General features: G+C 36.9%; 1 long non-coding RNA gene across 1 annotated transcript; it reads left to right on the top strand.

Annotated features, from left to right (window-relative positions):
- The first annotated feature begins 31,902 nt into the window (after positions 1 to 31,902).
- LOC134729248 (uncharacterized) lies at positions 31,903 to 89,720 on the top strand. Its single transcript, XR_010110152.1, has 3 exons — positions 31,903 to 32,352; positions 54,087 to 54,243; positions 87,587 to 89,720. It is a non-coding gene; the product is annotated as an uncharacterized LOC134729248 (long non-coding RNA).
- Positions 89,721 to 144,179: the final 54,459 nt, after the last annotated feature.

Raw genomic sequence — 144,179 nt, 5'->3', positions numbered from 1 at the left:
AGTGCCTTAAACAAAAATGGCAGTCTCCCTGCCAAAGGTGCAATGTGTATGGAAACGATTGTCAGGCCGCTCATGGCAGGCTGTCATGGCAAGTGGCCATGTTGGAATGAGGAAATAAGTAATGACGGATGAATGGTAAAATGTTCTGACTGGGTGGATAACACCCCAGAAGGTCTAATATTCTTCTTGCCCATCCAAAACCCAGTACTTTAAGTCCTGCCAAGTTTTCTGGAAATCTCTGAGTTAATCATTTTGGGCTATTTATTAATGTCTATCAAGTTACAGAATGTCAGCAAAATGAACATAGGGGTGGGGAGACTGTTCTTTATGTCAGGTTGAAAAAAAAATCTTATTAATTTTGAGTTCTAAATATCTCCTTGCTGATTAATACTTTAAAGGAGAGTAATGCTTCCAATATCGGATGGTGTTAATGCAGAAGCAGAAATTGCTGCTTTCTTGTATTGAAATATTTTTGTTCTTTCTTTATTTACTATTGTTTATTATCTCTTTCTCACTATTTTAGCTCTAGGCTCTCAGGATTAAATCCCACACCAAGTCCAAAGTCTAAGGGATTTACACAGGAAGATAACTAATCTAGGTAACTCAAGGGTCTGCACACGCTGCATTCACAGTGTGAAAGCGATAAAAAGTTAGGAAAAAGTGAAGGAAATTTTGGGGTTGGGGTTTAAATATGCTACAAAGCAGCCCCAAATTATTATCTATTAAGTGAATAATAAAGTTTAATATATGCAATGCACTCATGGATTTGCAGTATTTACATGCATACACACCTACATATGGGTACACACCCTCTTCTCCAGGGCTAGTCTTACACATAAGGCAGTTTATACAGTTGTCACTTTGGTCTGATTTGAGGGCCACTTTTTCCAAATGATGTTCTCCACTAGTCTGTTACTGAGGTTAGAAATTGTGCTTTATTGTGAGAAGCAACCAGCATAGTAGACGCAGCATGAGCTTTTGAGCTGAGCAGAACTGGCTGTGAATCCTATCTGTGGATTATTAGCTGGGTGATCCTGTGACTCAGTTACCTCTCTTGTAAAATGGGGGAAATAACTGACCTGGCAAGGTTTGAGTTTAAACAATTCATTAAAAGGACTATTCCTACTATACGGTAGTAGCTCAAAAAATTATAGTTTATAGTTCTGTTTTCACTGATAGATTGTAAACAGCTATGCAAAGGGTCCATTGAGCCCCGCCAGTCATTCACCATATGTGAATAGATGTATTTGATTCCTTTAGCCTTCTGTGTTGCTGAGCCTGAGTTTGGCCATGTGCAAAGGAGGATAAAGAAAGGGCATCAGCACAGATGTCCTTGTGAGACCAGACCCAAGATAGTCACTATAGGATTGGACACACGACACTGGTCTCTGTATATCAGCATGACAGATGTGAGATCAGTAACTTACTTTCTGCATGTGTTCCCACCCATGTCAGAAATCAGATTTCTTATACTGTGGCTGACATGGGTGAAGACTGGGATGCAAATTAATGGTCAACATCTTCAAACTTCTGAAGTCCTATCCCTTTGGTAATACTTGCCCCTGCCTAGTTACCTGGGATAGTTATATTTATTTTTCCTTCCACCATTCAAATTTGTTTATAGATAAAAGTCTGAGAGTTTTATATTTACCCTTAGCATGCATAAAAATTGCATGTTATAAAAGATGCTCTTCTTTAATTCCAAAACAGAATAATCTTTCTGAGAAAATTCAGACACATACAACATGTAGACTTTGTTGGATTGCAGGAGACTTCACAATATCTCCTAGCATGCTGCTGAAATCCTCCACCCAATGTAGTTTATGTGTGACACTGCCTTTGTCACTGATAAATTCTCAATAGGTAATAATTTTTATTCCGATTTTTCATAGAAATTTTGAAGGATAGTTCTTAGTAGACAAGAAGGATGTGGATAAATGCAGAAATGGGCCCCACTTTGCAAGAAGACCAAAAGATTTTAAATATGACAGCTAAGTGGAGAAAGAGTACTTATCAAGGGAGTATTTTATTGTATTAAAACACAGGAAACATGAATATCAATAACATATATATATAAAAGAAAGGTACATTTTGAGGGTTGCTATGTATGCTCATGAATATTTGGAGATAATTTTTATCTAGTGTTTTTGCAGGCAAAAAAGAATATATTAAATATATAGAATTAGAGGAACATCTTAGGTAACAAGTTTTTTGAATATGCATAAATGGTGTAATAAGGATAAAGGGAAAGAGATTTTATAACATTACATTCTTGTTACCATAGGAGAGTTATGAGGATGCGTGATAGAGTTTGGGAGGAAGTTGAGGTAATAACTAAAGATATAAGGGGAAGAGTTTACCTTTTGGATGATAGAAGGGTTTTGTATTCATGTTTTAATCTGGGTCATGGGCCTGGCACTTGCCTATCACTTCTTGCACTGGCCTGGTCTCAATCAGTGTCACTATACCCAGTGTTCATGATTGTACAGTGCTTTTCTCTCCAGATTGACAATGTCCCAGAAGTTTCAGTCATTTTATGGGGGCATCTAAACCTGTAAGGAACTTCTCCTGACTGGTAAGTTAGTCTTTGGGAAAATCAAGAGAGACCCGGGGATAAGCCAACAAAACTTTCAGTTTCTGTGCTTGAAACTGCCCACATCGTTCAGGTGTGAAAACCTTTGGTTGCACATGTCCCACATAGTTCAAGCTATCACTGTCCTGCTCCTGTACTACAGGACATGTGTTTACCTTATGTAAATCTTTAATAAGCAGATTAATTCATTTCCTTAATGTACCCTTTAGACATCTTTTCACTTTCTAAAACACATTTAAAAAATCATTTTCATTAAAGATATATATTTACCTAGTTTAAACAGCCAAGGAGCCAGGTGTGACGGCTGGCACCTACAGATTGAGGCAGGAGGATCAGTGCACTCTAGAGACTGAGGCAGGAGGATGGCTTGAGGCCTGGAGTTTGAAACCAGCCTGGGCAACATAGCAAGACCTCATCTGTAAAATAATTTTTGTTTTAAATTAGCTGGGCATGGTGGCACATGCTTGTAGTACCAGCTACTCAGGTGGCTGAGGCAGGAGGTTGGCTTCGGCCCAGGAGTTAGAGGCTACAGTGAGCTATGATTGCACTGTTGCACTCCAGCCTGAGCAGCAGAGCGAGGCCTTGTTTCTTAACACATGAATAAATAAATAAACTTTAAAAAAGTCGAATAGGTTTCTTTCTTACTTAATAAAATATCTCCTCATCTCCAATTTTGGCTTCCCCAAAGTAATATTTTTAACAGTTTTAACTGTATCAGTGTTCATTCTAACTTTTAGAGATGTCATTTTTATTCTGTTATTTCTAAAATCTCCAGCTAAATATAGTATTTTCTGATGTCTCCTTTGGAAAATGAACTTTTTTTTTATGTACTTCTCTTTGTATACACACATCAGCTCAGACTATTCTCTCTTCCAATTCTCCCAGTATAAGTGAGCCATATTTTTGAAATCATTATGTAATAGTTACTTTGTTATGACTTTGTAAACATTACTCATTGCTGAGCCACGTGGTATACTAGTTTTGTTTCCTTTCTTCGACATCCTCTTTCAATTTTATTTAATTTTTTTTATTGGCTTCATTTTTATGTATCAATGAATCATCGCCAAATTATCTGAAAGTTGTGGAAATCTTTCAGTCAATTCAACTGAGTCAGGTAGTCCTTTTTCTGTTTGGTAGTTTTTTGTCTGTTTGTTTTTAAATATTTGTGCTTCTGGATTGATACTAAAATTTTCATTTTGTTATGATATTTAAAATGTTTAAGATCTCTTTTCCTCTTTTTTCTCCCTCCTTTCCCCCTCTGTTCTTCATTGCTAGGAGATATTCCATGTGGGCCTTCATCCTACTCTACTATTCAGGCTCCTAGTTTTCTATGCTTGCTATCATTCTGAAATCTGTCTTCACGAGAACTTGTGTTTGAATATTTCCTTATTCTCCTCCTTACACTTGATCAATAATATATTCTAGATTGACAATCATTCTCCTCAAGATTTAGCAAAGGTGTTTTACTGTAGAGAAGTTGAATGGCATTGTAACTCCTGAACTTATGTATTAATTAGCACATTTGCCTCTGCATAAGCACTTGTAGGGTCATCACTTTGTCCATGGTGTTGTGAAATTTTTTTATAATATGCTTCGATGAGAGTCTTTTTTTTTTAGTCCACCGTACTGGCATGCAATGGTTCCTATGGTTCCTTTTAATTGCTTTCTAGAAACAGTATTCTTTGTCTAAGACATTCTAAAACCCTTTTGTATAATTCTGTATGATGGGATTTTTTGTTTGTTTCATTGTGTTTAGATATCTGTGCTTCCAGATTTATATCTAAATGTTTCATTTTGTTATGATACCTAAATTTTTTAAGATCTCTTTTTCTGACCTTTCTGTGTTCCCTTTTAATAAGCTTCCCTTGTGTTTTATTTAGACACTATTTATTCATTTATTCAACACTCACTTCTTTGCACTCTGTACAATCAGGGAACTATTCATTGAGAAGCTCAATTTTAAGCAAAGCCTTTACAGAATTAGGAAAATAAGCCATGCAAATAACCAGGGGAAACACTTGCCAATGAATGGATTTAGCAAAGGTCCCAGTAAGAGTTGGTATGAATAGTGGGCTAGGTTATTTGGGCCAATCCTCTCTCTCAAATAACCAAACATTCTGGATAAACACATTTTTAAATATCCTTGAGAAGCAAAAAAAGAGCTGACATGAGGAAAAAGAATTACGGTTTTGAAATACCACTTTCCAGTAAAAAGAACCAGATGGCTTTGGAGAGTGAAAAGAATATAGGTCTAAGGCTGGGAATGTGTAAGATGAGCCTGGAACACCTTACCAAATCAAAAAGCAGAGACTTCCACCTTATGTCAGAGAAAGTCAAAGGCCAACTGGAAGAGGTTTTGAGCACTGATAACAATAGCAATTGTGACTGAGGGTAACAAATTAATGACATATAATTCTATGTGTTTATAATGATATTTGAAAAAAAACCTCATGGATTATTTTGGAGAATGCTAGAGAACCAACTTATTATTGTAAAAATTGGTTGGTAGAGGTAAAAGTGAAATACTTATTATGCCTTTCTTCTACAAAGGTATCTCAGGGAACGAATATTTGATAAAAAGAAGTTTCTCTTCATAGAAGTATTCCAGTTAATAAAATGATGAAGAAATTGCAGAATTAGAATATTCTGTAACCCTAAATGAAATATACACTTAGTTCTAGTGATTAAGCAGTGATTTTCAAGGCTTAAAATGTCACAAAAAGATAGGCAACCAGACAATATGTCCCTGCTGATGGAAGTACTTTTAACCCACTACAGAAAATTCTTGCCTAAATATTGAGCCTAAGTTTTAGTAACTCTCTAAATACAATTAGCAATTAATAAGAATTATCAGGAATAAATAAATATGTTTAATGATACCACAGAGGTACAAAATCTAGACTGTGAAATACTCTATAGGAAAATAAACCAATAGCTGCCAAAATACATTGCAAGGGAGGTAAAAAGGGAGAGAAAGAGAGAAAGGAAAGGAACCCTATAGATTAAGGGTTTAGTCAATATGATGAAAATAATAATATCACAATTTGATTCCTGACTTGAGCAACCCATAAATAAACTGAAATGAAATAAATGATACAATTAGGAAAATTCAAAATCTGACTGAATTTTGATGATATAAATGATAATTTTTTGGTGTGATAGTTATACAGTAGTTATGTACTTTTTAAAGTAGTAAGTTTTTAGAGACTTGTCATAAAATATTTACAGATGACATGCTATTAATCTAGGAATTATTTCAAATAATCTGGAATAGAGAGTAGGTGATGTTTTAGAGGTAAAAATATGGCAATATATTGATAATTTTTAAAGCTAGCTGGTAAGTACACAATGTTCACTATATTACTGTCTTTACTTTGATATGTGTCTCTGTTTTGTTTTTGTTTTTTGTTTTTGTTTTTTTGAGACAAGGTTTTGTTCTGTCACCCAGGCTGAAGTGCAGTGGCGTGATCATAGTTCACTGCAGCCATGGCCTCTCAGGGTCAAGTGACCCGCCTGCCTCAGCCTTCCATGTAGTTGGGCTTACAGGCAAGTATCACCATGCCTGGCTACTTTTTTTACTTTGTAGAGATGGGGGTCTTTCTATGTTGCCCAGGCTGGTCTTGAACTCCTGAGCTCAAGGAATTCTCTCTCCTCAGCCTCCCAAAGTGCTGAGATTACAGGCTTGAGCTACCATGCCTGGACAATGTCTCTAATTTTTCATAATCATTGTTTTTCTTTCAAAGGGGGTTCAACTTTTTTTTTTAACCTCTGAGAATGTTAATTATAATGATTTTTAAAGAAAGTTTTCTTCTCCCAGAAGTTTTCTGCTATCTTCTATTTCCTTTAATTATTTCTGTTTGAGTGTTGGTTTTGGCCTTTACCTTTTCCGGTGAAGGCTGTGCTCTGCTTGCTGGTAACTCCAGGCTATCTGCTCATATCTAGAGCTGTCAAGACTGTGTGTAGATGGAGCTTACTAGTAGTGAACTCTACTGTAAGTTCCAAAGCAGGTCTTGAGCCCTATCTGCCAAAATCTATATATATGCATATATATTTCCTCTGAGATTTGTGAATTTCCTCCAAAAGTATCTTCCAATCTCTTTTTCTGAAGGTAGTAAAAGAGATGAGTTTGAGGGGATACAACCCTGATTGCCAGTGTTCTGGAAGCTAGGATAGGGACCTCAGTTTTCAGTATATAGACTTTCACTTACTCTGTATTTGTTTTCAACATGAACCCTCACTCTTAGCTGGGACTGGTATTCCTGAATACAAAGCACACAGCTTCCACCGCTTTAGAGTTAGTTTTTAGTCTTTTCTTCTAAGAACCAGGAGGCAGAAGTCTCTGAATGTTATTTCTAGCAAAGAAAATGCTGTTAGAATTTTAGAATCTTAGGACTAGAAATGTTTTTATATCTAGTAGAGCAAACCCTCTCATTATATTTCTTTTCTAACCAACTAGAATGTTCATAGCCTGTGTTTAGCAATTAAGCCTCACTTCACTGTTTTTTATATTCTTATCCTTTCTTTCTGGCATCCACAAGGGCAGAATTTCCCAGATTTTCCTTCTCTTGTCTCCCCCAAACCTAATGCATAAGTCATTTATTAAATGATTAGTTTTGCTTGGACCTGAGGGTAGTTATCTTCTGAAATTATTGCTCAGGCGTTGGACGGATGGACCTCCTAAAGGCCTGGTTTTTCACAACCTGTTGTTCTATTGCTCCCCTTCTTTGGGCAGGAAGGAGTACTTCTTAGTAATTGTCCTTTTAAGCTCATCTTGTAGCTTTGAATTTACCTAAACCTCTATCTTTTCTTCTTTGTAATGTTAAGGCTTTCGTATGCTTATTAATTTTTGATACTCATTATGTAAGTCACCAATTTTATTTTGTCAGTATGTTTCTGCAATTTACCTTGGTACACGGTTCATCCCCTGTACACCGTCATCTATTTCTCTCTCATCTCAGATCTGTGTTTTTATGTGAGGATTGGCTGGTGTCTAGAAGATCGAATGCCAGCTTCTGCAATATCTCTTGAAAGCAGCCCTCCCAATATGTCTCTTATCTTTTCAAATATGTAATTTAATAATATGTTCCTTCTTTTTTATCTCTCTCACTGAAATGATACCTTTAGAACATAATTAATACTTTACATTTGCATAGTGCTTTTGAGCTCTTCAAAGCATAGTTCATCTATTATCACATTGTGTTTTATTTTTTATAACATCCCAGAGAGTAGTGGAACATGCTCTTGTTATTCTCATTCAGAGATGCAAAAGTACAGGCAGAGAAAGGTAAGGTGATTTCCCCCAAGGTCATGCAAGAAATTAGTAGGAGACTTGGAACAAAAATTCTACCTTTCTGATTCCTAGTGTCATCCTCTTTTCTTTATCTGCCTCTTCTACCTCACAACATAGTTGCTCACCTTCAGCATTCAGATTCCACTCTGAGGCTGAGTGGTACAGCCATCAGTACCCCAGAGCCCACTGCCTTGTTGCTTTCCTGTTGAGTTATTTCTTCATTTATCATCCTATTGTGGCACCTACTGTGGCTCTAGACTCACATGTGGGAAGAAGACCTTTTAGACCTGCCATAAATCAGACACATTTTACATTGCTGTTGTCTGTGGTCTTTGAAAAATCTATGTTTTAGTTAAGACATTTTTCTTAGGCAAGTAAAGGTCTCTTCTCACTTTAATGAAAACATTAGGCTCTATTCTGTGTCATCTGATTTTTCCTATGTGACGAGGTCCATTTGCAGAGTAAGTGGGTCTGCCCAACTACTGATAAGATGCATCAACTTCTATTACATCACCCCTCACTCAATTAGGACCCCACCCTCTCTTCTTCTAAAGTGTTACATTTCCAGAAATGTATGGAATCAGCCTGCATCAGCAATAAAACACTGCATAGATTCATCAAAGCTCCCTCTATGTTTTTCTTCATCTGTCTCTGTCCCATTTACCTGGAAGAAAAACAAGAGTCAACACACCGATTATGCTACCTCAATGAGAGAAAAATAACTGTATTTCTCAAGAGAAGGTCAGTCTGGCAGTAAGACAAATACCCAGGATTTTGAGAGGGTGTAGTGCCATCAGATACTCATGTCTATCCTTAGGCAGTTCACACCTCGTTCCCTAATGGTACTCAGTCTGGTCACTGGTGATATTTAAGTTCCCCAGTGAGCTGTGGTAGCTATATCTGGGTTGTCAAGGGCAGCTCAGGTTTGAGAAAATGCTTTTAGGGAGTGTAAGTTTAATTAGGTGGGGGGTAATTTAGGCCCAAATGTTGCTTTGTGCTGAAATGCTCATGTAAGTTCTGCTCTTGATTATTTGATTACTTGCCTTCATTCCCTGCCTCTGTAACCCATCAACTTAGAAAAAAATAACAGCTGTGTAAGTCTATCCTTAAAGGCAACAAGCCCATGGAAATTTCTGTACTTTTTGAGGACAACAGGAGATGAAATAGGAGTAGTATTGTATGTTGGAACATCTCTTGTATGAACAGCTTTGTGGTAAACAATATGAATGGTAGAATAAAATTGGGTTTTTACTTAAAGAGTTTACAAACAAGTAGTAAGACAAGAGAAATGGGTACAGTGTAGTATATGCAAACATTTTGTAGACCAGTGCTAGTCTAAACCAGGACCAACTGGTGCAGGGTTCAAATGCAGGTGGTCAGGTTGCAGAGTGGAAAGATTGTGTATGGCAGAAGAAGTCAAGACTGCTTTGTGGAGGAAGTACCTTAGTGTTGTCTTTGAGAAATTGTCACATTTGGATAGACAGAGAGCAAAGAGAGAGCATTCATGGGCGGGGTAGTGACAAAATCAAAGGCATGGAGGCAGGAAGAACTGCGACATTGCAGACCATGGGGAAATGACTTATGTGAGGAAGCAGTCAGCTCATGTAGGACCTTAAAAACCTCTGGAAATGAAGCCTCCCAGGACCTTTTCAAAGATCTTTCCTTTAAGTCTCAGCGGATGACAGCCAATTTTCAGAGAGCCCTATTTGAGTGCCAAACTTGGAAAATGACATTCAGCTGACATTTAACAATTTGCACACATTTTGCAAGGGCTTTCTTTTTCATGTGTGAAACCAAACTGAGAGAAGACAAAATAAGATTGTATGGCAACCCCTGATATGAGATTAAATCAGAGCATTGTTTCAGTTAAAACATCCTTCCTTCTAATGTTATGGCTGAGAGCAATGGACTCTGATTAATTTTAGGGCCAGAGATAGCATCCTCTGAATTCTGATCTAGATTAGACATCAGACTTCCTGTGTGATTATGGAGTGGACATTCCTCCTGCTGTTTTTACAGTCTCATGGGTAAGGGCCATCCATGGGACCTAAGGGTTCTACCAGAGAGTTTACGAGGTATACTTTTTAAAAAATGTTTATGTGTTCGACATTAGGCAGTTGTTTAAATGGTGTGCATTTGCATAGAACTCACAGATCTAAAACCAGAAAATAATGTAGACATCATCTTTTTCAGTGTCCCAGTTACAACGATAAGGAGACACCCATTCATGAAGGCAAGGTGCTTCACCAATGATTCAGGTTAAGATGTGGAGCCAGTGTTGGCTTCTGACTGAATGTTCCCTGCTCTTTCCAGAGTATGTGTGCATGTGTGTGTGTATGCATGTGTCTGTGTGTTCATGTATGCAGGCTTACACATACATACAAAATAACCAAAAGTATTTAAAATTACTCAAAAGAGCAGAAATTTCAAACCTCACATTTGTTATGTATCTGTAAAGGCCCACAGGGAATAGCTGCTGTGGAAGTTTGATGCAATGTTTCAAACCAGTAAAGAGATAAGGAACTTAAGTACATTCAGAAAGAAAAGATTTCTTCTTGACTTTTAATTACATTATATTGATGTTACTTTGGAGACATTATTTGTTGACCATGATTACTTCTCCTCTACTCTGTTTCATTTTCTTCTTCCTTTATTTAACCTGAAAAAAATCATTACGTGCATCCAAATCCATAATAAATTGTGATTTGACCATGCTAAGGTAGCAGATGGTAACTTCTAGGCAGTCCTGATCTAGTTTACTGGTAATTGTTAAATAGTGGTTCTCAAATGTTGGCAACTGGCTTGGAGACAACCTGGAGACTACATTTTTTTCCCCATGTACAAATTAATTTCACCTTAATGACATTAATTTCATTTAACAAAATGACTCTTGCCATTCACTTAGGAGATTACAGAATGTAAGTTGGGTAAGATAAGGCCAGGTCATTCGAGGGAATAAACTTTGTTTAGGTTCATACTTGTTTCAAGGGGCCCTTAATGGATTTTACAGAGGCTTTAGATAAATAAAGCTGCATCCATTTTCATGAGGAATTCAGAAGCTGGTGGGGAAAGACAGGCATTTCACAAATAGCGCTACTAAGTGCCACAAGTCTCTTTTGAATGAGATGAAGAATACATAAGCCTGTAATGGAGGGGCACAGTGTGGATAGCCGCACAAGAGAGAGAATTTGATTTGACTGGGGCACTAGATGCAGCTTCAAAAAAGGCATGGTATTTAAGGCAAACTATTAAGAACTGGAAAATGGCAGAAGGGTATTCCAAGGGAAGATTTTGGGGCAATGATGTGGGAGTGTGCAGGTCAAGTTCTGAGAATAGCAAGAATTTCAGAGAGCTGCAAGAGTGAAGTTTATATTGCATGGTTAGGCTGAGAGGTTGGTGAATTGGAGTGATGGATGATCTTTGATGAAAGTAGGTTGCTTTTGGATTTAAATTGCAGAGATTGGGAAGCACTGAGGCACGAGGGGCAGAGTCAGTGGCTTAGAATCATAGAACACTGGGGCTGGGGGTTGTCAGACAAGTTTGGACACTCTGAGCGGCATGTGGTAATTCCCTTCTCTTTTTGTTCCTTGTGCCTCTACCATAGCCCAAGAGTTGATGGAGAGAGAAAGATTTAAACGTTTCCTTCCTTATTATGAGTATTTTTTCCCTTTAATACTTTCATGAGGGAATATAATAAAGATTAAATTGTTTTCCTAAGTTATTTTGCTTGCCAGATGCTATTGTGTGTGTGTTTTTTTTGTTTGTTTTTGTTTTTGTTTTCTTTTTGCACAGTACCACATCAGAATTGAGCCATCAATTGGCTGGGCACTATATAGGCATCATGTATAATTATGTTTGGTTTCCTATTGCTTTTTCTATTTTCCTCATTAAAAATATCTCCCATGCACAAGTATGTTTATTGCAGCACTGTTCACAATAGCAAAGACTTGGAACCAACCCAAATGCCCATCGATGATAGACTGGATAAAGAAAATGTGGCACATATACACCATGGAATACTATGCAGCCATAAAAAGGATGAGTTCATGTCCTTTGCGGGGACATGGATGAAGCTGGAAACCATCATTCTCAGCAAACTTACACAAGAACAGAAAACCAAATACCGCATGTTCTCTCACTCACAAGTGGGAGTTAGACAATGAGAACACTTGGACACAGGGAGGGGAACGTCATACACAGGGGCCTGTCAGGGGTTGCGGGGCTAGGGGAGGGATAGCATTAGGAGAAATACCTAATGTAGATGAAGGGTTGATGGGTGCAGCAAACCACCATGGCACATGTATACCTATGTAACAAACCTACATGTTCAACATATGTACCCCAGAACATAAAGTATAGCAATAAAAAAAAGTAGCAAAAAGAAAAATGTCTGCAGGCTTTCAAGATGCTGTCCTGTGTAAGCATTCTTACTTTCATCTGCACTTATAAGTAACTTTAGGAACTTGATATTCTACAATTTCATCTTACATTTTTGAAATACTGTAGGCAACACAGCACACCATAATTTTTTTTTGTATTTCCCATAATTTGATTCATATTTTTGTTAAACTTCCACTTACTTTTCTGAAGTTGTCCAGAAAATGAAGTGATTAGTAACTTTTCAAATGATGGGGAGCAAGATCTGGCTTGTTACAATTGGCCACAAGTGCACAAAGCCACACTAGACAGAATTGGTCACTTTGCTGTAGCAACTGTGGGTATATTTTTGTTCTCTGTTTATGTACCTGTTTTCTTTGGGTCCTAATTCATGGCCTTCATTCTCAGTCATGATTGGGAACATCCCCACTTTGTTTGATGATATCTTCTCTAGTGCTTCCAGGTGTGTTGCTCTTGGGTCTTTTCATTTGGAGAATGAATCTTGGTATGTATTTCTTGTTTCACTGTTTGACTCTGCTCCACTTCCTGCTATGCCAGGAAACACTACATTATCTAAATACTTCTTCTTTGCTTCAAGAATGCAGAATACATGATCTTCCTTCTTTACTTCCTCCCTCAATCTCTGCTTTCCTGGTTTACTACCTTCAATATATATAGAGTCCCTTTAATGCACAAAATAGTACAAAGATCCCTGGAGAACTGGGGAAGAAAAGCACTCTGGTCTTTAATTTAGGACACTTTAGGTTTAATTTCAGTTTTGTCACTAATTCGCTATATAAACTTCACTAATTCTCTTGACTTTAGGGGCTAAATATCAATACCTATAAAATAAAACATTTGGACCAGATTAAATTAGGGCCCTTCTAAGGGTAACTATCTTTGGAGATATATATATATATGTAGTCTTTATACTTGTCTACCCTGAAGTCACTTACTGCCAGTGTTGCCACTTAATTGCTTGAGAGGTCTCTTTAATCCTATTGACTTATCTCTTTTCTATCATTTCATATAGCTTCTTTCTCTTTTGGTCTGGCAGAATGTCTCCATGGTAGGTGACAGGAAAATCCTTTTTGGGGTACTAATAGACAAGCCAATCACATAGGTGATTGTGAATTTAGGGGATAGTTTCTCAGACCTAGAAGTAGGAAGAGTCAAAGGATGAATATGGTATTCACAGAGCTCTTAGGGCCAGTAAAATTACCTGCCAGATAACGTTGGTAGAGGGAATAAAGACAGGGCTGTAAGCAGTAGGAACTAGGTAAGTGTGAACAGCTGAACAAAGAAGGTACAAGGTGAGAGAGCTTGATATAATTGCTGCACATTTGTCGGTGAGCTGGACACACCTTTTATTGTTGCTGATTTATTAGGTAGTTATGATAATGGATGTTTCTTAGACAGAATTTGTTTGTTTAGGCTGTAGCCAGACTGATAGGACTCTGAAATAAAAGCAAAGCATGGTAGTAGATTTTTTTTTCTTTTGATCATATTGTAGGCTATACCTTAAATCTATCTGATTTCCCTTCATCCTCCTACACGCTGTGAAAGCAGAAAGTTAAATTGAAGTATCACAAGTTTCCTTTGATTTTCTCTCCCAATTGGCTTGGCTGGAAATCTTTAGGTTATAATCCGTAACACTTAGCTCTTATTTTGTATGCATGTTTGTGACACAATTTGAAAAAATAAAATGCCACTTAAGACTGGGATGGGCGACTGCGTTTTTCCAATCGACCTTCATGGGTTCTGAGTTTAGAGCTGAACTCGAGCCTGTCTGTGTTCCAGTCCAATTATGCCAGTGAAACGTGATTTCATTGTTCAAAAGGAAATGGCTTCTTTTTTTTTAAAGGCCCTTAGACATCAAATAATTTCTTCAAAAAATAAATTGCAAATAAGTCACACCAATACAGAATTAACTTTCCCTGAAATAAATTTGAGTTCCACAATTAAAGAAGAAAGAATTCGTCAACAAATTTAGCAAAGAATTTAAGAAGTCAATCAATAGCATGTATTGACTTCTTATTGTATGCCCCATCCTGTCATAACATCGTGTGAGAGGCAAGAGGGCTAGAAGCCTGCAGTCTTTCTCTAAACCATCTTATGGCCATTATGTTTATACATAAAACCCTTCAAGGTATCATCCTGCCTACTCCAAAATTCTGTATCTTGAGGATTCTCCGAGCACAACTCTCAACAGTAAAAATAAAAATTCTGACACAGATAGCCCAGTTCCAAATTTAAGGCATTATTCTCAAATCAGAATACTTTGTTTCATATTTGGGAAAATAATTAATAGGATGGGAAAACAAGAAAACTGGCTTTCAAGAGGGAGAGAGGCAGGTAGCTAAATATCAGTTAGGAAATTGGCCAATGCATGTGAAGATAAGGACTAAATTTATTCTTCAGTCCAATGGAACAGGTGTGGAAACAATACAAAATGCCAACAGGGCCTCTAAGGAGATGGCAGAGCAGTTGGTTCTACACATTCTAGCCTGACATGTTTATGTCTATGGAAGGGTAAGGAGATGAGTAGGGAAGTAAAAAATTCAATAAAGGCAGTCTTTCTCTTGCCTTTCATCTTCCAGGCACACCTAGGCGAAGACTCATGGATAATGCCAGAGTAGCAGTTCTCCATGTAAGCTACACTTAAAATAACAAAGAGGCAGAATTAAGGAGACGTGAAGTGGGTGGGATCTGGAGCCAGGCTGTCTAAATTTAAACCCTAGATTTGCATCATACTAATCACACAACTTTGGGACATTTACTTAACCAATTTGTAACAAGGACCAAATATTGCAATGTATTCCATCGAATAGTTTGCAGAATCGAATACATTATTTCACTGGACATACCCTGAAGAGTGCCCAGCACATAGTCAGTACTCAGGAATGTTGTTAGTAATTATTATGGCTGTGGTGTCCACTGGTTGGGGTAGTTTGAGAAAATCTTAATTACTTATATATTGGATAAAGCAATTCTAGTATATGATTTCAGAGATAAGAAGCAAGTTTGTCCAACGACACTTAAAATTTCATCTCTACCAGATCATCCATCTTTTAGAGCATTGAAATGGTAACAGAACTCATCAAGTCATGATTTCAGGAAAGATTCAAAATGTAAATTATCTGCCATTATAATATATTTTAAGCCATGAATAACATATTTGTTCCTGGATTAGATTTTGATAAAGGAAGAGCAGAAGATACCAGGAGAAACAGAGAGTAGAAATGGGGCATAGAGTTTGGAGAAAGCAGTTTTATGGAAATGGAGAAACAGTTCCTACTGCCAAGGCTTGGGGCCATAACACAAACCTTACTGACCTTGCGATTTTGCCATCAGGTGCTCTGAACTCAGATGTGACTATTAATAACACTTACAGTAACACATAAAAGAAAGTGTTTTATGGAACTGAAAGCTGAAAGTGTTGAAAAATAAATTGTTTACCCCCATTTTTTCTTTCCTTAAATCTTCAGTTTCCAAATGTGTTTGGCAATTTTTCTTTTTATGCTGTTGTTGCTTTACATTTTGCCAGTGGTTTGTGCATGTACTGAATATTTATAGAGAAACTCAATACACCATAGATCTTGTAAGTGCCTCGAGGGCAGGACCTGGGTTAATAAAGTCATAAAATTATTCATAACCATTCAGGGTGAGAGCCATATACTATTACAAAACTATATGAATGTTAATAAAAGGCATAGAAAAAGACCTAAATCACAGATCACTGAAGCCAAAATCGTGGTCATAGGAGGTTTTAGTGTTCAGATCAACCTGAAATCTTGTTTCAGAAGATAAGATTGTTTTATATACTAGTCAGGCTAGGTTACTCTATGGGAAGCAAAAATCTCTGTGGTTTAGAACAAAGTTAACTTTTCATTTACATTAAAAGTCCATCAGGTGTCAGCCAAGAGCTCTGCTTCATATCATTTTATCCTCGGACGCAGGCTCCTAGGGAGCCCACATTGGCAGCATTGTCATTGCCAGAGTGGAGCAAAAGAGATAGTCACAAATCCTGCACTGGCTTTTAAGCCTGGAAGTGACACACATCACTTCCGCTCATATTTGCTGAAGCAAGTGCTATACATATGCTTAATTTAAAATAGGGTAGACAAGTGCAATTCTACCATGGCGCCTGTATGGTGGACTCTGAAATATTTGGGGAGTACTACTAATGGCCATCAGAGCTGAGATCACAAAAACATTTTCTTGCTGGATTATCCGTGTGTACTCAGGGTTTTGGCAAAATAATTAAGCCTGCATTGGTTGGATGTTAACAGCTTCATAAAGAGTATAATATGACATAAAGAACGTTGATATTCATCTACGGAGCATCTAGTACATGCCAGGAAAAAGTAAGTCCCAGCCACTATTGGTAAGCAAGACATATAAAATACTTCATTTAATAGTTTTATGGCACATTGTCAATTGAGCATGCTTTCATGAAAGTGGCTGAAACCAAAAAAGTGTGATTTTCTTCAAGTAACAAGAAGTCTGGAAATTGGTGTTTGTTGGTATTAATTTGGCTGTCAATCATGTCATCAAGGACTCATGCACTTATAGTCTTTGTGCTCTGTGCCATTCTTAGCATGTTGGCCATTTTTTTCTCACCCTTGATCCTTCTGGGTCATAAGATAGTTACTGTAGTTGTATGCACACTTTACTGAAAACCAGAGGAAGAGGGAGGGTGGTAGTATTAGCCACATCTGTCTCCCTTGTCAGAAAAACAAAAGCCTCCCTAGAAATCCTCCATGCTTTACCCTTATATCCTACCTATCATATAGGGTTCACATTCTCTCTCTAGTCAAATCACTGGCAAATAAAAAAGAACTTATTACAAATGAGTTAATTGGGAGGCTGAGGCAGGTGGATCACCTGAGGTCAGGAGTTTGAGACCAGCCTGACCAACATGGAGAAACCCTGTCTCTACTAAAAATACAAAATTAGCTGGGCGTGGTGACACATGCCTGTAATCTCAGCTACTCAGGAGGCTGAGGCAGGAGAATTGATTGAACCCAGGAGGCAGAGGTTGCGGTAAGCTGAGATCGTGCCATTGGACTCCAGCCTGGGCAACAAGAGTGAAACTCTGCCTCAAAAAAAAAAAAGGGTTAAACATTTACAATTAATTTTCTGGAATCAGTGAAACACTTTCTGCATTTAAAGTAAAATTGAGGATTATTGTAAGCAGAGATGAAGGGGTACGGCTTTTGTGTTATTAAAACATAGAGTGAATGGTATCAGCCTCCATGATTAAATGTCATAGTAGTGGTACAGCTGTTAGGCACTGTGAAAAGGCAGAGAAGAGAAGTCAGTGTCAGCTTGTGTGGTCTGGAACAACTTCTTCATTATGTTCTCAGTTTGAGTACAACACTCAGCATTGCAGAGGGACAATTACTTGAAGGAGTGGTGTAATAATTTGCTATGGCTTTCATAACAAAGTACAATAGACTGGGTAGCTTTAACAATAGAAATTTATTCTCTCACAGTTCTGGAGGCTAGAAGTCCAAGATCCAGGTCAGCAGGATTGATTCCTTCTGAACACTGTGAGGGAAATCTGTTCTATGTCTGTCTTTTAGCTTCTGGTGTTTGCTGGACATCTCTGGTGTTCCTTGGCTCATAGATGCATTACCCTATTTTTGCCTTGATGATCACATGGTGTTCTTTCTCTATGGACGTCTGTCTCTAAATTTCCCTTTTTGATAAGGACAATAGTTATGTTGGACTAAGGCCCACCTTAATTACTTCATTTTTACTTGGTTACCTCCGTTAAGGCCCTATCTCCAAATATGGTTACAATCAGAGGTACTGGGGATTAGAACTTCAAAGGATAAATTATGGAGGAAGAGATTTCAACCCACAACAGCAGAGAACAGCATAAACAAAGCATCTGAGGCACAAAAATACACTTCATGTAAAATTGCCACCAAGTGATATCAAAGTATACAAGGTGAAGAAGAAACACAGGGACAAACACAGAAGGGTCTTGAAAGCAGGTACACTGGTTTACTTACTGGATGCAGCAGGCAATAAAACTTGAACAGAAGAATAAGTTGGTGGAAGAAGAAGGAAAATGAGAGGGATCAGGTGTCAAAGAGATAGATGTTTAGGTTAATATGTGATGATGAAGACCTAGAGCAGTGTCAATAGAATGGAAACTGAGGACAAGCAACAGACATGAGAGGCATTTGCAAAGTATAAAAGTTAGGATTTAGTGATAAATAGCATAAACTGGAAAAATGAAAGAGCAGTAAAACATGACATCGAGGAAACATACCAAACTGTTACCATGCTTAGCTGTGGGTATTTGAGGAAGGAATGGGAGAGGAGCTTACGGAAGGGAGAAATTTTCACTTTTAATTCCACACCTTCTTTATTAGTGCTTTAAAAAATTAAACAGGGAGTATCTAGTATCTACTTTTTTTAATTTCAGGAAATTTGTGGATTAATTTTTTAAATCTGATGATGCTTTATATTACACATATTGAATTGAGATAATTCTGAGACATCTGAATGGAGGTGCCTCATTGGAATTAAAAGACTTGGGGTCACATAGGAATCATTCACGTAGAAGTGATAGGTACAGTAAAATACTCATAGCAGCGTGGTGGTGATTCTTTAGATGCTCGAATAATAATGGCAATTATTGAGTGCCTACCAGGTGCCAGAAACTTTATATGTATTGTCTTATCTAATCCTCACAATTACTTTACAAGAGAGATATATTATTTCTGCTTTATAAATGAGAAAACTGAATCTTTGAGACATTAAGCAATTTTCCGGGGATCATATAGCATGTAAGGGTTGGGAGAGCCAGCTTTCAAACCCATCCCTATCAGACTGAAAAGTTTATGTGCTACAACTCCACTCTTCTTGAGGATAATTACTTCATCTGTGGATAATGAATTCCTGTCATGGGGCAGCGTATTAGGAATCACACAGGAGATAAAACTTAGCTGTTTTCTACAGGTGGGTGGAAAATTATATTCCCTCCTCTTTATGTGACACAGGCCAGATGAGGGGCATGCAGAATATGAGATGTCTGACAGGAGGAAATTATCACCCATTAAGCTACAAAAGTTCCACTCAAATCAAAGATGAAATTACTGTAGAATGATGAGAGGGACTTCCCTGACAGACATAGTAAAGTTACTGGGCACAACCTCTAAATTCTCCACACTGGATCTGTTAATTCAGCATTTCCTGATATTTGGGGAGAAATATTGCGCAATACTATGCCAAAGCTATTTTGAGCAAGAATAAGCACTTTGTAATGAGCATGTAAATTTCTCATTTCAATAAAAATACCATTGCTCTATACAAAGAAATGGAGAGCTAGGCTAAATTTGCTACTCTTTTGGAATGGACATAGTAGAAAGGAACTAAAGAATTATTCTGTTTTGGAGTCTCAAACAAAGTAGAAATTTCACATCCTATCAATAAATGGATCAGTGTTGACTAAAGAAATGAAAAATAAAATGAAGTTTAAAATTCTCTGTAGTCATAAATTTTAATTTTGCATAAATGTGTAGATGAAATTCTTAAAGAATTATTATTTTGAGGTAAATAATTCTTGTTCATTATTGACTACATTGATCAAATCCCTTGAAATTTCCTTGTCAGACACATTTATATTCATTGTGGGTTGAAGGGAAAAAGCAGACTCACACGTAACACTTGCAGGGCTGGTGAACACGCACTAATGGAAGTTTTCATACCACATATCTGAATATTAAAAAACTATAACTCAATAAAAAAAAACTGGTAAATAAATTAAAGACCAGGAGGAGCATCAGATCTGAATGCAGAATTCACAGGTTCTTAGGATCCATGCAGAATGTGATGTGTGGGAGACCTGGCCATGGGCCCTGGTTTTTAGTCTTTGACCAAGGATCTGTTCTTCCCATCTCCAGCTCTATTCAGCATTACAGTTGTTTGCATTACACATGTTCATGCTTACATGTGTGGACACTTCATTCTGCATATCCAAGCCCCATTCACAGCACTTGGCCAGTGGGGACATGAGGTGCACCCTGGAATTATGGTTGGCTCTTGGAAGAAGAGACCTGAGGAAGAGGCATTTGCAAACCTTGGAAATGCATTCGGAGAAATTAGGTAACAAATTTCTGGGTTCTGTGTATCCCAAGGTGGTGTTAGAAGGGATGTTACTAGGATGAGAATTAGAAACCAGATACCCAGTTAGCCTGATTCTCCCAATTATTTGCTTGTCACCTTTAAACATTTACAGGCAACCTAAACAGGATTATTTGTTCCACTAAACCATTGGTACAATGTGGAAGAAGAAATTATAGAAATTCACTTGAAATTGTATAGATAATGATACTTTTCAAATGCAAGAGAGCAGGGTTGCTTTAGGGGATTTATGGTAGAGAATTATCTCAATTCTCAGTCTTGAGTGTATGGACACAGTGGAAATGAATATTCTGTAGTTAAACATTCTACAATAAAAGAAAGGATGTAACCACAATGCTACTATTTTCAAGCTATATATTTATTTCTTTTCATCATGATTTTATAGAAAAGGATGTGAATAAAAGAATACATTTATGCTCAATTAGTTTTTATTTTTCAGCCACAGTTTTTGCTGAAATAAAGAACAAAATCACAATGAGATACCATCTCACACCATTTGGAACAGCTATTATTAAAAAGTCAAAAAATAACAGATGCTGGCGAGGCTGGGGAGAAAAGGGAACACTTACACACTGTTGATGGGAATGTAAATTAGTTCAACCACTGTAGAAAGCAACTTAGAGATTTCTCAAAGAACTTAAAACAGAGCTACCATTTAACCCATCAATCCCACTACCAGGTATATTCTCAATGAAAATAAATAGTAGTACCAAAAAGACACATGTACTCAGATATTCATCACAGCAATATTCACAATAGCAAAGATATTGAATCAACCTAGGTGCCCGTCAGTGATGGCCTGAATAAAGAATGTGGTATATACACATCATGGAATACTATGCAGCCATAAAAAAGAATGAAATCGTGTCCTTTGCAGCAACATGGATGCAGCTAGAGGCCATTATCCTAAGTGAACTAACAGGAATGGAAAACCAAATACCACAAGTTCTCACTTACAAGTGGGAGCTAAGCACTGGGTACACATGGACAAAAAGATAAAAACAATAGAAACTGGGGATTACAAGAGGAAAAAGAGTTGGAGGAGGAGATAGGAAGGGCTAAAAAATTACCTTTTGGGTACTATGCTTACGATTTGGGTGGTGGGATCATTCAGACTCCACACTTCAGCATTGCAAAATTTGCCCATGTAACCAACGTGCACATGTACCCCCAGAAAACTAAAAGAAACATTGAAATTCTTTTTAAAAAGAACACATTTCTAGTCTGCCTTAGCAAACACATACTGTGCTGCTGTCTGCATCTGGGAAGTTCTTGGAAGAATGGGATTTTTTGAGTCAAATATTCCTGTTTTCATCCTTGTTCTGCCATTGAGTCACTCATGGCTTTTGGGAGATCGTTTACCTTGTGACTGGTTTTCATTTTAAAATGAGACTGTACATCTTATTTTCACATAAGTAGGTAGAATGCCAGGTCTGTGTTAAACATAAGGGAGACCCTGGGACTGGAGATATGCTAGAAATACTCACAGAAGAGGAATCAGCTCAGGAGAAGTTGAAAGATAGTGGAGTCAAAGATACAGCGGAATTTTATGTTACAGGGTACGTGCCATATTTACAATCCTCATCCTTTTTCTTGTGTTGATAAGTGTGGGCAGAGGCAGAAGATATACATCAAGTTAGAATGTGAGGCTTGAAGGATATTAGTAGATACTTGCTACATGAAAATGAGGAGCAAAGGTAGATGCAAGGAATCCTAGAAAGAAATTGGAAATTCCCAAGATAAGAAATTTTCTTGGCTCTATCTGTGTAGATTAAATTAATGATTAACATGCATTTTAATAATTGTGCATACTAGTAATTTACCATTCTTTATCATATTTGATGTTTCTAAGCCAAATAAAAGCCAGTTTAGATGAATACTAAGCATGTAGTTTAGAAATGTTAAAGTTTGGTGGAGAGGACAGTGTTAAAAAGCTTAATCTGAAAAGTTTCAGAGTTGTCTCTAGGACAATAGACAACACAGTCTGTGGCTCTAACAACTGAGAAAGAATACTTGATGCTTCCAAAAATAATGTAAAATTGCTTTTGAAGGTCCTGTGATTTTGTTCAGCCTTGATTTGGGTCCTGTTGAATGCAGGCCAGATGGGACAAACTGATAAAAACTAAACAGCAGATGTCGGTAGATATCCTGGCAGCTGTTTGATATCCAACCACATGAATTATCAAAATAAAGCCTTATCTTCAGGGATACTGACAAGAATGGAAATATTTTGGAATAGTGCTATAACAGTGGATTCTGCTGTGAAGAAGGATTGAAGTTAAAAGTTTCCTAGGGCAAAACATGGATTTATTTATTGGGAAAAAAGAATTTTAAGGGCTCCAATGTGGTACTGAATATAACTACTGTAAGAATTTAATGTGTTTTGGCTAAAGAGAGATTTAAATTTTCTTTTCCCAGAGTAATTTTGTGCTGCAGGGATTTCCTGTGATCTGCAGAGCTCTCTATAAACAAATTTTGTATTTTTCACTTCAAAATATTTTTAAATAACAATTCTTGCAATCATCAAATTGATTTTTGAATGAAAATGGGTTTGATATTTTTCAATATTCATTTTTCTTCCTTGACACAGATATCTTTCACTTCTTTGGAAAGGCAAACTTACAAGATACAATCCGAATCACTGAAGAGTTCTTTCCTATTTTTCTTTTTACCTACTATCTAAAATCATTCTCAATAAATGCTCTGATGGACGTATTTCTATTCTTGGGGGCTCTCTTGGTCATAGGACACTTAGACCATTGCTTACATCATCTCTTTCAGGAATGTTTTCACATCAACTCTCCCCTATTTATCCCATTGTCCTTCAGAGATATGGATATGAGAGGCATTCCTCCACAGAAGAGGCTTAACCACTTTGGCCCTTGAGATCTTTACTTGATCAAAACTTCTACAAGCGTGCTGGCATGCCGGAGTCAGCTAGAATTGGATTGCCAGAGCCTGTTGTGTGCACCTGTCCCCAACTCTGTCCAGCGACCTCAGGTTGGTGGCTTGAAATTGACCAGTGGAGGAATATTTACACCATGAAAATTGGCAAATGCTGCTAATCTGGTTATTCCACCCCTGCCTCAGCCCCTGCCAAAGAGTCAGTTGTTAAACATTTATCAGCACATGATTTGACAGTAAACATACCAATAATTTGTTATTTATTATTTACTTCTTTGAGTTGCCAGAAAATTGCTCACATCTATATGTTTTACTTCCTAGCAAGATTGTTGAGCATTTGAGAGCAGGATCCTTTCCTTATATTTATATTTCTAAGCATGCCTCAGATAGTGTTATAGAGCATTGCATATGGACTTAATACATATCAACTTATCAAGACACTGTCAAACTTTAACGAGGAATGGGGATTTCTTTTTCTCAGTAGCACTAGATTGAACTTGCCATATGTCTCCAGGAAACATGACTTCTTAAACAAACAATATAATCACCAGTTAGCTCTTTAAATATGCATAAATAGATGAACCAAGCAATTAAACTATAAGCCAGGTAAACAATACCAGGAGCTCAAAATAAATACTGCCTCAATTCAAATTCTGCTCAAATATTGTATCATGCCAAGGCCCAAATGATAGAGTAGATATGGATCACAGAGTTGAATAGTAAAGAAGCTACTCCTAATTATCAGTGTTATGGAGAGGTCAATCATAAGTATTAGGCTAGAAGGGATGCTTGAAATTAACTCCTTATTTTCTTTGAGATTATGGAGGCCCAGAGTGGAGATGTACAGAATTGAGACTAATTCTCTTACTTCTGCCTCCCAACTGAATTTTCTGTCAGTAATTCTACTTTAACCCTGTGTGTAGCCATTTCCTTTTTCAGTTACGAATTTGAGGGGAACATTTTCTGGTGTCTGCCAAACTTAATGGAAACTCTTTTTTTCCATCACATTTTAGTAACACTGTCTTAATGATGCCATTATCTGGCAGAACCTAAGGCACAATTTTTCCTAAATGGGCAGTAAGTCATGCCACTGTTACTCAGGACTACTTTTTTTAAAGAGACAGGGTCACACTCTGTCATTCAGGTTGAAGGACAGTGGCATAATCATAGCTCACTGCAGCCTTGAACTCCTGGGCTCAAGCTATCTTCCTTCCTCAGCCTCCCAAGTAGCTGAGATCACAGGAATGAGCCACTGCACCCGGCTCTACGCCAATGTTATTTAGAGTCAAGCACATCAGTTGGGAATTCTGAGTCTTGAGTTCTAGACTCTGCCACTTACTCTTAGTATGAACACATGCTCATATATACTTGGACACCAATTCTGTTTATCTTTGAGATATTATGAGGATCAATCATAATAGTGAATATAAGTTGCTTTGAAAAGCAAAAATATATGATTAATATTAGAAAGAAAATTATCTAACTTTGTAAGAGAAAGCAGGGACCTAACAATATTTATATTTTGTTTTCTTATCTGTCTGCTTTTAAACCCAATCTGCAGTTAGGTCATAAGCCGATTAAACGAATTGGAGGAAGAGTATATATACCATGTTCCATTCATGTAATAAGAAAGAGATGTGGTCATTCAGATTAATTTCCTTGACCTCTAGCTAGAGGCAAAACCAATGATGCAATAACAAGAAATATATAATTAAATAATGAAATGTACAGTAGAGATTATAAGAACTTTAGGAGTTTAAAGAAAGTGGAGATGAATGAATACAGCAACAGAGATGGGGGCAAGTCTCCATGGATTAGGAGGAATGTAACTGGGACCTTAAAGATGGTGCACACTTTTGACATCTGAGTGGAAGGCCTTTCAAAAGGGAGAAGCACAAATTCTGACCTTCTCAGATGGGCTCCTTCTCAAGAGACTTCAATTTAAAACCAAACTGTTTTGGAAAAGTTTACACTTGCTTTTGTGAAGTCACTTTGGGCTCACCCTAAATGAGCATCTGAGCCATATGTGGCTTATGCCTTTTTCAATATGTCTTGACTCCCAGCTGTGTCAGAAGAAAATAAATAAATAGTGGAAGAAGTAGACTTCCCTTTCAGTTAATTCCTTGGCTAAAATGATGACATTGGAAACTCGGTAAGACAATCTTCCCTTATCCTGAAATTGCAGAGGCCGCCAAAGCAAACCAAAATAGAAAAAACAAAGGGCACATCAACATAATGTACATATTGTGGGGATTCTTGAAGGTCAGAGCCTGATCTTTTACTTTTTAGTGACATATAATGCCAATATTTGTCAGATTTTACTGAAGACTAAAGCTCAGACAAAAAAAATTGCATTGCATGACATTTGTTTTCTGTCCTATAGCATTAAATATCCTATTGTTATAAACAACCAACTTTGATGATTAAATGGTTGGGATTTTTTTTTTCATAAAGCACTGTCTGGAACATATTTATAATGAATTACAAGGAGACAGTCCAACATTCCGAACTACAGTGAGTCTTCTTTCAAACTCTACCATTAAATAATTAGATAAACAACTAAGTTACAATTATTATTTTTTCTCTTTGTAATATCACATGACATTTGATCCGAAAAGGAACTCTGTTCTCTCTGAAAAGATGTGTTCTTTAGCTCTCACAAATATCAAAGTTGTAAGACTCTCAGTTGTACTGGACATTTGTTTCTCAGTCAGAACAGAGTGTGCCGTAATGATTCGTAAGGAGATGGTGCTAAACCTGAAGCCAATAGGGAGAATCTGTTAGCCAAATGCCCATTTTCTATTTATCATTATTATTATTATTATTATTATTATTTTCCTTGAGATAGGATCTCACTCTGTTAACCAGGCTGGAGTGCAATGGCATGATCTTGGCTCACTGCAACCTCAGCCTCCCACGTTCAAGTGATTCTCATGCCTCAGCCTCCTGAGTAGCTGGGATTACAGGTGTGTACCACTATGTCCAGCTAATTTATGTTATTTTTAGTTGGTCTCAAACTCCTGGCCTCAAGTGTTCCGCCTGCCTCGGCCTCCCAATGTGCTGGGATTACAGGCATGAGCCACCGCATTCAGCCCTTTGCAAATACCCATATTCTGAAACCAAGTATTGACTTGGGTTTGTTTATGGCTGGTATCTTTATTCAAAGAAATCCAAACATATGGATGGAATTGTATCAGGAATCTATAGGCAGTAAGCCCATTCAGTTGGAAACTAGCTTTAAGTGCTAACTTGCAATGCAGTTAGAATGCTGGGGATAAGGTAACACTGGCTGGGGGAAACTGACAAAATTTGGGCATAGACAATGAAAAATGTGGTCAATAGCTGTGGGTACATCCAGACTTATACCAGTGGATGAAGAGAGGCTTGCTAATCTTCTCCCTCCTGTTTAGCTTCCAGTTCTTGTTGACTCCAACTGACCACCACTAGTAACTAAGTATCACTGGCAGACTACCACCAGGAGTGGAGTGAGTGCTGTTAACCCAGCAGAACAAGCTGTATTCACGCAGCACCAACTGTGCTGATGACATGGTGAAGACGATGGGGCTGACAGGCACATAACACACACACACACACACACACACACACACACACACACACACACACACACAATATTATAAAACACTCCCTGAACGTAAAAGCATAATGCTCCCTGAACTTAAAGAAAAATAAGACATTGGCCTAAATGTTTTCAGACTGTGAGTATACCAAATTAGCAAAAAATAAACAATCTAGGAAGATATTTTCAGCTTTTTCTTTGATTTCTCATGCTTCTGTCTACACTGCTGTTTTTCCCTGAGACTCTCTGCATATCCCAGTTTGGGAAAAAACCTTGCCAGAGTTTATTTGGAAAACCCATGCCGTACCCATCTGAATTTTATTTTGGTGTAAAGTGTAAGATGTCAACCTAACTTTATATTTCTTTTGTATGTTCAGCCTCCTTTCACAGAGACTGAATTTCAATCAGCTGCTATCAGTTGACAATGATAAAATTATCTCTATATGGGCAAATGCGTGCTCTTTGTCAAAAAAGAAAGCTTCAGCTTCATGTTCCAGGTGAGTTAATTAGGCAATGTATGAATGCTAATATCTCTTTCACATATTTTGCTTAAGATCTGTCTTAGGACTCTCGTCTGGCCCATATGGTTTTCCAAGGGCAGAAGGGCCTCTTTTTGATGAGAGGCAGTTTTCAGTAACTCTTAAAGTGATAACAGCAAAGGAGAGGAGAGAGAAGAGTAAGACAAATCGAAACAGTTCTTCAATTGCTTCTTGGCCTTTTGGCTAAGCTCAAGCTCAAAACAAGTCTTCAAGGAGAAAATACATCACAAAGAAAAGGATGTTTTATTTCTTACCTTGTCCTAGAAAAATTTCCATAAACTCTATTGGCTTAATTCTGTAAACTTGACCAATATCAGAGTGCTTCCTACCAAGGAGGGTAGCTGATGAGCGTGACCATGGTACATCCTAGAAGAATGTGTGTTGAAGAAGCTTTCACCCCGTAAAACAGTTGAAAATTATTCAAGGAGACATTATGGTCTTGGCCATAATTTAAGAACCAGTTTAAAATAATTTTTATATAGAACTTAGAGTCTAATTTCTCAGCACAATTCTTCTTCCCTCCTGAGTGTGGGCTGCTGGAGTGTCAGTTCCAAATTCTTATGCATGAGTAATCTTAGCATATTCAGTAATATATTCCTCTTATGAGAAAGTAATCAAGTACAATATAACTGATGACTTTCTTGATTCAGTAATCAGTAATTTGTGATCAATTTTACCTGATGGTGACAGCTTGGTGTATAAGTTAGTGCTAATGTATATTACTGCATTTCATTTCTGTGGAGCCTGTCAGCTGAGCAAAGGAGGGAAACTCAGGGTGGAGAACTCCTCCCCCTCCATCCATAAGTGGCACACCACTGGCCTCCTGGTGTTATTAAAGGAAAATTGGAAAAGTTTCCAGAAGATTAAGCAGAAAGCTTACAACTTGCACAAGACTCTCAATTTTCCAGTGGCTCTGACAGAAGGATAAATCTTCGGCTGTTTTAACTAAAATGTAAGCAAACCCAATGTCTAACTACAGTAAACAAAATTTATTATGATTCGGACGTGGCAGTGGTGTTTACATCTAGGTTGACAAAATTGCCAATGTGTGAGACCCTTAGTTAAGAAAAATGTAGCACACTGTTTCTTATCCATCAGGCAAAGGAAAGACGGATTTTTTTTTCAGCTGTGGACATACAAAGTGACTTTGAAGAGTACGCTTTGGTTATGTATGCACATGTAACCTAACCCAGCTTTAAACATAAGCAATGTAAATATCTGACTATATGGTAGGATTTGCATGAAACTCTGCCCTAAAATAAATTCTCAAATTACATACAGCTAATGTATTTTCCCCCTTTTATTCTATTATTGGGCTGGAAATTATTATCAGGGTGAGGTTTATTAAACCATTTTTACCCATAACGCCTGGCCTGAAAATAGTTACTCATATATTTTCTGTCACAGGAAGAAGAACCTTAAGGAGACAGGTCAAATAATAGGTTTAAAATATTGGTTAAAAAAAAAAAAAAGGCAGCCAGACTACCAGGCTGTTTGGACCATGCTTCTGTGCAGTGGAAAGGCCTCTGCAGACTTGGGGAGATCAGGGTGTAAAGGAATTAATGTTAATTGGAAGCCCTTCTATGTATTTCACATTTTGACTGATCTACAAATAGTATTTGATTAAATTCAAAAATTCGTCAGGCACACCAAACTAGCAACATTTAAGCCTGAGTTTCAAGGATGCTCCTTGCACATGGCTCTTGTGCCACTGTGGCATGGAACTTTTAGCCATGTAGCCATTTGTACTGTAGAACAATGTCTAATGGATCAAGGAGTGGTTGGAGAATCTGAGAGTTCTTCAGTGTGGTTCAAATGCGAAGATTTCTTGGGCAATGTAAAGCCCTTATTCTCTCAGGTAAAACCTCAAGTTTTTGCTGGTGATGGATGAGATCTTTTCACAAGGAAAGTTTAATTTTGTAATTAGAAAAATGTTAAAAATCCCACTTGAGAGCTTTATTATCATAATTTAAGGTAATAATTATGTATATTTTTCTAATATGAGAAACTTCACTAAGAAGTGTTGGAGGGAAGAGACTTAGAAATTAGAAAGAGGAAAAATATTTTAAAAACGTAGACCGAAAAGATAAAATGGGAGTAGATATTTCATTTTTCTCACCAGACCTTATACTGGCACTAATGGCAAGTGGTGTTTCATGTCTCCAAACTCATCTTACTTTGAATTGGAGCCCAAATCCCTATGGGCAAAAAATTTGATTCTGGATGGAACTTTCTCTAGTCCTGGCTCCAAGCTCTCAGTCACCAGAAAGTTTCTAATCTTTGTTTGGAAAGATAATGTTAATAAACAATCAGAGGAAGTTCTACCATATGCAATGGAGAATATATTGTTATACCAAAGAGAAAATAACAAGGTACGGAACTTGTACAATGCAGGCAGCATACTTCCAAACACATATTTTAGTTCTTAGAATTTAATCACAGATTAGGACTGAGCTTTCCATTCACTTGACTTCTTCCTGTTGGCTACTTCAATATTTACATTATCATAATTTTACTCATGTACATTCAGTATTACCATAACTGTATACACCGGTGTTGTGTAATGTAGAACATATACCTACTTGCCCTAAAGACCAATAACTGCTCAGTCACAGCATAATTTCACGAGAATTTATTTATGTATTAGATATATGTGTGAAATATTCTATTTTTGATTAGGAATCTATTTATTTCTTCTTACTCTAGATTGCTTTTCCTAAAATGTGTCTTATTTTATATGTATATACATTTTTCCCCTATTTTTGCTATCGAGTCATGAACTTTAACAAAGGAATTGTCTAAACAACTGTTGTGTGCTATATATAATTTGTTGCATTTTTGTGTTAACTTATACTTAATATTTTTCTTTTTGTTTTTGTATACTAATTTTCGATTTTGGTTTCTCTTTCTATGTAGGCTTCCAATTCACATATTTACTTATCTTCCTAGGCTATAACTCACTCTTCCAACGGTTACAGTTACTTCCCAACATTTTTATTTACTAATTTTTCTAGAGTTGTGGTTTCATTTTATTACTAAAACAGGGCACTTATTTAAATATCTTAAAAAATTAATGATTTCAGCCTACTCCCTTTAGCTCCTATCTTTATCTCTCCTTCAATATCAAAGATCATTGTTCTACTTTTAGATTCATCATTTATGGAGCTAACTTATTGACAATTTAGTTAACTTAAATTTTATGAAATCTTAGACCTCATATTAAAAATGAAGTAGACCTTTTACCAGATTGAGCTGCTTACAGTGATCCACATTGTTCATTTCTTTGAACTGCCTACCTGGAATATTTTTACCTGTCTGTAGTCTTGGCTCCAACTTGCAAGATTTAAAATTAACAACAGCTTAAACACATGTACCAAATTCCCTCAACTCTGTTACCATTGATAATAAAACACATATTGATTTGATAATAGTTTTTCTTTAAAATACATAAACACACACACTGCATATCTTCAGAATATACATACACTACACATACCCATATTCACACAGAAGAGTCTATTTTTTACACAAATAGCTTTTTCCTCATTATCTCAAACACAATGTAAGCCTTTTTCACATTCTGATTCTTAATATTTTTCTGAAGCACTTCTGGTCAATTGCAAATATGCTATCAATATGACAAGCTAATTTCCAAAACCCAAACTTTAAATATTAATCTTATTATCATTTTTAAAGACATATCAAATGATTTAATGCGCATTTACTATTTACCATATTTAAATGTTCACTTTCAATTTTCTCTAATTAAAATAATACTACTTGAAGTTAAATAGCTACTCTTAAATATCAACTGAAAGTTTTTGATTGATAGATGGTTAATGCCTCAGGGAGAGTTCTTTAAAGTACTTTGTCAGTTCACAGTAACCTTTCCTAAATCTGAAAAACTTCTGATGTGAGTCAAGTGATTTGGCAATTTTCATTGTCCGAAGTTGAATTGTCTATCTTGTGATATGCAATAATTTTCAAATTCAGTATTGCATCATTATAAATTTCATAAAAGGTTTTGTAAGCAACTTCATATAGCACAACTATTGTAACAACTAATGCAGATAATTCACATAATAACAAAATCTGTTCAATTTTTCTATGTGTTCTGCTTGTTATAAAGAAATGCCTAGGCACTCTGGCTATGCAGATAGGGTAGGCTATAAACTCTGGGTTGGTAGTCAAGTTTCTAACATTTTCTTACATGTGTAATTGGGACAATAAGGCCTATTTTACAGGGAATAAATGGAAAAATGAAAAGTGCTCTCAGCATGGTGCATGCTATAAAGTAAGTTCTTACTACATGATAGATTTGAAAGAATAATAGCAATAGTGCCAAAATAATCTTGAATATTTGTAAACACTAGAGATTTATATATTTTTTCAAGGTGTATTGGTTTTACATGTAATAGCTAATCTCTACAGTAGCTGTATAAGCAGGAGAAGAATGGACACCATCCATTGAATAAAGTAGAATCTGAAACTCACAAAATTACTGATTTACTCATGCCCCAAGGGCTGATACATTGAGAGCTGGGAATAGATCCCATATCCCATGTCTGGGGCCAAGCTTTACACTGCCCTGTTGCCCCTCCAGTTAGCCCTAAAGAACCTAATCACATTCATATGAAACGAAGACTTTTCCTTACGTTTTCCTAACTAAAGGGAAAACATGAGCTGTTTAGAAATATTTTATGCAATTTGAACTGGAACCCACAGGAGTAGACTGAAACTCACGTCAATGTTTGCTGCTTTTAACCTTGATAGGGACGGTCAAGTTGGTATCCATCGTGAAGCTAAATGAATATCTGGACAGGAGTCAGACAAAGGGAAGGAGAATCCAGGGGAAGATGAAGCAGCTGCAGGCCTGTCTGCTACCCTATATCCGGGGAAGAGCCAGAAAGTAAGTGACAACATGGATAAGGTACAAAGTAGCTACTCCTTTACTTTCACACTGGAGATATTGCCTCCTCCACTTAAAAAAAAAAAAAAAGTAGAAGAAGAAAAAGAAAGAACTTTTCTTTTGGCTCACTCTAACCAGAGACACACGAGAAAACTATTTATGGCAAATGAAGTTCAGCCTATCCAAGTTGGCACATTACAAAGCTGCCGCAGAGAGCATAGAAAATGGTGAATATTTATAAATGTACCCTTATATGGGTACAAATGCAATGGCAGGGCAGGAAAGTTGTGTACACAGGAGAAAGTGCAAGCTGAGCTTCGAAAATCCCTCTGATTCATTGTTTTATTTATTCAGTAATACTTTCTTAGGTACCTACTCCGTATAAGGCACTGTCCTAGATAGAAATTTTAAATATATAATTAATTAAGTCATCATTAATTCACTAAACAAATATTTAAGCTCAACATTAGATGGTTCTGGGAATAGTGAAACAAGATACTGTTCTTTTCCTTCGCATACATTACATCAAATAATGTTCATGTGAGATAGGTGACACTGTTATCTTCATTTTCCTGGTTGGAAGACTGAAGCTTTCGAGTGATTAAATAACTTACTTTTGATCATCCAGCCAACAAGTGGCAACATCAAAACTTGAACCCAGCTCTGTCCGAGACCAAAATCATTGTTCTAAATATTTATGTGGGGCTGCCTCCATTTTGTAATTTATGAACATTTCTGTCTCATCCACTAAACTTTAAACTCCTTTAAGGCCAATGCATATCTTATATTTATTGTTTTATACTCTTTCCCCAGTGCCTGCCACAGTACAATATATAACCATCAAACCGACTTTTTCTGTATAATAACTGTTAGACATGAATATACTGTGAACTTCCTCAACGTTCTTATCCCAGGTATTTCTTGAGCCCTTCCTAGTCAGGCTCTGTTCTAGGTGCTATGGTGGATACTATACATGAAGAACTTCTCTTGTCAAAGAAGCTGTCAAAATGCTGGAGAGATAAAGTTAAACAGGTTTCTTCACAACAAGACTTCTTAGACCCTTGAATATGTTAGTAAGTTTTGGGGCTATAAGGGATATAGTGTGCAAAGTTTTTTCAACTTGCTTGATCAAAGGCCACTTTCCCTTCTTAGTATGCACCATGAATTGTCAGTGCCACTCTAAATATACAATTTCCATAACTTTGCACAGAATCCATATGTAAAGAATCTGGCAGAAAATATAGTGAAACTTCTAACAATGAAATAGATGTCTAAATATAGTTCACTTAGAATCACATCTTCAACCCTGATCTTGATGCCTCCACACTGGGAAGAGATTTTGTCCCTAAAATGATACCTCCCTTTTCAGGACACAATATCCCAACAATTTCTCAAATACTTAATTTTTTATGTTGTCAAATAATTCCTTTACCTAATAAAGATGGAGAAGTCATAAACCCTACCCCAAAACAATTTTTTTCTAAAATCTAAAATAATGTAATTTTAATAAGTTTAATGTACCTTAACAAATGTTGTTGGAGCAATGTGTGGACAAGTTTCACTTAATCACCTAAGTGACTATATGCAAGGCAACCCTCTTGGAACACAACCCACTGTAAGAAGACAGCACTATATATTTGATCCAGCATGCTACCAGTGCTACAGCTAAAAAAAAAAAAAACTGGAAGAATATTCTCTGCTGCTGAAGAACCGGAAACATTAGCACCACAAGGAGCAAAACAGCCCGTGGCTTTGGAGCCACACCAATAAAACCCTACCCCTTACTGGGTATATGACCTTAGCAAGATTTATGATTTCCCTGAACTGCATTAACCAAAGTAACGTTAGCGAGTTATGTTTGTCCAGGGGATGGTCCTTTTTCTGAGATAAAGTGATGGGGATCACTAAGGCAGAAGAAAAATAAGAAATTCAGCTTGAGTCTCTACAGTAGATTTGTGTGTATGTGTGTGTGTGTGTGTGTATGCTACATACTAAGCACACAGCAGCATTTTTTCTTGGCAAACACTGATATGATATCCTAATTGTCTCAATTTTAGTAAGGAACATAGCTGCTATGTAAGAGTTATTTTACATATAGTTTTGTTCCCCTAATCCTTCCTTAACTGTGATATATATGAAATATATTATATACATGTAATATGATATATGTGATTGGCATTTATCAATGGATATTGATGTATGTGATATATGTAGTATAATTATCCCCATTTTGAAGGTGAGGAGACAAAGGCTAAGGAATTTTCCCATGATGACACAATTAGTAGGTTGAAGAATCAGGATCGAAAACCATGTTATTTTTTTTTCCTCCAAAGAACATGATTTCTATTGTATCCCCATTCTCTTCACATTAACTAACATTAGTGACTCACTTTACTTGAGTTTGTTTTTGTTGTTGTTAAAGAAAACGCACCAACTAGATGATTTCTACAATGTCCTTTCTACAATGTCCTTTCAGTTTAAACACTCGTTGAAGAGAAAAGTAATTCCCTTTAGTCACAGCATCTCCTGTGAGGCTGAAAAGAAATATTTTTATTATCTATCAATTCACTCCCCCACTTTTATGATTATTATTTTTTTCCGTATGCCTAGGCCTCCTGGGTCCAGCATCCCTGTCTTCTTGTCAACTTTTCAAGTAAAGTAATGCATTTCATTACATTTTGGATGCCACACCAGTTTAATCCCATTGATAGAGGGCTATGCAATCAAGCTGACAGTTGGATGATGATTTGAATCGTCCTGACTCATTACTTTGTGAAGGATTTGGCATGCCAATCAATGGGGAATGATGTGCCGTGCCTTGAAGAATGACAGTAATCCATTTTCCACCAATTGACCTGATGAGTCCTTGACAGACTCACAAGTTATAGGGCCAAAGCCAAACATGATTTGGCACATGCCTCCCAGCACTGCCATTTTGCAGACCCTTGGGGTATTTATCAAAGCTGTAGCCTTCTTGTCTTCTGCTGTCATCGGCCACACATCTTCAGGAGGTAGTCCAGCTTAATAGGCTTTTGCAGGTGAGTAATGGGCAACTTTCTTGACCTCACCTGATATACTTATCCAAAGTATATCTGTAAAGAAATAAATTGAACCTCCTAATTACTCCCACCCATGCTGACACATGTAAATTTATACATCTGAGTGAGAGCTGTCTTTCAAAGTAGTCATCCTGGGAGTAGATATATCTATTCTAATGAGGTTGTCAACATTCAACAGGCATTTGAAATTTCTCTTTTAAAATTTTCTTCAGTACTGGTGTTTAATTACCAGTACTTTCAAAGGACACCTGTTTCGAGGTCACAATTGTAGTCTCAGCTTGATCATGTTCATGTTCGTCTAATTCTCCTTTTCCTGTTTCTCAAAACGAGTCATTTTTAGGGCATTAAGAATATTCCTAAGAAGTATTTTTTGGTCCAAATGCAAGTCCAAAAGGAGCTTCAGAAATTTTTCTAATACCCGCCCTTTGGATTAAGAGTCTGTGTTTCTAAGGTAGTTAGTTTGAAAGCATTGATATGACCAATTTAATGTATAATTTTCATATTTTTAAGTCATAGTAACTTTTTTGATATAGGATGTTAAGCATTGTCAAACTGCCTAAAAAACTTTATAAGCTACACATTTCCTGTGTCCCATTGCCTTATTTGCAGAATACTCTGGAACATATTACCTTGCCATGAACAATAACATCTACATGTTTTCTACAAAGCCATTGACAGCTATCCCTGCACACTACAGATGTAAGATTTGAGTGTTGCTTTCTAGATATACTCACCAGCCAAAGACAATGGGATTTCTCATAAGAAAAAGCTGAGATTTACTAAAAAAAAAAAAAGAAATAAAAACAGTATCTCTGACCAAATAGCCTAAAGAAAATTTCACCATTTCTCAAACTGTGTCTATGTCTGCTGGACTTTCAATATGAACAAATGATTAGGAATCACTTGACATTTGAAGATCTTAAAATAAAAGAGACCAAAACAGAGAAGAAACAGATACAAAGAAACATTGAGAAACTGGTAATAATGGTTACTTCAGGAGAAAGGAACGGTTGCTAAGAGAAAAAGATAGGAGGGTAACATTTCACTACATAGATTTTTTGTATTTTGTTTAGACTGACAGCTTTATACAATTGACATACAATAAACCTGCACATATTTCAAGTATGCAGTTTGGCATTTGTATGAATCCATTAAACTATCACCTCAATCACGATAAGAAACATATCTATCACCCTTAAAAGTTTCCTCATGCCCTTTTATAATTCTTCTCCTCTACACTCATATCATTCCCAAGCAATCACTGGTCTGTTTTTTTTTCACTATTAATTACTTTTTAATTTTTAGAGTTTTATCTAAATAGAATTATATAGTAAGAACTCTTCCTCATCTAACTTCCTTCAGTCGGTATAATTATGCTGCTATTTATGTAGGTGTTGTATTTATCACTTGTTTACTCATTTTTATTGTGGAATGGTATTTTATAATATAGCTATACCACAATTTTTTTATCCAATCACCTGTTGATGGATATTTGGGTTGTTTCACATTTTGGGCTCTTAAAAATAGAGCTTTTGTGAAGATTGATGTACAAATCTTTGTATGGACATATGCTTTTATTTTTCCTAGCATAAATACCAAGAGGCAGAATGGCTAGACTAAATGGTAGATGTATGTTTAACTCTTCAGAAAATACTAAATTATTTTTTAAGGTGGTAATACCATTTTAGACTTCTACCAATGGTGTATGAGAGTTCTACTTGCTCCATATCCATACAACACTGGAAATGATGAGTCCTTTTAATATTAGCATTTCTAATAAGCATGTAGAAATACATTAAAAATTTTTATTTTCATAATAACTAATGATGCAGAGCATTTTTCATGTGTTTATCATCCGTATATCTTTTTTGAAGTACCTCCTTAAATATTTTGTTTATTTTAAAAAATAACACTTTTTGTTTTCTTCTTACAATTTTTTCAGAGTTCTGTATATATTTTCGATATGAGCCTTTATCAGGGATAAGATTTAAAAATATTTTCTCCCAGTTTTTAAAACAGCAAAAGTTTTTAACTTTGATGAAGTTGAATTTATTAACTTTTCCTGATTGTGCTTTTGCTGTCATGTTTAAGAAACTGTCCCCTAAGCCAGGATCACAAAGGCTTTTTTCTGTGTTTACTTCAGGAAGTTTTAAAACTTTAAGTTGCACATTTAAGTTTATAATACATTTTTAGCTAATTAGAGTTATGGATCCAAGTACATCATTTTATTTTTGCATATAAATATCCATTTGTTCCACCCTGATTTGTTGAAAAGACAATCTCTTTCTAAAGTATGATCTTTGCACTTTTGTCAAAAAGTTCCTTTTATAGATATGTGATGTTTGAATTTTAGGCTGTGTTCCTTTGGACTATTTAGCTCTGTTGTTGCCAAAACCCCACTGTCTTGACTATTGTGGTTTTATAACGTGTTTTAAAGTTAAGAAACATTAAAACCCCACTGTCTTGATTATTGTGGCTTTATAACATGTTTTAAAATCAAGAAATGTTAGTCCTCTAAGTTAAGTCTTCTTTTAAAAGTTATTTTGGGCATTCTAGGTCTTTTGCATTTCTACATGAATTTTAGATCAGCTTTCTATTTTCTAAAAATCCCTGCTGGGATTTTGATTGGGATTGCATTGAATCTATAGAACAATTTTAGGAAAATTTACATCCTAATATTATTCATTCATCTGACCCATAAACATGGTATATACTTCCACTTATTTAGGTTAATTTCTCTTAGTAATTTTTTTTTTAATTTTCAGCATACATGTTTTGTCAGCTTTATTTCTAAGTATTCATATTTTATGTTATAATAAATGTTATTGCTTTATATTTCAATGTTGATGGTTTGTAACTAGTACATGAAAACACAATTGATTTGTACATATTGATGTTGTATCATTCAACGTTGCTAAACTCACTTATTCTAGTTGCTCTTTTGAGATATCACTGAAGTTTCTATGTAAATGATAATGTTGTGTGCAAATAAAAACAGTTTTATGTCTTCCGTGTCAATCTGGATGTCTTTCATACCTTATTCTTGCTGTATTAAACTAGCTAGAACCTTCAGTATAATGTTGAATAAAGGTGGTGAGAGGGAACTTCCTTATCATATTCCTAATCTTAGGGAGAAGTATTTAGTCTTTTACCATTATCGTGTTAGCTGTAGGCTTATAGTAGATGTTTTTTATTAGCTTCAGGAAATTCCATTCTATTCCTAGTTTGCTGACAGTTTTAATCAGAAATAGATTTTGCCACATGCTTTTTTCGGTGGCTACTCATATGATCATGTTATTTTTCTTATTTTCTTAATATGGTGGATTACATTAATTGATTCTTTGGTGCTAAAACAAATGTGGAATTTCTGAAATAAACCCCACTTGGTCATGATAATATTGTGTATGTGTGTACGTGTGTGTGTGTATGGTGTGTATATAACTTACAGTATGCTATATGTAGTATAGTACTACATATATATGCGTATGTGTGTATATATATGGTGTGTGTATCTATATTATATATATAAATATGGTATGTGTATACACACCATATACACACAAACACACAATATTATCATAGCCAAATGAGGGTTATTTCAGGAATTCCAAATTTGTTTTAACACTAAACAAATGTGTGTGTGAGAGAGACAAAGAGAGAGATGAATTTTATTTGCTGAAATTGTGTTTAGCGATAACCCTATGATCCTATTTGTGTGTGTGTGTGTGTGTGTGTGTGTGTGTGTCTATAGTATTCTTTCATGCAATCTCTTTGTCAGATTTTGGTATCTATAGAAACTCTTGTGAAATCACTTCTATCATTCCTGGTATTTGTAATAGTTTGTCTGTACTTTTTCCTGTTGAATCTGGACAAAGTTATAAGTTTTTATATATCTCAAAATACACACACACAATAGTTTTTAGTTTCATTTATTTCTCTAGTTTTTCTCTTTCACTGCTTTCTGCTCTGATCTTAATTATTTCCTTTATTCTTTTTAATCTGCATTTATTTTTACTTCTTTTTCTGCTTTTTTTAAGGAGAGGGATGAGATCATTGATCTGATGTTTTTCTCTTTTCTCATGTAGGCGTGTAGTGCTACAAATTTTCCCCTAAGTACTGCTTTACTGGCATTATACAAATTCCATGTCTTTCTATTTTCATTCAATTCAAAATACTTCCTCATTTCCCCTTTGATTTTTTATCTGATACATAAGTCATTTAGATGTATATTAATTAGTTTTCAAGTATTTGAAAAGATTTTCCAGATATCATTCTGTTATTTAATTCTAATTTAATTTCACTGTAATCTGAGAACATTTTTGTGTGTGACTTAAATCCTTTTAAATGTATTAAGATTAGAATAATATACATCTTAGTAAATGTTCCATGTGCACTGGAAAATAATGCTTATTCTTCTGTTGTTCAGTAGAGTGTCTTATAAATATCATTTGGTCAGGTGGATTGACTGTGCTGTTCTATATACTTACTGGTTTTCTGTCCACTTGTTTTACCAATCAGGACAGAGAGGTATTAAAATTTCTAATTATATGGAGATTTTTATATTTCTCCTTGTGATTGTATTAGTTCTGCTCCATGAATTTTCTAAGCTCTGTTTTTAGTTACATAAATATTTACAATTGTTATTTTTTTGATGACTTAACTCTGTCATTCTAAGTATGATATTAAACCCTAGTAATACTCTTTGTCCTGAAATATAATTTATTTTATGTAAATATAACTACTCTAGAGTATTTTTTTTTTCAATTTTACAGTTTTATTAGAAAGATTATAATTGTTCATAAATGTTTTACTTACAGCTGAAATCCTGAAAATCACAGAGAATTTTGACACCATTATAAAAAATAAAACTGAGAGAACATTTGCTATCTTCTTATGATGTATATATAAAATTAAATATACAAATCAAGGGTTACTTATGTAAAATAGGGCAATTCAGATAATGAAGATGAGACACAAGTTGATAAACTGTTTCAGTTATATTAAGTTAATCAATAAATCATATACATCTTAGAAAGGAAATTTTATAAAGCTTACCTCAAAACCAAACCAGTTTATTTTTACTTTCTTGTTACATATAGAAATTTCAATTAAGACTAAAATTTATCCTGCTCTATGAGTATGAAAGCTTACAAGAAAAATTGTGATATATTAAAATTGTTGATATATCAACAAAAGTCATGATACTGCAGTGTATATACTGTTTTGACATAACACACAAATGTCCATCTCTCTCAATATTTCCAACACAGTGAGTAAATTTCTAAATGTTTTAATGCAAATTAATGTTAATAATGTTTTAGAATTTTTTTTTCTTTTTTTTTTTTTATTATACTTTAAGTTTTAGGGTACATGTGCACATTGTGCAGGTTAGTTACATATGTATACATGTGCCATGCTGGTGCGCTGCACCCACTAACTCGTCATCTAGCATTAGGTATATCTCCCAATGCTATCCCTCCCCCCTCCCCCCTCCCCACCACAGTCCCCAGAGTATGATATTCCCCTTCCTGTGTCCATGTGATCTCATTGTTCAATTCCCACCTATGAGTGAGAATATGCGGTGTTTGGTTTTTTGTTCTTGCGATAGTTTACTGAGAATGATGGTTTCCAATTTCATCCATGTCCCTACAAAGGATATGAACTCATCATTTTTTATGGCTGCATAGTATTCCATGGTGTATATGTGCCACATTTTCTTAATCCAGTCTATCATTGTTGGACATTTGGGTTGGTTCCAAGTCTTTGCTATTGTGAATAATGCCGCAATAAACATACGTGTGCATGTGTCTTTACAGCAGCATGATTTATAGTCATTTGGGTATATACCCAGTAATGGGATGGCTGGGTCAAATGGTATTTCTAGTTCTAGATCCCTGAGGAATCGCCACACTGACTTCCACAATGGTTGAACTAGTTTACAGTCCCACCAACAGTGTAAAAGTGTTCCTATTTCTCCACATCCTCTCCAGCACCTGTTGTTTCCTGACTTTTTAATGATTGCCATTCTAACTGGTGTGAGATGATATCTCATAGTGGTTTTGATTTGCATTTCTCTGATGGCCAGTGATGATGAGCATTTTTTCATGTGTTTTTTGGCTGCATAAATGTCTTCTTTTGAGAAGTGCCTGTTCATGTCCTTCGCCCACTTTTTGATGGGGTTGTTTGTTTTTTTCTTGTAAATTTGTTTGAGTTCACTGTAGATTCTGGATATTAGCCCTTTGTCAGATGAGTAGGTTGCGAAAATTTTCTCCCATGTTGTAGGTTGCCTATTCACTCTGATGGTAGTTTCTTTTGCTGTGCAGAAGCTCTTTAGTTTAATTAGATCCCATTTGTCAATTTTGGCTTTTGTTGCCATTGCTTTTGGTGTTTTGGACATGAAGTCCTTGCCCACGCCTATGTCCTGAATGGTAATGCCTAGGTTTTCTTCTAGGGTTTTTATGGTTTTAGGTCTAACGTTTAAATCTTTAATCCATCTTGAATTGATTTTTGTATAAGGTGTAAGGAAGGGATCCAGTTTCAGCTTTCTACATATGGCTAGCCAGTTTTCCCAGCACCATTTATTAAATAGGGAATCCTTTCCCCATTGCTTGTTTTTCTCAGGTTTGTCAAAGATCAGATAGTTGTAGGTAAGCGGCGTTATTTCTGAGGGCTCTGTTCTGTTCCATTGATCTATATTTCTGTTTTGGTACCAGTACCATGCTGTTTTGGTTACTGTAGCCTTGTAGTATAGTTTGAAGTCAGGTAGTGTGATGCCTCCAGCTTTGTTCTTTTGGCTTAGGATTGACTTGGCGATGCGGGCTCTCTTTTGGTTCCATATGAACTTTGAAGTAGTTTTTTCCAATTCTGTGAAGAAAGTCATTGGTAGCTTGATGGGGATGGCACTGAATCTGTAAATTACCTTGGGCAGTATGGCCATTTTCACGATATTGATTCTTCCTACCCATGAGCAAGGAATGTTCTTCCATTTGTTTGTATCCTCTTTTATTTCCTTGAGCAGTGGTTTGTAGTTCTCCTTGAAGAGGTGCTTCACATCCCTTGTAAGTTGGATTCCTAGGTATTTTATTCTCTTTGAAGCAATTGTGAATGGGAGTTCACTCATGATTTGGCTCTCTGTTTGTCTGTTGTTGGTGTATAAGAATGCTTGTGATTTTTGTACATTGATTTTGTATCCTGAGACTTTGCTGAAGTTGCTTATCAGCTTAAGGAGATTTTGGGCTGAGACGATGGGGTTTTCTAGATAAACAATCATGTCGTCTGCAAACAGGGACAATTTGACTTCCTCTTTTCCTAATTGAATACCCTTTATTTCCTTCTCCTGCCTGATTGCCCTGGCCAGAACTTCCAACACTATGTTGAATAGGAGCGGTGAGAGAGGGCATCCCTGTCTTGTGCCAGTTTTCAAAGGGAATGCTTCCAGTTTTTGCCCATTCAGTATGATATTGGCTGTGGGTTTGTCATAGATAGCTCTTATTATTTTGAAATATGTCCCATCAATACCTAATTTATTGAGAGTTTTTAGCATGAAGGGTTGTTGAATTTTGTCAAAGGCTTTTTCTGCATCTATTGAGATAATCATGTGGTTTTTGTCTTTGGCTCTGTTTATATGCTGGATTACATTTATTGATTTGCGTATGTTGAACCAGCCTTGCATCCCAGGGATGAAGCCCACTTGATCATGGTGGATAAGCTTTTTGATGTGCTGCTGGATTCGGATTGCCAGTATTTTATTGAGGATTTTTGCATCAATGTTCATCAAGGATATTGGTCTAAAATTCTCTTTTTTGGTTGTGTCTCTGCCAGGCTTTGGTATCAGAATGATGCTGGCCTCATAAAATGAGTTAGGGAGGATTCCCTCTTTTTCTATTGATTGGAATAGTTTCAGAAGGAATGGTACCAGTTCCTCCTTGTACCTCTGGTAGAATTCAGCTGTGAATCCATCTGGTCCTGGACTCTTTTTGGTTGGTAAACTATTGATTATTGCCACAATTTCAGCTCCTGTTATTGGTCTATTCAGAGATTCAACTTCTTCCTGGTTTAGTCTTGGGAGAGTGTATGTGTCGAGGAATGTATCCATTTCTTCTAGATTTTCTAGTTTATTTGCGTAGAGGTGTTTGTAGTATTCTCTGATGGTAGTTTGTATTTCTGTGGGATCGGTGGTGATATCCCCTTTATCATTTTTTATTGCGTCTATTTGATTCTTCTCTCTTTTTTTCTTTATTAGTCTTGCTAGCGGTCTATCAATTTTGTTGATCCTTTCAAAAAACCAGCTCCTGGATTCATTAATTTTTTGAAGGGTTTTTTGTGTCTCTATTTCCTTCAGTTCTGCTCTGATTTTAGTTATTTCTTGCCTTCTGCTAGCTTTTGAATGTGTTTGCTCTTGCTTTTCTAGTTCTTTTAATTGTGATGTTAGGGTGTCAATTTTGGATCTTTCCTGCTTTCTCTTGTGGGCATTTAGTGCTATAAATTTCCCTCTGCACACTGCTTTGAATGCGTCCCAGAGATTCTGGTATGTTGTGTCTTTGTTCTCGTTGGTTTCAAAGAACATCTTTATTTCTGCCTTCATTTCGTTATGTACCCAGCAGTCATTCAGGAGCAGGTTGTTCAGTTTCCATGTAGTTGAGCGGCTTTGAGTGAGATTCTTAATCCTGAGTTCTAGTTTGATTGCACTGTGGTCTGAGAGATAGTTCGTTATAATTTCTGTTCTTTTCCATTTGCTGAGGAGAGCTTTACTTCCAACTATGTGGTCAATTTTGGAATAGGTGTGGTGTGGTGCTGAAAAAAATGTATATTCTGTTGATTTAGGGTGGAGAGTTCTGTAGATGTCTATTAGGTCCGCTTGGTGCAGAGCTGAGTTCAATTCCTGGGTATCCTTGTTGACTTTCTGTCTCGTTGATCTGTCTAATGTTGACAGTGGGGTGTTAAAGTCTCCCATTATTAATGTGTGGGAGTCTAAGTCTCTTTGTAGGTCACTCAGGACTTGCTTTATGAATCTGGGTGCTCCTGTATTGGGTGCATAAATATTTAGGATAGTTAGCTCCTCTTGTTGAATTGATCCCTTTACCATTATGTAATGGCCTTCTTTGTCTCTTTTGATCTTTGTTGGTTTAAAGTCTGTTTTATCAGAGACTAGGATTGCAACCCCTGCCTTTTTTTGTTTTCCATTTGCTTGGTAGATCTTCCTCCATCCTTTTATTTTGAGCCTATGTGTGTCTCTGCACGTGAGATGGGTTTCCTGAATACAGCACACTGATGGGTCTTGACTCTTTATCCAATTTGCCAGTCTGTGTATTTTAATTGGAGAATTTAGTCCATTTACATTTAAAGTTAATATTGTTATGTGTGAATTTGATCCTGTCATTATGATGTTAGCTGGTGATTTTGCTCGTTAGTTGATGCAGTTTCTTCCTAGTCTTGATGGTCTTTACATTTTGGCATGATTTTGCAGCGGCTGGTACCGGTTGTTCCTTTCCATATTTAGCGCTTCCTTCAGGAGCTCTTTTAGGGCAGGCCTGGTGGTGACAAAATCTCTCAGCATTTGCTTGTCTGTAAAGTATTTTATTTCTCCTTCACTTATGAAGCTTAGTTTGGCTGGATATGAAATTCTGGGTTGAAAATTCTTTTCTTTAAGAATGTTGAATATTGGCCCCCAATCTCTTCTGGCTTGTAGGGTTTCTGCTGAGAGATCCGCTGTTAGTCTGATGGGCTTCCCTTTGTGGGTAACCCGACCTTTCTGTCTGGCTGCCCTTAACATTTTTTCCTTCATTTCAACTTTGGTGAATCTGAGAATTATGTGTCTTGGAGTTGCTCTTCTCGAGGAGTATCTTTGTGGCGTTCTCTGTATTTCCTGAATCTGAACGTTGGCCTGCCTTGCTAGATTGGGGAAGTTCTCCTGGATAATATCCTGCAGAGTGTTTTCCAACTTGGTTTCATTCTCCGCATCACTTTCAGGTACACCAATCAGACGTAGATTTGGTCTTTTCACATAGTCCCATATTTCTTGGAGGCTTTGCTCATTTCTTTTTATTCTTTTTTCTCTAGACTTCCCTTCTCGCTTCGTTTCATTCATTTCATATTCCATTGCTGATACCCTTTCTTCCAGTTGATCGCATCGGCTCCTGAGGCTTCTGCATTCTTCACGTAGTTCTCGAGCCTTGGTTTTCAGCTCCATCAGCTCCTTTAAGCACTTCTCTGTATTGGTTATTCTAGTTATACATTCTTCTAAATTTTTTTCAAAGTTTTCAACTTCTTTGCCTTTGGTTTGAATGTCCTCCCGTAGCTCAGAGTAATTTGATCGTCTGAAGCCTTCTTCTCTCAGCTCGTCAAAATCATTCTCCATCCAGCTTTGTTCCGCTGCTGGTGAGGAACTGCGTTCCTTTGGAGGAGGAGAGGCGCTCTGCATTTTAGAGTTTCCTGTTTTTCTGTTCTGTTTTCTCCCCATCTTTGTGGTTTTATCTACTTTTGGTCTTTGATGATGGTGATGTACAGATGGGTTTTCGGTGTGGATGTCCTTTCTGTTTGTTAGTTTTCCTTCTAACAGACAGGACCCTCAGCTGCAGGTCTGTTGGAATACCCTGCAGTGTGAGGTGTCAGTGTGCCCCTGCTGGGGGGTGCCTCCCAGTTAGGCTGCTCGGGGGTCAGGGGTTAGGGACCCACTTGAGGAGGCAGTCTGCCCGTTCTCAGATCTCCAGCTGTGTGCTGGGAGAACCACTGCTCTCTTCAAAGCTGTCAGACAGGGACATTTAAGTCTGCAGAGGTTACTGCTGTCTTTTTGTTTGTCTGTGCCCTGCCCCCAGAGGTGGAGCCTACAGAGGCAGGCAGGCCTCCTTGAGCTGTGGTGGGCTCCACCCAGTTCGAGCTTCCTGGCTGCTTTGTTTACCTAAGCAAGCCTGGGCAATGGCGGGCGCCCCTCCCCCAGCCTTGCTGCCGCCTTGCAGTTTGATCTCAGACTGCTGTGCTAGCAATCAGCGAGACTCCGAGGGCATAGGAGCCTCCGAGCCAGGTGTGGGATATAGTCTCGTGGTGCGCCGTTTTTTAAGCCGGTCTGAAACGCGCAATATTCGGGTGGGAGTGACCCGAGTTTTCCAGGTGCGTCCGTCACCCCTTTCTTTGACTGGGAAAGGGAACTCCCTGACCCCTTGCGCTTCCCAGGTGAGGCAATGCCTAGCCCTGCTTCGGCTCGCGCACGGTGCGCGCACCCACTGGCCTGCGCCCACTGTCTGGCACTCCCTAGTGAGATGAACCCGGTACCTCAGATGGAAATGCAGAAATCACCCGTCTTCTGCGTCGCTCACGCTGGGAGCTGTAGACAGGAGCTGTTCCTATTCGGCCATCTTGGCTCCTCCCTCTAGAGTATTTTTTAATAGTGTTAGTTTGTATATCTTATCCCATCCTTTTACTTTTAACCTATTTCCTTCTTTTATTTAGAATACACTTATAAGCAGCATATAGATGAGTCTTTCCTTCTTTCTTTTAAATCTAATCACAATCTCTGCCTTCCAATTTGTGTGTTTAGAACATTTACATGTAATATGATCATTGATCTCTAATTTTGCTTTTTGCGTTCTATTTGTCCCATGTGTTCTTTCTTTCCTTTTCGTCTTTCTCTGACTTCTTTTCCATTATGTAAAGATGATTTACTTTATTGTCATTGTTGGCTTGTTATTTATTATTCTTTGTTCTGTTATTTTGGTGGTTGTGCTAGTTTTCAGAGAATATATTTTAATCTATCACAGATGCTCTTCAAATGGTATTTTACAATTCACAAATAGTACTAGAATGCTTCAATAATATACCTATGTTTCTCACATCTCAGTTTCTGTGTTATGGTCATGGACTTTATATTGTTACAAACCTCTCAGTTTTGGTACTAGGGCTATGCATTATGCTTTATTTTACATTATTGTTATTTTTGTTTGTACAACAAACTTCATTATATCTTATAAAATGATTTAAATATTAAGAAAAAATTTTGCATATTGATTTATGTAGTTAGATTTCTGATGCTATTCATTCCTATTTAGAGATTAGTATTTCTGTTTGACATCATTTTCCCTCCTTCTGGGTAAGTTTTCTTAACATTGCTTATAATAAAGGTCTGTTGGTGATAAATTATTTCAGCTTTTATGTGACTTAAAAAGATTTTAATTTAGTCTGGGAGACCTATACTTTGACTATTTGGTTCAGAAAAAGAGAAAAATAATGGAAGATAAAAAATTATCACATACACTGTTTGATTTTATGTTGAATGGGTTCATCATGTGTTTATTGCATTAGAAAAACAAGTGTTCATACCAAGAACAAGGAGAAGGTTTCAGAAGCTTCCAAAAACAAACAAAACAACAGTTTTTATATAAAGGATTAGGAATCAGAATGTTGTAAGGCTATTAAACATTCACTCTGGAAGCTAGAAGATAAAAAAAAGCCCTTTAAAATTCTATATCTAGCAAAATTAACAATTTTGTGTGAACATAGAATAAAGCAAGTGTTAGCAAATATTTGCTTCGTAAAGGTCCAGATAATAAATGTTGTAGATTTTATCATCTAAATGTTCTTTATTGCAATTTCTCAAATCTTCCATTGTGGCATAATATATAATAAGTAAACAAATGGATGTGGCTGTATTCTAATAAAACCTTATTCACTAAAATGGGAGGATTTTAGCCTACAGCCTATAGTTGGCTGACCCATGGAATAAAGATATTTTCAAGTAAGCAAAATCACAGGAAAAAAATGTTGCTTTTTTTGTATCTTTTTCTGAAAAGTTATTGCATAAATATACCCATGAAAATTAGGGTTGACACCAAGTTTTTAAAAATAACAGGAAATAGAGGATTCCATACAGGAGAAAAACCAACAGAACTCCCAGGCTGATGGTGAAGGAGAATATCAGGATGATAACATTGCCAGTGGCCTAGAGAACAACCAGTTTAGACTAGAGCAGGAAGATGGAAAGCCTTAGGAGGATTATACATAAATAAGAAAAGAAACTTGTAGAATACCCGATGTGTTTAAACATAGTAAGACAAGATTTCAGTTTCTGTTGGAGAGTTCAGCATAAATTAATAACAGGTGTATAGGACATTAAGCAACTGAAAATAATCAGATAAGTATTAACTCCTGGATAAACATAAAGTTCTACAAGAAAGAATATCTAATCATACACAAAATGGGTTCCACTGTAAGTAATATTTATCCAATAATAATATACAAACACTGACTATTGATTTAACAAAAATTATGATAGCCTGTTGAGAGGATGAGAAAAGTAGAAGTATGTGTGTTTCTGTGCATGTGGGGAAATGACAAAGAGAGCGAGAGTCTCATCTTCCGCAGCAGGAACTAAACAGATAATAATAAAACCTGAAAAAAATAGAATAAACATGTTATTTAGGCATAGGGAGGGAAGAATATTCAGAAAAAAATGTAACATTGGAAAATAAAGATAATTACTTCTGGAAATGAGAATTTAGAGTGCAAATGGATAAGGCTAAACACTGTTATTTTCTTCACAATTTTTGAGAAATCTTGCTTATTAAACTTTGTACGTATATACTCTGATTATTAAACTTTGTACATATATGTTTTATACAAATAAAAATTAAATCAAAATAAGAACTTGCTAAACTTTCATGAAAGAAGAGAACACAGAGCTCTAAATGGATAATTGTCTTTATGAGAGTAAATATTTAATGTGGAAATTGTTATTCTTGTACCCAATAAAAATAAGAAAAACCATAATGTTGATGATAATGACTAACATGTTTGAACATATATTACGTTTCAGAGTGGTGCTAAGCACTTTACTTAAATTATCTTAATTCAGCTACCCTAGTATTATTTTCTATTTTGTTTTGTTAAGTAAACCAAGACTTAGAGATGATAAATAAGTCTTCAGGACCTATAGCCAGAAATAACAGGGGAGGGTTGAAGCGAAGTCCCTCTGATCCATAATTTGAGGCCTCTCTGATCCCATAGTGAGCACCTCAATCTGTGAGCTAATAGTGTTTTTTAGAATTATTCAACTTCAATTATTGATCAAAATTGCATCAGTTGCTTAAAACCAGTTTCTTCATCCATTCCCTACAGTAATAATATTTTAAAATATTCCAAGAACTTGACAATATTTCTTTTTCTCATCCCTGTTCTAATTTGTACCACTTTATTGCAATTTTTCCCTTGAGTTTGGATTGAAATTCTTGATTTTGTTCAGAGTTTTCTGAAAGTACATTAGAAGGAAATGCAAACTAAACATCCAAGCAAAGGCTTGCATTTTCCTTTTTCATGTTAGGAAAAGTATGAAGACATAGGACAGCAAACGGGGAAGTGTCTATTGAGGTCGGAATGTGGAGAAGGAGATGAACTGGAGAAGAGGGAAACCAACACAAAGAAAGACACAGAGAAGGCAGAGGGAGACAAAAATAGCAGGCACAGAGACAAAGGAAAAAAAGGCAGATAGAGATAGGGTTGCCGACACGAAGAGAAAAAGAGGGCCAAGAGGTTGCAGCAATTCATGCATTTTAGGTATTTTGGCTGAAAACAGCTCTAAGTCTATGGACTATTGTGTTATCAGTGTTACTATATTCTGAAACAATGAAAATAATACCATATGTTTTTCTCCCCTGATTTGGAGTTTATTATACAACTTTGTCTTTGCAAAGTGGTGAAACTAGGACTACATTACATACTCTGACTGCACGTCTTAAAATGTTCTGCAAAGCAAATATAGGATTACCTTCCATTGTGTCATTTGAATATTATAAAATTCTCATGAATAAGATAAATTGGGAATGACAGAAGAATTTACTAAAATCTTTGCATAGCCAGTTAACCAGGCAAAGATCTGTCACTTGTCAAATTTTAGAGATTTATTCATTTTTCCCCCATATCCCTCCTCCTCCTACCCAAGATCTGAATTGTAAAGATTCATCTGGCACTAGAACCTTCAATGACAGGAGCCACAAGCTTCTATCCTTTTATTAAAAAATCTTGGTGTTATATTTTTAACTGAATTTCATATACTAGGAATGGGACAGTCAGACCCTTTTATTGCTTTACTGATCTCTTGCATTATATTCTCTCTCCAAAAAGACTCCTGTGGCCTAAACTCCTCTTCTTTCAACTCTTTAGATACAGCATCAGAGACAACACAGGATGTCTGATTTTATATAAAAGATATTAAATGGGTACAAAAAGATTGCAAGGTTATAAATCAATCTGGACTTTAGGATATATTGGCTATGGGTATATTACCAAGGTTTCATGTAATCAGCATGTGGATGGAATCGTGAAACTTTTAGCCCATTGAGGATTCAAATAATATGTTATTGTTACTACTGAGATTTTATGAGATCACAAAATAATTTTATAGAAATACTAGCTGCAGGCTACATAAATATGCTGTGTGTCATCATCCACATTCACATAGTCTGTCCAAGTATCCAGTTTTGTTTCCGTAAACCCACTTTAATCACACGACTGTCTTACTAAAATTTTCCTTGAATTCCCTTTGTTTATCAAAAAAAGTAAAACTCCCAGGCTTCTGTCCTCTGACCTACCTATTCCCACTTTATTCTTCTCTTCCTTAACTTTCTACTCCAAGGAGACTTTATTACTACTCAATTTCCAAACTGAAAAATTTAAAACAGTATCCAAAACAATCACTAACAAACAATAGAAACAAAGCCCCTTTATGCTCTTACACTTACACATGTGTTCATCTTACCATGTCTTTTCACCAGTCCCCACACACTCTCCAGAGCTTGGACCTGAATTTCACCTGGGGCATGAGTCATCTCTCTGTAGGATGGATATAAAAGAGTTTCATGAGCGATAAGGAAACCTGGACAATTTTCCACGTAGTCAAACAGCCCATGTTTGGATTCTGACACAGTTTGAATATTTTGGCCCTTCCAAATCTCATGTTGAAATGTGATCCCCAGTGTTGGAGGTAGAGCCTACTGGGGGATGTTTGGGTTATGGGGATGGATCTCTCATGAATGGATTGATACCCTCCCCATGGTAATGAGTTACCATAAAATCTGGTTGTTAAAAAGAGCGTGGCACCCCTTCCCTCTCTCTCTCTTGTTTCCTCTGGCCATGTGACACTCCTGGCTCTCCCTCTACCTTTTGTTATGATTGTAAACTTTCTAAGGCCTAACCAGAAGCAGATGCTGGTGTCATGCTTCTTGTGCAGTCTGCAAAACTTTAGGCCACATACAGCTCTTTTCTTTATAAATTACCCAGACTCAGGTATTTCTTTATAACAATGCAAAATGGACTAACAGATTCTGAAAGAGTGAGATAGATTATTGAGAATATTTGTTGTCGGGAAACTTGGGCACCTAACCTTCTTGACATAAGAAACTCTCCCACATCACACTGATCACAATCCATGCTAAGATTTCTTTATTTAGGGTTTCTCATCTTAACAGTGTCAACAAATTTCAGAAGGCATCTTCAATTAGAAATAAAACTTGAGAAAGCATACACACACCTCCTGGGTCCCTCCTGAGACAACCTCCTGGGTCACTTAACAGATCCATTTGTTTAATATTAGTCATATTTATCAGCTTCTGACAACTCTGTGAGGGCAATATTTGTTAAGGTTTCGTTGTTAGATTTTTAATGGGCTTAATCTCCCAACAGTATTTAAACAACTAGAGGGACCAGGCTATGTTGATCACATGGCATTTTGAAGCCTCTGTTTTCACTTCAGGTACATTTTAATTTGGCTTAAAAGCAAATATTAAACCCTAGGGAGGCAGTTTGAGATAGAAAGTGGCCTAGGATTGGGATAAACAATGATCACTTTCAGGGATGGTATGAGGTTCAAGAATAGTATGAGGGATGGTGACAGGGATTAGGAACAGGGTGTGATTTAAACATGAGGCAAGGGTCATAAGTACATGTCACACCAAGGTTAATTAGGTAATTACACATATTTTACTTTTATTATTTGACTATTTTAAATGAAATACAAAAAAAATTATATCAATAACAATGTCTAGCTTTGGAACATGTCCCAGCTTCTTTAACTCCCCTTGAAAATAACTACTTCTAATTACCTGTATTACATGCATATTAACTGGCTGACTGAAAGACCGTAGAGAAGAACCAATTCTTCTGTCATATACATAGCTAAGGATTCATTGCTTTGAATTACCTTTGTATTCTGGTTGAATGGTGTAATTGCTCAGCTGTAGTTAATGCATCGCAGCATCATTCATACACTATTCTCAAACTACTCTGAGGCCAGGTGCAAAGGTAACAGTAACTGTGAAAATAATTAAGGAAACCCTAATGGAATAATCTTCCTAGGCCATTAAGACATCTGAAAATGGGGCAACCATATGATGTACATAATGAGAACATTGTGCCTCTCCATTGCACATGCAGGTTGGTAGGTGCAGGGCTGGCTTTCTCCACGTCTCTTAGCTCATTGTTTCATTTGTTTCTGAGCATTTATTTGTGGATCTGTTCCAATCTTTATCCCCTCCTTAGGAAATCCAAGTAAAAATTGTCTTGCATGGCTTGATTTCATTTGGTGTCAGTGGGATCTAGGGTCTGGGAACTATTTTCAGGAAATTTAAAATTTCTCAGATTGTAGCTTCTGTTGCTTTGTAGAAACTGAATTAAAGATCAGTTGGGATTCAGCATGTAGGAGGTTCTTAGCGGAATTTCAAGATCATTTGCTTTACTAGTTACTGGTATGTTTTTGACCCCTTTGTGTGAATTGAAAAATATGGCTTCTCCCTGTGGGTACATGGCTGGTAGAGTGGTAAATGCTTTCTTGAGAATAAAAAGGCGCAATGTCTTTCTGATAGTTACTCACGTACACCAGGTGCACAGCTTGGTGACTCACCACTCACTGTTCTGGCTTTACTCTGGTGTGGCACACAACCTGCACAATCATATATGGCACCCCTGTTTGGTTAGTACAAAGTTATAGTCATTAGTCACAGAATCTTGGTAATTTATTACTGTATACAATGTATGTAACTTGATTTATACAAACACTAATATATTGTTTAGTCACATAAATATGTGTTCATTTTGGTAAGGCATGCCCCCAAGCTTCTAGAAATACTTGTAACAGAGTTATAATTATTGGCTCCAGCAGGGGGGTTGTAATGCCATGGAAAAGGCAGCCATCAGTGGTTCTTTGGGGAAATACCAGAATCAACCTAAAGAGAAGCAAACAAATATGAAATTTACTTTTAAAAAAGTGGATTTATGGTGATAGTCTAATGGGAATAGAAATTGAAGACATAGTTTTAAACATGTCTGCCTACTATCCTGTAGCAAACAGTTTGCTTAATCCAGTATGCTCGATCATATAAGCCAACTGATGGTTTCTTCATGTTCTGTCAACGACTTACCATTAACCACTGAGTTCTGAAGTCACTTATAAGTGACTGCTTAGTGTTGAGCAATAAAGGGTATTCAAACGAAGTAGAAAATAGGTCTTTTTCCTTGAAGCATTTGTATCTGATTGAACACAAGATAACACAAGTCCTATTATAACTGAGAGTTAGATTGCACTTTATTCTTGATGCAGTTGTTAGAAACTAGGGAGAGAAAATTCCTGTGTGCTAAGTTTTTGGGTGTCTGAAAGAACATTTGAATGATTATTTAATCTGTTTTTATTGTTGCTAGTTGCTGACCATAGAGAGTTACATTGTCCAGCTTTTCCTCCACGAAATGGAGCAGCAACAAAAGGCCAGATCATTCAACCTATGCTTCCTCAAGTCTGATAACATTAGCGTTTCTCTCAGATATCAGTTCAAGTAAGGAGTTGCCAATAGAAGCAAAGGTAAGATATCAAGTTATTTCTCCAGGTGTGTGTGTGTGTGTGTGTGTGTGTGTGTGTAAGGTGCCTTAGAGACTGCAGCATTTTATACCATCATTTCAGAAATAAGGACACAGAGGCCTTGGAGAGAGGAATTGATTTGCCCAAGGTCGCACATTTTAGCCTTCAACTTATGGAAATTATTGTTACTATTGATAAAATGCAACTCAGGACTGTATCAAAGGGCCTGAACTCTGCACCAAACTTTCTTCTTTTCCGTTTCAATATCATCATAATCTGCCACTCTTTACTGTGGTGCCTCAGGAAGAAGCAAGGGAGTCTTAAAAACCACCTAGCTCTCCAGATTCGATTGGCAGGTTAATCGAAAACAATTTTTTTATAGCACAATAAAGGACCTGGGAACAGTGGAACATTAATATTTGTTTCCCAAAGAGTGGACCCTAAGAGAATAAAGCTGCAAGCAATTGAATTACGGTACTCATAGTGTGAGGGATGCATTTTGCATTGCTTCATTTTATGCTACCATTAATCAGACAGCCAAGAGCAAAGGCTGCCTCACCAACCACTGTCAGGGCACCCCGAGAGGAATGTCACCCCCACATCCTGAGGAAGGGAAGCAGCTTTCCTAAGTATCTTCTGTGATTACAATATAGTTTTCATGATGCATTCTTAATAAAACAAAAGGTGGCCCTCTGACAAAAATATCATCTGGTTTTTATAATGTAAAATACAGCAATTTTATCAGCATTAACACTGATTGGCTGCCATTAGCCCCTTGCCTTCTAATAAAATTTATGATACCTTTCAGGAGCCCAATTTGATAGAAACTGAAGTGATTGCACCCTGCTTAGATATCTCTTTGGCATCTATTCCAACAATAATGCGGTAATTTTATGCATGAAATAGCACAATTGGCATAAATAGTTATAATACTAGGTGCTGTCTAAGGAAACTGGCTGGTGGAAAATTAGAAAGCGCTTCACACTTTTGAAACAGGTAATTAGGATTTTTCTTCGTGCTCATACAAGGCAGACTGGAGTTTCATTTTATATTTCATGTTTCATTAAAATATAGGTGTTAAAAATAAATGTTGAATTTAAGACTGCATATATTATGAAATTAAAGGTATAGTACACGGTAGGGGGTGTGAAGTGTGTAACGGGACCTTGGAGTGTTGTATTTAGTTACAGTGGGAATATTTAAAAAAATAGTTTGGACAGGTAATAGAGCCTTGTTTCAAGCATGTTACTTTGAAAAGGATTGATTTAGAAGTAAGTTGCATTAAATCATCAGATCTGTAGCCCAAGAAGCAGTATGCTGCCTTAATTTAAACTCTAACTGAGGATGATCTTTTAATTGGCAGGCAAAGGTAGGCTTTGGGTCATGGGGGATTCACTGTGCAGTTTTGAACTTTGCACTGGGCTCAACAGTTCCCTGTCTATTCCACATTTCCATTCTGACCTTGGCTGCTCATTCAGACCTGAGCCAACCCCCAGTGGAACCTTTTTGATTCTCTTGAACTGTGCTGTGGTTTTGGGAGGCGGGCAAAACTCTGTAATGACACCATTGTATTAACCTCCACTTATGACCCAGCCAAGGGCAGACTTTTAAGTTTTCCCAGCTGTGTCATTAAGTTTGTTGCTCTGGCTCCACTGACATGACACCATCACAATCCCAGCCACAGACTAATGACTGCAGTTGTGAAGGCAGCATGTTATAGAAGAGAGTACATAGGGCTAAGGGTCCAGAACACCAGATTTTGTCTTCTTGTTTTCCCATAATTACCCATGTGGCATTAGTCATGGCCTTGAACCTTTGTGTGTCTCAGTTTCCCCACCCATAAAATGGGAATTGTGCCCTCATTCCCTTTCTTAGAAGTTTGTTGTGGAAAAAAAAAAACAGATTGCAAAACAAATAGAAAAGAAAAGGCAAAATATGGCACTCCACAGATGTAGAGTGTATTGCAATGTTTTGATGAAACTCTACTTTGTCCAGAGTCATTCATTGACTACTCTGGAACAAATGGGTTTCGTGGAAAGAAAGGCCAGTTTGTGGGGCAAATTAGACTAAACTCTCTGTGCTGGTAGAACTGCTTTCCAAGAATGCTGTCACTGCTATAGTTTTTAATGCTTCAAAACTCAACTCCCTCCCTCCATTCGCCATAGCTCAACCATGTTCCAGGAGTGTATTCCAATCAGCTTGTTTTTTCTTGACTGGTTAAAGGAATGTTGCTCATTCACCTGCCCCAACTCACATATTAACAATTGTTTAACTGGGATTAGATAAAAGGAAAGCTGACTTACAGATGAACCAAGAGGGAGCTATTTATGCCACAGCCCCCAACCCAGTAACTTTATGTTTCCGATCTCCTGCAAAATTTTTTTATAAAAAAAGCTTAGCCAGGAACTAGTAGAAAGGATAAAGTAAAGATGGTGTAAGAAATATATGGATAGGCAAGCACCAAGGCTGAGACCTTAGGAAGAATGGTGAGGTATGGGTAAATGGAGGAGATAATCAGCAGATAAAAGCTCAGATGGTCAAAAACATATAGAACTATAATGCCATCTCCAAAGTATTGCATGCGTACAAATGACGTTCAACCCGTTGAATATAATGGAGATACACTAATTCAAAAATTAAGTTCTTCTTTCTTGAGCTTTAAAAGTATACACATTTACCCAAATGAATTAAAAACATGCACACAAATATTTATATCAAAAGTGTACATAATTTCCAAAACTTGGAAGTAACCAAGATTTACTTCCATGGGTTAGTGCATAAATTAACTGTGATATATATATGCTGTGGAATATTATTCAGCAACAGAAATAAATGAGCTATCAAACCACAGAAAGACATGGAGGAAACTTAAATGCAGGTGGCTAAGTGAAAGAAGCCAATATGAAACGGCTACATTCTATATGATTTCAAATATATGACATTCAGGAAAAGGCAAGGCTACAGAGACAGTAAAAAGATCAGCCAGGTGCAGTGGCTCACGCCTGTAATCCCAGCACTTTGGGAGGCTGAGGCAGGTGGATTATCTGAGGTCAGGAGTTCAAGACCAGCCTGGGCAACATGGTGAAACCCCATCTCTCCTAAAAGTACAAAAATTAACCGGGCGTGGTGGCACGTGCCTGTAGTCCCAGCTACTCAGGAGGCTGAGGCAGGAGAATTGCTTGAACCCAGGAGGCGGAGGTTGCAGTGAGCCAAGATTGCACCACTGCACTCCAGCCTGGGTGGTAGAGCGAGACTCAGTCTCAAAAAAAAAAAAAAAAAAAAAAAAAGGAAGAAAGAAAGGAAAAAAAAAAAAAAAAAGATCAGTGGTTGCCAGAGGTCTGGGGAGAGGGAGGCAGAGATAGGCAGATTGAAGGAGATATTTAGGGCAATGAAAGTATACTATATGATACCACAAAGTTGGATACATGTCATACTATATGTTTGTCAAAATCCATAGAATGTAAAATGCAGAAAGTGAATTAAGTAAATGATAGACTTGAGTTAATAATAGTGTACCAATATCGATTTATCAATTATAACATATGTACCACAACAATGTGTGATATTAATACTAGAAGAGCAGAAGAAGCAGGGGAAGAGATTAGAGACTATAAGGAAACTGTACATTCTGCTCAATTTTTCCATTAACCTAAAACATCTAAAAAAATTAAAGCCTATTATTTGTTTATTTGTTTAGAGACAGGGTGTCTGTATGTTGCCCAGGCTGGAGTGCAGTGGCTATTCCTAGGAGCCATCACAGCGCACTGCAGCCTTAAATTCCTGGGCTCAATAATCCTCCTGCCTCAACCTCCTGACTAACTGACACTAGGGGTGCACAGCACCAGGACTGAATATTTTTTTAAAGTCCATGCAAATTAAAGAGAATGGTGGTTTTGTATAAGAAAAATATTTTCCTTACAATTTTTGCAGATATGAGAGCAAACTGTGTCAGTGATTTAGAAAGGTATTACAAAATACTCTCACAATTTAAGATGTATGAGAACGATACCACAGAAAGAGCAACTGCATTTATTGTGAGTAAGTAAAATTGCAAGGTCTCTGGCAGTTATTCTAATTTTCAATAGAAAATCATAAAGCAGGGGAAAAATTCAGCATTGATATAAAATCTCACTGCAAATTCTGTTCATTATTTCTATCATATATTCTAGTGATTGCAGTGTAAAGACATGGCCTCTTAATGTAATAATATATTCACATTCTCAAGCAATTCTAGAAACAATGTCTAGTCTACCAGAAAGGTGATTATGCAAAGGGAATTGGGGACAATGCTATATTTCTTAATCTTTATTTCAACATTATGTTCTAGATAGGCATTTCTTCATGTTATACTTATTGTGCATCCATCATTAAGGCAACTTGCCCAAAAAAATTTAAGAGAATTTTTACAAAAGGCATTGAGACTAACATGTCCCTCTTCTCTTTATCTTTTATACTTCCAATAGGACTATTTTTCTAAATCACAAAGCCTATCATATACCTTCTCCCATGTTGTGGAAGGAATTTATGGTCGCCAGGAGAGAATGTCATATAAGAAACATGTTAGCCTTTTTTCCTCACATCCTCTCACTCACTCCTCCCTGAAGGTGGATAGGGAATGGTTCAATGACTGGTGAAAGTGAGAGCTGGCCAGGCGCGGTGGCTCATGCCTGTAATGCTGGCACTTTGGGAGGCCCAGGTGGGTGAATCACCTGAGGTCAGAGTTTGAGACCAGCATGGCCAACATGGTAAAACTTTGTCTCTACTAAAAAACAAACAAACAACAACAACAAAAAACCTTAGCCTGGCATGGTGGCACACACCTGTAATCCCAGCTACTTGGAAGGCTGAGGCAGGAGAGTCGCTTGAACCCAGGAGGTGGAGGTTGCAGTGAGCTGAGACCATGCCAATGCACTCCAGCCTGGGCAACAGAGTAAGACTCTGTCAAAAAAAAAAAAAAAGAAAGAAAGAAAGAAGGAAAGAAAAAGAAAGAAAAGGAAGGAAGGAGGAGAAAAGAAAAGAAAAAAGAAAAGAAAAGAAAAAGAAAAGAAAAAAGAGAGAGCCTACATCCCAGATCTTTCTTTTTCCCATTTTAGGATCTGGCTGGCTGCAGGATTGCATAGACTTATCAGTTTCTGTTCTCCTGCATTAAGAAACTTTAAGTGGAATTAGTTTGTTTGATTCACACAGTATCTACAGCATCTGGAACCTGGCACATAGTAGGTTCTCAATATTTGTTAGATAAATAAATGGGTAATCACACCAGTGTGAAGGACAGTAATTTTAGATAAGTGTATCAAATCCTGAAGACAAATATTCCTCCTGGGGTGGGCTGAGTTGAGCTCTAGACAAAAAGGGAAAGTAGTAGGAAGCCTGCTTATGACCATCCATGTGAGCCACATTCTCTCATCCAATCTTGTCAAATGTAAAATGGATACTGGTTCATCTATAATACTTGACTCCTTTCTTTTTTTTTCAATTTGATTTATAACTTGCAGAAGAGAGGATCATGATATACTTGTGTTCCCACATACCAACATTAATTTCCTGCTTGAAACAATAATCTATAGCAAAAAGTTTAAATTTGTTAGGGTGATAATCAATGAATTTTGTAACATTTACATAATTATTATGTAGGAAAAAAACTAGAGCTAGGTTGGGTAACTGAGAAACTCAAACAATTAGGGATAAGTGAATAAACAGAAGAAGATTAATAAGAAATATATAGAGAGTTGACACATTTCAACTAAACATACATGATAAAACCTTTTGATCAAAAATATTTATATGATATAGCAAAATATTGACATAAAATTTCAATTATATATGCTATTCTTACATATTTTGCATAGACTTTTCACCTTTTATCAATTTTAAACATCATTATGTCTGACTTATTTTTTACAGTTTCAAAACAGTTCAGTTTAAGCCCAGATATCTGGTGACCTGTCCACATGGTTGTATCTACAACATGAATTTTAGCTCTAGCGAAGAAACATACTTTCATAATTCCAATAAATTAGTGCAGAATATGCTTTTTGAAGAAGCAGACTCATTCCATTGGGAAATGCTTTCTAGATATCTCAAATCCAGAAAGTTACTACAAACACTCTAAGGTATACATTAAGGAACATAAGAGTTTACTAAAGATTGTCTGTGTTATTTCATCTAGATGTAGTCATCACACTGGTTCACTTTAAAAATTAGCAATGTGCCTTGCCTTATGCTTTGAAGAAAGATACATCGATCAAAAGAAGAAGGAATTTCCACAGCAAAAATCAGAAATTCTTGCCACATAAATTTCAGAGAGCAAGCAACATACAGATTTGCTTTAAGAGTCAGTTTTTGCCAAAGAGCAAAGTTCCCATATATGACTGGAGAGAGAGAAAGAGAGAGAGAGACAACCACAGTAACAACTTCATTTTAGCTTGAAAAATCATTAGTTCATTTATTTAATGAATGCTTTGCATGCTTATTGGGAGGAACAGTGTGACCAGGAAAAGAATCTAAAACAAACTTACTTAGGTTTGAGAATTTGCTTTGTAAATGGTTTATTTGACAACTTATTTACCCTTTTTTCAACATACCGTTTCCCCATTATATAAACTGGGGATAATAATGACTATATCATCTATGGTAAACATTAAATATGATACTATATAAAGAATCCAATGTACATTGTGTACCTTGAATACAATGTATGCAGAAAATCATGTTTTATCTTCTTTCCTCATTTAACTGTTTCCTATCTTCATGTTCTGAGTGTTAGGGGACCAGAGATGAGCCAGATATTTTATTGGCCTTAAGAGTTGACAGTTAGCGAAAGAGTCAGGTAATTCAAAAGCAAAACACACTCATCAATGTCGTAGGTGCTATGTATAGGATCTGGTATGAAAATAGGACTCTGCCTGGAGCTTCCAGAGACGAATTCACACAGGAAGTATTGCAGAGGTAATGAAATACACTGAGGCAGGGGAGAGAGAACATGCTAAGGCCAAGAAACTACAAGTGGGTTAATATAATTAGATCATAAGTCATTTACGGATGAGTAGTAGTTCATTAGTTCATTAGATGGACTGGGAAGATAGACTTGAGCCATGCCATGTGATGACCTACAGTGTCATGCTAGAAGCCACAGAATTTTCTCTGTGAGTGATGGAGATTCACAAAAGCCTGTAAACGGAGATTAGCTGGGTCAGATGCATTTTAAAAAGAGCACTTTAGTGACTGTGTGAAAAGTAGAATAATAACTGATTAGGAATCAATTGAATTAGTTTAGGAAACTTTCTTAACAAGAGAAATGAAGATAAGGACCAAAAAAATGGAAAGACATTTAAAAGACATAAAAAAAAGCTATATGAATTGGAAATACCATGAGGGGTGACACACAAATACACTCTTCATCAAAGCAAAAAATAAAAAGTCTTGAGGATTGGATGTGATGATGGAAGCACATGGACATTGTACTTCAGTGCTCCACCTCCCAACAATTACCAAAGCCACAAGCAGAGATGGTTATACTTCTGCAACAGCTGCCTCTTTTGCTAAAGGGGAAGCTTTGGTATTATTCATGCTTCACTAGGAGACTTCTATGTGGAATGCCATCAGACAAACCCTACCAAGTTAAAAAAAAAAAGGGGGGGTGGTGGGGAGGTTATGAAGAGAAAAGTTTTCAGACTGTTCTCTAGAAATATACGGTGATACAAGTCTGAACATTCATGGAAGCAGAGTGTACACATGATTTGGTTTCTTCTTCTAATATAATTAATATATACTGGGGACTGGTTAATTAGTTTTTCTCTGTCATGTCTTCCTTGGTGATATCTAGAGGAGTTTGCTACTTGACATAAATCCACTGGTGTAGACAATCGTGACTCTTCTCTCCATATGACTGGACTTCCCTCTGCCTTGGTCCTCCCTTTTTTGATCTGTCACACAAAATCATCTAACTTCCCCTTCTACTCACCCAGTTGGCCTGAAGATTGGATGAAAAGGTGCACTCAGCATATTAAGAAGACCCTCACACATTAGCTATCCAGAACAGATATTTTTCTCTCAGAATGACTTCCAGTTGTTATTTTCTATAATCTCAAATGTTAAATTCATATATTTCACTTATAATCAGAATTCAACATCCTAGAAGTACTAATGAGATGTGCAAATACTCCTATTTAATGTTACACTTCACTCAATCTTTTCTTATCAGAATAACTTTTGAGGCATTGTTGTTGTTTGTGGCTGGTGCCTTTTATGGCCTCCATGTACATAAGCTTTGCCCCAGAACCAAGTAAAGGAAAGTTATTCCTTTACTTTGTTCTAGGGCAAAGTAAAATGCTAAAGTAAAATACTACTAATATTTTACTAAAGTAAAATACTACTAATATTTCAAATAATATTAGAGTCTTTCTAACTCTAGGATCAGAAATAATCATAAGTAGTTTTTAATGCCTTAGAAGAACTGTGCTTCTTCAGTTTTTAGGTTCTAAACACAATGTGAGAAACTAAGAGACATAGGAATGTAGGTGTGGTTTCTGCCCACAAGGAACTTTATATTTTAGATGGGATAAAACTCCATATATGTAAAGCATCTATATAATAACACTCAACACTGCATGATCAACTGCTGGATTATGTGGATATATGCTAAATAAAAACACATACAGTGAAAATTAATACATCTTGAACTACTCTATAACAGAAGGATGTTCAACTACAACTTGCAAAACAAAACTGTTCAGAGATTAGAAGAAACCATTCATTCACTCATTCATTGAAAAAAACTAATATTTATTACCAGGTGACAAAGACTGTTCTATGCACTGACATGCAATGATAAATGAGCTAGAAAAATCTCCTGACCTATTGGGGTTTATAGACTACAAAGAAGAAAATAAACAAATGATTGTGTAATATTGTTTGGGATGATGATGTGAGGTAAAGAGGGAAGTCATGAATGACACTTAACTTTAGAACTAACTGAACTCTGGAACCATTTGTGAAAATGGGGAAGAACCAGATTTAGATTGGAGCACGAGGTGGTAAAAAGAGGTCTCAAAACTTCTGTATTCAACTATTAGTTTAGCTTGATGTTTATTTGTCATTCAACTCCAGAGCTGAATGGAAAAGCTAAGGTAAGAAATACCAGTGTGAAAGTGTTAGTGGACAGATGATGCTTTTTTTTTTTTTTTTTTGAGATGGAGTCTCGCTCTGTCACCCAGGCTGGAGTGCAGTGGCGGGATCTTGGCTCACTGTAAGCTCCACCTCCTAGGTTCACACCATTCTCCTGCCTCAGCCTCCTGAGTAGCTGGGACTACAGATGCCAGCCACCACGCCCAGCTAATTTTTTGTATTTTTAGTAGAGACGGGGTTTCACCATGTTAGCCAGGATGGTCTTGATCTCCTGACCTTGTGATCCTCCTCCTCGGCCTCCAAAAGTGCTGGGATTACAGGTGTGAGCCACCACACCCAGCCCAGATGATTCTTAAAACCATGAACTTGGTGGCACTCCAATGCACAAAGTGATAATTCAGAAAAGATGACAAGACAAGGTAAGTCAAGACAAGACAAGACAAGACAAGTCAAGATAATAGAAGTCTAACACCAGTTGGGAAGATGAAGACAAATCATCTTCTGTCTGGGAAAGCAGTCAGTGAGTTAGGATGTATAACTGGAGGGGAAGGTATCTCCAAAGCCAAGTTAATACAGTGTTTCAAGGATGAGGGAATGATTAACTGTGCCAAATGCTGCTACAGAGTAGAGGAAGATTAGAACTGAGAATTCACTAATGGATTCAACTACATGGAGGTTTTTGGTGACTTCACAAGAACAGTGTTATTGGAGTGACTGGATGAAAACTTGACTGGAATGGCTTCAAAAATAAAATTGGAGTTTAAGAAATGAAAAGAATGGGTATAAGCAACTATTTCCAGCAGTTTTCCTACAATGAGAAGAAGAAATATGTATGAGTGAAATGAAGGGCCACAGAAATTGTTAAAATGAGAGGTATTACAACTAGTACTTACACTGACGAGAACAAACAGTGGAGTGATTGATGATGCAGTTAAAGAGAGATAAGTAAAGTTGCAGGAACAAAGCCCTTTGAGTATTTTAGAGACAATGGGATCCAGTGTGGGAGAGGAATATTTGGATTTCAGTGAAGGTAAGAAAAATGTAGCCACTGTAACAAAAGAAAAGCATTGTAAAATGAGAGTGGAGATATATTGGTGGGTTTGGTAATGGGAGATGAGGATGTTACTCTCTTCCGATTTCTTTGTTTTCTCACAGAAATGAAAGTTGAAGTCATCAACGGAGAAAGGAGGGTGAAGATATTTAAAAGTTTGAGAAAAAAAGGAAAAGTTGTTAAGGTGTTCTAGAGGAGATTTGGAGAGTGGAGGAACTAGGGATATATAGAAAGACTGCAGAAACATTTTAAGAGCCTACAGGAGATGGAGTGTTATAAACTTAAAGTGAAAGCAATCAGCATTATCATATTTTTCCCAATCCATGTTCCCTAGCTTTAGGGTACACGTGGGATAGTTGAGAAAAGGAGTTTCACCAAGGAGAGACCGGAGGGCAAGAGAATGAGTAAGTAATTGACTCTGGAGTCAAAGCTGGGAAAGGAGAGAAGAAAAAAAATGGCTCTTTGATAATGAAAGAGTGATGGGCTATGAATTAGGGACCAATGTTGATGGACTGTTGGCTGGAGATAGTGGCATAAATGTGTGAGGGATTTGTTAAATAGGAATACAAGTGAAATTTTGGAGGAAATGACATTACTGGTGGGTCAAAGTTTAGGGTGTGATATGAGAGTGGGAGGCTTTATTGAAGTGGGAAACTCATATAAACAGTTTTTGTGTAGTTTTAGAATGGTTATAATTTGCAAACGTAGGTGTGAGTAAACATGGGACTCCATTGATTAAGCCAAAATCTTTATTTGAAGAAGAAGAAAAAAAGATTTTAATGGAGGCAGTTACACTTGACCTTAACACCCGAGTAATAACACTGGCATAAAAAGAATGGTTATTTCTATTCCCAATTTCTTAGTAAAACCAGTAGACAAAAAGTACCTGACATCAAATAATATATAAACTTGATGAAACATATTTTAAATAATTGCTTTGTTTTCTACTGTGACTTGCTAGTCTAATGTCATTTTAAGTATTAGAAAGTATCTGGTTTGCTACATATTGCTGTAAGTGAATACACCCTTGTTTCTAGTAATACTCTTGTTTTTGAAGTTCTATTGCCAATGCGAAATCATAAATAAGAATAATTATGCGCTAGTTAGGAAGATGCACCAAAGCCCTGAATTTCAAAGAAAAATGTAACAAATCAACAGTGAGAGGAAATACTTCAGGAATGAGCAAGAAAGATATCAACTTGTATATCTAATTCTTTCTTTAAAAAATATTTTAATATGTTGACATATTTAGTTATATTATTAAAAAGGTCTTGCTTGAGAGAGGATTTTCACACAAACCCAAGGACTCCTCCCCCTTCTTTATGCCCATTTTAAAATCTGGGCCATTGTGTCATAAGATTTCAACACAGATTCTCCCTCGCCCCCTTTACCTGCTGGCATGGCAATGGAAGAACTCCAGAGTGTCAGACTGGTGCTCATGCATTATAAAGTAAGGACAGGTGAAGTTACCCAGATGTGGAATCTCTACTTGCCAGAGGCTACTGATGACATTTTATCCCAGACGAGTCTTGAGTACAGTTTCATAAAAACAAGAACATATGTTGGAGATAAAATAATATTAATTAATAGAATTTAAAAATAGCTAACAATTGTGATAATTCAAATATTGTATCCTTATAAGGTTATTTTAAAATGTCATTTCTCTATTCACTTAAAGAAATTAGTTTTAGTCGTTTGAGAAACCGTAATGAATCTGAAAGAGCTAGTTTGGCTGCCAGGGTAAATACTTAATTAGGCTGTCATGCCAGGTACTTTCTGAGCAGACTTACTCTGGCGAATTGCAATGAGACAAGCTCCACTGATCTCAAAGGTGATGGTGGCCCAAGTGGGGACAGTTGATTATCTTGGTCTACATTCCTCAAATGTGTCAAGATTGCATGATGAGACTAGCCTACTGATGGAATTAGACTCCCAGGAGTTGCTCTCCTTAAATCAAGGGGCATCTTATTTGAAGAGAAGGAATATGTGCCTGAGACCAGGTCTTTCACCATCTGTTCAGTTCCTAGTTATACACAGGATTTTAAGGCAAACACAATTCTTAATTTCACTAAATATATGTTTGAATTTAACTATAGAAAGGCTAGGTTTTTGTTTGTTTAGCCAAAAGTGTTTTTTTAAGGTAAAAGAAGGGAGAGGTAAATAATGTAATGTAATGTATGTGTCTGTGTGTGTGTAAACACATTCTATATACCAGCCACTCATAAGTGGTTCCCACACATTATCTCATTTAAGAAGCTTCTTCATACTTAGTTTGTGCTAGAAATAATCAGAAATATTGATAACTCTCTGCATTTCCATTCACTGAGAAACTTTTATCAGGAAGTAAGACATAAACACATTTGAGTTTTGTCAGAAAGTGAAACAACACATTTACCGGAGAAAAGCATGATAGAATTAATCAAGTATAAGAATCATCTATAGGCTATAAGTCATGTATGTACGGCAAATTCAAAGAAGAAATATATATTTGAGTTGTAACTGATAAGGACTTACATTAAGAAAAACACGAGTCTTGAACTAGCGGAATTTTTTTTATAAATTAAAAAGGTGGTTCCCGGCTATGTGGAGGGGAGGAATACATGTACAAGAACTGAAATCATGAAGATTTGAATCCAAGGATAAAGAAATAATCTATTTCAGCCTCTGGAGCTTCTGGGCAACTCAGAAGAGGACCTACCACTCTAGTCCTGTGATCCATAGAGGTTACATTTGTTCTAGTATAATTCACAGGCTGATTAAGAAGATGGGTCTTCATTTGACCCAGCAATCTCATTAGTGGGTATATACCCAAAAGATTATAATAATTATTCTGCTATAAAAACACTTGCACACATATGTTTATTTCAGCACTATTTACTATAGCAAAGACTTGGAACTAACCCAAATGCCCATCAATGATAGACTGGGTAAAGAAAATATGGCACATACACCATGGAATATTATGCAGCCATAAAAAAATGAGTTCATGTCCTTTGCAGGGACATGGATGAAGCTGGAAACCATCGTCCTCAGCAAACAAACGCAGGAGCAGAAATTCAAACGCCTCATGTTCTCACTCATAAGTGGGAGTTGAACAATGAGAACACACGGACACAGGGAGGGAAACATTACACACTGGGGCCTGTTGGGTGGGAGGGGGGCAAGGAGAGGGAGAGCATTAGGACAAATACCTAATGCATGTGGGGCTTAAAACATAGATGATGAGTTCATAGGTGCAGCAAACCACCATGGCACATATATACCTATATAACAAACCTGCACGTTCAGCTCATGTATCCCAGAACTTAAAGTTAAAAAAAGTAAAAAAGACTAGTCTTATACAAAGAAAAATCTTATCTACCATTGGGATGACATTTTACTAGACACACATGCAATGTTTCTATTCTGAGATTTTTTAAAATATGAGCAACCTTGGGAAGGGGATTGGTTAAGTCTGTAATCTCAGAGTAAACTAGTTTCTAAAACCACATTCCTTCTTGGTGGAAAAATAGCTGCATGAGTGAATTGGGTGTATGCTTTATGTGGGTGCTGAAACTCAGGACTCAGGTGGCCCTGCCTGGCATTACAACCCAGTTCTGCCATTTAACTAGTTCCGTGTGTCTGGGAAAATTTGTCAACAACTTCAGGTCAAGGTAAAAATTGTAGCCAATTTCAAGGTGGATTTGTAAGAATCAAAGAGGTGTTCTATGAAAAGTGTAGTTCCTAGAACATAATAAGCAATCTCTAGATGTTTGCTATTATTATTATTTTGAGAAGCAATAGAGTGTTAGAGAAAGAACAGTGAGGAGCATAAGGACTTCAGGCATCAGAAGTGTACCAAGGATGCTGGAACAAAAGGAAAAAAAAAAGCACCTTAGCTAATTTTGTAATTTTTCACTGACTGATCCTGCAGAGTAACTCAGGTAAGTGTTTTTGCAAATAGGCCATAAGATTTCCTACTGGCATAATCTTTTGCAAATTAGTGACTGTAATATTCTGCACTGTCTGTATTCTAGAATGCCTCCTGTTCCTTTAGTGCCTTCTTTCTCCATCATGGCTCTCTGATCATTTTTGGAAAGTGATGTGCCCAGTGCCTATTTCATCAGGCCCAAAGCCACACCACTCCATGAAGCCAGGGCTTGCATGCTGCCCTGGGCCTGGGGACAATGGGAGTAGATTGCTGGCTATCTGAGTAGTACTTACTGAGTTATTTCCCCATGTAGAATCATCAGTCACAGACTGGCAGATGACCTCAGCATGGCCAGGGAAGTTCACACCAATTTATTAGCAAAAGGAATGAAGCCAGAGTGAAGCTGATGGTTTAGGTATTGTTCAGCCTCGTCAGGAATTTCAATACATTATTGTTGGGGCAATATAGTCAACACGTCTATTTTGAGATCAGTTTCCTTCTTGTTCCCCCCAAATAAGTTTCTAGTGAATTTGAGACTACAGAACATCCCTGGGGTTCTTCCTGGTTTTTCTGGCCCAGGCAGCAGGATATTGTGTTTTTCCCATTACAGGTGTGAGGAAAATGTTGGAGTTTACTTTTCCTCATCACAAGGTGAGACAACTCAAACCAGTTGGATATATTTCTTTAAAAAGCAAGAGTATTTTATTTTAAGATAATTGTTTTAGTATGTGTCCATTTACTTAAATAAAAATCTTATTTCGAAGTGTCTTAATAATGCTACTAGGAATATCTCATTTTTTGGTAGAAAAAAATATTAAACAATTAACAATCTTTTTAGGGCGTTTTTTTAAATATGAATTTTAGATCAGTTATTTAATCTCTTAACTGAGTTTGTTAAAAAAAATGTCTAAACAATATTTATCTGGCCAAATTTCAAGTTAAATTTTGTTCTAGGAGGTCCCCTGTCTTTGAAGGATTTGCATACAGGTTAAGGAGAGAAGAATAACAAACATAAAATCATTAGAGAACTGAAAAGGAAAATTTTAATTTATTACAAATTTGTGTACCATACGAACGATAATTAGGCTAAGAGGATACAGGTGGGAGGGATTAATGTCAACTGAGTAGCCAGCTATGGTTTCACAGAGGGTGTGAAATTAAACTGGGCTTTGCCAGATGGACTGACCATGGATCGACACGAAAAACATAGAAGGGCAATAAATTTAGAGACAACAGCATAAGCAAAGATGGAAGGGTGGGAAGGAGTTGGGTAATGTTAATTCAGCCATTCAGCAGTATGGGGGAGACCACATCCAGACTAGGAGAACATTCCATCCGTTGTAATCCTAAATATTCTTTATGTGCTTTACAAAGTACTTTAAAAATGTAAGGAGATGGGCCGGGCACAGTGACTCACACCTGTAATCCTCGCACTTTGGAAGGCCGAGGCGAGCAGATCACCTGGGGTCAGGAGTTCGAGACCAGCCTGGCCAACATGGTGAAACCTCCTCTCTACTAAAAATACAAAAATTAGCCAGGCATGAGGACAGGTGCCTGTAGTCCCATCTACTTGGGAGGCAGAGGCAGGAGAATCGTTTGAATCTGGGAGGCAGAGGTTGCAGTGAGCCGAGACCGCGGCACTGCACTCCAGCCTGGGCAACAAGAGCGAAACTCCATAACAACAACAACAACAACAACAACAACAACAAAGTAAGGAGATGGTTTGGCAAACAGTGGTAAGCACAGGGTCAAACTATCCTGGACTTAAATTCCAGGGGTGCCATTTACCAGCTGCATGACCTTGGCCAAGTATTTAAACCTCTTTATTTCAGTTTACCCACTTGTAAAATGGCAAAAATGGCACCCTGATCTCATAAGAATGTGGAAAGTGAAAAAGTAAATGTCACTGAAACATAGTGCTTGCTATACAGAAGAGAACTCATGAGTGGTTGCTAGTATTATGGTTGCTTTTGCTGCTATTATTTTTAGTATTGCAGTAGTGCTCTGACCTTTGGAATAAGATTAGGTTGATAAGTAGTATGGAAACATAGTCTCAAACACAAGGTAGGGAGATTATGTTTAAGGTGACCATATATCCCTGTTACATGAAGCATTTTCCATTTACACCTGTGGTCTTGACATAAATATTAAGTGCACCTTTTTTTACTCTCAAATATGTCCTGGTTTGGGCAATAAATTATATGGTCATGCCTTTTATAACTGATGCAGGAACATAAGGAGCAGCGTAGGTTTTTGAGCAGGGGAAATGCTGGGATGGAAGTGGTGCTTTAGTGAGATTTCTGTGGCCACGACATCCAAGGGGCTTAGAGGGTGAATGCCAGGAGAGCAGCAAAGATGCTCTTATGGATAGCAATGGAGACCCACAACACAAAGATAGTTATAGGAGAAGAGAGTTCCTGATAAATCCTAGTAAGAAAAGCAGGAGGAAAGGAGTACCCTCTTCCTAAATCTGACCCTTGACCCCTCATATTCCTCACTTAGTTCTCAAGCCCTTCTTAGCAAAATTCCTGTGCAGACCCACAACCCATGATTGATGGAAACCCCTATGATCAGGGGGCCAATCTAGTCCATCCTGAGGAGGGGAGGTGAGGCTCCCAATCACTCTGACTTGATCTGGCGTAAACTACTCAGACAGTGTAAGAAACAGTTGTGCAATGATTCTCTGGCTTTCCTGGGCATTTATAATTGCCCCTTGTTCAAACTGTTCTGATGATTTATGGTAGATGGCCCTGTGTCACGCTCCAAACTTGGGCTTGTCCTCTTTGATATGTGGCAGCAGGCCAGTCTCAAAGAGAGTAAACCTTTCTAGTGAAGGTGAATAATTTAGCTAAAACAAACAAACAAATGAAACCATTATATAAAAGAAAAAGAGCAGAAGGCATATACTGGGAGTTTCTGGTAGCTGGGGAGATGGTTTTTAGCTAACCACAGTGATGACTGACAGTAGGGAAGCAGAAACTGGACTGAGCAGGGCAGAATTCTCTGCACAGCGGGGACAAACTCCAAGAGGGTGAAGAACAGGTCCTGAGTTTGGGCACTTGCTGAGGCAGACAGACAGGAGAGGACCTGTGATTCTTGGAGAGGGACTTTAGGAATGATGTAACTATGTCTGGGTATCTATGTGGTTTTGTGCTACGGGACTGCACTGTAAACCTTCCTCTGTCTCCCAAATGTAATTACTAGAACAGAACGTTCTGCACTGTTGCCTGATGTTTTTGGTGCCTGGGCATTTTATCTGGCACTATGGGGAGTAACTGGGTCATGTGTCTAAGTGAGACAGTGAGAATTTGGGGTCAGTTGTGTTCAAATCAGGTGCAGCCGACTCTAAGCTACACTTATATGTACCAGACTGTGATGAAATCTAGACCAAAAGAAAATATGAAGTAAAAGTTCTGTTTTGAATATTATGTTTCAAATATTTTTTGCACAGACTTTTGACCAGTCAAGTCTGAAGGAGAGTCATCTTGTCTGAATAAGGCAGTTCTTTGGGAGTGTTATCATGAAAGTGCCAAACAAATTAAGCCTATAAACATTTAATTGCTGAAAACGAGCTCTTAATTTAAAGAAGATCCAAAGTAAACCCTTTGGTAAATCAGGGAATCTTTTGTAATGCAAATAAACCCTCCCCTGTGCCATTATCTTATCTTGTAAGTTTCTGAATTGGGAAAATGCTGGGCCCACCTGTACTCCATTCACTGCATAGTGAGAAAACCCAGCATAATAGATAGTAAGCCTTAGGAATATTTCAACCCTAGCAGCATGGTTCACTGTTGTCTATGACATGTTGTTAAATTATTGATACCCAACCAGGCTTTGGGACATAGGCTTTGTTGTTCTGAGCTAACAAAGCCACCTGAGAGAAAGCCATAATGGAGAGCAGGGACTTAGCTGTGATGGGGTGATGCTTCCGGGCAGCGAATCCTTCCCATAACAGGAGAGGGCTACAAATTATTTGGACTGACCACTCTTGCAAAAAGGAAGAGAAAATAGGTGCATTAATGAAATTCTTACAACAGATGGCAAACTGTCCTTGGATTCTCCGGTGGGGGAAAAGGGAAAAAAGAAAACTTTCAAAAAATATTTTATATGAGTTTATCACACTGAATCCACTTACTCTGAGGACTCACAGAGAGCTGTGTAAGAGACATTCACTTAAATTATTTAACAGAAGATGACAGAAAAGAATTAAAGAAAGAAATTTTCCTATCTCAAGTTAAAACAACAATCTACTCTCTATCCACGGGTAAATCTCTGGGTCCAGATGGCTGCCCAACAGAATTTTAGCAAACATTTGGAGAGATAATAAGGCCTGTAACAGTAGATAATTACTCACTTATATATGGCTCAGTGCCCCCTCATCTACATTAGTTTCTATAGCAGGTTTTTTGCCAAAAGAAAGAAAGCAGACCCCAGCTCTATTTTCTCATTTGTAACATTCTCTTGCTTCACTCTGTGCAGATGCCAGGAATCATCGTTTTTATTTCAGTGTCCTTACGAAGACCTTTGAGCACAATGGAACGATGAGGCAACATTAAATATTACTGGAATGGGGTATGAAAGCAGCTACTAGAAAATCCTGCAAGAAAAATAGGTAAAGATCCAGTTTAGTTGTCAAACACATCATCCAACTGATGGATAGGTTTAAGTGGGGGGAGGTCCCATTTGCCCTTCTTCTTCACTTCCACCACTGTCTTTCCCAAGAGAAGACATAAAAGATGGCATTTGGGGAACATGTAGGATTGAACATTCACTCAGAGTATAAAGAGCAAAGGTTGTGGACATTTTCGACAAGTTTATAGTCATTTTCCCGGGGGCTAAGTGAAGCCCAGTTAGTTTAACCAGAGTCTGTGTTCTAAAGCTTTGAAGCAAAAGTAAGGCTCCAAACTATAGGCTTCACTGACCAGATGGGCTATGAAAGTCTCTACAAATTATAGATGCTTCAGAGAGACTATAATCCTTAGCTCTTATAGATTTTTTTTTTTGCCCCTCTGCAGAGCATTTTACAAAGATGAGCTAATTAATCCTCTAACCAACCCCGTAATTCGGAATAAGTGATTTTTCCCATTTTACAGATGGAGAAACTGAGTGCTAAGAGTCTTGCCTTTTAGCTGTCAACAGTTTGAAGATGAAACAAATCTGGAACAGCTGGTAAATACTAAGTCATTTCCACCTCAGTCAGGCAAATATGTCTACCAGTTTTCTGTTAACTAGATTGTGACACCCATGCACTCAAAGCACACTCGTATTTATTGATTAATGCAATGGTAATAGCCATTTATTGAGTTCTTAATATGTCCTGCACTGCACATAATGTTGGAGTGATCAGTCTTATCGTTCTTCAGAATGGCAGCTCTCATTCTTGGCTCATTCATATTAGAATATACCCGGGAGACTTTAAAAATCCTGATGCCTACTTCCCAGATCAAATAAACAGAATTTCTGTGGAGTGGGGTCCAGGCATGAGTCCCCTTCCCCAGGTAATTAGAATATGCAACCTAATTTAAGAACATTTTTGCTAAGAAGGCTATAAAGGAGAAATACAAAAATGGAAGGATATCCAGAGTTAATAATAGGCTGTTGTTTTATTTTATTTTGTTTTTAGATGAAATGGACTTGAGTTATAGGATGACTAGAAAGGGCCAGTAGAGAAGAAACAAAAAGTAAACAGAAGAGAAAGGATCATTATTGAAACATGTTCCCAGAGGAAATGAGACAATGAGGATTTTCACTTTCTCTTTTATGTCTCTTTTGCACACTTACAGATTTCTATTGTGGCAGCTATTACCCATTTTTGTTATGCATCTGTCTCTTCCCAGACTATAAATTATTTAAGGTGTGAGTCGGAGACCTAGGCATTTCTTATGGCCAGAACCTTAAGCAATGTCTGGGATATAGCAGATATAACAGACTCTCAGCTATTGCATGAATTAAGGAATGAGCTTGAGAAATACTTTTAAGTATTTTCTTCCTGGAAAAGAGACTCCAACTGTCTTTTGCACAGTGCTTGAAACTCATACCATTAATCACTCTTTGAGACTAAAGCTCTGATAACCTGAGTGAAGAATTGGTTACAAGGACGTTACAATGCACCATGCTTCCTTCAGCCATTTGTGCTTCTGCATAAATTGTTTTGACTAATTAGCCAATCAGTCACCAACAAGACCCAAAAGGAATGAGAATCTAAACAGATTGTCACCATTTGGTGGGTTTGAACACCAAGAGGATAGAGCCTAGAGCATTGTGGTCTGCTTTAAGACTTCTGAGAGGCAACAAGGTAAGGTCTGAAAAACCAAGAGTCGGGATAAACAAGTCAATTGTGTATACATGGAGGTGGGATGAATAAAGAGGAGGAGGGGTTGATGGAAGAAAACTGCACCCAAAATTATCGTGTGTCAAAGGCTGGCTGTGGAGCCGATCTTACAACCTCAAATAATGTGATCATACTATCACTCAGCATAATTTGTGCCCCCCAGTTTTGTATGTCTAGGCTGCTTAGGAAATTGATGAATAATAGAAGATGCCACTTATCACTGAGATGAACCAAGTCATCCCAGAGGGAGTACTATTTGAAGATGTGTGGAACATTCTGTGAATATAGAAAAGGATCCCATACCACGATTCAATTCATGACTGTGGCTAGTAGAGATCCACATTTCATGTTTTGCTATCCATGGGATTTAAATCTGCTGTCACTCTCCTTCCTATGCAGCTTAGATTGCTTGACCCAACATTGCAATTAAACCTTACATAAATGCTAAATCCTTCTGCCCCTCTGTTCTATATTGCTTTTATCTGGGACAAATCCAAATCTTGGATAAAACTATTGCCAGGAAATATCATGTTTTCCTGGAAAAATATCACATAACAGTGTGATTCCATTGTGAATTTATGATTGCTAACCTCAGCTGAGTTCCAATAACAAGACTAACCAATAATTCTAGTATGTTGATCTGGTCAATTTCTTTCCAATATTTACAATGGCTATTTCAAACCTATTCCATTTTCATTAATCTTCTGGCTCTCCCCATCTGCCCCTGTCAATTCTCAGCAGATGATCTTATTCTTCACAGGGGAAATTGAAGCCGTCATATGGGAGCTCTTGTGTCTTTTCATCTTTCTAGCTACACCCATTCTTTTATCTCTATAACTTGTTAAAAAAGGCGAGTTATACATCTTATTTTAATACCAATTCCTTTCTAGATATTTAGGAACGATATATTTCTGCTCACCAATCCCTTTGTTGGTACTTCCACAAGACTCTTTTATAGGATCATCCCAATTAGCAGTTAACAAACTCTAGTCTCTCATAAATAAAATTATACTCTCAACTCCACCCCTATTCCCACTCCCCAATATTGCCCTATATTTCTGCTTACTTGAAAATTAAAATTTTCAAAAGTTTTTTATGCTGTTTCAATGTCTCTATTTCCCTTGAACTGTGTTTTATTTTACTATGGTCAGAAAACTTAACATGTGATCTACACTCAAAAGTGTAAAACATTATTGTTGGTTTTAAGTACAATGTTGTATAAGCAATCTGTAGGGTTTATTCATCTTGTTTGACTGAAACTTCATGTCCATTGATTATTAACTCCCCATTTTCCTCTCTCCAGCACTTAGAAACTACCATTCCAATACCTGATTCCATGAATGTGTTTTATTAGATACCTCATATAAGTGATATCATGCAGTATTTGTTGTGTGTGTGTGTGTGTGTGTGTGTATGACTTGCTTATTTCACTTAGCATATTGTCTTCAAGGCTTACCCATGTTGTCATATACTCCAGAATGTCCTTCTTTTGTACATCTGAATAGTACATATTTCACTGTATGTATGTATCCTATCTTCGTTACCCTTCATCCCATCATCTGTCCAAGGACATTTAGGTTGCTTCCATATCTTGACTACTGTGACCCCACAAACTCTTGAACTCATTTTCATCAGGCTCACATCAAAATTGCCACTATTCCAGTATATGCCTTGGTCATCAAAGCCTACCATATCATGAAGTCAACTTTGTCTTATTTTTTATTTTTTGTTCTTCTCAGCAAAATGAAACATTTTTAGCTTCTTCCCCTTGAAACTTTCTTCTTTTCATTGACATCAACACCATACTTCTCTGTATTTTCTGTATTTACTCCTACTTCTCTGGACATTTCTTAGTTTTGTCTTTAAATATTGTAATTATTTAATGTTCAGTCTTAACTCTTCCCCTCTATTTAACCTTATTCTCTATTACCAGGCAATTGTACTCAATTACAGAGATTTTTCTTTTCTTTTCTTTTCCTTCCTTCCTTCCTTCCTTCCTGCCTCCCTTCCTCCCTCCCTCCCTCCCTCTCTCTCTCTTTCTTTCTTTCTTTCTTTTTTCTCTCTTTCTTTCTTTGTCTCTTTCTTTTTTTCTCTGAGATGGAGTTTTGTTCTTGTTGCCCAGGCTGGAGTGCAATGGCACAATCTCGGCTCACTGCAACCTCTGTCTCCCGGGTTCAAGAGATTCTCCTGCCTTGGCCTCCCAAGTAGCTGGGATTACAGGCATGTGCCACCACACCTGGCTAATTTTTGTATTTTTAGTAGAGACGAGGTTTCACCATGTTGATCAGGCTGGTCTCGAACTCCTGACCTCAGGTGATCCACCTGCCTCGGCCTCCCAAAGTGCTGGGATTACAGGCGTGAGCCATTGTTCCCTTATGATTCAAATTTGCATCTCTATTCATGTACCCATATATTCAACTATAACATTTTTATTTGGTTATTATCTAGGTGCCTAAAAATCCTTGCAAAACAATTTATGATGTCCTACTGACAATATGCCCATCTTCAATGATTTTCTGCTTTCTTTTACTATACCTTCTATTTATTTTTCTTGGTATTACCATTGATTGGAAACTCCAAAAGAATGAATAGAAGAAGTGATAGTGGACATCTCCACCTTATCCGTGACTTGAATTAAAACGCTTCTAAAATATCACCATTAAATATGATGATAGTTGTTTAGTAGCTGACACTACTAGTTTCCTATGCAGTATTCATTACCCCCCTTCCATCTTACTAATAGGTAATTGATTTTGAAAAGGGCAGCACTATGTCCAGATTTTTAAAAAAATCTTACTTTTTCAAACTCCATTGCAGCTAGAATACCAGTACTAGATAATGACATGCAAATTTAAGGTTTCTGGGAAATCTTTTTGCATTCTTGACATAGGCACTGCCCCTCCCCTCTTCCACTTTCTTCTTCTTGCCTAGAATGCAGATATGATACCTCTAAGAGAAGCAGCCATCTTTTGCATCAAAGATTATATAACAGAAAAGTAGAAGAGGCTGGAGACTCTGATGTCATGCTTGTGTTGCCATGCGGTCCTGAACTGCTGCTTCTCAAAGCATGGAACAAGTGAGGATTTTCTTATGTAAGCCCTTTCTGATAGGATTTTGATTGTTCTTTGCTGAAAACAAACCTAACTCATATGTACTTGTGGTAGGCAGAATAATGGCCTCCCAAATGTATTCACATTCTAATCTCTAGAAGATGTGGATATATTAAAATACATGGAAAAAGAGAATTAAAGTTACCAGTGGAATTAAGATTGCTAACCTTAAAATGAATTTAAAATAGATACATTATCCTGGATTATCCAGAGGGGTCTAATGTTATCACAAGGGTCTTCGAAAGTGGAAAAGGGAGTTAGAAGAGAAGATAAGAGTGACGGAGTGTGAGGACTTAACCAGCCATTACTGGCATTGAAGATGCAAGAAGGAGCCACATGTTAAGAAAAGGGGCAGCCTCTAGCAACTAAAAAATGCAATGTAGATATTCTCCTAAAGCCTCTAGAAGAAACACAGCCATGTCAACAACTTGACTTCAGCCCAGTGAGACCTGTACCAAACTTTTAACACAAAAAACTGTAAGATAATAAAGGTGTATGGTTTTAAGCCAATATATTTGTCATAATTTGTTATAGCAGCTCTAAAAAAAAATCTAATACAGTACTCTTTGTGAGCTTTAGAAACCTGAAACTTCTGTTGGCTGAGTGTTTTATCATAGGCAAATGTAAAATTAAATCAAATGTTTTTCTGATTTAACCGGGAAATAAGTATTATGAGAAGATCCTATTTTTTCTTTCTTCTTTTAAATATTAATATGCTGAATTACATTAGGATTACTTTAATACGTTTCTGATTTAAACAATCATTGCATTCCTAGGATAAACAATGCATGAACCTGATGCTAAAATTGGTTTACTGTTTTTTATAAGTTGGTCAATATTTTCATCAATACAGTTGGTCTGCAATTATTATTTCTTATACTTGCCCTTGATAATTTTAGAATTAAAGTGAAACTAACTTTGGAAAATGAGTTGGTAACCTTAATCATAAGTCCTAGACTGAAATATTCAGAAAATAATATTATTTGGTTATTTAAGAGTTTGGCAAAACTTGACCATATATTAATCTATAACTGGTTTCCTTTTGAAAGAGAGGAAAATTTTATTACAAGGTACATATTTTAATGGTTATTAAATTTTTATTGATATACTTTGGTAATTTAGATATTGTTTTAGAAAATTATTTATTGTATCTGATTTATGTACCACTCTTTTGATTTTCTTTCTTTCTTTTTTTTTTTTGAGATGGAGTCTCGCTCTGTCGCCCAGGCTAGAGTGCAGTGGTGCGATCTTATCTAACTGCCAGCTCCGCCTCCCAGGTTCATGCCATTCTCCTGCCTCAGACTCCCGAGTAGCTGGGACTACAGGCGCCCGCCACCACGCACAACTAATTTTTTTTTTTGTATTGTTAGTAGAGATGGGGTTTCACCGTGTTAGCCAGGATGGTCTCGATCTCCTGACCTCGTGATCCGCCTGCCTCGGCCTCCCAAAGTGCTGGGATTACAGGTGTGAGCCACCGCTCCCAGCCATTGTTTTGATTTTCAAAATCCTTACTATGTTTGCGTTTTTATTCTCTTTTCTAATCATAATTTATAGACATATTTCCTTTCTTTATCTCTCTTCTCCATCTTTCTGTGTTTTTTTAAATCAGACTTGCTGAGATAGTCCTAAAAATTGCCTTTACTTTCACTAATTTTTATCTTATTTTCTTTAATTTGCTGCTTTTTATTGTTTTGTTTCCTTTATCTTTTTTAAAAAAAAATTTTTGTTTTTTTCTGTGACATCTAAGTTCAACATAAATCATTTACTTCCAATCTTTAATTTCTTTCTTTTTTCTTTCTAAATTACTGTCTAGAAAGCTAAACTTCCCACTAGTCCTGTGTTAGTTGTAACTCCCAAATTTGATTACATCATGCTTTTATTATCATTCACTTCTAAATATTTTATAATTCACATTGCTGCAATTTCCTCTTTGACACATGAGCTGTTTTGGAGGTCACCTTTAAATACATACTCACAGATCTACAGATGATTTTTTTGTATATGATATTAGGTGGGAAATCCAAAAACAGTTTTTTCAGTGTATAGCCAATTTTGAAAAACTCCATTTAATAAATACTGTAGGGCCACAGCTGTCCATTTGTATGCCAGGGCAATTTTTTCATAAATGCATGAGTCAATTATGGGGTTATAACTTCACTTGTTTTGTCAATTTGTTTCTGCCTATGCCAGTGCTTTATGGACTTATTTCTATAGGTTTACAATAAAACTTGATGTTGGATAGTGCTAATTCTCTCTTCTTACTCTTTTTCAAAGCAGTCTTGGTTATTTTTGGCTCTTTATTGTTTCATACATATTTTTAAATTTATAATTTATCAAATCTATTTATAAATTAAGGAAATAATTGACAATGTTACAATACTAATCTTTTCCTTCTTTGAACACAGTATCTCTTCACTTCAGCCTTTCTTTAATGACTATAAATAAATAAAATATAATTTTCTAAGTACAGGTTTGCTTATCTTTTGTTAGATTCATTCTTGGTTACTTGGTGCTCTTTTATGATATTGTCTTCTTTTTAGTTATATTTTCTGGAGTATGAAATTGCAGCTGACTTCTGTTTGGTTATCTTATTATCTAGCAATCTTGCTAAACTCCCATATGATTCTAAAATTTATTCATAGTTTATTTAAATTTTTAATATAAAGTCACGTATCATTTACATTAATGAGATTTTGATTATTCTTTTCTGAACTTTAAGCTTTTTATTTTGTTTCAATCACACTAGCTAGGATCTCCCATACAAAGTCAAGGAGTTGAATTGATAAAAGTGAGTGTATTATCTCATTTCTAATTCTTCTAACATTTCCTGTTTAAAATAATGCTAATAATACTAATAATAGAGAATTTTGTTCCCTTCCTAGTTTGCTGGAAACTTTTAACAGTAATTTATATTTAATTTTATTAAGTGTTTTATGAAATTATTGAAACAATTATATGGATATTCCCTTTTAATCTATTAATATGTGTTTCTAAAATAAACCCACATTGGCAATTATGCTTTCTACATGATAGCAGATTCTGTTGGATAATATTTTGTCTAGAATTTTTGCATCTGAATTCGTGAGTGAAATGGATTTTTTTTCCTTGTTATAATATCTTAGCCTTGTTTTACCTGTTTGTCTCTCTGTGCTGCATTTTGGGAACGGATTTTTAAAAATATTCTCTTCAACTCTAAACATTATTGTTGTACCACAATTATGATTGTAGCCCATCTTGAATTGCCATTACCAATAAAATATTTATATCAATAGGAATATTTGATCATGCAAGATTTTCTAGTTGTTTCTTTTATTTATCCGCATTTTATTTTATTGCAGCTTATTTTAAAAATAATTTCTTCTTCTAAAATAAAGTTATTTTATCAGTTATATCCTTATTCATATAAAACATAATTATCTTAAATTCTTCATCTGACTATAACATTGGTTTTAAGTGAGGAAATCGTTCTTCTAGTCAGTTTTTTTTTCTTTTGACTTTCTTACTTGGTATTTGACGTTTTCATTTGTTTTGAAATTTGGGGTTATAGGTGTATGTTGTGTGGAGATTATTTTTCTCTAGTTCTCTTTCTATTCTGTGCTCGTCTCTCACTCCTAGTGGTTTTGCAACTACCTCCACTAGTTTTCAAGATCCAGGTCTCATAAGTGCAAGCATCTGAGAATCATAATCCAGGTTTAATTTTATTCATTTTTAATTAAACATAGAACAAAATTTCTTGTTTTTGGTATACAGTGAAGATTCTGACAAATGCATGTAATCCTGAAATTACCACTATAATCAAGAAACAAAACTGCTCTATCGACATTCCTCATCAGCACATCATGTATGAAATTCCCCTGTGCTACCTTCTGTAGTGACATCCTCCACATCCTTCTCCCATTTCTACCATTCAGCCCCTGGGAACCACTGATGTATTCTCCATTCCTACAGTTGTGGCTTTTTCAGAATGTCATATACATGAAATCATAAAGTGTGCAGCCTTTTGAATCTGGATTCCTTACTTGGCATCATGTATTCGAATGTTATGCACGTAGTGGCATGTGTCAATAGTTTAGTCCTTTTAATTGTTAAGCAATATTCCACTGTACGAATGGACCACAGCTTGCTTATCTGTTTCACAATTGAGAGTTATTTGGTGTGATTCGATTTTATGGCAATTACCTATAAAGCAGCTATAAACATTCTCTATAGGTAAGCAAATTGGTTTTCATTTCTCTTAATAGAAATCAGAATAGAAAGTTGTTTCATGTAGCCTATTTTCATGAATGTGGTAAAGTCATCCTGTACTTTCAAACAAAGAGCCTGAATTCAGTCACTTTCCAAAATGCAGTGTTTTTGGTCTCCTTTGCCCAGAGAAGCAGAATCCCTGGCCACCACCACCTGTTTTTAAATCTGGGGTAAGGTGACCTTCAGGTTTAGCCCCTTCTTTTAAATTATTCTTTTAATTAAACAAAATGACCTTATTTTCAATTTTTATCTCTGGATTGTGGAAATATTTCCTTTATTTGTTTCCAAGTTATGTTTTTGTGGTTTTCCCATTCTATATTTTGCCCATAATTAAAATGTGGCAAAGCAGAAGAAGTGATCAGAGTACAAACTCAGAGTCATCTAGAAGAAGAAACACCTGGAGTTTCCAGACAATTCTGCCTCTGCAAATGGCATCATCATTCATCCAGCTAAGCAAATCAAAGAATCAAGGGCTATTCCTGATGTCTCCTTTGCCCTCACCTTTCTTATAAAATCAAATGCAACATCTTATTAATTCTTACCTTGGGACTATCTCTCAAACCCTTCCGCTCCTCTCCATTTATAACCTCCACTCTGGTTCAAACTCCCAGGGAAGCTGCTATAGCTTCCTGTGTGGTCTCTCCCCCATTTATTCTTCCCTTCTTTCTGCCTAACCTATTCCTCACAATGAAGCCAGAGAGTGCTTTCTAAAGGCACGTATATAATCCGATTACTCCATTGTTGCAAATATTCTTGGGGCTACCATTAACCATAGTTTATAAACAAATTAAGCCTGTGGGCTCTATTAGTTTCCTATTTCATTAACGTTTTTCCTCCACCCTGTATGTTTTGTTTATACCAACCTCTCAATGCTTCGTAGAAATGATACTTGTCTCACTTTAGGACCATTGCAAGTGTTAGTCCATCTTCTTGAAGTGCTTTTCCTCTCCCTTGTTAAACTCCCTTTTATGTATAATGTCTACCAAGACTTAGTAGAAAACCTTCAAGTCAGCCTTCCCTCACTCTCCAAACTCCTTCAAGTCCTGTCACATACTCATTATACTTTGTAACTTATAGTAATTCTTTAATTTATTATTAAATGTCTATCTTTCTTGTCTTGGTTATTGCACCAGCACCTCTAACTTGCAAGTAGTAACTTCTCATCAAAGACTTTTGTGTGAACAAATAAATAGCTACAAAAAAACTTTATATACAGAAGGAGTCATTTAAGTGGTGTGATTTGATGGATGCCAAGTATTTTCCTCTCTTCAAATATCTCAACTACTGATATCTGAAAGTTTATCAATCTTCGCTGCTTTTGATTACCCACTGACCTGTCCAGACTCCTCATTTAAAAAGTAATTCCTTCTAGTAACACTAATACATGATGCCCTTAACACTTTAGTGTAATGAGATTATTAGATCACCTTCATTCCCATGAGATAGAGGTATTATATAACATATATAACATTGGAGGTAATTTTCCAGGTTAAGATCTTGCAAAGTTGAAGTGGTCAGGTAAAACTAAAACTGCACTGCCTAGTTCTTTCCCAAAGGGTATACATAGTAAATGCACAAAGTAGTGTTTATTGCAATAGCTTAATTCATATCCAAAAGTAGTCATCACAATTTAGTTGAGTTGAGTGGCAATGGTGTCTCTGAAGTCTTAAACAATGAGCTGTTCATTCAGAGTGAATTAATGTCATTGCTACAAGTGTCCATATAGAGCCTAAAACTGTTTCATTTAGCTTACTTTTGGGGTTGACCAGATAGTTGCCTTCTACGACCCCATCAATTTGGCCTATAACTTGAAAGAGAATTCTATCCTGCTAGCTAAAGTTGCTCGGAGTGACCAGTGAGATTGTTCCACAGCATGTATATTATAAAACAATGACTTTTTAATATTTATTTATTCATTTATTTTATAATAAGCAGACATTGGGACAAGAAACTTCTGAAAATATTTATAGTTCTCTGAAAGAAGGTGTCTTCCCTTCCTTCTGGGAGTTAAGGAATGTTTTGACAAGGAAGAAAGATGGGTGAATAAGAGTGTATTGTATTAATAACTAACATTAATTGAATATAGAATATGTACTAGGGGCTGTAAAAAGCTCTTTATATTGGATTATGGTATTTAATCCTCAACCTTATGAGCTTGATGCTATTAATGCCTCTATTTTATAAATGAAGAAATTATGTCACAGAAGGTTAAATAATTTACTCAAGGTCAACTTGCCAAGTGAGCATTAAACCCCCAGAGTGATCCTCTCCCTAGGTGCAGACCAAAGTTCCAAGGGGCTTGGTATGCAGCCAGTCTCAGATGATTCTATTGTGGTTGGCTGCCAGAATCAAGCTTGCTGTGAAAACACTGATTGAAGAAAAAATAGTCCACACAGCTATGGCTATGGGTCCTGTGCATGAACTGAGAAGAAAGCAAAGCAGCATAAAGATGTAGAGTCAAACTTTTGCTGCAGCTCCTCTGAATATGGCCATCTGCACCAGAGCATGGATGAGGTGGTCAAGGTTCTAACGCTGAAGATGGGGAAAATAAAAACCTATCTTTTATTCTTTAGGAAACCTATTTTTCAGATTAAGACAACATTTGGAAACAATGTCTAAAAGGATAAAAGATAAGTTGTATTTTCTATACTGCAAGGAAGCATATTTAAGAATCAGAATTTAACCCAAGAGCTAACTACATGCTTCTGTGGCGTGGTCTTAGGGATCTTGAAACGCCATGGTGAATCCCTCACTCAAAACTTGCTTTCTAAGCTGTATTCCTTTCACTTTACATTCCAATCCCTATTAAAATGCAAATTCTGCTTTAAAAATTTTTTTTTCATTTAAAACAAGCAATTTTCAGACTTTTTTTTTGTATAAACCCAGCACAACTGAAAAATATGCCACTCTCCATTTGCAACTGTAGTTCAATATGGCAGTGGTTGTTGTCCAGCTTCCCACAACTTCTGGGTGCAGAGGATATCAGATTTTAGGGAGAAGCTGTGGGGAGAGAATAGAAACCCATACTGTCAAGGAGGGAACTGCACATGGATTTATGTAAGGGAAAGGAGAGCAGTGGGCACCCGGAGGAAGGAGAAAAGAAGAAAAGGGAAACCTTGACAACAGCTCTTCTGACCTCACAATGTACCAAAGATCAGCCTGCCAAATACAGTGATGCAACTGTGGTTTGCAAGTTGAGGTAGTACAATCTGATAATATCTAATAGCCTTCAAGTCCATTTAAAATATTACTTCCAAGTACTAGGCATTGTCCTTACCAGGAAGAGAAGCTCATATGTGAAAAAAAGCTTGGGCTATGGAGGAAAATTCAGATTTAAATTTCTGCATCATCCTTGATCAGCTGACTTGGGGTCTATTAACTAAACTCTCTGAGAATGTTTCTACCATAACATATGACATATGGATAACAATATTTATGTAGTAGAATTTTTGTGAAGATCAAATGAGGTAGGCTCCAGAGGGTGCTCAACATAGTACCTGCTCAGAGATATTTAATATGAGTTTACACCCTCAGTTTTCTTCCTGGCCCCATGATCTGCTTCTCCTCTCCTTCTCATGTCTCCCTCATGCTGCCTCCTGGTTTTCTGAGGTATCCCATCAAGAACTGCACATTTGAGATGATGTATTATATGTTGGCTGAGCTTTATCCCTGTACTGGCTTATCTCAAGAAAGGACCTGGGTAAATACATTTGAACCAACATATTGGCAATTAAAACCTTAGTTAATGTTACTCTCTGACAAATAGTTGCATCTTAATAAAAGGTAGCAAATTAAGAGTTGGAGTTTCAGTAGCAATCAAGAAAAAATAAAATGAGGCATCCATGACTGATTAGGCTATAGGACTCTCAAATTCTGGTCTCCAGATTCCAAGATTAGAAGGCTGATTTTAGTCCTGGGTGAAGGACATTTAGGAAGAGACTGTGGATACAAAAGAGCTGAGGGTGTGCACAGAATGCTGGGTACTCAGGCATTTCGAAGTCAGGAGATGGGGAAGAGGCTTGAGAATTAGCAGATAGCATGGCAGCAGGAAAACCAGGGTATTGATCCAGAGTTGCTCCACATTCATGTTTCTACCTGCTCAACTAGAAACCACTCTGAGGCTTGCAGAAGTTAGCATGCTGAAAGCAGTTTATATGTTCTTACTCTTTCATCCTCATCATAATCAAAGGCACCTCTGGTTCATCTTTTTGCTATAAGCCATCTGCTCAATCCTTCCTTAATATTTCAGCTAAGAATTGAGATATTTTCAATTATTTAAGTTATGTTGGAATCAGAGATATTGTTATCCTACCTTGGAATCTATTTTATGTTTCCTTATGACCTCCTCACCACTTTTCATAGTCTAATGGTTAAAGCTTGAGATTTGGAGTCAAATGATCTGTGGGGTTTGGGCAAGCTGATCCTCCAGTTTTCATCTATAGTGGAAATATGAGATACCTCACATTATTCTGACTATTGAACACTTAAGAAGAAAAAGCATTCCAACAGTGTCTGACACATCAGCAATATTGCCCAGGGGTCTGCAGTCAGCATCTGGGGTTGGGGACACCTCCACCTGGAGCCCCAGGAGGCCAGAGACACCATAGCATAGATTGACTGATGGTGTATATATTGTGCTTCTAATGTCATCAGGGGAAAAAATAGTCTTCTAGAAGGAAGAATAACATTACAAAGGAAGAAAAGCAGGCTGGGCGCCGTGGCTCATGCCTGTAATCTCAGCACTTTGGGAGGCTGAGGTGGACAGATCACAAGGTCAGGAGATCGAGACCATCCTGGCTAACACGGTGAAACCCCGTCTCTACTAACAATACAAAAAAAAAATTAGCTGGGCATGGTGGCGGGCGCCTGTAGTCCCAGCTACTCGGGAGGCTGAGGCAGGAGAATGGCGTGAACCTGGGAGGCAGAGCTTGCAGTGAGCTGAGATCGCACCACTGCACTGCAGCCTGGGCAACAGAGTGAGACTCCGTCTCAAAAACAAAAAACAAAAACAAAAAAACGAAAAAAAAAAAAAAGAAAGAAAAAAGAAAAGCAGCCCATAGGTTGTAATTGCACTTTCTATAAAGAACATCCTACCCAAAAAGCCATACTCTATTTTAATAGATGTGTTAAAGCTATTCAAAATGTTAACAAAAAGCATCAGAACCAAGCCATGTACATTGCTGGAAAATTAATTAGCCTTAGGAGAAGATAACTACAGAGATAGTGGAAGTTGCCATGATCATTCGAGGCAATTACTGTGTGAAGAAGGGGAAAAGGTGATTTTTTTTATATCAATTGGTAAAAAGTGAGCAAACTTTGGCTCAATGGGAAAAAAAAAAAAAAAACTTTGTCTACCTTATGAAATAAAATTGTAAAATTTCATTGCTAGAAGCAAACTCTGAAATCATATTAGCTTATCTTCTCAATTGACTTGTGAGATGACTGAGGTCAGGTTGGGTTTAGTGACTTTCACAGAGTCACACAGGAGGCATACAGAATCAGAAAACATGGCTTGACTCCCTGCTCCATTGCTCTCTAGCTATAAAACCTTATTTCCTTTGTTCTACTTTCAGGAGTCCTGAGAGAAGCTGAGGGCTTCAAGCAATGAGATTTGAGTCTACCTCCCTTCATCAAAAGTGCAGCTAGAAAAACTTGGAGAAGCAACCAGAATGGGAGTTGGGAGGGTAATACTTTTACATCAAAACAACACTAGCTTTATTGGCTGAAATAAGAGCAAAGTATGTAAGTAGAAATGATATTAATCTGTCATGCATATCACTTCTCAAGTGGTTCCTCAACAATAGTGTTAATCAAGCTTTGCCCTACTTTTATCGGAAACCTGGTGAAGAATAGCTTTGACATTTATCAGACATAGGACACTAAGAAAATTGCCGTATGTATAAATAAATTTATGCCTTGAAAATGTTTGTGCCATGCTCTGGGAAAGGGGATCAGGAACAAATGAGAGGGTAGAGGTAGAAGGGAAAGGTCTGCAGAATGTGGAGGTGAGAAGGAAAGAAGAAAAGGGTTGGGCATGGAGGGAGGTAACATTGGGGCTAAACCTAATAGGCCTGGGGAGCCTCCAGAGATTCAGGCAGTTAAGTTTCTCTCCTTTTTTTTTTTTCTGGTGTTCTCATTTTCATTTGGGTGGCTTTGGGCAAGTCTTTCTGAATCTCAGATGGTGCTAACACTTTCATCCAACTGAGGAATCAATAAGATGACAGGCTTAAAAGTGTTTTGCTAACTATAAAGTGGTACACTAATGTTATTTAGAGCAAGGAAGAAAAAGTAGAGAGCATCTAATAACTTACAATGCTATTATGGTAAAAAAAAAAAAAAAAGTTTGTCCACAGGATACACAAAGATGAATGAGTAAAAAGTGATTCATCAATTATCCCAGCCTAGGAAGACTCAGCCAAGGATGGGCAAAATACTAAATTCCTCTCTTAGCTATATATGGAATAGGTCAGGGAGAGGGTTTATTTTACTGCTCTCCTTCTTATAAATGTGGGGTTCAGAATTGAACAGTTGTTCCATCAACCATGACCCTAAAAAGCTGGGTATGCTAGGAATCTAGGAGAAGAGATTCAAATATATTTTCGCTTGGATATAAAAATGGGGATGAAAAGCCACAGTGGTGACATGTCATTTTGCATACCTCAGAATTCCAGAGATCCCTAGCTTTTGATTCTGTGCAGGCTCTCTGTGGTACTGGCTGTATCAGCTGCTCTTAACCATGAACCAGAGCATCTTGGAGAGGAGCTGCTAAGTGCCTACTGAGTCTGTAGCATGGAAAACATGTCTGCAACGTTAATGCAGAGCTCTGGTTTCTGGGGCTGAGAGATTTCAATCACTGATATTGTCAGTGAGTGAGGGTGGCCGGGGCCATGGTGTATGCTTGTCTGGAATAAAGAACATCAGTTTTGAAAAAAAAATCAAAAAACAAAAACAAAAACAACCTTGCTGAGTAGGTGCCAGGTGTGGTTGGAGCTGGGCCGACTTCCTCCCACGCAACAGGGAGCCCTCCTGCAAGGCCAGGCAGCTCACCACAGCACCACTGCTCAGAAACAGGAGGTTAATTAGCCCAGCACTTAATGAGAGCGTCTGGAGGAACTGTTAAGAAAATACTAAAAAATAAATGAGATGGAGTAACGATGGAAGGAAGGCATAGACATGCTCCGAAATGGCTGGTAGAAGAAATAATATGGCTGAGACAAATTGAGAATGACTGAGCAGCTGAAGCCTGGCCCCAGGGTGCTGAAGGGGCACCCTCTTAATGAACAAGCAGTGCAGAGATGGAGGAACTTATGAAGCTTGGCAGCTATGGTGGTGGTGAAGTGTGTGTGCATATGTGTGTGTGTGTTGGGGGTAGGGTAGAATGGGAGATAGGGTTTCTTTTCATTTTAAGGACTTTGGAATCACAAGACTTCTAAGTCAAAGAAATTATTATCTTCTATCCCTAGGATCATTTCTATTTATTTCCTATTAAGCTTGGCACTTATCAAAAATAAATATTTGTGGAATAAATGAGTGGATTAAAAAAATGAGTTTTGTTAATTCAGTGCCATGATTTCATGGCAGTTGTTTTCCAACCATGCTCTGAAAAGTCTGAGAGTTCCATGGAGATATGTCAGGAAACTCCACGAAATTGTTGGCAAACTGCTTAGATGAGTATATGGCTCTTCAGAGAAGTATTTCAAAGTCCAAACACTCAGCAGGGCCTGATTTAGAACTAGGGGTGTAAATGAGCCAAATTTCAGCCTGGCTATCCTAGCCCAAGGTCACAGGGAGAGTTGGTAGCTGAGTTGAGGATTAAGTCAAGAACTTCTGACTTCAATTCCAGTGCTCTTTCCAATTCGCCATGCTTAAGGCTGCATAAATTTCAGAAGGTTGGGCCAAATAATACATCAAATGTTCATGCAAAATTGTCAGTGCCTTGGAAATGCAACAAAACTTGAGGGGGAAAAATAAAAAATTTAGCCAGTTTTTCAGGGAAATGATTGTCCAAAAATGAGGACTTAGACAATAAACAAAGTCAGGACAGAAAACCCAGTAAAAATGCACACACATAGCATTATCAAAGAGATCACAACGCTGTGAAATCCTACTCTTGATCTGAGCTACTGTTCTTTGAGGTAAGTAATATTATCCCAATACTATAGTCTGAAGGCTAGTATCCTCTCAAAATTTATATGGTGGACCCAAATACCTAATATAGTTAAAAGGTGGGGCCTTTGGGATATAATTTGGTCATAAGGGCTCCACTCTCATAAATGGGATTAGTGTACTTATGGAAGAGTCTCAAGTGAGCTCTCTTGCCTTCTTTAATCATGGAAGGATGTAGCAATAAGGCATCATATTTCAAAAAGAGAGCAAACCTTGCCCAGAAACCAAATCTGTAGGAGAATTGATCTTGGACTTTCCAGCCTCCAGAACTGAAAACAATACTATTCTGTTGTATAAATTATCCAGTCTGAGGTATTTTATTATAACAGCAGGAACAGACTAAGACGCCCAATTTACAGATAAGTAAGCTGAGTCTCTGTGAGATGAAGTAACTCAACCAAGGTCACAGTGCTAGGAAATGGCAGACCCTGAATTCAAACTTAATCCTATCAAATATGAATATCTTCAGTTCCACTAAGTGGAATAAATGAGCACAATGAGATAATTAATAAAGTTGAAAAACAAATGGGCAAAATAATCAGAAAATACTGACAGATACTGTGGTGACAATGAGAGCCAAAGCCATTGATCTCCACACTCTGCCTGGGCACTGAGAACTGAAACCACATTTTATCACCTACAATAGCATGACTGTGCCGTTTTTCTGTCTCTGTTAGCTTGTCTTTCTTATTGCTCTGTCTTCATTAGCATGGCCTTATTCTTTCAAAAGTCTCTTGCCTGGGCAAATATTTTGATTGTTCATTACAGGAACTTCCTGAAAGACTCAATTCTTCGATGGAAAACATCAACACTTTGTTCTCCCAAATTATTTGAATTCCTAACTCAAAATATTCACTGTGCTATTTCCACAAATCCTGGACAGTTTTATTACAATCCTTACCCAAATGTAATCAAACTCCAACTTTGAAAGATTTGCCTAAAATCAATAGTTTTTAACCTTATCTTCTCTCCACAAGACACTGACAAAGTGTTGCCAAGTGGTGTTCTTCCTTACAATAATAAGCAAATAATTAGGGTTTTTTCTTATTAAGAGGTTGTGTTGGTAATATTTGGGGAGCCAGCTTTTGACAAAAAATCAGCTTTGGAAAGCATCCAAATACCAAAATTCCCTTCATCCTCACCTCTCAAACAGAGAAGAAAATGAGGAATCCAGACCTAGAACACCAATAAACAGAGCTTTCAAAAGACTCCACTGCTCTGCAGAGAATATTTAAGTTCAGAACAAGGGCCAAGTGGTCTGTCGTCTTTACCCTTTTCTCGTAAATATAATAGCTCCTTCTGCAGTCAGAGTTGAAGTCAATGCTGTTGGGGAGGAAGAGTAATATCAAGTAACATCAAGAAGCCAGAGGCAAAAGGAGGAAGTCAGAGGACCACCTCATGTCAAAGCTGGGAAGACAAGAGAGTTTAATAGTGCTACTGGGGTTGGCATACTGTTCTCTTAGGCTTATAATGTCATAGTGGTGAAGTGGGGGAAACAGATGCAGAAGTCAATTTCTAACCAAAAGGTCAGAATCACAATGTGACACCTTTCCACCCAATTCTTTAACACTTTTAAGTTCTTTTTCAAATTTATTTATGAAACCCAAATTCCATCTTAAAGGCATTGCTATTGGTCTATCATTAGAGACAGAGGTGAGAAATAAAAAATAGGCTGGGAAAGAAAATACATACACTTGAGTTCTCTGTGATGTGGGGGGCTGTTCTACCAGGAAGCCACCAAAGCACATAGCCTCCCTGTCACATAGTGCTCAGGCCGAGGAAATCACATAGCCTATCTGATAATTCTGCAACTCAACTCTGAATGGGATTACAGGTGGTGTTGCCAAAATCCTTTCCATATTAATTTGCTGATTTGAATTATTTTAATCAACCCAGCATGATGTCTAGTACATAACAGTATTTTAAAATAGCAGTCAGATGATCTGATCATTCAAATTAGGAGGGGCTCTGAAGGTGGCTGAGTATAGTGAGAGATGAATGGTTTATGACTCTGATTCATTGAATAAATATTTAAAAGGAGTCACTACAAGCAAAGAACCACTATAGTCACTACAAGGGATGTCAAAATGTTGGGATGGAAAATCAGGAAGAGGGGCAAAACATGTATACAAGCCTAGTGCATGCAGAAGAAACCAGGTGAGGGAGTAGGAGGCAAACTCTTTTATATTCAAACTTCCCTTGAATTTGGCACATTTTTTGGTTCTACAGAAACAAAACAAAGAGCTTTCCTTCTTGCTCTTAATTTTTTTAATGTGCTCCCAAACCATGGTATTTTCTGTTCTTTAGTATCAGTTACTTCTCCTCTGTTTTCTAGCTTCTAAAAGTTTACAGGCATTTCATTTCTTTCTTTTACTTTTTCTTTTTCTTTTTCTTTTTTTTTTTTTTTTTTTTTTTTGAGATGGAGTTTCACCCCTTCGCCCAGGCTGGAGTGAAGTGGCACAATCTTGGCTCACTGCAACCTCCGTCCCCCAGGTCCAAGCGATTCTCCTGCCTCAGCCTCCAGAGTAGCTAGGATTACAGGCACCCACCACAACGCCCAGCTAATTTTTATATTTTTAGTAGAGACGAGGATTCGCCATGTTGGCCAGGCTGGTCGACATTTCTTTTGAACTGATGATTCTACTCATGATATTTTTGCTTTTAGTTACATTTTGTATTGTTTCTTTACAACATTGTACTTTAGGATGTTTAGGAGAGGAGAAGAGCAAAGGAGATGAGTATGAATATTAATCCATCTTCTTCACCTAGAAGGCATTCATTGTCTGGTGCCTGGAGGAATAACAGTAGTGTCCTAACTAGATTTCACACCCCAGTTTTGCAATCCTTAAGACTATTTGCCACATCTTTCTAAATTGCATGTCTGATTACACTATGCTTCTTTGAAGAAGCCTCCAAAAATTTCAAGTAATTACTAAATAAAGTCAAATTTTCTTGCCATGACTAAAACAAAGGTCACTATGATATGCACCTGCCCGTAACTTTAATCTTATTTCCATAGACTCTTGGCTCAAATCTCATGACCTAATCCTCTTGAATGTCTTTCATATCCTCACACATACCATGCCAGTATCAGCTTCACACTTTAATCCCACTATCCCTTCTTCCTGGAATGTTAGCACCATCTCCATTTTTTTCTGGCCATCTGACTAATCAACTCGTCTTTTGAGACTATGACAACATCCTTTCCTCCCTGAAGGCTTCACTAAATCCTCCAAATAGATGCAGCCATTCCTTTTTTTATGACCACTCTGTATCCTGTGCCTACAACTATTGCAGCATATTTTGGCATGCTTTAATTAAAAAAGAAAGGAGCCACAAACCCTATGGTCTCCCTCTAATATATTCTATGCTCCTCAAAGGCTGACACTGTCTCATTTATCTTTTGGCCCTATTGCTCACCAGAAGGTCTGGCATATAATAGGAACACATTAAACATTTGGAACTTTGTCTTCCTCTGCCATCTGATATTGGTATGCTTTAATTACTAGCTCATCTGCAAAAGATTTTCCCCTCTCCTTACTCCCTAATACATGCTTCTTCCTTCTGGCACTGGTCATAATAATCAAGCCCTGGCGTATCAACCCGCACCACTTATCTGGGTTCAGAGTAGCAGCTCAAAATTCATTATAATTTCTGGGATTTATCCCAGACTCAGCCCTGATTCCTGGTTCATCTCGATGTCTTGCTTTTCTTTTTCCCACCTGCTGCTTTCCATGTGTGGTTACTGATATAAAGTGCTTTGATTAATGGACAAGACAGGGACTAGAACCAGTAAGATTTCAGCTGAGTCATGTGTCTCCCCATTAACAATTGTGTAACTTGGGTAAGATACTTAACTGTTCTTATCTGCAAAACAGAGATAATACCTTCCTGAATTGTTGCTTAAAGAGCAAATTAGAAAATAGTTCAAAATTTATTAAAATTCCTTGCATATCCCAAACGTTCAACAAATATTTGCCTTTTCTTGTTTGTCATTCAAGTGCTGAGTTGTGCTGAGTGAAGAACTGTACTAATAGTAATGTAAAGGCAAGCTTGTTTTATCATGATGTCTGGTTCACTAGTAAGAGCATTTCTTGCAGAAAGATCTGGTTACCAGGATTTACATAAAATCTTTTTAAAAAATCACTATTTGCAGAAGCATAATGTTCTAAATCAGTTTATTCTAACAATTATCAAATATTTATGAACAATTGTGGAAGTTTCAAGTTTGAACTATAGTATCTTTTACTCAATAAATGTGTGTTAAACTATTACCATGTATATATCTTGATACTTTGACATCTACAAGAGTGAATATGGCACAGTTCCTACACTCAAGAAGTTCTTTTCTCAAAATATATTTTTCAATTTTCATATAGTAAACTTTACTCTTTTTTGTAAAAAAAACCACAATAACAATCAATATACAGAAGAGTTTCATCCTCCTGCTTAATATTCCCTTATGCTGCTCCTTTGTTGACAAACCTTATCTCCACCCCCAAACCTCGGCTGCCAATAATATGTGAAAAACTGTTCCTATAGTTTTGCATATTCCAGAATTTTATACTTATAGAATATACAATATGTAAGCTTTTGTCTGTTTTTCTTTTACTTAGCGTAATGCTTTTGAGATTCTTCTATATTACTGCATGTATAAACAGCTCAATGCGCTCTATTGATAAGTAGTATTCCACTGAATGGTTGTACCAGATTGTCTTTATCTATTCATCTGTTGAACAACATTGGAGTTGTTTCCAGTTTTAGGCAGTTAAAAATAAAACTGCTATGAACATTCATTTACAAGTTTCTGTGTGAACATGTCTTTAATACTCTTGGGTAATGAGTGAAATTGCTGGATCATATGAAAAGTGTAAGTTTGATTGTACGGGAAACTGCCAAACTATTTTCCAGAGTAGTTTTGCCATTTTACATTTCCACTAGCAATGTATGAGAATTCCAGTTGCTCTGCATATTTATTTGGTACTGTCAGATTTAAAGTGTTATCCATTCTAGTAGGTGTGTAGTATTTCATTATGGTTCTAATTTGCATTTACTAATGATTAATGATTGTGAACATCTTTTCATGTGCATATTCGTCATTTATATGTCTTCTCTGGTGAAGTCTATATTCAAACCTTTTAGCCATTTTAATTAATTGTTTTTTACTTTTGAGTTTTAATTATTTATCTTAGATGTAACTTTTTTGTTGATATGCAATTTGCAAATATTTTATCCCTATCTTTGGCTTTGATCTTTTTATTCTCTGAATTGTGTTTTTTGCAGAGCAAGCATTTTTAATTTTATGAATTTTAATTAATCAAGGTTTTAGTTTATGGCTCATGTTTTTGGTGTTGCCTCAAGTAGCTTTTAATATGGTATCAGGCTTAAAGCCTTTGGCTGAACATGCACAGGATATGTTAAGTGGGATATGAGTAATGTAAAGTGCTATAAGAGTTCAGAGGAGGGAGATATAACTTGGAAGTAGGTAGTTTTACAGTGTTGCTTAACAGTTTTCCAATAAGCTGGTGCTGACTCCTGAATTTTCTAAGTATTGAGATATATTGTTAATGTTTCAAAATTTGGCTTGAGCACAGAGCTTAAGAAATGTATCTATCTGTGGCCAGTGAGCCCAAAACTAAGCCATTAGTGATATAAAGAGTCAGGATTGTTCCTATGCTCTCAGGCTCTGCCCAGAAACTCTTACCTTTGCCCTGGTGCCAGCCACATATCATTTTATTCCATGAGCGTTTCTTTAACCTTTTGGTGGACCCTTTGGGTTTTATACATTTTCTTCTATGATTTATGAGGAACAAATTATCTGTTTATTTTACTCATTGCTGTGATCCTCTGTACCACACTGAGATCTTTGGTTCTGCTTATCTTAAATTTCCTTGTGAGAGACTGATGGTTTGTATGATTAAAATAAAATAAATCTTGTATTAGTATGTGCCGTTGTCACAGCACCATGAGTGCCTTGTAATCTCAGTCTTTACATGATCAGGATTCAGCACCTAGTAAGTACTAAATAAATCTTTGATGAGAGAGAATAATTGATCGAACTCCTAAAACAAATTAGAAAAGATTTGAGCGAACTTTTAATCTTACATCTGTATATATCTATTCATATCGATATATGTATAAACATTAAAACAAGGAGCATTCCAGATATTTCTGAGGTTGAAGGAAATATTTTGTCCCTGATGTTGGAGGGGAAAAATCTAAAGTTTCTGCAGGTATAAAAACAAAGGTCATTTAAAAAATTGTTCTTAGCTGTAAAACAACAGCATTCGCTTTATTGCAAGTGTTACTTTGCTTGGTAGCCATTCTTGTAAGGCCAAGAAAAAATGCAAATGTGGTAAAGGAAAAGAAGTCCCTGGCTTCATCACCTCAGTGCACATTTTTAATCAGGTGGGTGATGCCAGTGAGGTGAGACTTTTACTGAGATATCTGCAGTGTAGCCCAGTCTCTGCCTCATGATAGTTATTGCTTGCATTCACACTGGGTGGACACAGTACCCCAGCCAGTTCCTATATCCTCAGCTTCCCAGCACTGCTCATAACTAGCATATGCTCTGGCTGAATGACCTGGCTTCATTCACAGCTAAATCAGTACTAAAGCAGTTTGAATGATAGATAGCAGCTTATCAATAATTGAAAAGAAAGGCTCAGAGATATCCCATTATCTGAATAATTAATGCTCCACTTGGGTTTTGTAATTCCTTAATAAAACTGACTGATTGATTTGCTTAATTAATTCCTCCTTTGACAGGCTTATTGCTTTCTTTGGAGACAGGGATGGGTAAAAAGAAAAAAAAAAGATAATTCAAGCCAAGAGGAAAGATTTAAAATCTTCATAAACGTTAACCCCCTCAGAGTATTATGGAAACAAGTTCTCTAGCAAACCTTCTCCGGCAATCTCTGTTTTGCTATAAAAGACCCCTATACCCCTGTCAACGGACACCACATGGGTGTATTTGGAACTGCAACTGATGAAACATTATGCTAAACTGTAAGGGCCCCAGCCACATCTGTAGTAATAAACTCAGCTGAACCTTAAACACCTTTAAATAAATCGATCTGAATGAATGTTTAAAGCTGACTTCCATTTAGCGTAACGAGCTCTGAGTAAGGCAGCAGCAGCTACCTGGATGCTGACAGAGCTGCTGGCTCTGCCGGCACGGAGCATCCCTCTGGCTTCCGTGCACCTGCTCTGACTGAAGAACAGCGCCTGTCTCTAGAATTTGGTCCAATCCCCGCTCTGCTGCCATCTTTGTTATGTTGACTGGGATCAACCGGAGAGGAATCAAACTACCACAGAAAATTAAACCAACAAATGGAAAGAAACAGGGCATATGGGGGGAGGACTGGAAGGCAGACAGTGAAGTACCGAAGAAAGAGAAAAGGAAAACTGAGTCTATAAAGGGAATTCAGGCAGAAGGAAAATAAAGAAATTTACCTGAATTTGGGAACTTATATACAATATACTGCTTGAAAAAATAATAAAATCATTCTTTAAAAAGCTTATTAAAATGTTTAAAAAACAGAAAATAAATTATGCAACTGAAAGAAGGAAACAAGTCTTACAAAAAGACATCCCAATGACTTGTCAATAATTTTTGTCAAGTGAAAGAATCAGGATATACAATGGAAGTTTCAGTACTGAATTTTATTTTAGTCATCTCTGGCGTCAAACATTGATTCCTGTGGTTTTCTCAAGAACCTAATTAAAGACACTTGATGAGGAAGAATGGGGGCCTCCTTCTCCTTGGTGATGAAAGGGGTCCTATTTCTAACCAGAGGTTTCCATGCAGGAACCTGGGTAATGGCAGTGTCTGTGGAGTAATGAGAACAGGTTTCTTTTCCCCAATTTTTTGTGAATAGAGGTGGAAACAGTACTAAATGAAATATGTTTTCTAATAAAGTAGCATCCAGTCCTGCAGTGTGGGCAACTCAACTGAATGGCTAGAGGACATTGAAATGGTCAGAGGTGATCCTTAGGTCCCTTAAAAATAACATTTCACAATTTTGACTTGTCACAGTGAAAGTTACAAGTTCTCATTCCAAGAATGAACAAACAAATGATTGAGAATATCTGAGCACGCATTCTGAGCACAGTTCCGGGAGCTATGACACATACCGTCTCAGTTAGTTTTCATAGCAGTCCTGTAAGATAAGCCTCTTTAGTTGCATTTACAGATCAGAAATCTGAGACCAAAAAGGATCAATCGCAGAGAAGTAAATGCCAAAATTGAGACAAGGCCTACATCACCATTTTTGACCCAATTTGTTTAAGTCTCATTTGTTTGCCCCAATTCTTTACCCTTTTACCCAACTTCTTTCTGTTCTTCTAGGCTGTTCTCTTCCCCAAAAACTTTACTGATTACACCAGTTTATATCAATCACTCTTCTCTGAAATGCTTTCATTCTTGGCATTAAATATCTTCAATTAAGTACTAGATTTTACTTTCTTCATATGTTTCTTTTTTACCTTTTTATCTAGTATATAAATACCTTTGCTATTTTGATTTCTCTGCAGAGAACAGAATGTTTAGTATGTTGTCGGTTACATAGATATCTCAAAATATTGTATGCAGTCAATCAATTAATAAGCAATTTTTAGATATTTCTCTTGCAAAAGGTAAAATTAAAATGTATTACACCTCCCACAATACAATTGAGCAGGTTTTTACTGGAGATTCACTACATATTTGATTCTATGCTAAGTATTGTAAGACTTCCAAGAGCTTTTGGAAGAATAAGTTTCCACATTCCCATGTGTACTTTTATGTACTATTTTACAACTATTTTATGTGTTTCCCCATTGTATATACAATTATTGTGTGTTCCTATTCCTCTTTCTTTGGTATATGTGAAAGAACACTGAATTCCCATAGAATATCACTCTATTCTCAGGTAGCTGGTTTAAGATTGGCCATACTCCTAGCTCTAAGGGTTAGTCCAATCACAATAATCCAATTAGCATGTCCCATCACCTGAGCATGCAAATGTGCTTAAAGATGGGCATGTCACTTTTGCTAGAATCTCTTCTTCCTGACTATTTTTTAAAATATATTTGATGATTTTATGTCTTACAATGCCCTGGGCAGAGCTACACCAAGATGAGAAACAAGAAACAACTCCTTAGCTGCACTGCTGACATTACCCACTATGTGGTCTTCCTGCATCTTATTTCTGCCTATACATGTTCAGTTTCCTTTCTAAAATCAAAAGCTAATCAAGTCTCCCCCATGCTTAAACACACTTGATAGCTCCCATTGTCTAAAGGATAACAACCTACTTCTTCAGCATGAGTTATCATTTCACATAACTCTAACTAATTCCCACAATACCCAGCCAGGGTTTCTCAACTAAGAGTGCTACTAACATTTTGGACAACATAATTCTTACTTTTGTGGGACTGTCCCCCACATGGCAGAATATTGATCATCCCTAAATTTCTAGCATTTAATGGCTTCAATGTGCCCCGTCACTGTGAAAACCAAAAGCACTGTAGACATTTCTAAATACCTCCTTGTGTTTGATGAGAAACCTTGCAACATCACTCTTCTTTCTCCAAATATGCTGGAGCCTGCATAGATTTGTCTTCCTACAGCGCACTGAACAGTGCTGAGCACACATTAGTCACTAAACCATTTACTTGATTGAGATGAGTTAAATAATCAAGAATTGACTTAAAGATATATCTTGACTACTTGTTATATATTGAATTGGACTGGACAAAACCCAATATCAAATAAATGTTGTTATATTTTATTCATAACTTCAAGTTACTTAAGTTCTTAAAGAAAAAAAATATCACCCCTATGCAAAGTGAATTGATTGTACAAGGGAATAATAACCCAAGACAATGATTTAAAATAACCCATAACTTAGTATAGGATTGAATGTCTGTTGGGTTAAAAAACTGAGTTTTTGAAGGACTGTTTGAAGGCTCAAGGTGGCTACAAAAAGGTTTTAAGCCTAGAGTCCTCAGAATTGTTTCTGTCAAATAGGAATATGAATCAGTCTTCCAAGATTTAAAACTAGGTATATATTTCTTATAATAATATTATACCATGCATGTTTTTCCAAAATTTGCCAGTTCCATCAATATTGAAAACACAGACAGGAAATTTCTTCCTTCATGACATTTTGTAGATGTCATAGAAGACTCTTTCTCACTTTTTTATTTGTGCAAAAATATACACAACATAAAAATCACCTTATAAACCATTCTTAATGTACAATTTGGTGATTTTAAATATTCATAATGTCAAGTAACCATCACCACCATCTATCACTGAAATTTTTATCTTGTAAAACTGAAACTCTGTACCCATTAAACAGTGACTCCAAATTCTCTCATACCTCAGCCTACATTTTGCATATTCATTCATCCTATAGATACTTGGGGTACTTCTACATTTTAGCTATTATAAATAAATGCTACTATAATCATGGGTATTCAAACATCTCTTTGCATCTTCTTTCAATTACTTTAGGTATAAACCCCGAAGAGCAATTTCTGGATCATATGGTAATTCTACCTTTAACTTTTTGAAGAATTGCTATACTGCTCTCTACAGTGGTTCTACCATTTTACTTTCAACTAACAGTGCCCAAGGGTTTCAAATACTCTACATCTTTGACAGCACTTATTATTATTTTGTTTTTACTTTTTTTTTTCCCAGTAGTAGCTATCCTGATGGGTGTGTGGTGGTATCTTGTTGCAGTTTCTTGTTTGCATTTCTCTAATGTTGAACATCTTTTCATGTGCTTATTAGCTATTTGCGTATTGTCCTTGGGGAAATGTCTACTCAAGTGTTTTCCCCACTTTTGAATCTGGTCATTTATTTCTTTGTTGTTGCATTTTAGGAGTTCTCTGCCGATTCTCAATTTTAATCCTTCATCAGATATATAATTTGCAAATATTTGCTCTCATTCTATAAGTTGCTTGTTTACTATGTTGATAGTGTTTTTTATGCACATTTAAAAATTCATAAGTCCAATTTATCTATTTTTTTCCTTTATCGCCTATTTATTTGGTCTCATATTCAAAAAATAATTGACTATGTCATATTCAAAAAATAATTGAATCTAATTTTATGAAGCTTTTTTCCTGTGTTTTGTTTCTAGGGGTTATGTAATTCTAAGTTTTACATTTAGGCCTTTGATTCATTTTAATTTAATTTTTGTATATGACATGAGGGAAGAGTTTGACTTCAATCTTTTGTATGTGTATCCAGTTTTTCCCAGCTCCATTTGCTGAAAAGATTTCCTTTTTTCCATTGAATGGTCTTGGCATTTTTGTCATAAATCATTTGACCATATATGTGAGCATTTATTTCCAGGCTTTTTATTTTATTCCATTGGTCTATATTTCTGTCTTTATGTCAATACCACACTGTTTTAGTTACTTTAGGTTTGTAGTAAGTTTTAAAATTAGAAAGGTTGAGTCCTTCAGTTTTGTTCTTCTGTTTCAAGATTGTTTTGGCTATTTGAGATCCCTTGAGATTCCATATTGATTATTGGATAGGTTTTCTATTTCTGCAAAAAAAAAAAAATCATTGTGATTTTGATAAGGACTGCATGAAATCTGTAAATAACTTTGGGTGCTGTTGGCTTCTTAACACTATTAGGTCTTCCAGTTCATGAACATGGGATGTATTTTCATTTGTTTATGTCTTTTTAAATTTCTTTCAGCAATATATGGTGGTCCTTCACCTCCATTGTTAATTTCTAAGTTTTTTTTTCTTTTTGATGCTACTGTAAATGGAATTGTTTTTATAATTTCATTTTTTCAGATTGCTCATTGTTAGTATATATAAATGCAATTGATCTTTATATGTTGATTTTGTATTCTGATACTTTGCTGAATTTATTTATTAGTTCTAACAGGTGTGTGTGTGTGTGTGTGTGTGTGTGTGTGTGTGTGTGATCTTTCTTGCCTAATTGCCCTGGCTAGAACTTCCAGTACTATATTGCATAGCAGTGGTAAAAGTGGTTATTCTTGCCTTGTTCCTGATTTTACAGGAAAAGCTTTCAATCTTTCACTATTTTGTGTGAGGTTTGCTCAGGGCTTTTCATATATGGCTCTGTTATGTTGAAGTAGTTTTCCTTTACTCCTTTGTTGTTAAGTGTTTTAATGAAAAAAATGATGTTACATATTTTCAAATGCCTTTTCTGCATTATTAGAGATGATCATATGATTCCTTTCTTTCATTCTGTTAATGTGATATATTACATTAATTGATTTTTCTGTGTTGACTCATCCCTGCATTCCAAGAATAAATTCTACTAGGTCATAATGTATATAATCCCTTTAATGCTTAATTAAGCTTGCTAGTATGTGGTTGAGAATTTTAAAAATCAATATTCATAAGGCATGTTGACCTTCTCTTATAGTCTCTTGTTTGACTTTGGTATCATGGTTAATGCTGGCCTCATCAGATAAATCAAAAAGTGTTTCCTCCTCGTCATATTTTTGGAAAAGTTGAGAAGGATTGGTGTTAGTGCTTCTTTAAATGTTTGGTAAATTAACCAATAAAGCTAACAGGTCCATGGCTTTTCTGCATTAGGAGATTTGATTACTGATTCATTCTTCTTACTCATTATAGATCTATTCATAGTTTTTATTTATTTCTGATTTAGAATTTGTTAGGAATTTGTTCATTTCATCCAAGTTATCCAATCCGCTGGCCTATATTCACAGTACTGTCTTATAACCCCTTTTTATTTCTCTAGAACTGGTAGTAATGTTCCCATTTTCATTTCTGGTTTTAGTAACTTGTGTCTTCTGTGCTTAATTTTGTTTGTTTGTTTGTTTGTTTGTTTTTGAGACGGAGTCTTGCTCTGTCGCTCAGGCTGGAGTGCAGTGGCACGATCTCGGCTCACTGCAACCTCTGCCTCCTGGGTTCAAGCAATTCTTCTGCCTCAGACTCCCGAGTAGCTGGGACTACAGGTGTGTGCCACCATGTCCAGCTAATTTTTTGTATTTTTAGTAGAGACAAGGTTTCACAGTGTTAGCCAGGATAGTCTCGATCTCCTGACCTCATGATTCACCTGCCTTGGCCCCCTAAAGTATTGGGATTACAGGCATGAGCCACCGCACTCAACCTTCTTCTTTGTTTTTACTAAAGAAAGTTTATCATTTGCTCTTCTGGCCTGCTCTGAATTGTAGTAGTGGCTCTACGAAACAGTGCTGCCCAAAAGAAGGCAAGAGAAACTCTGTTAGAGTCACTGTGCCAGGCCTGTTTTTCTTAGTTATATCTAGCTAAAAGTTTATCCATTGTGTTGATCTTTCCAAAAAAATCAACTTTTGATTTTATAATTTTCTCCATTGATTTTTCTACTGTATATTTTGTTTATCCTGCTCTATTACTTTTTATTTCCTTTTTTTTTTTGCTTGCTTGTGTTTAGTTTGTCCTTCTTTATGTAGTTCCTAATGTTTCAAAGTTAATTTGTTGGTTTGAGACCTCTGTAAAGCACTCCTGATTAGGTATCTAACCACTAACTGTGATGCTCTTACCTAGCACTGGGGAACCATCCATGACAAGGAACAAGGAGTTTACTCTCAGCCTAAAGATATATTTCTGCCTTTCTCAAAAAAACAAACAAAGAAACAAACAAAAATATTATGTTAATTGAAATCCAATCTTCATTTATCCCTCAAATATTTATTAAGCTTCTATTATATGTCAAAATTTTATATTGGCTAGTGCTGGTGGGAGGACGGTTTCTCCAACCTTCTGGACCTTCAGCCTCCCTGCTGTTTTTTTACATATGTGTTAGCCCTAATTCCTATATTAAATTTGTTTCTCCCTCTAATTGTTAGAGTGGCTCTGATTCCATGGCCATGACCAAACCCAGACTAATTCATAGACAATGGCCTATATGGAAATTTCAAATGCATTTTTATTTGTTCAAGTGAAAACAGCATGGACATTATCTTAATCCATTTGCATTGCTACAAAGGAATGCCTGAGGTTGGATACTTTATAGAGAAAAGTGTTTTATTTGGCTCACGGTTCTGCAGACTCTAGAGGAAGCATGCTGCCAACACCTGCTTTTGGTGAAGGCTTCAGGAAGCTTCCACTCATGGAAGAAGGGAAAGGACAGCAGGCATCACATGGCAAGAGAGGAGGAAAAAGAGGGGAGAAGGTGTCAGACCCTTTCAACAACCAGGTCTCATGGAAACCAAGAGTGAGATTCCACTCATTATCATGAGGACTGTCATGAAGGAGGGATCTGCTCTCATAGTCCAAACACCTGCCACCAGGCCCCAACTCCAACACTGATGGTCAAATACAACATGAAATTTGGAGTGGATAAATGTCCAAACTATATCAGAGGTTCAATCCATCCTGACAGGCAGGCATGTACCAAACAAACAATTTCCTGTGATGAAGTCGCTTCTTGGAAATTTTAGGAAAAGCTAATATGCAAGCATCCCTCAAAGAAGGCTTTCATTGGAGTGGCTAAGGCCTAAGAAAAACCAAAGAAAACCCAGCCAGGCTGGCTGTGAAATACCTGTTTTATAGAAAACTTACAGCGATTCAACTCTCATTTTTTTCAGCACTTCTGAAAGAACTAAATTGCACAGGGCAGAACTTTTTCCAGAATTAAAAATTAACTTAGATGTCAAAATAAAACCCTAGAATTTAATTTATCATAAAAGCTATATTCTCGAATAGAATCTAATGGACCAAAACAGATAAAGCAATTAAATGGGGAATGCTATGAATTAATCTTATTTAAAGAGGCAGTCAAGATGGAATTCATATTTTTAAAGATACAATAATCAGAAAAAAAGCCTTCCCAGCTCAGTTAGTGGTGCCATAATTTAAAATAATAAAACATTACAAGTGCCTAATTTATTCATTTTCTGCAGGTGCTATTTGTTAATTTTGACATTCCTTTCAGTTTTGATTGCTGGTGACTTTCTTCTCTTTGGGAACATTTCACATTTTTTATGTTACTTGCTAAATTTTGGTGATAATTGTGTGTATGCTAAGTAAAGTGGAAGAGTATTGAAGCACTGAAATAACTTCAAGCTTAAACTCAATGCTTTGAGAGGATTCTATCAAGTAGTCTTACTCAGTTCTCTCAGTGCTTCAGTTTCTCCTCTTAAGTGGTGAAAATCTCAAGCAACAATATGTTGGTAAAAGAATTTGTAAATGACTATATAGCATCCCAATTATTCCTCTTATTGTTATTGATTAATGGAGTACCTATGCTTTGAGGTTTTATCTTGGATTTTGTTTACCATTGTTTTTGTGGCCAGATGACCTATGAGTCACAAGGCAGGCTGTCCAGGCTCTCTTCCTGATCCCATCACTTCCTAGTTCTGATATCCTTTACATATTCATTCTTTCTGTGTCTTGATTTCTTCACCTATAATGTAAGAACAATAATAGTACTTGTCTTATAGAGATTTTTGTGCTAATTAAATAAGATTTTATAAGGAAAATGCTTAGAATATTAGATGGTACATAGTAAATATCAATACATGTTAGCTATTGTATTATTGTTGTTATCTTAAAATCTTTTTTTGACTTAATCCTACATATGTCTTAAAAATGTAGATGATTATTTGTGCCTTTAAAAAATTTTATTCATACTTATAATAAATTGAAAAATGGACTAACAAAAATAAACAAGAAAAGTTCAAACTATTACTTAGCCATAGATCTTAACCTTCAAGAACTTCCCCATTGGAAAATATAATATATCCTGATATGGTTTGGCTGTGTCTCCAACCAAATCTTATCTTGAATTGTAACTCTTATAATTCTCAAATGTCATGGGAGGAACCCAGTGGAAGGCGATTGAGTTATGAGGGCAGGTCTTTTCTGTGATGTTCTCTTGATAGTGAATGAGTCTCACAAGATCTGATAGTTTTAAAAACGGGAGTCTCCCTGCACAAGCTCTCTTTTTGCCTGCCACCATCCATGTAAGACGTGACTTGATCTTTCCTGCCTTTCACCTTCTGCCATGATTGTGAGGCCTCCCCAGCCACATGAAACTGTAAGTCCAATAAACCTCTTTGTATTGTAAATTGCCCACTCTCAGGTATGCCTTATCAGCAGTGTGAAAATGAAATAATACAAACTAATACATAACTTTTTTTTTTTTTGAGACAGAGTCTCACTGTTACCCAGAGTGATGAGCAGTGGTTCAATCATGGCTCACTGCAGCATTGACCTCCTAGGCTTAGGCTTAGGCTTAAGTGATATCCCCACATCAGCCTCCTGTGTAGCTGGAACCATAGGCACATGGCACTATGCCGGGTTAATTTTTTTATTTTGTTACAGAAACAAGGTTTCACTTTATTGACCAGGCTGGTCTTTAACTCCTGGGCTCAAGCTGTCCTCCCGTTTCAGCCTCCCAAAGGGCTGGGATTATAGGCCACTGAATCCAGCCATAAATCCTAGTTTATGAAATATCAAGGTATATAGTATGAAAAAAAAATAAACAGTGAGACGAAATGCTTTGCCCTCCCCATAAAGAAAAGTGCAAACCTGATGTACTTTTCTCCACCTACTCCACCCCACCAGGAAAGTCATGGAGATGAGGTTACACTAGGCAACCTTAGTTCTTCTCTTTCCTCTTTTTGTTGTCTTCCATAGTCTCTCTCTTCAAAGTATATTTGTTCTCCAAAAGTGCTACCCTAAAAGTGGTGCCTCCCCTGCTCAAACACAGAGTCTGATCTTTTGGACTTCAAAGCCATACACAGGTTTTCTGCACAAGCTGTCTGCACAAGCCACTTGACTACATCTGAGTCACTGATAACTCTATTTAGTATCAGTTCCTCCTATCAGCCTGATGGTCTTAATCACCTCCAGTCACATCAAATCTGCCACAGCCCCCATATGCTGTGGATCTTTCCCTTTCTTGGGTGTTACACCCTCCTCTGCATTAATCCAATCTTATCCAACTTGATGATGCTGGGGTACCTAACAATTTAGCAAAGCCATTTCTGGGCCTTGACTCTCTCAGAGCTTTCTTCTGTGAACCCATAGCAATGAAAAAGGGCAACCCGCTTGTTCACATTATTTTATCTCCCCCACTATGTTTTAAGAGCCTTTGGGATAGAGTTTACGTTTCATATACCTAATGAAACAAATTGCAGACTTATGTTTTACTGTTATTGTTGTTTAATTTGTGATGACTGATTTATTTAATTAAAATTTTTCCCTTTCCTTCTTCATTATACCCCCTCCTCAGATAATGTGTCTGTGGCTGATGGTAATGTGCTCTCCTATCACAATAAAAGTTTTTATTTATTGCAAGGAGATCTTAAAAGTTTTTACTATCAACATGTATTGACTTAATATTTACTCCTTGGAGTCACATTGAGTTAATGAAATTTCAAAGTTAACACTATGGGTAAATAGCAGCGTAACTAAAGTCAAATTTGTTGTTATGCAATAAATTTGACTTTCTAATCAGTTTGCTTCTGCTATAAGATTTAAAATGGTATTGAACAATGGTGAATAAAATAAATACATTGATTATGATAAGAGAACATTGACTCAATTTCTTTTCCAGAAAATGGATAGAAATCTAGAAAATTCTATGAAGGCTAAATAACCTTTAGACAGTCATTGAAGAGACATTTCTGGGGTAACTAAGCCAAAAGCATAATTACTTTAGCTTCTAGTTACAAGAGAAAATACTGGAACTGATTAGAATGATTAATGTTACCTGAGAATGAATGGTAAGTATTTACCTGAGAAACGAAGAAATAGGTAGCATAAAGTTGTTGGTCAGATTGTCAGACAATGTAATCTGAATAGACTTGTCTGAGTTGAATCATAGAAGATCCACCTCTTCATTAGTTAGATAATTATGGAGAAGAAGGCTTACTGGAATGAAAATAATTACCTTAAAAAATAAACTTACAGACTCAATACAGCTTGGTTGTCAACAGTGAGATAAGATTAAAATGAGGAAATATCGTTAAACCTATGAAACCTTGATTGAATTAAGTAGAAACATATATTTCATGAGAAAGCAACAGTACAGAGTCTCATTTCATTTGCAATATAATCAGATTCCTAATTATAATGCAATTCTTTTCGGTTTGCATGTGTCTGAGGTAGCCACTCTGTTAAACTGAACATCTGGAGTGTGGTTAGGAGTGAGGGAGTATTGTAGCTGCACCGTAGAAAAGTGAGGCAATGGTATGATAGAGATTGCCGTGTAAGCACATTTAATGGAGGGAGATGGGCAGACTAAAGGACTAAGTTTTTCATGCATGGGAACTTAGAAGACACAAATAGAGATAAATATGACCTATAAACTCATTCTGGGGTAGGCACAGTTGGAACAACAATAGCAACAAAAATAAAACAAAAAATAAACAAATACGAATATCCAACTTAGTCCTATAGAATCCATAAGACTTTTTAAAAATAGATATTTGTTTTATTGTAGTAAAACATACTTAAACCATTTTAAGTGTACAAATTCAGTGGCATTTAGGCCATTCATAATGTGTGCAATCATCACTACTATACATTTCCAGAAATATTTTATTATCCCAAACAGAAACTCTATAGCCACTAAGCAATAATTCTCTACCCCTCATTTCCCCAACCCCAAGTAACCTTTCATTTTACTGTCTGTCTGTATGAGTTTGTCTATTCTGGGTACCTCAGATCAGTGGAACTGTACAATATTTGCCCTTTTATGTCTGTTTTATTTCACTTAGCATGTTTTGAAAGTTCATTTATTTTGTATCATGAGTTAGAATTTCATTCATTTTCTCAGGCTGAATAATATTCCATTATATGTTTATACCACACTTTGCTTATCCATTCGTCTGTTGATAGACACTTGAGTTTCTTCAATCTTTTGGCTATTATGAGTAATGTGACCACGAGCATGGGTGTACAAATATCTGTTAGAGTCTCTGCTTTCAATTATTTTGGGTATACACCAAGAAGTGCAATTTATAGATCATACAGTAATTCTATGTTTAACCTTTAAAGGAATCAACAAACAGTTTTCCAGAGTGACTGCACCATTTTACATTTCTACTAACAGTATACAAAATTTCTGACCTCTCCTCTGTTTAGCCAACAATTATTTCCCACTTTTCTGAAAATAACACCTAATAGGTATGAAGTGGTAAAATAACATAATTTTTAAACATTAATATGGAAATCTCAAAGATATATTTTTAATATTTTTTTCTGTGAAAAAAGCCAAGGTCCAAAGCAAGATGTGTTTTGTAAAAATATAAGCAGAATGCTCACATGTTATCCAGGGCCTTCTATAATTTGGCCTATCCTGCTTCCAAATTCGCCAGAGGTAAGAATTTTTCATTAAGGAGTAGGAAACAACATATCTTTCGTATATTTATACCTTTACTCTGCTTCACATGTTCTGTGCTTTAGCTGGGTGGTTAAAATCTTTTTAATGCTCTACCACATAGAAGACAATGACACATTCCATCACTGTGATGATGATTCCCACAAAGAATGTCCTCTTGAGGAGGGTCATCAGATTGACACAGTGGAGACATGGAGGAAGAATGAGAGGACACAGGAGTTGTGTATGATTTCAAAAGTCCCCAGGTGACCTGACTTGAGGAGTCCCCATAGTCCTCAAGCATGGCTGTTGCAGGGACTACACTGGTGCACTTGTCTACCAGCAGAGTCACTGCAGTAGACACACTTGAGAAGCCATCATTTTCTGGAATGAATTAGATAATCAATTAATGTCTCTGCTATTTATTAATAAATTTATACCTTGTGTCTCTTTTCTGGAGAGAATTCACAAGGTGTATTATCTGTACATTGGTAAAACTCAGTCTGTGAAAGCAAGGAAAGTTGAACAACCTAAAATGACAACATATGATTACTCATTGGAATAATATAGTATAAACTAAGTACTGCACAAATTAAACTGAAAGGAAGGTGAATAAAGATGTGAGTCATGCTTCAATATGCAGATGAATATTGAGAGACCTTGAAAAATGGGAAGGATTCACTCAAGTGGAAGATGAAAAGGCAGGCATTCTGGCAGTGATGTAAAGCCTGAATAAAGACATAGAAATGGCAAGATGTGAAGGAGTGTTTGCAGGACTGTTAGAAGATAATTTTAAGGCCAGCCATGGTGGCTCGTGCCTGTAATCCCAGCACTTTGGGAGGCCGAGGCAGGTGGATCACTTGAGGTTAGGAGTTCCAGACCAGCCTGGCCAACACGGCAAAACCCTGTCTCTACTAAAAATACAAAAATTAGCCAGGCGTGATGGCACATGCCTGGAGTCCTAACTACCCGGGAGGTAGAGGCACGAGAATTTCTTAAACCCAGGAGGTGGATGTTGCAGTGAGTAGAGATCATGCCACTGCACTCCAGCCTGAGCCACAGAGTGAGACTGTCTCAAAAATAACAACAACAACAACAAAAAAACCAGATAAATTTAATAGACTTAGAGTAGATACACCAGCAAGCTGAGCAAAACATATACAAGAAGTCAATTTATGAAGGTCCTTACTTATTTAAAATGATACAGCAGCAAACATGTTTGAGCTGGTGAGTTTTGGGGTGTGATACATCTCCAGTTTGCCTAAAATAGTGTTATTCAAAACTGCAGACCCTTTCTGCTTTATTCCTTGCTGACTGAGTGAATAAAACCAATTGCCATTCACCTGGAAGTGAAGATTATCTGATAAAATAAATGAAAGTGGTATTTATAGCAATACACTTTGTTTTTTACTCTTTACTTTTTTTTTCTTTTGGTAACAGTGGGGTAATGGAAATGGGAGTGGTCCATTCTGAGAAGTTGACAGTGAAAGTTCTGAACATAATGCTTTGTTGCACTTTCTTATAATCACTTAAGAATGTTTTGACTATGCACCACCATTAAGTGCTAAATGAAATCTTACTCTAGGGTCCAAAAGCTAATTGAAGATATGTGGAAAAAAAAATGCTTGGGTTTTTCTCATCGTACACACAAAAAACAACCTCTTCAGACACAAATTTAGAAAAACTTTGCTTTTCTAAGATAGATATTTTATTCACTATAAAGAAGAATGATTAAACCCAGTCCTTGTGGAGGGGAGGTGGTGGGGAACACGCTAACCATGAAACCATAAGATAGGGGCTACCTTGCTTTCTCCTTAAAGGCTTATTATCTGACAATAATATAGCCTTTATTATTTGATGACTTTTTAAATGAAACTCAGCTACCAAATAAAGCTGGTTTCTGGAAGAATAAATAACACAAGACTTCCCCATACACAGATGTGCCCTCCTTTCCACACATCTCAGGTATTTAACTGACAGTAGAAATGCACACCAATCAATCACTCACCTTAGCACCTGAGAGGCAAATTCTGAGAGTAGTCAGTACCCACCCACAGGGTAAGACGACACTGCTCCCTCCAAATATGGGCAAACTCTAGGCCTCAATTAAGGACTTCGGGACAATGAGGAATCTTTGTAACATAAAAGTCAGAAATAACACTCAAAATATGGAAGAGAAAACTTGTAAGTGTGTTTATTACAGCACATATTGATTTTAGATTTCTAGACTTGCTTCACTGTCAAATTCATACATAAATATACAACATTGCATATGTATATTTACATATAATAAAATAAATTATATTTTCAGTGACAATAGAGCATAGTATTACTGTTCCTGCAATCTTTTTCCACTTAAAGGTACCCGGTGAAAGCCAATTTTAAATAAAGGAAAACAAGAACTGCAAATGTACTGTGGGAAGATTTCTGGGTTAATACACATAGGTAGATCTCTCTGATTATTCTAACAGTCATCTTGTATTCCACTGTACTGTTTGCACCATAACATACCTGTCTCCATTTTTTGGTATTACAAATGTGGCAATAGATATACTTTTGCTTATTTGTGTGAGTTTTTCTGTCAAATAAAGGTTAAGAAGAGGGGCTACTTAAGCAAAGAGATATACATTTCCATATTTGGATGGATGTAGTCCATTGTTCGCCAAGTAGACTTTACCAATCTACGATCTAGCTAAGAATTTATAATAGTGATTGCTTTCCCACATGCCTGCCAAACTAGGTATTAGCTATGAAATAAATTTTGCCAATATGGCTTTAAAATGAGGACTGTTGTTTTAATTCGACTTTAATTTTCTGTCTCTTCACTTTTTCCCTCAGCTTCAGCAAAACTGGCCTTCATTCAGTAGTCAAGCCTCCTGTGCCCATTTCTACTACAGGGTCTTTGCACTTATGGCTCCTTGGCCTAGAATATACTTCCCCAAATTTTACATGATGGATTTCTCCTAAGTATCTTGATTTCTTGATATTTTTCCTAAAAAATCTTTTGGAGCTGCCCTATTGAAATTCCCCACTATCCCTAACTTGGTCCCTCTCTCCACCCTTTTAGTTTCTTTTGTGTTCTTAGAAATGACTGGAATCATCTTATTTGTCAACTTGTCTTGTTTCATTGAATATGTGCTGCTGATATAGTGCCTAGACTTAACATTTTTCCCAAACATATAATTATCTCCCTCATCTACATGTTGTGTGGAAAAAAATAATTATCTCCCTCAGTATCCTTTATTGGATAATTCATCATTTTTTCTCCTATTTGAAATGATAGCATATTTATCTACTTAATTCTCTTGAACTCCTGAGGCTGTTTCTTAATTTGCTCCTGCTTCCCACCAGTTAGATATGTATTCCACAATAGAATCCTATTTTTCAAGTCATTGAACTTTTTAGTATTGTTTGCTATCTTATGAGGAAAACCATTGTAATTTTTAAATGTTTTTGGTAAATCTCATGCTTCTATATTTTAAATAAATGTTAACAGTTAATATCAGTAAGACAAATTGATAATAGAGAAAAACAGGATAAAGTACATATTTGTTTTTCAAAACTTAAAAATAGCTACAAGTAGAATTTATAAAGTTAAATGTGTACTTCCAAAATTCTGGGCAGGAAACAGAATATGGGAGGTAAAATACAGTTCATTTAGCAAAAGATAAAAAATCAAGAACATAGCAAGAATGCATAACAAGCATTAAGCATATGATGTAAACTATAAATACCCATTTGGCCAATACAGTTAATAAGAATTTCATCTGGTTTATTAGACCATAGCTTTCAGATTAGTATAATAAAATAAAGCTTTGACAAGTACATACCTAAACTAAGAGATTCAGAAGGTGAAGAAAGGAAAGCATACCATAAGAATAAAAGACAGAAAGAAAGGTGAGAAGAAGGAAGGCAGGAAGGCAGGAAGGAAGGAAGGCAGGAAGGAAGGAAGGAAGGAAGAAAGGAAGTAATGGAAGGAGGGAGGGAGGAAAGAAGAAAGGAAGGAAGGAAAGAAGGGAAAATAAGCAGTGATTTCTATACAAATATGAGTTCTGTAGACATCTGGGAGAATTATCATGCATCAAAAAAATCTCTAAAATACAGGGTATAGTTTACCATGGGATTAGCATTCTACTATAGAATAAGTAAAATATGTACGGTAAAAACTGTTATAGTGGGAAATTTTAATGTAACCCTCAGTCTTTAACAGATTAAGGAGACAAAATTATAAATTGATGTAATAGATACTTGAAAACTTTCTATTTTGGGTAGAATATAAAGACCCAGAGATCAACCAGATCTTATGCAAAGATTCAATTAAAACACAGCTTAAAATAAATAGCGAAAGTTAAAAAAGAGAAAAATGCAACTACATGAAAAATTATAAAACATTTCTCTAAATAATTATTTAATAAAAGTATGCACTCTTGAAATTTTTGATAAAAATCGGATGAAGCTAAAAATAAAAAATAATAACTAGGAAAGCAGGAAAACTAAAATTAATATATTAGTGTAGTTTCTTTGAAAACAGAGGCAAAATTCTGAATAACATAAGTAATAAAAATATAAGGACATAAATATTAAAATATAGCCACAGAAATAAACATATGGACAGATAATGAAATGAAAATAATAACAGAATTAAAAAAATATATATACCATTATATTTGAATATATGGAGAAAATTAATAATTTTCAAAAAAAATTATAATAGACCCAGGTACAAATAGAAAATTTCAGCAGTGGAAAATTACAAAAGAAATGGAAAATTTTTTCAAATCATCAATTTCTAAAATGTTACCTAACTTAAATATCTCAATGAGTAAGTTACTTCTAACTTTCAAAAAAAAAGTAACTTTTGTGTGATATTAGAAGATAAAAACTTTTAATTCATTATGTTAATGTAACACTAACCTTAAACCAGATAAACAAAAGATGTTTTTAAACAGCAATAATTAAAATTCATGTCTAAATGTTAATACAAATGAAAATAACCTGAGCTTAATATTAATGAAGAAATGCTTAGTGAAATGAAAATAAAATATTTCCTAAAAATGATATTTGTTTTAAATCAAGAGTCAACATCACACATAATGGTGGAAGCTCTTGCCACATTTAAAAAAATACTCTTTAAAATAAGAATGCAAGAGAATGAAATAAAAGGCACCCAAATATGAAGAGAGGAAGTCAAAGTATCTCTGTTTGCAGATGATATGATTCTATATTTAGAAAACTCCACAGTCCCTGTACAAAAGCTCCTTGATCTGATATACAACTTCAGCAAAGTTTCAGGATACAAAATCAATGTGCAAAAATCAGTAGCATTCTCATACACCAATACCACCAAAGCTGAGATCCAAATTAGGAATGCAATCCCTTTCACAATAGCCACAAAAAGAATATAATACCTAGCAATACAGCTAACCAAGGAGGTGAAAGGCATCTACAATCAGAATTACCAAACGCTGCTCAAATAAATTGGAGATGACACAAATAGTAAAATATTCCATGTTCAGAGAGAGGAAGAATCGATATTGTTAAAATGGTCCTACTAACCAAAGCAATTTACCGATTCAATGCTATTCCTATCAAACTACCGATGACATTCTTTACAGAATTAGAAAAAAACAGCTATTTTAAAATTTATCTGGAACCAAAAAAGATCCCAAATGGCCAAAGCAATCTTAAGCAAAAAGAGCAAAGCTGAAGAAATCACATTATCTAACTTCAAACTATGCTACAAAACTGCAGTAACCCAAACAGCATGGTATTGGTACAAAAACAGACGCATAGACCAATGGAACAGCATAGAGAGCCCAGAAGTAACGCCACACACCTACAACCATCTGATCTTCACAAAGCCGACAAAGACAAGCAGTGGGGAAAAGACTCTTTATTCAATAAATGATGCTGGGATAACTGGCTAGTCATATCCAGAAGATTGAAACTGGACCCTACCTTACACCATATACAAAAATCAACTCAAGATGGATTACAGACTGAAATCTAAAACCCAAACCCATAAACATCCTGCAAGATAACTTAGGAAATACCATTCTGGACATAGGACTGGGCAAAGACCTCAAGATAGAGATGTCAAAAGAAAGTGCAATAAAAACAAAAATTGACAAATGGGACTGTGCTGGTTGATAATGAGTATCAACTTGATTGTATTGAAGGATGCAAAGTATTGTTCCTGGGTATGTTTGTGAGGGTGTTGCCAAAAGAGATGAGCATTTGAGTCAGTGGACTGGGAAAGATGGACTCACCCTCAATCTGGGTGGGTACAATCTAATCAGCTGCCAGTGTGGCCAGAATAAAAGCAGGCAGAAGAACCTGAAAAGTCTAGAGAGACTTAGTCTCCCGACCTACATCTTTCTCCTGTGCTGGATGCTTCCTGTCCTCAAACACTGGACTCCAAGTTCTTCAGCTTTGGGACTCGGACTGGCTTCCTTGCTCCTCAGCTTGCACATGGCCTATTGCAGACGAACCTCACCTTATGATTGTGTGAGTCAATACTCCTTAATAAACTTCCCTTTATATATACATCTATTCTATTAGTTCCATCCCTCTAGAGACCCCTGACTAATACAGGGACCTAATTAAACTAAAGAGCTTCTGTACAGCAAAAGAAACTATCAACAGAGTAAATAACCTGAATGGGAGAAAATATTTGCAAACTATCTATCTGAAGTAGGTCTAATATCCAGAATCTAAGGAACTTAAACAAATTTGCAAGCATAAAACAAACAACCCCATTAAAAAGTAGGCAAAGGACATTAAAAGACACTTTTGAAAAGAAGATGTACATGCGGCCAAAAGCATATGAGAAAATGTTCAACATAACTATTAGACAAATGCAAATCAAAACCACAATGAGACACCATCTCATACCATTCAGAATGGCTATTACTAAAAGGTCAGAAAATAACAGATGCTGGTGAGGCTGTGCAGAAAAGGGAGTGCTTATATACTGCTGGTAGAAATGTAAATTAGTTCAGCCATTATGAATTATTTGAGAAATCACCAAACCACTTATGGAAAGTGGTTTGGTGATTTCTCAAATAACTTAAAATAGAATTACCATTTGACTCAGCAATCCCATTATTGGGTATACACCTAAAGAAATATAAATCCTTTTAATGTAAAGACACATGCTTGCATATTCGTTCATGTTCATTATAATAGCAAACTATTTCAGACTGAAAATAGGGATATGAAATCTACCTAAATACCCATCAATGGTATAGACTGAATAAAGACAATGTGGTACATATACACAATGGGATACTGTGCAGCCATAAAAAAGAACGAGTTCATGTCCTTTGCAGCAACATGGATAGATCTGGAAGCCATTATTCTAAGCAAACTAACACAGGAATAGAAAACCAAATACCTCATGTTCTCATTTGTAAGTGGAAGCTAAACATTGAGTACATATGGACACAAAGAAGGGAATAACAGATACCAGGGCCTACTTGAGGGTGGAAGGTAGGTGAAGGGTGATATTTGAAAAACTACCTATTCTACCTATTGAGTAGTATGCTTATTACATGGGTGACAAAACAATCTGTACACAAAACCCACATGAGATTCAATTTATCTATATAACAAACCTGGATATATACCCCTGAACCCAAAATAAAACAGCTAATTAATCAATACATAAAATAAAATTAAATAAGAATGCAATAAAAGTTGAAAGATGAAAAATAAGATAAAATGGAAAATTAGAGAGAAATTTGTAAATATTGATAAATGATGTGATTATCCATTTGGAAAATCCAATAAAAGTAATTTGAAAAACATTAAAAATAACAACATACAAAAAATCTGTATGTTTTCTTTATACCAAGTTATAGTATTAGAAAATATAAAGAGAAAATGTAATTTGTAAGAATTGCTGAAAATATAAAATACCTGGAAATAAATGCAAAAAAAAAAATAATTTTGTCTAGGATGTCAATGATAAACTACCAAAAATTGCTGGGAGACATGATTTTGAAAATTAGTAAATGAAGATATCTATTCCTAATGGTTGAAAAAACTCATTTTAATATTATACATACAGGAATTATCTGTACAGTAATTTAAAAATTTAATGTAATTCTGCTCAAAATCTCAATGGCCATTAGGCGGTATAAACTGTAATAAAGTAATTATTAAATTTATTCCCGAAATAAAATAACTAAAAATATCCAATATTTTTGAAAAAGAGTAGTGAGAGGCTCCGACATTAGGCATTAAAGTCATAAAAAGGTAGAACATTAAAACAACATGATGCAAACATGAAGATATAATTGTTATTCAAGCAACCATTATCTCTCTTCTCCTAGAACCTTCCACTTCTATCTTTGTCACCCTGCAATTTGTCCCTGACCCAGGCAGCTGGAAACATCATTAGAACGTAACTACAAATTATATAATACTTTCATTTAAAAATGCAATCACCAGTCATATGTTGCTTAACAATGGGGATATATTCTGAGAAATATGTTGTTAGAAGATATTGTCCTCCTGTGAACATTATAGAGTAGTGCAACCCACCTAGTATAGCCTGCCATACACCTAGACTATAAGTTATAGCTTATGGCTCCTAGGCTACAAACCTGTACAACATCCTACTGTACTGAATATTGTAGGCAATTGTAACACAATGATAATATTTGTGTATCTAAAGCTATATAAACCTATCTACACATAGAAAATGTGCAGTACAAACATGACATCAATGATAAAAATTGGTATACCTTTATAGGGCACTTACTGTGAATGGAGCTGACAGGACCGGAAGTTGCTTGGGGTGAGTCAGTGAGTGACTAGTGAGACTGTGAAGACCTAGAGCATAACTGCACACTACTGTAGACTTTATCAACACTGTACACTTGGGCTACCCTAAAGTTATATAAAATTTATTTCTTCAGTACTAAATTAACTTTAGCTTACTGTAACTTATTTGTTTTCTAAACTTAATTTTTTATAACTTTTTAGCACTTTGGTAATAACACAACACAAACACATTGTAGAACTGTACAAAAATATTTTATTTCTTTGTATCCTCATTCTAGAAGCTATTTGAATTTTTAAAGTTAGTGTTATTGTTTTTTTACTTTTTTTGTTTTAAATGAAGACAGCTGGGCATGGAAGTTTATGCTTGGAATCCCAGTGCTTTGGGAGGCCAAGGTGGGAGGATCACTTGAGTCCAAGAGTTGGAGACCAGCCTGGGCAACATAATGAGACTTCGTCTCTACAAAACAAATTTTTTTTTAATTAGCAGGGCATAGTGGCACATGCCTGTAGTCTCAGTCACTTGGGAGGCTAAAGCAGGAGGATGGCTTGAGCCCAGGAGCTTGAGGATACAATGAACTATGATTGCATCACTGCACTCCTATCTAGTTGACAGAGTGAGACTACCTCAAACAAACAAACAAAACAAAAAACCTCCCCAAATGAACTCACAAACACACACATTAGCTTAGGCGTATACAGGTCCAGGATCATCAGTATCACTGTCTTCTCCCTCCACATCTGGTCCCACTGGGAGGTCCTCCAGGGGCAGTACTAGACATGGAGCTGCCATCTCCTATGATAACAATGCCTTCCTATGCAATACTTCCTGAAGAAATGCCTAAGGATGCTTTATAGTTAACTTTAAAAAAAAATAAGTAGAAGGAGTATACTCTAAAATATCAGTAAAAAGTATAGTTTAGTAAATACATAAACCAGTAGCATAGTTGTTTATTATCATTATTAAATATTATGGACAATACATAATCGTATGTGCTGGACTTTTATTCTACTGTTGGTGCTGTAGGTTTCTTTACAACTGCATCACCAAAAACACATGAGTAATACATTGTAGTATGACTTTAGGTTGGCTACAATATCATATAGACAATAGAATATTTTCAGCTCCAGTATAATCTTAGGGGCCCACTGCTGTATATGAGGTTTTTCGACCAAAATGTTGTTATGCGTGCATGACTGTATTTGACCACTTCTTGTACACTTAGACATATGAACTAAACTCATCCTCATGCCTCAGGTCTTAGCCATCTTGCTTACTCAGTGCCCTGCACTCACCTGCTCCTCCATCAAATGCTGGGCTGTTTCTACCCTCCTGGGGGCTTCAGTGTACATCAGTTACCTGGAATGCTGTTCTCCACCTGATTCACCTCTGCTCATCCCTAAGACTTCAGCCTAAACATCACCTCCTTTGATAGTCTCTCCCTAGCTGATCTTTAGTCTATCTAAAGTAGGCACCCTTCTTACTTTCTACTGTGCTGTCCTAATTATTTGCTCCTGACCATATTCTGCTCATTTACTTGTATGTCTAGTTGTTAGCCTGTATACTTGGAAGTCTGTCTGTTTAACTAGAAGTTAGGCTTTGTGAGGTCTACAAATTCAGAAAGAACCAGCAAGTCTTGTGGCAAGGCAGGCTTTCCTCTTGCTCACTTCTGTTGCAGAAGGAGATGACTGTAGGTGTATTAGTCTATTTCCACACTGCTAATAAAGACATACCTGAGACTGGGTAATTTATACAGAAAGAGATTTAATGGACTCACAGTTCCACATGACTTGGGAGGTCTCACAATCATGGCAGAAGGCAAGGAGGAGGAAATCACATCTTACATGGATGGCAGCAGGCAAAGAGAGAGCTTGTGCAATGAAACACCCCCTTATAAAACCATCAGAACCCATGAGACTTATTCACCACCAAAAGAACAGCACAAGAAAGACCCGCCCCTATGATTCGATTACCTCCCACTGAGTCTCTCCCACCGCACGTGGAAATTGTGGGAGCTACAATTCAAGTTGAGATTTGGGTGGGGACACAGCCAAACTGCATCAGTGGGCAAAGTCAGAAGACACATCCTGTACTGCTGGGACAGTGTGCCCAAGATGATCTAGCAACTCTTTGCTCCAGGGGGTCATCACTACAGCTCCTGTGGGCTCTGCCTCAAATTAGGGATGATGAGGATCAGTGTCCATTCTCTCAGGGAACGTATTTGTTCTCCTATTCACTTATCCCACCCTTCTCTGATCATTTTGTTTTAGAAAAGTCCTTTCTTCTTAAAGTCTTTAATTTTACTTGAGTCCTGTGCTCTTAAAAAAGAGTAAATGCTTAAGAAATCCCCTCACCCTTTTGTATTTAAAATCTCTGATTTATTGTCCCATCATCCTACCACCTTTCATCCCACTATCCTATAGCTTTGTTTCTTCCCTCCCTCCCTCCCACTTCCTCCCTCCCTCCCACATCATCCCTCCCTCCTTCCCTCTCTTCCTTCCTTCCTTCCTTCTTTCCTTCTTTCCTTCCTCCTTTCCCTCCCCCACTCCCTTGTCTTACTCTGTCACCCAGGCTGAAGAGCAGTGGTACAATCATAGCTCACTGAAGCCTCTGAACTCCTGGGCTCAAAGGATCCTCTGGGCTCAGTCTTCCGAATAGCTGGGAATACAGGTCTCCCACAACACCTGATTAATTTGTTTATTTGGTATGTTTTATTGTAGAGATAGGGTCCCGCTTTATTGCTTTGTTGCACTGGCTGGTCTCAAACTCCTAGCTTCAAGAGATACTGCTGCCTTGGCCTCCCAAAGACTTGGTGTTACAAGCATAAGCCACCATGCCCCAGCCTGGAATTGTTTTTTATTTGATATTTTTCTCTTTCCTTCTCAAGTGCTGTTGATTTCTTTGGCCTTCTCCTTAAATCCTGTTCTCTTTTCATTCTTTTGCAATAGAGTTCACTATTCCTTGGAACACAGATCCCAAATCATTAGCAATTCATACAGTAAAGGAAGGAAGATATAATCTTTCAATCTCTGCCATATGACAGAAAATATGTTGAGTTCATCATTCTGGAACAAGAATAAAATGCAAAAAAGTGCTTTTTTACTAAAATTAGTCTATATATTTACTCTAGCTTGCATGTATCAAAGATTCTATAATATACATTTCCTTTCATCCAATCACTCCACTTACAGAAGTTGTTCCAAGGAAATACTATGATATAACCAAAATCTGTTTAAAATATACATATACTTTTATTGTTACTTACAATGACAAAAACTCTGAGAGGCAAAAAAAAAAAAAAAAACCCAATCAAAAAGAGAGTTGGAACATTCATAGAATGGAACAATCTTTAATAATTTATGTGCAAAGAATATTTTGTGGCATGGAAAAATACCCATAATATATTAAGAATATACAAATACATAATAAATGTAAACAGGATAATTTTAGTTTTAGAATAATGATTGATATATGTATAGTTTATATTTTTGTATTTTATATTTATCCATATTTTTTATATTTAAAATATAATTTTCTACTTTTGAAAGCATTCTTTTTGTTAAACTTCTAGAAAACATGTAAGGGGTTAATTGTTTCTGTATCTTCTACCCACAAAATATGCCCACCTACCAGCTCCACAAAGTTTTTTGCCTTGTCTCACATATATGAAAGGTTATTTTTCTCTCTTTGCCTCTATCCTTCGTTATCTTGTAGAAGTCCCTAGCAGCAGTGAAAACACAGTTGAGAAATAATGGTAACAGGCAATAAGGAACCTATCACCATTAGGATTCTTGAAATTGTATGAGAAGTGTTTAAGGTTGCTTGCAGCCTGGATGTAAGAGGTGGAGACACAAGAGGTCACATTTGCCTTTGTGCAAATCTAAAATCCATTGGGTTGATCCTGGAGTTGTTAAATCTCTCCAAATAGAAGCTGAGCCTCTGTGTTTTTACTTGTCAAAAAGAACTATCCAAACAGTTCTACTTTGCCCTCATAGCAGTTCCTAGGTAGGTGAAGTCTACTCTTATCTACTAGAAATATAACACTAAATTTGAGATTATAGAGGTGGCATAGCAATACTAAATTAAAAAAAAAAGAACACACCATCTCAAAAATTAGTTTAGGATAGATCAATAAATTAAATCTGATAGTCAAATTTTAAACATTTTAGAAGAAAATAAAGACAAATCTTTTTATGACTCAGGATAGGTATAACGTATTTTCTAAATAGCACTCAAAATGCTAAATTATAAAAGAAAAGTCAACAGATTCAATTGCATTAAACTTAAATTTCTTGTCCATAACAAACTCTCTTTTAACAAGAGAATAAAAGGCAATTCATAAACAGAGAGGAGATGTTTGCAACTTATGTATGTAAAATGTGTATCTAGAATATATAAATGACTTTTGCAAATAAACAAAAAATGACCAAAAAAAAATCCTATAGAGAGAAACCAACAGAAAAGAAATGACAAATAACAAGCAAACTTATTAAAGACCAAATGTTTTAAAAAGGCAAAGGCCCCATGATATGGTTTGGCTTTGTGTCCCCATCCAAACCTTATCTGGAATTGTAATCCATAGGTGTTAAGGGAGGGAGTTGTAATACCCACGTGTCAAGGGAAGGAAGTGATTGGATCATGAGGGCAGTTTTCTCCATGCTGTTCTTGTAATAGTGAGTGAATTCCTAGGAGATCTGATGGTTTTATAAGCTTCTGGCATTTCCCCTGCTTGCACTCCCTTCTGCCTCCTTGTGAAGCAGGTGCCAGCTTCCCCTTCACCTTCCACCATGATTTCAAGTTTCCTCAGGCCTCCTAGCCATGCTTCCTGTTAAGCCTATGAAACTGAGTCAATTAAACTTATTTCCTTATAATTACTCAGTTTCAGGTATTTTTTTTTTTTTTTTGAGACGGAGTCACCTTCTGTTGTCCAGGCTGGAGTGCAATGGCATGATCTCGGCTCACTGCAACCTCCTCTGCCTCTGGGGTTCAAGTGATCCTCCTGCCTCAGCATCCCAAGTAGCTGGGACTATGGGTACAGCCACCATGCCCAGCTAATTTTTGTATTTTTTGTAGAGAGAGGGCTTTACCATGTTGGCCAGGCTGGTCTTGAACTCCTGATCTCAGGTGATTCTCCCACCTCAGCCTCCAAAAGTGCTGGGATTACAGGCGTGAGCCACCAGGCCTAGCACAGGTAGTATTCTTTATAGCCATGTGAGAATGAACTAATAAACCCTACCTATATCTGGAATTTCATTCAAATAATTTCTATTGAGTTCCCTACATATGCAACTACTGTGGATGAAAGAGAATAACCTGCTTCTTGCCCTCCTGTGGTTTACAATCTGCTGGGGAGGGAGACCAACACATTAATGTAAGATGACATGTAAAATGTTCTATAGCAGCTTTGTCCATTGGAAACATACTTCAGCCACATATGTAATTTTAAATTTAAATGTTCTAGCAGTCACATTAGAAGGGTAAAAAGAAACAAGTGAGACTGATTCCAATAATATATTTATTTTGACAAATTCAAATTATTGTCCAAAATATTATCATTTTAATATGTAATCAATAAAAAATGGTTAATATGATATTTTAATTTTTTAAATATTAAGTCATAACAATCCAGTCTGCATTTTACCCTTGTAGCACATTTCAATATGGACTAGCCGCATTAAAAGAGCTCAGTAGCAACCTGTGATTAGCGGCTACTGTACCAGACAGAACAGGTCTATAGCATGGTTACAACTAAAATGTTGAAAGGGTTGGAAAGGGATATTTTGAATTTGAGCGTTCAGGAAATTTCTCTTGGGGATATGGTGCTTCAGCAGTGGATGGAAGAGGTGAGACACAAGAGGTCACATTTGCCTTGGTGCAAATCTAAAATCATCTTTTTTAGATGCCTGCATGAGAGAAGTAAAGATAGTAGGAAAGGCAATGCAGGGAGTGGCAGAGCATGAACTAGAGAAATGCAGTGTACTGTACGCCCACTGTGGCTGAAGTGGGCAGTTTGGGGGTGAAGGGAGAAATCCAGACAAGGTGGGAAAGCTGGTCTAGGTGTAGAAGGCCCTGAATGACTAATTGGCAATTAATGATTATATTCCATATTTGTTGTTAGTTTTCTGAGGGTATTTTAGAATGAGACCTATGACAGTAGTGTGTAGCAAGGACAGAAAAGGAGGTAAGCCAGTAGCAGGAATGTCAATTATGACAGTCTGAGCCATCCCAGCCAGTGGAAATGAGGGTCTGGCCACAAGCATTCAGAGTACAAGCATGCGGGACATTATAGGCATGGATTTGGCAGAATGTGGCTCATGACTGGATAGAATGGGAAGGAGAAGTCCTCAATGCCCCTAGGTCAGGGACTGACCCACAGGGTAGTGAGTGAAGGAGAGGATGGGAAGGTTGCTTTTAAATAAATTAAGTTTGAGGTACATATCCAAAGAAAACTAATATTTTATTAGTGAGAACACAAAGGATGTTGGGAAAAAAATTAGTTCAATCTTTTACTTGAGGAAACAGACCAATACAACAGTTTGGTGTTTAAAATATGTGTGTGTGTGTGTGTGTGTGTGTGTGTGTGTGTGTGTTTATAATTCTTAACAAGAGGACCTATGTCCAACTCTGTCCCAGTTTATGTCCATCACAATGAAAGGAAATGACATATAAGGTGGTTGCTTGTAAACTTACACATCCAAATTCTTGCTCATTCAGACTTTATTATGAATATCAGGTCCTAATATCTCAAGTCACCCAAATATCTCTGTTTATTTTGGGAAGCAGCTAAAATGTAGAATTTCCCTTCCTGTATTCTTCCCTCACCCCCTTCCCTCCTCTCTTCCCTCCCTTCTCTTTCTTAAAGCATTGGCCCCTTTTATAGCTTCTTGCAACCCTCCCTCCTTGACGAAAGAACAAACTTTTCTAAAGAAAGCTAGTCCCTAGCATACTCACTCCCTTTAGAGATTTCATCAGCTGCCTATGACCTAGTTAACCACTGATTTCCCACTGAGGCAAGTTTAGTGAAAGTCCTACAGGCCCTCTCACAGGGAAGCTCCTGTTCAGCTTGTGGTGTCTGAAGAGCTGTGAGCAAGTGCCCAGGGTCTTGGCGTCTGCCTCAGCATGGGTAATTTATGAGTCCCCAGCAAGTCAGCCAGAGGAGGAGAAATCCCGGATAGGGGACCCTGCTAATTGGTCCTTTCAGTTCCTGGCAGGCACTACTGGTGGGAAGCTCCTGGGCTCAGACTTCTTATGTCCTTTTCAAAACGCAGGGAGACAGCGTAGGTCGACAAATTAAAAAAGAAAACAAGTTGAAAAACCCCTCAGCTCTAAGGAGAGGCTGTCATTGGCTTCACCCAGCTGTGTCGCCATCTCCTGACTACGGAGGAGCCATGGGACCAATATCGGCTTTTGTTTTGTGCAGGCTAAACAGAGAAAACACATCTCCTGCTATAGAGAGAAGAGTCGGGCCAATTGATTTGGACCCACGTGTTTCTGATTCATAAGAAGTTCAGCAGCTATTTGGAGCTCAGGTGCGGCAAGGGGCAGCAAAGAGAGGTGAGCTGCCAAGACACAATTGAACCCTGGTCTGCAGTTGTGGGGTCTATACCAGGAGCCAGAGATAAGGATATCAAATTACCATAGAGAACTTCATGAGGATGTGGCAAGTCCTTTAAAAGGACTAATGGTGCATTGTAGCTCTGCCCTTGTCAATACTCGCATCTAAAATAATGAGAACGGCCTTTACCCTAATTGTACTGCTAATTCCTATTTTCCTGCCCATTTTCTACCACACATCCATACCTGTACCTACCCAGGTATTATTTAAATGTGACCCAGCTTCAGCTGTACAAAATTGAGGGCAATTGAAGCAGGTAGGGTGTGAGTAGATGTCCTTATGGAATGATTCATTCACTTCACCCCTAGAAATGGCCTCTAGCTCAAGGACACATTGAAGAAGCACATAGTTTAGGTTGCAAACCAAAGGATTACTGGCATTGCACCCTCTCTCTGAGTCCCAAATAGAGAGATATGATTACAGTTACAACAAACACAGGTGGAAATAGTTGAATTTCCTTTAAAGCCTTTTAAACCTACACTGGCTACTGAGGAAAAAGAGAGATTGGAAGTCTGCATTGATTGGGGTTATGAGACAATTCAAATTAAAAATTGGGTTGGACTGGAAGGTAATTTCCCTTGCAGAAAGAATTAATTGTTATCTTTCTGATAGTATCATGGCCAAACAATTCTGGACTCAATATATGTGATTAAGTTAGAAGTTGTTAAATTTGAAGAAGATACTGAACACAATCTGCTAACTTTGCCTGATACTATTAGTAGAGCATATTATTATTTAAAGAATATTTTTATATTTCTTATCTAATTTCTTATTTTGAACAATGCTAAGAGAAGGTAATAATAATTATTATAATACCTTACATTTATTGATTAACTACAGTGTGCCAAGCACAGTGTTTAAAATTACTATTTTACCTATAATGGCCCCAAGACTAATAGGTATTAATTCAATTTAGTTTTGGATGCTTGTTGAGTGAAAGTTTATAAATATGTGCCAAGAGATTTGACTTTTCAGCTCAGGCCTTAACCATCTAACCAGTGCTGTGGCTCTGGGCAAGCCAGTTAATATTTCTAGGCCTCAGTTTCCTTTTCATAGACAAGAACTTATATTCACATGACCCTTAAGAGTGTATTATAAGCTTTCACATTTGTTATTCCACCTTTTTAGCTAAAAGGTATAAGTGTCTCTTTTACAGATAAGGAAACTGTGGCCCAGAGAGAATAAGAAACTTGTTTTAGATCACAGAGCCCGTGAATGTGTATGCTTCGACTTGAACTCCAGGTTTCCAATACAAGATGTTATGGAATTTCCCCTTCATCTTGCCCCCTTCAGTGTTATCACAAGGCTAATATTTTAAGATTTCACCGTGTGATGTTTGATGACCTGAGGAATAATATGCAATTTTGGTAGAACTATAAATAGTGAGGCGTTTGCTTTTGAAAGCATGGGCTTTGAAATGTTCTACTGGATTGAAAACTCCATCTCCTCTCTTTCTGGCTGAGGGCAGTCTCCTAAACCCTCTAAACCGATGTGTCTTTATCTAATTATGATAGTTATGGTAGAGTCTCCTGCAGAGTATGGTGGGACAGTAAATCTGAGGCCTTAGCTCAGTGCCTAGAATTCCTAGTACACATGATCAATATTAGTTTCTGCTCCTATCATACAGAGGACACGGTGAGGTAGAAACCAAAGCAGGGCTCCACTCTGGAGGTGGGGCTCAGACACCAGGGCAAATTGAGGACCAGCTAAAACAATGCTGGCAGAAGCAGCTTTTCATAAGACATGCCCACCAGTGTGCCATGTGAGTTTGCCACTGCTATGGCAACTCCCAGAAGTTACCACCCTTTTCCATGGCAGTGACCCCATGACCTGGAAGTTATGACTCTTCCTAGAAATTTATGCATAAACCACCCCCTAATTTGCAGTTAATAAAAAGTGAGTATAAATAAGACAGCAGAACTGCCTCTGAACTGCTATTCTGGGCACACTGCCTATGGTGTAGCTCTGCTCCACAAGGAGAAGTGTCTCTGCTGCTGCTCCTTACTGCTGCTCCAATAAAAATTGTGAACACCACCAGCTTATCCTTGAACTCTTTCCTGGGAGAAACCAAGAACTCCCTTGGTCTAGGCCCCTGTTTTGGGGCTCGCCTGCCCTGCATGAGAGGGTTTTTGCTGCCTAGCCACATAGAGGCTGCCAGCTTTGGGGATGCAACCCATCATGTACCTCAGGGCAGGGAAATGAGCCAAAGGAGCTACCAGAGCCGTAGTTCCCCAGGAGGAAAAATTAATTCTTTTCTCTGTGTTCTTGAGATCATGACCATATTAAATTAAATTATTCCATTGCAGTTCCCAAAGAAGCAAAAAAATCCCAGTCCCATCACTTTGTACCATTAGAGAAACTGCCAACATTTCCATAAGGTACTCTGGCTGTGGGCTTCTGTAGTGTTCATATATTGATTGTTTTCTTTTTAAACTATTGATTGAGTGTCTATAGAACATTATAACATGTCCACTGATGTGCAGTGACATGGTGGGGGTCTTTTTTTAAATATTATTAAGCACTGGGCACATTCTTCCTGTCAGTGTGTATCCATAGCTGCAATTTTAATAACAGTAAGAAAGGAGAAGAAGAAAAAAAAAAAAACATGCCTGACACAGCCCAGGATCAAGATTCTCTTCTCTTGCAATCTCCTTTGGAATTTCTCAAAGTCCAAAATGCAATCACTTCTGTGAGGAAATTTGGAATCAATCAATGTATTTCATCATTGCTTTAATTATCCTTAAAGCTGTTTGAGGACCAATGTTTCCTGCGTTTGGAAAATAAATGAATAAACAGAATCTTCATTGACACCCAACTCATTCTCTCTTTCACTCAAGGTAGAGCTATGGGCAAATACACAATATAAATAAATTATTTTTTGTTTCTTTCCTCTCTCCTTCCTCTTTCTTCTCTCCTCATTTTCCCCTTCCCTTCCCTCCCCTTCCCTCCCCTTCCCTCCTCTTCCCTCCTCTTCCCTTCCCTCCCCGCTTTTCTTCCTAATGAGGAAATTAGAAAGTGATTTTCTTAGGGCTACATAAGCAGCAAGTGACAAGGCACTGAACATACAGACTGATTCTGGAATTCAGTGGGAAAGTAGAAAGTGAAAGAGAGATGAGGATGGGTAGAATTAGTGAGGCAGAGGGATTAAGTTCCAGAATTCATCAAATGCATTGTTCAGTGCATTCATGGTAGATAACAGGACACAGGCACCAGACAGTAAACATGGAGCAAACAGCACAGGAGAAAAAGTTGAAATTTTAAAGTATAGACCCTCTACTTTGGCACCAAGCTTTTTGTTTCCTCACTTTGCTGTAAAATACATCTCATTTTTTTATACGTACGAACACACACATATATACACGCATAATACATAGCTTAGTTTCTCACTGTAAGGCAAGTTCTTCTGACTTACCACCCAGGTCAAAAAAATGAAACTACCCACCCCAGAAGTCCATCCATGGACTGTGTCCTAACTCAACCCTTTCCTTCTGCCACATGTACTGTCTTTTCTGACTTTCATAGTAATCACCTCCATGTGTTGCTTTATAGTTTATCACCCAAGTGTGGATCTCTAAATTAGCTTTATCTTGCCTATTTTTAAACTTAATATGTCTCTTTTTATCTATAAGTTCTCCTTTCAGCCTCTTCTTGTCTTTATAATTTATCTGCTGAAAACTCTTAGGTGTTTGACCTATAGAGAGTCTCCCGTGGTCTGTCTGCTGCTGAGAGGAGACTCTTGGTACAGTTCAACATGTTCCACTGTCCTCAGAATTTCCTACAAACTGGCAGTTGGGTCCAGAGAATGGATCAGACTTGGGCTCAATACTGTTGAGTCAAACTCCTTTATCTGTATATTAAGGTGGCATAAAGTATAATATATAGCTTTGCTTTATAGTTTTATCTAAAATTATCTTGATTAGGGAGTCCTGATGCTTTCAGCGTTCTCTTTAATTCATGTCCTGTTAAAATCAACAAAAAAATTAACTACTAAATAATTCACTCTTTATTGATTCAAAAGATATTAATCGAGGTCCTGCTAGATCCTGGGCATGCTTTCCATGAGTAATACAAATTCCATGTTCTCATGGAATTTAGTTTCAGATGGGGAGAGACAGACCATAAACAAATACAAGAATGAGTAAAATGCTAGGTGATGACAAGTGGATAAAGAAAACAAAGCAGTGCCAGGGAAATTGCAGTAGTGTGAAAACACTACTATTTTATATAAGGTGGTCAAAGAAGGCTTTATAATCAAGTAACATTTGAGTAGAGGCCTCCTTCCACTGGAAGAATAAGTCTGGCTGATATTCATGGGAAAAGCATTCCAACAAGAGCAAAACTCTGAGGGAGCCTGTTCTTGAAGTTTTGAGGAATCACAAAAGAAGCATGGTCTATTAGTCTGTTCTCATGCTGCTGGTAAAGAAATACCCAAGACTGGATGATTTATAAAGAAAAAGAGGTTTAATGGACTCACAGTTCCATGTGGCCAGGGAGGCCTCACAGTCATGGTGGAAGGTGAAAGTCACATCTTACATGGTGGCAGGCAAGAGAGAATGAGAGCCAAGCGAAAGGGGAAACCCCTTATGAAACCATCAGATCTTGTGAGACTTATTCACTACCAGGAGAACAGTATTTCCCTTAGGAAATACCAGGTTTCCCTTAGGAAACCGCCCCCATGATTCAATTATCTCCCACCAGGTCCCTCCCACACATGTGGGAATTATGGGAGCTACAATTCAAGATGAGATTTGGGTAGGGACACAGCCAAACCATATCACATAGTAACTAGTAGTGAATATGTAACTGAGTCCAATCTTGCACTACTCTCCCCACAACAGCCAGTAAGTTGACAGACAAGGTTTTAGGGCAAGGAAAGCAACTTCATTTACACAGTCAGCTAACCAAGAAGATGATAGAATAGCATCCTAAAGGATCACCTTAAGTTAGTAAGTATTAACTTCAGACTCCTTTTCATGTTAAGGGGAGGGAGGAGAAGAGGGAGTTGAGGCTAAAAGGTGCCCTAAGACCACAGACATCTGGGCACTAGTGAAGATTCAAAGAAGTTGTAACACTTCTTTGTTCTTCGTCAGTTGACTTTGGTTGGGATGAAGTAGATCAGGTCATAGTGTTCCTGTTAGTCTTTAACATTTCCTTATCTCCTCAGGAGTTAGTTTTGAGAAAGGGACTATTATTTTGTTTTAAAGCTGCACTACAAGCTAAATTCCTCCTATAATTAGCTGGTTTACAGGCAAAGTTAAGCAGAAACTTTTAATCTAAAAGATACTACTGCTGGCATGGCTCAGGGGATGGGGGGTTGTGCTGCTCAGAGGCAAAATGGAGTCAGTATGCTGAGCCTCCCTCCACTGTTACAAGTATAGGAGAGACCAGGAAAGGATGGAGTCAGAAAGCCAGCAAGTGAACAGATCATGAAACATTTATCATGTATTCATTTATCAGAGCTTCATTTAGAACTTCTTATGTTTATGAAGCCTAATTTCAGGTACATTTCTAGAGACAGGGTTGGAATGGAACATATTATGATTTAGGCTTATGAAAAATGTGTCCAGCAATACAGGGGTTTGAAGACATTGATTGAGTCACTATTGAATATTCTTAACTTACATACAAATAACTATAATTCAGGGAAGCATGCAATTGGCATTGCATTATTAAAGATCTTTTAGAATTCACTATAAACTATTTTTCTGATATAACAATGAAAACTTTCAGAAGTAGGTGGCAGATGAGCTGGACCTTGAGAAGGGTTAGGATTTAGAAGTCAGAAATAGGCGAGGAAATTCTAAGTGGAGGAGATGCCAGGCATAAAGTTTCAGAAATAGGAAGATAGAACACATTCTGTGAGTGGACAATGGATCCATTTGACTGGACTTGTCAAAGTAGTCGCAGGTTGTAAAGTCAGGTTCAGGTTAGAACTTGAACGCTATGATAAACAGTTTTATGTTTTGAAAGATAGAAGCCTAAAGAAGACATTTAAGCTAGCAAATGGCTTGATTAAAATGGAATAAGAGGGATTGGAGAAAAAAAGGAGCAGTGTTCAAAAGACAAATTCATATAATAATATCTAAACTAGTGCACCAATCCAGAGGTGAAGTTCTAATGACCTGAGTCAGGGTAGAGGAAACTTAATGAAAAGACTGAAGAGGCACTGAACATAAAATGGGACTTCAGTTAATAAAGGATAGGAGTGGACATATGTGCTGTAATTTCAGCTATAAGAGTTAAACAACTGAATATAGGAGCATAAATTATGAAGCAGGTTATACAGGCATACATACTGTAATACCCATATATTTGCCAGTATATGTATTGTATATATTTGCCAACTCCTTGCATCTTCTTTCTTGTTTTGTTTCTTTGTTTGTTTTTGTTTTCTTTCTCTCTGGAATCCTAGTTCTTTCTCTTTTTTCCCCTAAATTTCTGAAGCTTCTTACTAGCATAATTTATCTTACTTGGATTCTAGATGAATCCTTTTAGAAGCTAGATTTTTCCACTGCTTCCACCAAACACATTTCAAAACATTACCCATCCTGAGTGCCTTTTTTAAAGCTCTCTTTTTTAAAGTGACAATGAACCATGTAGTGGTAATAAACTTAAATACTATAGTACTTTTCTTATGTAACATATGTGAACACCACACAGACATACATGCACACACACACACACACACGCAGACACACGCCTGCTGAGAATGCTTAGATTCACTAGAGAGTTCAGGAACTGATGAAGACAAAGAAAAGACATTCTGTGACTGTTATCTCTTTTTAATTCACACAGCATAGGTAATCATCCATAATATGCTAATTCTGCAGGGGGACAAAATAGTTTGGTGGTTAAGAAAAGCAGCTCCTGGAGTGGTATTGCCTACACTACAATTCTGTTTCCAATCTTACGAACTGTGAAATTGGGCACACGCCCTGAATCTCAGTTTCCTTATTCTGTGAAGTAGAATATTTATGTTAATTACATTGTTGTTCTGTATTAAGGATTATCTAAGGTTAATATATGACAACAATTAGAAGTGAGATGGAGCAGGACAAACATTCAATCAATGTTAGATATTTTGTCATATCAGTAGTCCTTAAGGCTCAATCTCTACCAAAAACATAGTGAGCTTCATGTCACTTTCATGTACACTAGGATACCTATGAAAAGCAACTTTCAGGTGGGTACAGTGGCTGACGCCTGTAATTCCAATACTTTAAAAAACCGAAGCAGGAGGATTGCTTGAGTCCAGGAGTTTGAGACCAGCCTTGGCAACATAGAGAGACCACCTCTCCATTTAAAAAAGAAAGAAAAGAAAAGAAAAGAAAAACTTATAATTCACTATGGTTGATGCACAAAATTAACTTCAATAGCAATCTTGTTAAACCCCCAATCACTCAAGCCATTGGACAATTCATCAGTGGTTTGTCTAAGAGGTGCTATGATAGTAAGAGCAATAAACTGCTGCAAAGTATTGGTTCTGCCATTAAAGAGCTGTGCAACTGTGGACAAGACATTTTACCACCCCTGTCCCCCATGACTTCAAGTGCCCCATCACTAAAATGAGGGAGTTGACTACTCTCTAAGATTGGCTCTCAGGCCAGTCTTGCTATGTTTTTATTGTTTTCTAAAGAATAAATTTAGGGGATATAGGAAAAACATCTATCAAAATGGGTTGCTTTTCAAATGGCTCCTTTCAATGAAAGCATAAACACACACACGTGCACATATACATACACACATACGCATACTGTCAACCATATTCTTCTTGTTTATTACATTACCCCTTGTAAGAAGTTGAAGTTTTTTCCTATTTTTTCTATGTCAGTGTCAGGTGACACTGTACAAATTTTGCTACACAGACTTTCTGATCTCTTTGCCTTTTCACTTTAAATAAATTCAGGTTTGCAGGAGAGCAGATTACATTTGTCATATTTCTTCTCGTATATATTCCTGATCTGGAGGAACAACTGAAGGACAAGAAAAATGCATAATATATTTCTATCCCTCAGAAACAATGCTAAGAGAGATGTGAAGTAAGACATACACAACCCTTTTATAAATAGGATAAGCATACATGAAACCTAAAAGCAATAAGAGATAAAACCAAACTGAAAACTTATCCGAAACATTATCTAAATAACTGCAAGAGAGAACAAATACCACCCTGCTGTCTGTGATATCACAAAGACTTATGTGTTGCAGGTAATCACATCCTCCCAGAATTTATTCCACCTTAGACATCCGTGCAGATCTAAAATTTGGCAAATGCCATCTCTACCTCACAGGAGGGTGAGTTAAATCAGTGTGGGGCCTCTGCTTTGGAAACCTTTCTTTAAGAATCTTAACATTATATTGAGACCATGATAGAGTCATAGACCTTCAGGTAAAGAGGTTGGTTGCTCTATAGGCAACTTAAAATCATTCCAGCCCTTAAATGTGAGTGTCTATGTCTTTGTTGCTCTTCCAAGCTCTACTTCAAACTCCTTGTCTCAAAAAGCATCTCATTCCATTGTAACCTAGGGCTGCTCATTAGAGGATTCTTACTTATCCTGGGCTGAGCTTTTTCTTCATGTCATCTTCATTGGTCATAATTTCACACACCAGAACTGCACAAAGCAAGTCAAATTTAAATCCCACATGATAGAATCTCATGTATTTGAAGTAAACTATCTTGACTTCTTGACTTTTCTTGACCTGAACTTTGAGAATTTTCAACAGGCAGGGTTAAACAGGACCTGTGCTATGTGGAGGCAGGTTAGGAGTTACAGGAGGGACCAGTCCCAGGGTGGAATGAACACAAAGATGAATAAGCTGCATCTTGGCAAGAAGGCAAATTAATTCATAAAACTGGGTTTGCTTTGTTATTGCAGATCCTTTTTAAATGTGTTAGTTAAATAGTCTAGCCCTGTCTCAGTTTTGCTACAGAGTACTAAAGGACGGAGATGTGTCATTCTGGGGGATAAAGCATTACAAGGAGGAGAACAAGACACAAGAAGACTTCATTGATTTTTCCATAATTCACCAGGCACCCTGAGAGGAAAGGAAATATCAGCAGGCAGATTGCAGGAGGTGCTGATTGTGTGCCTCTCACTACTACAAGGCAATCCTTCTGGGGCCAGCATCTTAGGTTATGACAGTTTTTTCTATATACTTAGAAAATATTTTTTATTTCAAAAGGTAGTTTGGTGGAGAGGTACAAAATTCAGTGCTAAAGCACCCACCTTAGCCAATGTAAAAGCATCAGAGCACTGACTCTAAGATTTTCAAGCAGGAATGTTCAAGATGTACCTAAACACACAAGCACACACACACACCACACCACACACACACACACACACACACACACACACACACACACACACAGGCTTGAGAAATAAGAGAATTCTTTACATCATTTAGGGTCCAACCTACTCACTAGAAGGCTAAGTTTCACATACATTATCTTTCCCCCTTAAGTGAAAATCTCCTTCACATTTTGTTGTCTAATAACGTGCCCCAAAGCAGGGGTATCCTGAGAAACCTAAGCATACAAGTTTGAGGAGAGCTGGCAAGATAAATGTTGAACCATATTTCCATTTACTGCTTATTGAAGGGTACAGAGCCAGTTGGTCCCCTGTATTGCAAAGAAGTTGCCTTCTATGATTTGGATTCATTAATCTATCCCCATTATTTTTCTCTCATTGCATTACATTCTTCACTTCCCAATTAAAGATTGATTTATAGCAAGAGATTCTATTTGGAAGTGTAGATGACTGTGGGAAATGCAAATTGGCATAAATCACTTATTTTTCTCCTATCAGGTCATTCAAAAAATAGGAATAGAGGCTAAGTAGAAAACGAGATGTGTCCAGAAAAAACTGCCGCAGGCATCGAGAGTCTGGGCAAGACAGCGGGACAAAGCAATAGGTGAGAGTGACCCCAGGCCCTCGGCCATTGAACAGCCTGCCTCTGAAGTATGCTCAGGTGAAGGTTCTGCTTCTGGCCCAAGCGGAGCTTCTGGCCCACGGAGTGGAAGGGAAGAGGCAGAGCGAGACCCCTGCCATGCTTCCTTGTGTACTGCCTTCCACCAGCCAGAGATCACAAAGGATCCAGGGCTCCTGAAGGTGATTGAAAAGAGGAGCTGATTTTTAAGCATTTCACTCTAAAACGTACATTTCCTTCTGTTTACATCTGCATAGATCTTCCTACTGATGTGGCAGCTTAAATGCTTTATTTACTTTTTAAAGCTCTGCAATTGGCTTTTAAGTTGTGGTTACAGCTTCTGTCCTTCTCCAGATGCGATCCAATTGTACACAAACACATAAACAATTAAAATGGCGAGATGAGGTGGGGAAAGGGGCAATAAAAATGGTCAGAGTCAATTAAGCCAGTGAAATAAAAAAAAATTAAACTGTGGAATGGTGTACACAATAACCCATATTTTATTATTTTCCCCTTACGACATTGTAAAAAATACATAAGCCCTTGATGTATGTATGTTTCCTCAAGAAAGGTGCTCTATGGCTCAGAGGTGGATTGGCGGCATGTGATGTGGGCAGCTGTAAGGTAACAACATGTTTTCCCATAAAAAGCAGAGGAAATAGGCACATAAATTCCATATAAACTGTCAGTGTGTCAGCTATGCTAACACTAGGGAAGCTGGCGCCCTGGAGCTACACTAACTTATGCACCTTCATTTTTCAAACACACACTTCTTGAATTCACAAAGCTAAGCTGCAATCAGGCTACTTTCTTCCTCTTTTCCCATCTAGCAGCCTCCCCCTCCCCATTCTTGCAGACACCTCTTGCTTTAAGAAAGCAAAGCCATGAGCCAGGAGTAAAAGAGAGAAGAAGGTATCAGGAAGTGATCCTTACATACTGTTGCCATCTAGCATAGCTCATTCTGGGTGCTCTGTACTAATAATCAAACCACACTAAATTGAATTTGAAGAGCATCATGATGCTAAGTCTGTGACTAAAAATTTCAGGAGCAAGTGGGGACTGGAAGTTCCTTCCTCTTCTTCCAGCTCCCTCTTCTGCTCCCTCCCCATCTCTCCCCCTCCTGCTTCTTCTGCCATTTATTGTTTTTTGGGAGATGATTTCTAGGATATAAAATAAACTTTGGCATGTTTGAGAATATCATCCAGGAGATAATAACATTTTCCCCTTGCTAATAATTCAATGTATAAAAGTATTGAAAGTTTATATTACAAATCCAAATTCAGGGTCATTTGTTGAAGTGAAGCAGAGCAAAAGCCTCTCCTGCCTCCTCCCTCGAATGATCTGGGTTTGGTGGGTATGTGTGGTGGTAGTGGTGGTGTCCAAATTCCTGACTCTTTTGTTTGGAACACTTTCAGTAGCTATTTTGTGAAATTCTAACAGAGTCTCATTACTCGAACTCAGAATTTCCTTTCTATCATGACAGCTGATGCTGTGTTTAATTCAAACATGCAGAGTTTCTGTGTCCAAGACCTAAACTTTCTATTTGAACAAGTTTGCTGAACTCCCTGGGCTTCGGTTTCTTTATCAGCCCACAGGAGCTCATCTTTATCATACAGCGTCATAAAGTTGTTGTGCTTACTCAGTAAAATACTAAATGTGAATAATACACATTGAAAAGTTTCATGTGGTCTTCATGTATAAGAAATTATTGAGTCTTCAACAAATTTTGAATTCAGGATTTTATTTTTATTACTTTTATATTTTTTTGAAACAAGATCTCACCCTGTCTCCCAAGCTAGAGTGCAGTGGTGCGCTCATGGCTCATGGCAGCTGTGACCTCCTGGGCTTAATTGATCCTCTCACCTCAGCCTCCGAAGTAACTGAAACTTCAGGCACATGACATCACACCCAGCTAATCTTTGTATTTTTTGTAGAGGTGAGGTTTCACCATTTTGCCCAAACTGGTCTAGAACTCCTAGGCTCAAGCAATCCACCTGCCTTGGCTTCTCAAAATGCTGGCATTATAGGTGTGAGCCACAACATCCAGCCTGAATTCAGGATTTTAAAGGCATGTTTAGATTAGGTAGAATAAAAACTACTTGGCTTTTTCTTTTTAAATATAGAGTTCAAGGGTCCCATAATTTAAAACGTGTCCAATATAGTGTATCTTTCATCTAGATTTTTGACAAGATTAAAATGATGAAAAGCATAACACAAAACACTGTAAATTTTAAAATTTAAAATAATAAATAGAATAAAACAAATAGGATGATCCCACAACGGTCCTTTTTGTATATCAGTGATGAGGTGGCTTTCAAATGTGTCTTCTACATTGATACCTAAACATCCCTGATCATATTCTGTGCATTGCCTGAGCCCAGACCCACTCTTGTTATGGTTTAGCTATTAATACAATCCTATAATTTTTTAAAAAAATGTTGTACTAGTTGTTAGAATCAGTATCAGACAGCAGTAGACTTCCAAGAAACGCATATCCAAGACTGCCAACAAAATCATTTAGACACAGACCTAATTGCTTATTAATCACTCTGCATCACAAAAGTGTTATTAACATTTGCTTTATTATTATGCATACTGAGAAAAGGAAAAACAAAGATGCTACTGGCCTATTCTCATATATCTCAACTAAGTAACTGCACTAGGGTTTTAACTTTAATTTCAAGCTATGGATAATTTTATCTATAGTTTATCTTGGCATGCATTTCCAAGGTCTTTTGCACATTTAAGTTGTTTATTCATGATTCTGGCACAGATTAAGAGGGAGGCATAGTGTTTACCAACATAATTTAAGAATAGAACGATAGTAATAACCTTTTGAGTGAAGGAAAAATAAAGCTGAGAGAGGATAATTAATGAATCCCAGTGATCTGCCTACACTTCTCTGCCTTGCTCCACACTCTATTTCAACCTATTTGTGTAACCACGAAGCTGACTTTTTACTCTTAAAGTCAGCTTTGCATATGGGGTCTCTCATGTTCCTAGCAGGCATATCTTTTACTGCTGTAGAACCAAAATGACTTAAGTTTAATTATCTAGATACATTGCTTTCTGCAGTAACTTCACTATTGTTCTCACTGTACTCTACCACGTTATTAATGCCAGATTTTTCCTATTAGCTTTTAAACCGTTCTTTTACACTGAGTAGTTTGCCACCAAATGGTTACCAATAAAACTCATCAAATGCCTAAAGGTTATTTTAAACACACCGTGAGCAATGCTGGTTTCATTTTGCCATTTATTTTGTTGAGTCATTATTGGTATGCATTGTGTGAACTTACTGTATGCATTTTTTATGCTGCTGGAATGGCAGTATATTTTTAACGATCCCATTTTAATACGAATGTCCTAAAAAAAATCATTAAACCCAGGGTTTAACAAGGACTGTACTAACTTTACCTATTGCCTCCGCTGTGTCAAACATTGTTGAGTGATAACTTTGGGAAACTAATATATTTGGAAATCTTGGCTTCTATTTCTTTCAGAGCTATAATGCATACTAAAGGATGCTATAAAAGAACATTTTCTTTGCAGTAAGTGTTCTCTGCCTCATATTCTCTAGTAGTCAGATAACCAAAGAGCTCAGGCGCAGAATAACCTTCTTTATAAATGTCAAAAAAATGTAGGCATATGGTACACATTTTAAGAAAACTTTTAAGTCATTGAAAATCTGATTCAAAAACTATCATAAAAACCAAAGGCATGTTCTTACCCATATTGTTACTTATGAATATAAACTTCAGCTATGGCCATGCCACTTCTAGCTAAAATTTCACCAGGATTTATAAACTAAGCAAAATTGAAGTGGGTCAATATGAATGAAGGCTTTCAATGGAAAAGGCAAAGACAAGCAAACAAAAGTAATTAAAATTATGATAAGAAAATATGTGATGTGTTTGCCACTTTGATAATTATGTTGTGTAACACAACAAACTCACTTTCCCAGGAGATAAAGAGGAGTGATAGGAGAACTTGATACATCACTTAGGTTGTCTAAAACTCTCCTAATCCATAGTATCATTCATATATATTTTATCCAGGTATCTTGGGAAATAGACTGGCCTGATGTGATATAACACGGCCATAATTGCAAGGCTCAGGAGAAGTTTAGGGTTATTACTATCATATGGAAAAGGTATGTGTTGTGGGGAAGAAGAAATAAGCTAGCTCAGCCAACAAGAATGTCATTCATCCATTGCTCCATCTGTTCAGTCTTCCAGCCATTGATTTAAATCAAACAAATATTTGTGGAGCACTTAATATGTGCCATGCCCTATAAGTGCCTTTCAAGTTACACTAGCAAACAAGACAGACATAATCTGTATTCACAGGAAAGTTAGAGTTTGCAAAGTGAATTTTTCTCTTGATGGGTAATATAATCAGACATAAACATGCTAGGGTTACAAGAATTCTTCTAGCCATGCTGTAATCACACTTTACAGCAAGAGATATGAACACTAGCATCTCTTAGAATTTGGCTGTCAAATTTTGTTATGTTATAGAAAACTGCAACCCAACCCAGGATTAGCAATCAGAGTAGAAAAGGTAATGAATGGTAGAGAGGGAGATGACAATTTTCCTTAATGGTTCTAATGTAGTGAGAAACACTGCTTTACTTGGAGGAGCTGGTAAGAACTAGTCAGGCATATCTATCCGAGATATACAGGCCAATGTTCCCAGCGTGGCCTCAATAGGAGGGTAAGAGGAGTGAACTGGGAGGGTAATAAAACAGAATTTAAGGCAGGCAAGCCATAGATACTTGCTTAACCTGAGTATGATACTGGGAGCAGTGGGTTGGGCAAAGGGAGTATAGAAGAGAAAAGGCTATAGCTGCAAGAAATCCAGATGCTATGTCGATTTGTATTAACAAGTTATTAAACCTCACCTTGTGACTGAGCTTGCTGACCAATTCCGCTTTCCTGACAATTGGTTAGAAAGCATATAGTTTGCGTTAATGTGCTACCCATTGATCTGGTTAGTCAAAAAACAAAAGCTGTAAGAAAGAGGCGGCTGGGCACGCTGGCTCATGCCTGTAATCCCAGCACTTTGGGAGGCCGAGGCAGGCAGATCATGAGGACAGGAGATCGAGACCATTCTGGCTAACACCGTGAAACCCCGTCTCTACTAAAAATACAAAAAAAAAAAAAAAAAAAAAAAAATTAGCAGGGCGTGGTGGTGGGCTCCTGTAGTCCCAGCTACTCGGGAGGCTGAGGCAGGAGAATGGCATGAACCCGGGAGGCGGAGCTTGCAGTGAGCCGAGATCGCGCCACTGCTCTCCAGCCTGGGCGACAGAGGGAGACTCCATCTCAAAAAAATAAATCAATAAAAATAAAGAAAGAGGCTTCATCTTTCCACCTATTTTTACCATGTCAAAGATGGCTCTCAAGTCTGATTAGGGAGGACATTTGCTCTATGGCAGTACTAAGAGGGCTATTTAGCGAGTAATATACTAGAGGGTTAAGTGTCAAGTGCTGGCTTCAGAGACATGGAACTGGTTTAAATTGCAGCTTCAACACTAGATATTCATGTGGCCTTGATAAAAGTTATTCTTACTAAGCCTTAGTTTCCTCGTCTTAAAAAGTATATCTGGGATAATTTGTGTTTCACATGGTGCCGAAATTCTTAAACAAGATAAATTTTCTAAAATTCTTGTAATAAAGTAAATGGCAACTATCATTAAGCCTCCCTCCCTTCCATTAATAATCAAATGCATCATTTAGGTCAGTGTTATGCACAAATTAGTTCAATAAATTATTGGTGAATTGAATGGCTAGGGTAATCTCCTTGCTCTTACATTCTTTTACTAGCATATATTAACATAGTCACACTTCTTGTTGGCTGACAGGTAATAGAGACATGCAACTCAACCACCTTAAAAATTGATGTATTTGTCGATAGCTGGAGAGAAGTGTCTTCTGACAGAGTAGGTACCATCAGTTTGTAAATCACCAAAGAATGGAGTAGGATAGAATTCTTGATCAGATTTTCATGGCGTTATCATATAGATTACAACATAAAGAAGAGTTTGAATATATCTGAAGAAGTGTTTCAGGATTTACATAATGAATTAAAATAAAGAGGCAGACTTAGGTCTGAATCCTTTAACCAACATTTATCCATAGCAGGGTCATGAACTTCAGTGAGTTCCGTCTGCACTGATGGGACGTCTTGTTAATGGCGCTAATGAAGGGAGAATATCTAAAATCTAGAAATAACTAAATATTCTTAACCTTTAGAAGGGTAGATCAAATGAAAGAGGCACAGTTGCTCAACTGTCTCCAAATTCAGTAAAATCTCAGATACCTTAGGTAAATTTTATAGCCTAGCCATTGGCCAGATTGTGGAATTAAAAAAAAAAATGTTGGGGCTTCATAGTCATGAAAACTTTCATTTAAAAATGCCTCCCTGTTTCTTTTGCTGTGCAGAAGCTGTTTAGTTTATTATAATTAGATTCTATTTGTTAATTTTTGCTTTTGTTGCAGTTGCTTTTGGCATCTTCTTCATAAAATCTTTGCCAATGCCTATGCCCTGAATGGTGTTGCCTAGTTTTGCCTTCCAGGGCTTTTATAGTTTTGGGTTTTATGTCTAAGTCTTTCATCCATCTTGAGTTAATTTTTGTACATGGTATGAGGAAGGGGTCCAGTTTTAATCTTCTGCATATGAGTAGCCCATTATCTCAGCACCATTTATTGAATAGGGAATCCTTTCCTCATTGCTTGTTTTTGTCAGGTTTGTCAAAGATCAGATAGTTGTAAGTTTGTGGTCTTATTTCTGGGTTCTCTATTCTGTTCCATTGGTTTATATGCCTGTTTTTGTAACAGTATCATGCTGTTTTGATTACTCTAGCTCTGTAGTATAGCTTAAAGTTGGGTAGTGTGATGCCTCTAGCTTTGCTCTTTTTGCTTGGGATTGCCTTGGCTATTCAGGCTATTTCTGGTTCCATATGAATTTTAAAATAGCTATTTTGCATTCTGTGAAGAATGTCAATGGTAGTTTAATAGGCATAGCATTGAATCTTTAAATTGCTTTGGGCAGTTTGGGCATTTTAATGATAATGATTCTTTGTACTCATGAGCATGGAATGTTTTTCCATTTGTTTGTGTCATCTCTGATTTCTTTGAGCAGTGGTTTATAGATCTTTCACCTCTTTGGTTAGCTGTATTCCTAGGTATTGTGTGTGTGTGTGTGTGTGTGTGTGTCATGACAATTGTGAATAAGAGTTCATTCCCAATTTGGCTCTTGGCTTGACTGTTGTTGGTGTATGGAAACTAAAAAGCTTCTGCACAACAAAAGAAACTGTCAATAGAGTTTGTCTAAACTACAGAATGGGATAAAAATTTTGCAAACTATACTTTCAACAAAGGTGTAATATCTGGCATCTATAAGAAACTTAAATTTAAAAGATGAAAACAAACAACCCCATTAAAAAGTGGGCAACGAACATGAATACTTTTCAAAAGAAAACATACATTCAGCTAATAATCATATAAAAAAGACTCCACATCAGTGATCATTGGAGAAATGCAAATCAAAACCACAGTGAGATGTTATCTCACACAAGTCAGAATGTCTATTATTAAAAAGTCAAAAAATAACAGAAGATGGAGAGGTTATGGAGAAAAACGAACACTTATACACTGATGGTGGGAGTGTAAATTACTTCAACTATTGTGGCAGACAGTGTGTGGTGATTCCTCAAAGACCGAGAGGCAGAAATACAATTTGACCCAGCAATCCCATTACTGGATATATATCCAAAGGAATATAAATCATTCTATTATAAAAACACATGCACACATATGTTCACTGCAACACTATTCACAATAGCAAAGACATGGAATCAACCTAAATGCCATTGGTGATAGACTGAATAAAGAAAATTTGGTACATATACACCATGAAATACTACACAGCCATAAAAAAGAATGAGATTATGTCCTTTGCAGGGACATAGATGGAGCTGTTGGCTATTATCCTTAGCAAACTAATACAGGAACAGAAAACAAAATACTACATGTTCTCACCTATATATTGGAGCCAAATGATGACAACACATGGACACATAGATACTGGGGCTTATTGGAGGGTGGAGGGTGGGAGGAGGGAGATGATCAGGAAAAATAACTAATGAGTAGTAATACCTGGGTAATGAAATAATCTATACAACAAACCCCCATGACACAAGTTTACCTATGTAACAAACCTGCACATGTACCCTTGAACTTAAAATAAAAGTTAAAAATAAAAAATAAAACTGCCTCCTTTCCTAGACAGCTAATGAATGGTCTTGTGAACCCTGGCAAATTCTCTTATTTGGACCTCCCAAATAAGCTCTT

Source organism: Pan paniscus, chromosome 17, assembly GCF_029289425.2.
Source record: "Pan paniscus chromosome 17, NHGRI_mPanPan1-v2.0_pri, whole genome shotgun sequence".
Classification (NCBI taxonomy): Eukaryota; Metazoa; Chordata; class Mammalia; order Primates; family Hominidae; genus Pan; species Pan paniscus.
Note: the sequence above shows the minus strand (reverse complement) of the source record. Positions and strands in the feature narration are given on the sequence as shown.